We start from the raw sequence: 144,179 nt of genomic DNA, 5'->3' as shown, positions 1-144,179 counted from the left end.
AATAATTAAATAGAAATCATAGAATTTCTTTGCACTTAATATACTCATATTGTCCGTTTTTTTTTTCTATTTTCCTTCATTTTCCGATTCGCAACTTCCACGTCAGATTAACCGTGTTTTTTGCAATGACGGATTTTATATGTTAAAAAAATCAAAAAAATTCAATACAATAAGCAACTTATAAACTAAATAAAGCAAAATTTCTAAGTGCATCACAGCGGATAAATTATCATTTTGATTTAACGTAACAGAACAGATTTTTCTATTTAATATTTAACGTAATTTTTAATAACCTTTTAATACACCTTTTCACTAAGCTTAAGATTCCTTAGAATCTTTGTTATTATCTAATACGGAATAGAATAAAATCTTTACTTTTCCGTTAGCCGGGAGCAGGGAAATTCAACTACATAGTTTTTTTTATTTTATTTTATTTTAATGCATTTCATTTTTAGACGTTAAAAATAAATGAAATAAAATAAATTATGTTGTGAAAGTCTACATTTTTTGACGGCTTCTGCTTGCGCCCTTATTAATCAATAAATATCAATTATCTTCTAAAACTTTTAAAATGAAATTTATATATATTTTAATAAAATTTTTATATGTACTCACACAGCTTTCTTCATCCACTTAAACATGTCTGATTTCTCTCAAATTGAGGATTAAAATTCTTCTCAATATGAAAATCTTTTGAGATTATTCGAATTTTTAATAATAAATTTATCGAACACCGAGTTTAGTTGTTTATTGCTTCTTTAATATGACGTCATTATATAGAAATTAGCAGCACGCTGCTAAAAAATACTGATGTCTACCCGTTGAAAATATTATTTTGAACATTATTTTAATATTGAATTGGGTATACTATAGCCTCCGCACAGATCGCGCTATTCCTACTAAATTTAACTAGTAAACAGCATTTTCTGCGAACTTGATTTCTAGTAACAAGTAAAAGCATCAAACGAAATGTCTTGTTATAAGTCGCTACTCGCCAGGTTGGAATTGTATTAGTCTAGTTCCTTTGGAAATAATTTATATTGTTGTTTTACCGAAGTTTATGAATTTAGTAAGAATATTTAAAACTCAGTTTATTAATTAAACTAAAAGGTAAATGTTATTCCTCGTAAGTGGAAGTAGTTGTGCTTTTTTCATACTATACCCAATTGAGTACCTTTATGTTTCTTCGTTTTCAAATATGTGAAAAATGTGTGGAAGCGAAAACATTATGGTTGTCTAATGACCATTGTCACATATCCATAAGAAATTGGATATGTTTTCTCTATTTCAAAATTATAAATTATATTTATTTTAACTATACAATTTAGTCAATAGAAGTTAAATGATATTTTTAAATAGTGAGAGGTACGTAGAGCAAAGACTCTTGAATCGTATGCCACAGCTTTAAAGAAATTGTGTATATCCATTGTAAATAAATGTTTTGATTTCAAAGTTTTTAACTTTTTAATGATTTTTGAGAAATCTTTTATTTTCACTTACGTAAATTTGATATTTTTTTCACGGGAGCATGCGCAAATACTTGAACTATTCCTTGCGGGAACGTACGTACGATAACGTAGATTTGAGAAATTCAGTAAAAAACTCCATTTTTTAATGTCTTATTTAAGAAACATTCTAATTTACACTATTTTTTTTTAACAAAAAAGTGTACTTTTCTTTTAATAATTATAGATGTTATTGTGAAAGACAGAAATTGGTGGTTGTTGACTTCCATCGATGAATGTTGGTAAAAGTCCGAAATCTATACTAGGTCTATTCAACGACACTCCCCTGTATACCCTACATCTACACTTTTTAAGGTCAAATGCTACTACTGCCCGGTATACATTTATCCTGTACACCGAACACTGATTTTTCTCCTAATCTAATAAAATATCGAATAAATATAATAATATCAAAGAATAAATTAATATAAAATTGGATATAACAAATATTTCGGACATTCACCAAAATGACTATGTGATTGTTGACATTCACCGGTGAAAGTCGACATTCTCTTTGGTCTTTCGCGGTAACATGCATGCAAAGTTCTTTTGAGGTTTTACTATTATTTGACATTTCCAATCGCAACATTTTTTTTAATCTTAAATCTAATAACTTCAAATAATATTTTTTTATTTAGTTAGTTAAAGAAAATGAAATTTAATGAAGACATCAAGATTTACCGATGCATGAAGAAAAAAAGGTACTATGTTTGGTGAAGTGATGTGTTTTATTCATGTGAAGAAACAAAATTCACGCGAATTACTTACTGAAATGTTCGTAAAAACTCTTTAAAACTAAAAATAACTTAAACTGGTTGTTATTAGGAAATTTTTCCTTTGCTTCCGATTAATTGTAAGCATGAAAGATGTTATATTTGATATTCTTGCACGGAACTTATAAAAAAATAAGTTAGGCTTAAGAAAAGTGATTTGATTAACCGTGATTAAAATTTGAAAAGTATTCGGAAAAGGAAATGTACTGCTTTTTATTTCTACACAATTTAATTTTCCGCTGTTAACAAATCCTTCATATAGAGTAATTCATTTGGGAATTTCAAAAAGATTATATTTTTTATTGGAGTTTGCAAAGCATTGCGCATTTTTTTAAAGAATTTTCAATAGTGTTATAAGGAATTTTTATCTATATTCCAAGTTTTTGTGATAGAAAGTATTAATACAGCTACATTAGTAACCAGAATGGGTAATACAATTACGTGCATACATTATATTTTGCGTTGCATATTGTATTATTTATATGAAATAGATGCGTTTCATATCGCATTTTTATAAAAATATTATTTATATGAGGTAAGCATTTTTGGTCCAAAGATTGTTTAAAATCTACTCATAATATATGATTAATTTATTGTTTAAGAAATAAGACTTCGTTAGAATTTAATATATGATGCATATTAACTTCAAAAACCAACTTTAAGGTAAATAAATATATTATAATCGTTATTACCTTAATTATCAATTAAAAATCTAAAAAAATATTATAAAACTCACAGTTTATTCAGGAAGTTCATCATCTTGTTTTGTTTTTTCAAGAATCGGTATTACACAAGATCAAATTATTAATTCAATAATTTTAGAACAAGATGACGTCATTGTGCTAACATTATTACAGAATGGCTTTGAAAACAAAAACTAACTTATAGCTCGGATAGACTCGAAAATATTATATTAATATTTGGAAACAAGTTTTTTTTCTTTTATATCTTTTATCATATTTATCGAAAAAATAAATGAAACCATCTGAAATTTAGCAAGGTACCTTTGTGTTCTGAACTGTATTTAAAACTACAAGTTAAACATTGATGTTCATGGAGTTGAAAATGGGTGAAAGAACTGCGGAGTTAAACATTGGTTGTCGTAATCCCAAAAAATTGGGTCAGCTGTTCAACGTCGATTATAAAATAAGATAAAATATGGAAATGCAAAGACAAAATAGCGGAAGATCAAAACATTGTCATTTACGGGATTTTTAAATGCTATAAGGAAAGAAATAAAAATGGCTTTTACACCAGGTTCGTTGTCGTCTTTCTTAAATTTGAATATTTTATAGTTTACTAATTTGGTACAAACATATTTTAAGCATACACACGTGGTTGGCAATACTTCCTAAGCTCAAGTTAATTATCATATTAACTAATTTTTTTTAAAAGACAAATTATTAATAAGTTAAATCTTATTAATATTGTTAAGATATTATTTTTCTGCATAAAAATTTTATATACTCATCAAGTATTATAAAAAGAATATAAAAATTAAATAACGAAAAAAATGCATATGATGCATAAACCTTAAATTACAGTAAATTCCGAAAGGAAGTTATGTTCAAATAAAAGCCTAAAAACTTTTTTTGAATAATTAAATGGAAATCATGGGATTTCCTTATCCTTAATATAGGCATATTGTCGAACGTTTTCTATTTTCTTTCAATTTTTGATTCTTAACTTTAACACCAGTTTAAACATGTTTCTTACAATGACGGATATTAAGTGTTAGAAAAATCTAAATAAATACAATAAACAACTTATGAACTAAATAAAACAGAATTTCTATGCGTATCACAGCGGAATAATTTTTATTTTTATTTGACCTAACAGTACAGATTTTTCTACTTAATATTTAACATAGTTTTTAATTAACTTTTAATATACCTTTTCATTAAGCTAAGATTCCTTATAATCTTTGTTCATGTCTAATACGGAATAGATACGGAATAATACGGAATAATTTCAGTTTGCCGGAAGCAAGGAAACTCAATTAGTTTTTTTTATTTCATTTTATTTTAATTTATTTTACTTTTAGGCGTTAAAAATACATAAATGAAATAAATTTCATGTTGTAAAGGTCTACCTTTTTGACAGCTTTTTGCTTGCGACTTTATTAATCAAAAAAATATCAAAAACTCATCGGAAACTTTTAAAGTAAAATTATTAAATTTCAATAAAATTTTTATATGTACTCACACAGCTTTCTTAATCCACTTAAACATGTCTGATTTCTCTCAAATTAAGGACTTATATTCAATATGAAAATCTTTTGAGATTATTCAAATTTTCAATGTCAAAGAAATTTATCGAACACAGAGTTTAGGTGTTTAATGCTTCTTTAACATGACGTCATGATACAGAAATTAGCAACAATCTGCTAAAAAATACTGATGTCTACCCGTTAAAAAATATTCAATTATAATTTCTCTCATTATTTTAATAACTATAGGGGGCGTTGTTGTATGAGATGAATACCTGTGATTTCTATATGAACAGTCATTCCCTAACTCTGGAACGTCTTTAATATAGCATTTAACATTGTAGCGTTCCTTCTTTATGGTGGCTTATTAAATTAGAAAAAAGAAAAATGTTTGATACTCTTTCTTATGCAAAACGAAAACAAAATGGTATCTCTTTTTTTAGAGAAGGAACATCAAATACACATTATATAAAATTATTTGTAAATGAACAGAAAAAAATATGTATTTTCTTATTAGAGTTAAAACCTAATGCCTGAGAAATCGTTTTACTAAATTTAATGCAATAACATGAAAGGCCCACTTAAACTTTACATTCCGTTGTTTTAAGAATCATATTACTTCAAACATTAAAGTAAGCAAAAAGTATAGATAAGCCTCATAATTTTATATAATTTAATTTTGCAAAAAAAGTTTTTTGACAACAATTTTTATTAAAACATTTTAAGTTTCAATAAAATCATTATTTAGAAACTAAACGTAAAATAAAGGATGGCTACGAAACAGAAAAATAAAACAGTTCTAAAAATTCCTCACATTATAATAAAATACTTTCATGTTTTTTTGCTTTTTTTTAATTCGTAATAGGACGTAGAAAACCATTCTATATAAAATTATCATGAAATATGAAGAAAAAAATTATTTACAAGCAAAGTTTTTATTTTATAAAATATAACACTTACCTGCTTTAAAAATCCAAAAATGATATGTTCTTCATTTGAAAACTTTATTCACAAATAATATATACACAGATTTTCCCTTCATTACTTTAAGATGGCATACCACACACAAAAATTTTATAATTGCAAGATCTCGATATGAATTTCAATATGTAACTTAAAATATGTAACTGATTTGCCAAAAACAGAACAAGATGCAATTTTATTTTTTCAGGAGCGAAATATTTTACCAAAAAAAAGAAAATGTACCAATTTCCAACACATGGAACTTTATCTTGTTAAACGTACGTTTTGGAAATGCTATTTCATTTGCAATCTTATTTACTAGAGTTCATATGGCTAGAGCATCAGGTAAAATAAATTAAAGATTGTTTTGAATCTATGTTAAACTATATATCGGCCCATTTTCCACCGAAATCTGATTGACTACTTTGATTTTAAATAAGTGTTTTGAATTGTAAAAGTGTTTTGATTTTAAATAAAGTGTTTTATTTTATAATTTGCAGCAAAAATTTTAGATGTGGATTAGCGGCACTTAAAAACCGCGAAATCTGCAGCTCGGGTGGCGTTAATGCGTAAGTACCGAATTGTTATTCCATACTTTTCTGAATCATAATACTTCAAACATTAGAATATGCAAGAAGTACGTATAAACACATAATGTTATACCATTTAACTTTTCAAAAGAAGTATTTTGACAACAATTTTTATCTAAAAATCATAAACTAAAAAACGTAAAACAAGCAATTCTTAGGGGAAAAAAACGATTTTAAAAATTCCTCATATTGAAATAAAAAAACTGCCCCAATGCTCATTTTTTTTATTCTCATAGTTCTTAATCAGACGTAAAGCACCATTCTGTAGAGAACTATCATCAAATAAGAAAAAAAATATTTACAAGCAAATTTTTTATTATTAAAATCATAACACTCACTTTCTTTATAAATCCGGAGAATTCCAAATGAAATGTTCTTCGTTTGAAAATTTGATTTTAAAATAATACATACATAGATCATCCCCTCATTACTTTTCGAAAACATACCACAGAGCAAAATTTTATAATTGTAAGATCTCGATATGATTTTCAAGATGTAACTTGAAAGCAGAATACCTGAATTCTAGTTGAAATTATTCTTTCGAAACTAAAGAATACTTACTAAGAAAACGATAAAAATTTATTAATAATCAGCACAAATGACACTATTTCAAGTAATTTGGATGATTTTTATTGTTGTTTTCCGAATTATATAAATACAGAAATATATATTATTCTATAACGAAGAAGAATATTCTATAACTATTACAGTTCTGAATTCACATTTGTTCATTGGAATGAAGAAGCAACGTTGACTTCACTTTGATTTGTAATGAATTGCAAGTTACGAGGGTTGCTATTTATATTTCTGGCCTAATAATGAAAAAAAAAATATGTAGGATCTAAATTGGTTTTATTGTTTTTCAAAATATTCTCCATGATGATCAATACACTTTTGCATGCGTTTGAACCAATTTTCAAAGCACTTTTTCCAGTCCGATTGAGGTAACTCCAAAACATGCGTTTTGAATGCATCAACCACTTCCTCGGGGGTCGAAAATCGTTGTCCACGTAATTTATTTTTGATGTGTGGGAATAAGAAGAAGTCATTGGGTGCCAAATCAGGGCTGTACGGCGGATGACCATCAGTTCGATCTTTCGCTCCGTCAGAAATGCCTTTGTTTGAGTCGATGTGTGAGAGTTCGCATTGTCATGATGAAGAATGATTCGCCTGTTCTTCTGCTTTTTTCGAATTTCTCCGATGACTTCTGGTAAACAAATGGTCGTGTACCATTCAGAATTGACCGTTCTGCGTTGCTCTAACGCCACTGTTGCCACATGACCGTTAATGCCGAAGAAACAGGCAATCATTTGTTTCGATGTGCTTCTTCCTCGAACAACTTTTGTTGGTTTTGCCTCATCTTGGAAGACCCATACAGTTGATTGCTGTTTTGTTTCCGGCTCATATGCATAGATTCATGATTCGTCACCTGTGTAGATGTTATACGCAGCCTTTGATGTACCTTGAACGTATTGTTCCAACATTTCCTTGCACCAATCGACACGAGCCTTTTTTTGAGGGTTTGTCAGATTATGCGGGATCCAACGCGAACAAATTTTTTTTACGCTCAAATGTTCATGTAATATTTTATTGATGCTAGTCATACTAATGTCCAAAGACGATTCTATCTCACGGTATGTCACATGACGATCTTGCTTTATCAGTTCACGTACAGCATCGATCTTTTCTGGCACAACAACGGATTTTGGACGACCTGCACGGGATTCGTTCTGGATCGAACATCGACCACGATTAAATTCGTTATACCAATTTTTTACAGTGCTGTAGGATGGCATTTTATCGCTGAATAAAGAATTAAGTTAATCGAACTACTCTTGTCTTGACAATCCACGTCGAAAGTTATGAAAAATAATGGCACGAAAATGTTCACGATTCAATTCCATTTTTTGAAAGAGAAGATCTTTTCAATTTACTGTCAACAACACAAATGAAGCTATAATGGTAAATCGTCTGCTGAATTTATGTTTAAAAATATCAAACTTTCGATTCAAATCGTCTGCGGTCGCCTAGCAACACTTACTGTTGCCAAGGCCAGAAATATAAATAACAACCCTCGTATCAGTTGCAAGTTCGTTGATAATAGAAGTTAAAAATTATTGAGGAATTTTTCTTCAAATGTTTGGCGTGTTCTATTTCGGAAAGATTTACCAATATTCTGGAGAGTTTTTTCAAGTTCTTCAGCCTTTTCCTTAGGGAAATTTTACTTCCTATTTGCTGCTAAAAAATGGCGTCTGATTCTGTCAATGATTTTGATGGAACTCAGTGACAAGTTAATAAATTAATGATTGATATTTTCAGGTTCCCGCTAGAGGGTATACTAGAGCGTTGCGATCGCGATTATAAATATGAATGCTGAAGATGGAAAAGTATTTTGTGACGTCTTGAAACACGTACATAGGCAGTCTAATCCGACGACAAACATCCATGGAGACAGTTTTTACAACCCATGATTTGAAATGGTGTGGCGTTTAACGGAATCAATCCAGAAAGAAAAAGCATTTGACCAATAAGTAACTAGTGATCGTAAAAAGGCGATTACAACTTTTTTAAACTTTTTTTTTTTGCTTTCATACGAAACATAAACAAACTCTATTTTCAATTAATATTTTTATTAATATTTTAATTTTTTAAAGAAATATATAAATGGCCATATAAAGTTCCCAAATATACAAAAATCTCAATTTAAAATTTTTGTCGCTTACGTTGGTTTTTCAATTCCGCGGGAGTATATTTCTCAATGTTTCTATTTCTGAATTACTGCTTATTGATTATTTATTTTATGAGTAAAAATTCCTATTGAGATGTTATCAATAGTATGCACATATTGTGTATTTAGCTGGGCAACAAAATCAAGTTGAATGTAAAGGTTTTTAATTTTCCTTAATAAAAATTTATGATATTTTTTTCTTCCGATTTAGAAGTCTGTCAATACAACATTTATAGAAGAATTAAGGTTTTTGCTTTAAAACGAGTACGTTTAAAGGATTTAGTGGTACCTTAGTAGTTAAAGTCAACTAAGCGTTAAATGTATTTATAATGTTATACATTAGTAGAAAAATATGGAAATGGAACTACGTGAGTACATGTTTTGAAATCTAAGAAATTCTTGATATTTTTAAAGATTGTTTAAGAGAACAAACTTTAAACTTTCCATTTGTCTCTTTTTCTTATACAGGAGGCATAAAGTAATTTTCTCCGGATGAAAATAATGTTGTTAAATTTCACATTATGGGTTGAAAAATATTTGATCAAAATATACAATTTCGAAGTATATGAATTCTCTTCCTGCCAACACTATTTACCTTAGCAACGTACAAATTAAGCAATAATTAAATGACGTAGTTTACTTATTATGGTAAGAGTTTATGAAGAGATTATGTTGTACTTTGCATCCACTTTAACTATGTACTTTTCATTCAGAAAATAATGTTACAAAAAACTTAAGTTTCGTGAGAAAAACGTTATACTTCTATCTGTTACAGCTAAAATGACGTAAAAACTAAAATAATTTATGAACTTAAGTAGCATTAAAACTGGTATGTTCGATTAAAAATGAATAAACAAGCACAAGTGAAACTTTTTCTGCTTGACATTTATAGATTAAAAAAAGTGTCCGCATAGAATGAGGTATATGTAGTAGGTGTCATTACAATTGTCAAATTGGTAACTTTAATTAAGTTACTGCTAAAGTGTAGAAATCAGTTATTCCATAGATTATCTGGGTAATACGGAAATTAATTTGTATAATCAGGTAAAGTGCCAAAGTGTTTTTTCATTGTATATTTTGAAACCAAGCTGTTGTGGGAAATATTACGTTTCAGACGAAATAGAATAAGATGAAAGAGAAGATATTGCAAGTGTTGGCGAGCGGTGGGAGCAGAGGCAAAGCCTTCTAGTCTAAAACATTTTTTAAAAATATATATAGCAGTTTATTATTTTTCAAAAAATATATGTACTTCTACGTGAGCCGCGATGGCTCAGGGAATAGAGTGTTCGCCTTCCAATGCGCGAACCGGGTTCGAATCCCAGTCTATACGAATTCCGCACCCGGCTTGCACCGACCACAGTGTTGACGTGAAATATCCTCAGTGGTAGACGGATCATGGGTTAGAGTCCCCTTGCCTTCAGGCTAACCATGGGAGGTTGTCGTGGTCTTCCTCTCCATGTAACGCAAATGCGGATTAGCTCCATCAGAAAGTCCTCCGCGAAGGCAAATTTCTCCCAATACTCGATCCAGGAGTTTCCTTGTCTTCTGTATTGGGTTCAAAATTACAAGGCTACGGAGTTGAACATTAGTAGTCCTAACCCGATAGAATTGGATCGGCTGTTCAACGACGGTTATAAAATATACTTCTACATATTCAATTACCCCCCCCCCTCATGCTTTTCTCCCTCCTCTTCAAAAGCAATAATTTTAATTGCGATTTTTAATTGTGATCATCTATCCCTCCTCCTCTCTATTCCCCATTCTCTCTCTCTATTAACTCTAAATTCATGAACTTTAAATCGATTGAACTAAATGTTTATTTCTCAGTGGATATAATTATAAATAAATTGGTATGATGTTTATGAATTTAGGGTGAATATAGAGAACTATATTATCACAATTAAAGATGCATGTTTATAATAGGAGGAGGAGGAGGTTATTAGATATGTATGTTCGCTTAAAAGAACAAATTTGCTTGTGGCAGTACTTGTGTTGCTATCACATGCACGTGATAGCAGAGGCGTGTTCTTTTAGTTTACTCATTTTAAACTGCTCTTACCGCTTGTTTTGATATATAATCGAAAATGTAAGTGTTGTTCTATAAAATAAAAGGAAAATACAAATCTTATTTCAAAAATTCCTCCGTATTTTTGCAATTTTTCGAGAAAAATATTATGCTTTTAAAAATTATTATATATGTATGTATGCAATATTATATATGAATGTATATATATATATATATTTATATATATATGTATATATATATATATATATATATATATATATATATATATATATATATATATATATATATATATATATATATATATATATATATATATATATATATATATATATATATATATATATATATATATATATATATATATATATATATATATATATATATATATATATATATATATATATATATATATATATATATATATATATATATATATATGTATGCAAAAATATTATGCTTTAAAAAAAACAGAAAATCTAATGTTAAAGAATATGCTAATAGCAATAAAATACCACAAAGTTATTTTGTGGTATTTTAAAATAAATAGTGGCGAATTTAGAATGAATAGTGGCGAAAAGAAGATCTCAATTGAAAAGTAACGCTTCAAAGGGAATGGGGTAATATAATATATGGAAGAAAACCAAAATGATTTAACAGATAATAAACTTCTCTACAACATTTCATGATTCTTATAGAAATCAAAAATAACTTAATTATAATAGAAATTATTATCCAAAGACAATAGAAAATGCAAATTATCAATCAAATATCTGATGATAATCAAATATCGATTAAGTGTCAAAGGATGAGTTTTATGAGATCTAACTTGTTAAGACCGAGTTTTCAAGACAATACAGTTAAGGTATTACCAATGTTTGGAAAGTGGTTGATATTCATTTTAAAACTAAGTGGAAATTTTTTTCTCTTAGCAATCACTCTAAAGTTTAGATAAAATTTACAGCTACTTCTCAACTAATTTAAATAATATTGAATCATTTATTCTTGGAGACACGATTCAGATCGGAAATTTGAGATCAATCGAGAAATATGCGTAAAGGAATGTAAACTAAGGATAATTCAGCGCACTCTCAGCATGTACTAACTAGCTTGAACAAATATATGCACTTTGTCTTGATAACAAAATCATCAGAGGTAACATGGTAAGTGTAATACATTACTCTTGTATTGTAATAGGAGTAATACATTACTCAACGAAAACTATTGTTTAAAAAATTCAGACAAACGTGGTTTCAGTGGTGAAGTAGTAACGTCTTGTTTTAGTTTTACTCATTTTTTGCTCAAAAGAGCAACACCTCCTCATATAAAAAATATTAAAAATTTAAAAAAATAACATTTTGCAATTCCGTTATGTCTCACATCTACCTATAATTGAAATATCGCCATAAATCTTTAAATATCGATATTTCTCAAAGATATATCATGGGATTAAAATTCAGATGTCATACAGTATTATTTTATATATAAGAGTATTAACAAAAGATTTATAACAGTTTACGTTACATTTAAAGTCTATATATGTAAATAAACTTTAGATATAATTATGTTACATTAAAAGTTTATATATTTAGATTTCAATATCTATTTCTCTTTTTTTCAGGTTGTGATAGCCATAACATTAGTGTTAAATGTCTTCACGCTTTCCGGGCCTCCGTTATCTTTTGTTGGACGCCCAAAACTCCTGCAGCATCGTTCCCTTAATCCAGGAGCTGCTGCATAGATTACACAACGATGCATGCAATATATTATGGTTATGAAGAAAGATAATGCACCATTACTTTCGTTGATCAATGCTTACGAGAGCCACCATCGCTTTATTTCATACTCCCAGATTTTATGCAACATTATTCCATTGATCAAAGAATTGTGATGCAGAAAAGCATATTATTTATATGCTGAAAATGCAACATTATTTTTATAGTTGTACGCTTATGTATTGCCTCAAATGTTCATTAACATTAAAAATGAGTTTATATTAAAAACGTAATCAAATTATTTGTAAGAAATTTTTAGCCTGTATTTTATAAGTTCTTATTTGATTTTACTTTATAACCGGTGTTTAACAGCCGAACCACTTTTAGGTTTACGACTATCCTATTCAATGTAGTAGCCTCGTAATTTTAAATTTGACCCACAAGACAAAATAATTCCTATATCAATCATTGAGAGGCCGGGATTGCCTGATTGGTAGGGCACTGGGCCCATGTCCAAGAGTACGTGGGTTCGATCCCCGCCGTCGAACGATATAAATAGTAATAATAATATCGATATATATTATTATTACTAAATAGTAATAATAATATAGATATATATTATTATTACTAAATAGTAATAATAATATAGATATATATTATTATTACTAAATAGTAATAATAATATAGTAATAATAATATAACATATAGATAGTAAATGGTGACTGATGCGAGTTAAATCTGTCGAGTTGCAAAGTCCTCCATGTTCCCATAACAAATTAATACCTCTGGGGGTAATGATCCAGTAGTTTCCTTGTCTTCTGGATTGGTTCAAAATTATAAGGCTTCGGAATTTAACTTTAGTAGTCGTAAACCGAAAATTGGGTCTGCTGTTCAACGATATATATATATTTTTATATATATATATATATATATATATATATATATATATATATATATATATATATATATATATATATATATATATATATATATATATATATATATATATATATATATATATATATATATATATATATATATATATATATATATATATATATATATATATATATATATATATATTAAAGTTCTTTTGTGAAGGAAAATAAAAAAACACAATTTAAATGCATTCCCTATTTATAAATTTTTTGTAAGAATAGATAATGTAGTACTGGAATAATTTTTTAAATTTCAAAAATTAGGTCAAGCGCTTTTTATTTTCACAAAAGCGTGGTTTTTTTCTTCGTATTTGCGTTTTGCGCCATTTTCAGGATTAGCACCAAAGATAGGCCTAACTTGACCTTACAGTCATAAATATACATAAAAAAAATATTTGCTTCTGAATACCAGATCATTTAAAGTTGAAATATTTCAAGTATCTTAATTTTGTTTTCTGACTGGATCATATAGTTATTGTAATTGTTCAAAATATTATTTTTGTAGTTTGTACTTGGCTCCGCCTTCAACACGTGGTATCCGACGATATACTATGTCTCTATTTTTGGGAGAAGGATGTGAACAATCCTGAGCTTGCTATTTGGCAGTCGTAGGACAAAAATATTTATTTCGCAATATTTATGTGCATTTTTTCAATATTAAATATTTAATAAAGTTTATATTTCTCTCTTTTGAGTGAATAGTTTGTCCTTTTTGAGACATTTTGCTTCAACATGTTTAATAAGCTAGAGTGACGAAAGATATAATAACAGATGATAAAGCAAAGTAAGTGACTGAAAAAGAAGTCACTGTTTGCGTTTGGCACGCATTAATGGTTGTCTCAATTTCAAGCGCGGAGATGTTTCTCCTCTTACTCGAGCTCTGAAATGCACTCTTCATCTGAGGAGGTGGACCCAAGTGCCAATTCCTGGTGAACGAAGTATGTACAAAAAACATATAGGAAATTATTCTAAATGATGTAGAAACAATGAAGATACGAATAAGTACATAAAATAAAATATAAGAATAAGCAATTTTATTGCATACAAACTTAATTACAGTAATAAAAAATAGTATGAATTTCTTTATTAATTAGCAAGCGTTATACTTTCATACATAACTTTAATTGATTTGATAAAACAGTAAATTATAGGATCTTTATAATTCTAACATCGCTTCATCTAAAAGTTTCGATATTCTTTCAGAAAGAATTTTTTGAATATCTTCTGGTGATGTCACTTCTGAGTTTGGAATTGTAGTCTCCATCATCAAGTTCGAATCAGTAACTAATGATAACATATGTTTAAGTACTTTTATTGTCCTTTTTAGTACTGTTTGATTATAAAACATATAAAGTACAGCTGTTAGAAGAACTCCACCAGTCAAAATCTACAAGAAAATTTGAGGAAAAAAATGCATATATTTAGGTATTATTTAAGCTTGCCTAAATTTTCTTCTAAATTAGTTGTTAAAATTTTTACCAAACTTCAAAAAGAATCTAAATTATGAAATTATAATATTAGTTTAAATATTAATTTTAATGTAATTAAATATCTAAAAACATTTTCAGATTTTCAAATTCTAGAGCCATTCTTATTGTTATAGTTTAATAAAATAAATAATCACAATTCATAAACTTTTTCTCATTCGTTTAATTATTTTTTTTATATTTGGCAAGCTGAATACCTGTTTTATGTGAGGGGTTAAAAAAATTATACTTTCTGTGCTAAAGAATGTTACGAAATCATGCAGAGAGAGAGACTCTTCTTTTTATTATTAAAGATGAAACGATAACTACCATTTTTTAAAATTTGAAAGCTGTTGCAAAAATTTTATATTAGTAAATCGCTCTTTAAGAAAATATTCAATAGTTAAGGATTGAATACTGCCATAACTTCTATACTAGTAAACTCATGCTCAGTTAACTTGGTATATTCCAATTTTATTTAAATCAATGGAAATAAGCACAACTTCGCCTTTTTTTTTTTCAAAATTTAAAGTCTAAAATGTTCACTTAAAGTTCTTTTAATTAAATGACTTCACTCAAAGTGTTTTCAAATAATAAAATATTACGAAATTGATGAACGTATATAAATCGTTTATTTCCGTTGGCAAGAAAAGTTTGTTTTTACATGGGAAAATATTGGTAAACATCCCTAAAAATTTTAATGATTCAATCAGTACTTCACCGAGCTGTGGTTTCATAGGGATGATCATTCTGACAAATAAACTGATTTTGTTTATTTGAATCGCACTTTTAATCAATAATATTTCATCAGATTTATATTGGTTGATTAATTGTCGTGTTATGGACATGGAAAATAAATCAATGATAAATCAGTAAGGCACTATACACTGTAAGAATCGTCATTCCAAAATTATGGTAAAATAACCGATAGCAGTCTGTCCATCCAATTAACCGTTAAGTTTACAATAAAGAACATTTTTTATCGTTACAGTTTAGATACCATTTACAACTAGGATGCTTATAAAACCATGAATACAAAATTATATGTTTTTTTTTTTACCAGCATGGTTTCAAAACCATAAAAAAAGAAATTTTAATTCGACATAGGAGCTAGGTTTTTCGTTAGGCAATGGACATTGCAGAACACTGGAATTTCTTAATGCGTTGAAGGGAATGGAGAAAATACTGTGGTGTCAACGCTGGGACTTAAACTCCCTTGCTATTGGCCATGAGACTGACAGACAGGCCCTCTCGGCTATAATACACACGCAGTAGCAAGGAACTAAAGAGCTTTATAAGGTGGCTTAGTTTATACGATAAGATTCCGGTTGTTTAACCGTTTTAGATGAAAACAGTCAATAAACGGTTTTTTTCCACAGTTAGCTGTTTGATTATCATCTTATTTATGGTATGCCTTCATCTATTAAAAGGTATCTCGAGATTGAATCAGGTTACCATGCCTTTATATACTAGTGAATTGATGTTTAATAATTGTAGTAGTAGTTACGCCACAATACTCTCCCACTAAAACTTTATCAGGGATAGAATTCGATGAACGGATATCACTAGTTGCTGTATTTGTGAAGGAACGAGAGAGTTGGATTAAGGTCACCGGGTTTAGAGCTTTAGTCATGAGAGCTGTATTAAGATCATGGTTGTGTGTGTGATCTCTCCTGTATTGCTATTAGCAGTCGAGTGTGTGCAGAAACCTTATATGTGTAAATGAGACAGAGAAGCAACAGTGCGAGAAGGACGATGCTGCAATCACAAATAGCAAGTCAACTGTTCAATGTGGACGATCCATCGAAGTAGTCGTGATCATATCACGCCCGAGTCACCAATGATGGGGAAAGATCATTAGATATTTATATAGTTGGTATCGTCTTTCCCCACACTAGCATTATGGTAAGCGATGCAATAATAGACAGAACACGTTTTTACTAAGACAGATCCGAACCGAAAGGTACGTGTCCACGGGAGACTAGTCAAATATATAATAATTTCAGGATCTACTTTTATAGTGTTAAACATTGAATTTTAAATAAAATTCAAAATGAAAGATGTAATATTTAGAAAGAATGATACATCGATATAGAATGTTAATACGGTAAAAATGAATATAATGAGTAAGCTGAAATCGATTGAATGGTTTCTGAGAAATCGAATTTTGAATGCGCGACTTTTCTAAAATTCCATTTCTTAGGAACAATTCAACCGATTTCGCTCACATTTTGTATTTCACGATGTAATTTTAGGTACTTTGAAATGATAAAAAAAGTACTATGCCTTGAAATTCAAAATTGTTTGGACTATTAAAATATTGACAAATATTTAGTTAAATTTATTTTTTGCATGGTATTTTCCTTGGGCGTACGAATTTTATAATTATGCGTGAAGATTTTGCAATTTTCTTTGAAAAGTTCTCGAGATATGACAAAACGTGCACAAAATAAAATTAACATTAGGGGGTCAAAGATTTGAACAAACTATGTGGACCATATTTCCCAAATTGCGGCTACCTCCTATATTTTGGGGATCAGAAATCTTAATCCTTCGAAAAAAGGCATATTTATTCAAATAAAATAAGTTTTTGTGTCGGATTTCGTATTTTAAAATATCGTCTGCACGAATTGTTTAGCATATTTGAGGTCACCCCCTTGAACCATTCAGATTCAGTCCTATTCTAAAAGATCGGATCATTAGGATCAAAAGTTATTCTGGATGGTCCGTTTTTTTTCTTTTGGATCACTGTGCATAATGTATTTTGAAGTCTAACTAAATTCTGTGGCCAAATATAAAATCGAGACCTCAATCGGAAATATGAAGACTAGCATGCTGCCCTACCACTAGAAATTAAACAAAATTCGTCTACCATCTCATTTTGGAGGGCCTGAATTAGTACATCACTATTGGACATCGTTTAAATACATTTATATTGCAAAGTTTTACAAAAAAATTAATATTGATAAAATGTTTTTCGAAAATTGAGGCAATTATCCGTCTCAAATGTCAACTGCATGTCTTAAAATCTTATTCTGCAAAAGGAACATTTTTAATATAAATTAGACAATCCACTAGAGCAATTATTTATTGTTTAAATTCAACAGTATATTAATTTCGCTGGAAAACTTATGGTTTTTATAATCTCGTACCAAATTAAAAAAGCTATTAATAATCCAACAATACAAATCTTAACAATTTTTCAAATCATCATGTAGAGCTTTTGCTGAACTTTCATAAAAATAATAAAATACCAAAACATGATGAGAAAAATGAGAAAAAAAATGAGAATAAATAACACAGGGGAGGGGGGGGGAATTGTTTGTTGTATTTATACAAGAGCTTAATTTTGTCGAATTCAGGTGTGGAGATTTCAAGTATGAAATTAGCCATCCGCCTAGAGACGCAAAATTTTTTAAACGACATTTTTAACTTTTTTTTTTGTTGAAATGTAGGCTAAGGGCACTTTTTTATACTGACCTGTTCAGAATGACATGAAAAATTAGTTCAATATAGGAAAACGCCCTTAGCGGCGTATGATGATATTTCCGGACACGGGTTCATATGACATTTTGAAAGCTCATGGTGCGCCCTAGCTTCTGTAGAACTTTGTCGCAACATCTATGCATCTACATGTTATATATAACGTTTTGAAGTTTGCACATTTCGAAAAAAATAAACAAAAAATGCAGTTAAAAAAGCAGTGGCTTTGTGAGAAAAACCTATTGCAGATTAGTAATCAGGGATACGAAACTATCTAACAACTGTTAAAAAATCTCTTGTAACGGAAAACGAAAGCAATTGTTTCCCTGAGTAATTTATAACAATATAAATCTAACTTCCGTACGAAATTAGTTAAAATTACCACTGCAGCTGAATACAAAATAGTACAAGACATAAAAATCTTTTTTCTTCACAAAATTTGATGAGTTGCCTCCATTAAATCTGATATCAGTTTAACAATATGTAAAAAAGTAAAATAAACTTACTTTAAGGAATATTTTCATGGTTAAACGTGCAAGAAGTACCATATAAGCAATTTTAAAAATAATTTTCCATAAATATTAAGTGACGTACTTTCAAGTTTAACGGAGCAGGTCGTAATTGAAAAATAATCTTTATATTTATCTTAGACAAACGCATGAACGAAAGCTCATAGCGTTAACGAAACTTTTACAATTACAAGAAAACAATTTTCACAACAGGTGAAATCATCATTTACTGGACATGTAAAGATCTTATCTGGGTATATCGCTTTTCATTTTATTTCTTAGTTTCGCCCGAAGTTACTGGAAATAAAATATACAGGACAATAAACTTCATAATAATAAATTCGAGAAACCACGTAGTTTCTGTCCGAAAACATTAGAGGTCCATGGATCAGTGATCAGTAAAACAAAATTAGACTTAAAAAAAAGAAACAATTTAGATAAAAAAAATTAGGGAGAGGGGTATCAGACAACAATAAAAGTACAAATTTGGTGACATGGACCACACGGGCTACCACGTAATGTTCTTCATAGAATTTATCTCACACAACGAATATAAAATAAGTAAATATTTAAATGTGCGCAATAAAGTAGTTTTTTGTTCACATAGTTAGAAATTATGACTGATGTTATCTTTAAAATATGTTAAAAACTGAATCACTTATAGTAAAATTTAAAACAGTGACCAACGCTTAACCCATCAAAAAATTCCATTTCGTTTTTTGCTCATCCCTGAAAGAATTAATATTTGAAAAAACTGTATAAACAACAAGTGTCATCCACTACAAGTTTATTGTATTTGAACTTGAATGAATAAATTAAAAGTATTTTATTAACGATTGAAAATTTGAACAAGGTTTAGGGAGAGCGTGAACTAATAGTAGGAATTGAAAAAGTAAATAAAGCAACACTAATATGAAGAGTTTCACCCAAAGAGCAAGAAACAATTAAGCAAACGAATGATAATAGAAACGGTATGCTTATTGTATTTCAATTTTGTTTGACTATGCAATATTTTTAAGCTGTTTGAATATAAAAATATTTTGAGGTATATTAGACTTAGCAATATTTGTAAACTGGTTGAACATTGAAAAATACTGAAGTTTTCGTACTTAGAAATATTTTCACGTTGAAATATTCTGAAGTTTCTTGTACTTAGAAATATTTTAAAGTTTCTCGCTCTTAGAAATATTTTCATGTCGATTGAACTTTGAAAAATACTGAAGTTGATAGACTTAAAAGAATTTTCAAACTGTTTGGAATTTGAAAAATTCTGAATTTGTTTGCACTTAAACATAGTTTGAAGGAGTTTGAACTTTGAAAAATTCTGAAGATTTTAAACCTATAGTAATTTTGTAGACGATAGCTAAAAGTTTTTTTGAAATAAATTACTGATGAATCACTTCACATTAGCTGCAAAATAACTGCAGTGTTTTTACAGTTAGGATTACACTACAGAAAATCTACAATTAACTCTAGAAAAACTACAAAATTACTTCAGTTCTGTAGAAAAACTGCAGTTTATCTTAGCTGGGAGCTTGCATCGTATTAAAAAAATGATAATTTTGTTGTAGTTTGAAGTATTTTTTAAAAAAAGTAATTCTAGATATTGGTATTAAATCTTTGAAAATCTTCCAAGAAGGAGTTTTAATTGATGAGAGCTTGCATCAAATTAAAAAAAATTTAATTTTGGTGTTATCAAAATGATATTCAAGATTTAAGTTTGAACAATGTTCCTTGGAAAGTATGTTTTTCAAAGCCTTTTATTATATGTAAATTAAATATAACTTGAAATTAGTGTGCAATTTTTTAAAAATCTATTTTAAAACAGAAGAGATACACTACACGTTAAATACTGTTGGCGTTTCAGTAACGCAGTTGGTTAAGGCGTGTTGTTGGTGAGCTCAAGGTTGTGAGTTCGATTCTGGTGTTCGTGAAAGAACAGGCATGTGTACGGAGAGCGTACAAGTTAAGTGTGTTGTGAGTGAAAGTCCACTTGTTAGTGGTGGTGTGAAGAGAGGTATGTGATGGTTGTTGAGTGGAAGTTTGGAGAGAGTAACGTGGCGATTGTGGTTTAGAAATTCATTGGAGGGGAAAAACATCGATTTGTTAAAATAATCATTCTTCTTTTTAATTTAACTACATTTAAATTGATTACTTACATTAGAAATTGATATTAACTACATTAGAAATTGATATTAAACATTTGAAAATCTTCCAAAAATGCGTTTTAATTGATGAGAGCTTGCATCATATTAAAGTCCCGCAGTGGACTGATCGTTAAGACACAGTTCCCAGCAGATCACCGAAGTCAAGCATCACTGGCTGCGGTCAGTGTGCGGGTGGGTGACCACTTGGATCAGCCTGCGTAGGGACCGAGGGTGTGCGGAATTGGTCTTCGTTAAACTGTTCTACCGTAAAGTGCTCGACTTCGCGTACAAGTCGTTGGGCTACCGAAGCGGGGATGCCATCCCCTCCGCAGAGGATCAAAATTGTGATGGCATGTCTTCGGATCATCCTCCGGGATGTTTCGCAGACTGTCGTGGGACAGACAGTGAGTCCGGAGCTTATCAGCTACCCGTGATGGCCATTTATGTTAAATGTTTTAAAAAAAAATACCTGTGACGTGGCTAGCTATTTTATATTGTACTGTTATTGTCGATGTCCATTCTTTGTGGCTGTAATGTAACGCTGCTAGTTAATCTATGTAAAATTAAATTGTCGCTACTAGGCCGGGATAGCCTGGTCAGTGGGGTGCCGGGCCCATGTCCAAGAGTTCGTGGGTTCGGTCCCTGCTGGTCGAAAACTCCCCTTGTAGTAAATGGTGACTGATGCACGTTAAATCTGTCGAGTCTCAAAGTCCTCCATGTTCCCATAACAAATCAATACCTCTGGGGGTACCGATCCAGGAGTTTCCTTGTCTTCTGGATTGGTTCAAAATTACAAGGCTACGGAGTTGAACGTAAGTAGTCGTAAACCCATGAAATTGGGTCGGCTGTTCAACGACGGTTATAAAATAAAATAAAATAGCCCATTGAGCAGCTCTAGTGCGCCGTAAATTAACAACAACAACAGCATCATATTAAAAAAAATTATATTTTTGTTTTGGTTTGAAGTATTTTTTCAAAAAAGAACTTTCTAGTAATATGTATTAAGTTATTGAAAATTTTCCAAAAAGGCAATTTAATTGATGAGAGCTTGCATTAAAAAATTATAATTTTGGTGTTATCAAAATGATATTCAAGATTTAAGCTTGAACAATGTTCCTTGGAAAGTATACTTTCCAAAGTCTTAAATTAAATGTGAATTAAATTGAACTTAAAATTGGTGTGGAATTTTTTTTAAATATATTTCAAAACAGAAGAGATAGACTACACGTTAAAAACTGTTGGCGCTTCGGTAGCTCAGTTGGTTAAGGCGTAGCACACGCTACTGATTGGAGGTCTCGTGGTAGTCAGTTAGATGCTGGTGGTCGTAAAATAATTGGCGTGTGAACGCAGAACGTGCTCGTTAAATGTGTGAAATTTGGACCTTTTTTGTTATAATTATAGTTATGATAGTTTAAAAAATTCCTATCTTTCAGGGCTCCTGTAACCAGTCCACGGAGGTCCAGAAGTTTAGGAAAAATATTTTGATAGCATTATTTTAAACTCAGCTCACTAGGTTTGATGCAATTTATTAGAATTTAGTCCTGTTGTAGTTTGAAATATTTTTTCGAAAAAGGAATTTCTAGAAATTGGTATTAAACATTTGAAAATCTTCCAAAAAATGTTTTAATTGATGAGAACTTGCATCATATTATCTTTTTTTCCGATTATAAGCTAGTGCAAGATTTGTGTACAAGATATAAGGTTTTAAATCTTTAAATAAATCGGGTCAAAATTGTTGGCTTCACTTAATTTACTGTATTCAACCATTTATTTTTAGTTATTAAAAATATTTAGAGATTGTATATGAATGTAAATAATAATAAATGAATAAATATGCTTATATTTATTTCGCGGTATTGATTTTGAAAGCGTCTTTTGTGAGAAATACGTGTTCTTTTTTGTTTGACAACCTATAAATTAAGTTTGAAAAACATGTTCTTTTTTAACTTTAAAAAAAATCATTTTTTTTCTTCTTTTTGTTTTGAAACAGGAAGTTTTAAAAACAGGTTTCTATTGGGAAACAAAAAGAGAAAAAAAGAAAACCTTTTTTTACTTTATACTTTTTTGCAATGCGATACATTGAACTTACAAACAATTGCAAAATTTTCATAATTTTGTAAAATTTTCAAAATTTTGTAAAATTTTCAAAGTTTTGTAAAATTTTCATAATTTCTATGTTTAAAAACTAAAATCCTAAATAGTTTACAAACATAAATTATACAACCTGTTCTAAAACTAACTTTTTTCAAGTAATGAAGTACGTTGTTCTTTATGGAGTTTTCAGTGAAAGCAAATGCAACAATAGGGCTTATTATGTAGGTAAACTGATTTTGCGTTAATAAATGAAAGTAGTTAAAATACTTCAAAATTATATGCAATAAGTTAAATTTATTCAAATCACATTTTAAAAGTAGTTGAAACATATTAGCTTAGGTATTACTAAACAGAATATAAAAAGTAAAATCGTGTATTTCTCAAAATAAAACCATTATTGCTGGGTACAAGTTGATGTATTATTTGGATAAATATAAGACCATAATTTTTGCACAAAATAAGACCATAATCGCCGGAACAGGAACAAATTGAAACATATAACATTATTTTTTAAAATGTGTTTATATGTACTAGACAGATTATAAAACGTACAGCATTTATATTTGGAAATAATATTATTAATTATCACCAGAACAAGTTAAAACATACAATAATATGTATATAAATGTATTTGTATGCACAAGACAATACATGTACTTGATAGAATACAAAAAGTACAATATTTTCTTTTTCAAAATAAAGCCATTATCACTGGTACAAGTTGATACAGATTATAATGTGTAAAGCTAAGCAGAATGTGAAGAATACAAACCATTATTGCAAGTGCAAGTTGAAGTGCAATACCTACGCTTTCTGTCTCATTCACCGAGCAGCTCTTGAAGCATGTTTTTAATTTTTTCGGGTACCGTAATTGTTTCAGTTTTTGCTGTTTTCAAATAATCAGGCAAAGTTACGTGCACAGGTCTCATGTATCTAATACCTTCTTTTAACTGCCTCATATCTATGTCAGCCCACGTTGTGCAAGTAAGTGAACATAGCAACAGACTAACTATAAAAATCTGTAAAAAAGAAAAACAGCATGATTCAAACTTTCATGAAAAATTTTACCTCAAAAATAATCAACAATTTAATATTCAATTTAAAAAAATAATACAAAAGAGTATAGAAATGTATGGTTTACTGAGTTTTATTAAGAAAACAGACACTTTATTCAAAGTTTCAAACCTAGTTCCTAATTTTGTCAACAGACGGTGCTGCTAAATAAGAAACTGCAATACTTTGTAGTTTTTGCTAAATATACAACTACAATACTTCAATTACCACAGCTTTCGTTTAAAAGGCAATTATAATGCAGCAGGAAACATTGCATTGCAATTTTTCCAGTCAAAAGCGCCATCTATTGACAAATTGTGTAATTAATCTTAAAATTCAATGAGAAAATTAAACTAGTTACTGGTGCAGAATGCAGCAAATATTAAATTTTTACTTTATTATGTTTTCCTTTAATTTTTAGGTCATCAGTTTTTCTTTGTATCGATACAATATAGCATCCTCTTGAAGTTCTCATGTTCGAAAACGAGGAATGTGCAATATAACGCAAGGTTATGAGTAATAACGAGCAAAAAAAAAAGGGTTAATGAAATAAAAACAAACATTTGCACTATAGTTCTTACTTTTTTATGTATGAAAAAAGTAAAAAACCGAAATCATTTTGCTTGCTTACTTAGAAAAATATAAAAAAAGACCTGAATTAAATATATGTTCGGTTTTGTACAGTAATTTTTACTCAGAATTCGTTCTAACAATTCGTCCGACAGTAAGAAATCGAATCACACAAATATTTTAAATGCAAATCAGTGAATGAGTAAATCAATAAATCAAAGTATCATTGGATTATTAGAAATATTAGAAAAAGGAGTTATAAGGAAAACGTTAACTAATCAATAAATCAACGGATTGAATACAAAAAGAATAAGCGAATCAACCTGTCAATAAACCGATGATTGAGGAAATCAATAGGCAATGAACCAAGGAATTGATGAATTGGAAAATATAATAATCAGTGAATAAATGAAAAACGTAGATCAACAATTCAGTGTACAACAGAATCAATAACTCAGCGGAAGAAAAAATTACTGAATCATCGAACTGACAAATCTATGATTCATTGGTTTTCTAATTTATTTATTTAAAAATCGCAGTTTCATTGATTCCTAGGTTTATTGATTCACTGACTCATTATTTTGATGATTAATTGATTTGCTCAAACAATTACTCCAAATTTCTTTTATCAGCTGACGTTATGTTTTCTTCATACTTTTTTAATTAGCTAGTTTTTTCTTTAAAACACTGATTCATTGAATCACTTATATAATGATTCGTTCATTCATTTATCCCTTGGTTCATTGATTTTTAAATTTATTGATTCATTAGTTTATTAATTCACTTTTTTATTGATTTTCTCATTAGTTCTTCCGTTCCTTTATTCGTTTTGTACTACATATAGAATTTTTTAGACCCACAAGCACTCAAAGAAGACCAGGACTCACCCCGTGTGTTGGCCAACCCATGAAGATGGTCTTAATTTTATGTTAAAATTCGAGCAAGAATTTTGCTCTCATTTTTACTTTATTTTATAAAACCGTCGTTGAACAGTCTACCCAATATTTTGGATTTACGACTACTAATGTTCAACCCCAAAGTTTCGTAACTTTGAACACGATCCAGAAGACAAGGGAACTCCTGGATCAAATGATTTGACATATTTTAGTTGCAAATATTAGAGTTAATCAAATACTTCCTTTAATCAAATGAACGAACGTTAGTATATACATTTTTTTCAATCAGAGGAACTAACATATATCATCTGCATATACTTCGTTTGATAAAATGATTAAATAAGGCATACTTTTCATTTAATCAAAGAATGAATCAAAGAAAGAAGTTCATATATTATTATAAATTTGAGTATGTTATCAGAAATTTCTAAATATTTTCTCTTTTCCCTTTATCAAACTTAAATATAAACTTTTACATACGTCAAAATGAAAGAAAATTCGCTTTCTTACTTATCAAGATAGAATAAAAATGTAATTCTCACACATATCAAAGCTAAACAATTTCATTTTCCCAAAATTATCACATTCCAAAGAAGAAGTTATGAAATTAAAATAGATAATACTTACATGCATTTTCATGCTCATAGTCTATAATTAAAAACACAATTGAAACCACGCTTCATTTTAGAATTCCATATCCAATCGAAACATTAAACCTTGTTGTTTCACGATCGAGAACGAATTATTGCTGATTCATATCATCGAAAGTTATACTAGTTTTATTGCTGAATTATATGGAAGCTATTTCGTTAAAAAAAAATTTAAAAAACAAGCTTCTCTATAAATTATTATTTAGTAACAGTTTGCCTATATTGCGCGTAAATAACTTAAAGGATTTCATTTTTCACCAGTCATAACTTAGAAGTTTCAGTTTTTTATCGACTTATGCCCAGAAAGCATGTAACCTTACAACAACCATGTGTCGGAATTTTCTTTTTATTCTCACGAAAATGTTTTTACTTAAAACATTTTTTTAAGAAAGCAAAAATATTACAGTTTCAAACCTTTCATCTTAATTATTTTTTAATGTTTTTTTAAAAAATATTGTCACTTAAGAAAAATGGTCATTTAGGTCCATAATGACGTCTCACTAGCTATAAGATCAAATTGCATTGTCCATTAAAATTTCATGACAAGGTGGATTTCAGCTGAGCATGCAAGACGTCCCGAAAATAAACCTTATAATTACCTAGATTTAATATTATTTTTTCCTTACTACTAGCGTTATTCAAGGATTTTCACCTCGCTAAGATAACCTCGATTTAAGATAAAATAAAAAAAGGGAGAAAAGCAGCAGGTGTGTGGAGGCTGGCAGATACTCCAGGATGCAAAAGAATAGAAGTATGGTAGTTATGTGTCTTACTTTTATTGCTTGAGGTCTGACTAAAATAATTAAAAAAATCTTGTTTTAAATCTATTTGAGAGACGAAGTTTTTAATTTTTGTACATAATTTTAAAAAAAAAATTATTTTTAAAGAAACTTTTTGAAATACTGTATTAATACCAAGATTAGAAAAAGAGAAATTAGATACATTTCATTAAATTATATTTATGTATAATGCTATAAATATTTGTTATATTAAACAAAGTTTTCAGATTTTGATAAAGTTACATAATTCTTGTACAAAGTTAATAATCATCTAAAATATGCTAACTATTTAAATTACTTTTTCAAAGCAATAAATCTATAAAGGAGTTTAAAAAGAGTTTTACAAGTAATAAATTTTTGTTGAATCAATAAATGATGTTTTAATATTTCGTGGGTACAATGAGATGCAGTTAAATATGCATAAAAGATGAGATGTAAACCATAAATTTTTCCATAAAAATTGATAAATCACATTTATTCAAAGAATATTCCATATGCAAGCCCATTATTATTTGATAGATATCGTTAAAATTTTAATAAATGATATGTATGTATATAAGGTCATTTTTTTTATTCGAATTACATAGATCGTTCTGGAACAAGGTCGAATCATGAATTCCATTCAGGTAAATGTTTAAAAATCTCTTAATTTAGACTAAAGTTTATTCACATTTTGTTATTACGTAAAAATTATAACAAAATATGAGTAGCTGTATACTATTTGAAATAGTAAGTATAAGTAGTTGCAAATTATTTAAAATTATAACACAATGTGAGTAGTCGCTCTATCCCCTGAGCCATCGCGGCTTTCTTTAATAATGTTGAAATAAACTATGTTTAATTCTTAAGACTGAGCATGCCAGTTCTGGCATTTATGTTTAGCGCTAGGATTTTCAGCCCCATGCTTGCTCATTCATCATTGGTTTTTTTCTCAAAATTTTTGCTAAGGGAAGAAGCATTTTGCTAGTAAAAATAATATTATTATTTTATGTAAAATTATATTATTAATATGCTGATTCTGGCGGAATGAACGTTGACCTGGGTTCGAAAAATAATCAGTTGTTCTTGAAAAACATTTCAAAACTTTGAAATACTGAATAAGCGACACAATGAGAAGTAATTTTACCTTTGAACATTATACAACGATAACATTATATCATACCATAGTTATCTGTTATAACAAGGTTATCTGTTTTAAATCTTTAACAATTTCGATATAAATATTAAAATTTATATCTGGCAACGAAATTCACTCACTCCTCCATAATTTTCCTCCATCACTTTCATTTTTTTTATGAAATGAAGATCTCGGTAGAGAAAAAATTTTTAACAGCAAAGGAATAAAAATTAATATTTAATAACAAAAGAGTGAAAAAATCGCGTAGAAAACATTTTAAATTGGAATAGCAAATTGGATTTACGAAAAACAATCATGTTGATTTCATAAATAAAATTAGCCCTTTCGACTCCCTTTTGTGACCTGTCGAGTGGCCCGCGTTGTACTTTTTACTACACGCTTAACTGGTAATTGTTAACGAAGTAATTATCAAATTTTAAATCTATTTACTTCATCGTACTTTTTGTACATTTTTTCTACACAACTTTCTCATTCCTTGTTTCTAAATCTAATAGCTTTTACGTAAAAAAAAGGTTACGTTAAACACCCAAAAACACCAGCGGCGGCCCTTACGCTTTGCTTATTTATTTATTTAAAAAAAACAATGAGAGAAATATTCTTTGCTGAAGTAGTAATCCAAACATAGCAATCTTTTCTTAATCATAGGGCACTGAGTTCAATTCCCACCGTCGGAAGACTCCACGTGTAGTAAATGGTGACTGGTGCACGTTATATCTGTCGTGTCACAAAGTCCTCCATGTTCCCATGACAAACCATATTTCTGGGGGTACTGATCCCAGAGTTTCCTTTATTTCTGGATTGATTCAAATTAACAAGGCTACGGAGTTGAACATTAGTAGTCGTAGACCCAAAATTGGGTCTGCAGTTCAAAGACGGTTATAAAATAAAATAAAATATTTTCTGTAAATATAATCTCCTTTTTTATAAGAGAAAAGATCCCTTATGGCTCAGGGGATCGAACGTTTGTCTTCCAATGAGGTGACTCTGCTTTAAATCCTGGCGATGATTGGTCTATACGAATTCCGCACCCGGATCGCACTGACCCCATTGCTAGCATAAAATATTGGTATACGGATCGTGAGTAAAAGTCCCTTTGGCATCAGGCTTACCGTGGGAGGTTTTCTTGGTTTTCCTCTCTCTATGTAACGCAAATGCGGGTTAATCCCATCAAAAAGTCCACCACGAAGGCAAATTTCTCACAATAATTGATCCAGGAGTTCCCTTGTCTTCTGGATTGCTGGATTGGGAATAACGAAGTTGAACATTAGTAGTCGTAAACCCAAAAAACTGTGTCGGCTGCTTAACGACGGTTAAAAAATAAAATAGAAAATCTTTTCTGAAGAAGCTGATGAAATGTCACATAAAAGCGTCTTCATTGTTCTTCTAAGCATTGCACTTATCTCTCCTACAATTATTCTAGATTATTCTTTGCAACGATCATTCTAGATTATTCTCTTTAGGTTAACTAACGGACCCTAGATACAATGCATTTTTAATACTCAGTTGAATGAAATAATAATGTAAATAAAAGTATTTGTATATCATTTTTAAATGCTTATGCTTCCTTTTTTCCCCTACTTTTAGATTCTCGTAATTGCTGCTTTTTTGATTGCAAGTTTCATTTTCGTAGTTTCACAGCCAGTGCATGGTGATTATGATATTCCGAGCGATGCTCAAGTAATTGAGCTATCAGACTCATCTGAATTGGGAAAACTCGTTAGGAAGTTTGCTGATGATGTACAGAAGATTGCAAATAAACAACATTAAAAATGAGCTTGATCAAATTTTCATGTGATAAATTTTTAGGAATCTAAAATAAGCGATATTCAAAGATACTTGTAGTAAACGAAAGTAAAAACAATGCAGAATATATCAGATTAATTATGAATGACAATGTAAATTATGTGGATCCTATAACACATACTTGGCGATGCATAAATTCAGAATGTTCAAATCAGGTATCAATGTTAAAAAGACTCTCCATTCTGTACAGAAAAAATAATGATAAAAATATAATAAACAATGTTATTTAGCTGGTGTGTATTCCATTTCATTAATCATCAAAACAACATGAACGAAAAAAAAAGAGAAATAATAGTAGAATATAAAAAATTCTAGCCTGATAAATTATACTGATTACTTATCATGAAAAGTTAGCATTCGAAGCATTGATAAAAAAAAGAGAAGATAATTTTCTATTTTTAGTTTATGAATATAAATTTATTAAACTATTCAACTGCCATTTTATTTCGTTATTGAATAAAATTTTTTCAATTAATATGCATATGATAAAATAACAAGAGTTCATTTAGATGATTGGTATAATTATATATATATATATATATATATATATATATATATATATATATATATATATATATATATATATATATATATATATATATATATATATATATATATATATATATATATATATATATATCATTTAGGACATTTTTCCCTTTGCTCTTGTGTGGGAAACGTTCGATCTATTTTATAAACCAATAGCAACTACTAAGAGTTGCCTCTGTCCGCAAATTAAGACATATTACGGATTTTACTTTGCAAGATTTTCCCTAACATATAACCAAGGAGCGCAACTTTTCATGTGCACTTTTACTCACTCTCATGACTGCTGTTGTCTAATAATTAATAAATAAATTTTGTACTCTCCTTCCCGACCTATGACCTGTTTTAATCCTTCCACTCGGCAACGACGTTATAAGTCGCCAGGATTAAACGGTCGGGAACGGGGTACGGTACATCAACGATATGGAATATCTCTCATTTGAAAATATATAAATCAACTTCGGAAGAGGGTACATCAAAAATATGGAATAACTTCAAATCATTTTTTCAAATGGACATTTGGTAAATAAGCAGTCAAATTCTTCTTCAACTTATGGCAATAATTAATTCACCCAGTATCTTCATCAAAAAAATAAACTCTTCAAAACTTTGTTTATTATAAATGATACCTATGCACAGTGGAACTAAACGATCATGGGTTTTCCATATGTCTATGCTGCATATTTTGTCAACGTTCCTAAGACAACTAGAAAGCTGAGCTTCAATTTCTTTCCTTGGACTAAAATGAAAAACTGCATCGAACTCCTGATAATTAAAATGTTTTATTGAAACCCTATCCAATTGAGAAAGCGTTGATTTTGCCACTCTTAAGTGCTGAGCTGGATCTTATCGTCGATGAATTGTTTTCACACCCCGGAATGGTTTACGATGGTCTCCTTAGATGTTCGACATTCAAAAGAAAAATAAGCTTCAATTTCTCCGTCACTATTGGTGTTAATTTATGACTCCTCTTAAAAAAGAAAAAAAAAACTTCTTTCACAACTGATGTTGTGATTTTCAAAATGTGTTTTGGAATTGGAAGAAACAAATTTTTTTTTCCTATCAAGCTACATCTCTGATGTTGTGGTTTTCAAAATATCTTGGACTAATTCGAACTTTTTCACGTATCCTTTGAGTTTATTTTTTTTTTACAATTCTCATAAAACAATTTCTTAAATGATTATGATTTTAATTTTTTCCCATATTTGATGTTTCAAAGTGAAACTACTTTTTACATATTAATCGTATTTACTGTTGAAATTTTTTTCTTGAAATTTTTATTTTCTGTGAATTGAATGTCATAAGAAATGTTTCGAGAAATTATTTTCAAATTTATTGTTTTATGTGTTACAGCTTCTATGATTTTTTGGTTAGTAGAATTTATATTTTTGTTTTACTATAGTGATTAGGATTAAGATGAAAATGCCATTTAAATTTTTTTTCTTTTCGTAATGCAACTGCAATAATTATTAAAAATTGATTTTTGGTATAGATATTGATATATGAATGCAATTACGGTGTGGCAAAAATTAAATTAGGAAATGTTATAACTCATACAAATAGGTAGAAAAATGAACAAAATACTTGTTGTTAGAATTTTAATTGAAGAGTAACCAAACATTAATGCTTGAGTCCAACGTTGGTAATTAGTTCAAAGCTCTGTTCTAGCTCAGTAATTTCCATAAACAAATCGTTTCTTTATTTCTGAACTTTAATTCCAGCATACAGATAGGAAAATGATCAAACACAAATTGAAAAATTTAGTAACCAAATTCACTTCAAAAACACGTAAGAAATAGAAATGAAAATATTTGAATTCCCTAACAATTGTGACAAATTGAATTACCAATTAAGATCTCTGCACAAAAATTACTTTAAAAAATTGTCCGAACTAAAATTTTTTAAGAAAAAAAAATTATGTCCAAAAAAAAAGAAAGAAGGAAATATTAATAAAAAAAAAAAAGAAATTAAAGGTAATTTGCAAATAAACCTAACTTGCACTTCAGATTAAAAATAAGGAAAATAGCTAAGTCAGTCAAAAATTGAAAACTGATTTACCTTAATACCATATTAAATTTGAAAGCTTTGTTTTGGATTTCAATTAGTGATAAATTGTGTTAAACGGGTTGTAATGTAAAATCTGAGAAGACTGATCACCTTTTCTGATTATAAAAGCAATTTGTCTGTACACATATTTCCTGAAATCCGGGTTAATAATTGCAATAAAAATACCAAGAAAGAAAATAAAAGTACAAATAAATAAATATAAAGAAAGTAGAAAGAAAAGAAAGTAGAAAGAAAAATAAGAGAGAAAAGGAAAAGAAAAAATTTTATAGAAGGTAAATTTTGGACATAAAAAAAAAAAAAAATTTCAAATAGCAGAATTGAAAATGATCTTGTGTTTTCTAATATTCTTGAGACTAAATATGAAAATGGTGCGTAATATTGTCAAAATTATGTTGACAGAATTGTGCAAATCCAAGAAAATTAATTAATTCCTAACTTCAGGTGATTTTGAAAAAAAAAAAATTTCCAAATATTTTGCTAATAAAGTGACAAAAAATGAAAGGTAAATAAAGTGAAATAAAGACATTATTGAAGTCTTGGACTTGAGAATAACAACCACTGTGTCATTTTTGTTTTCAAACAAGGTAAACAGAACTCAAATCTAATTTCAGATGGAAATTTTTCCTGTAAAACTGTTTTTTACATTTTGTGTTTTAACTTGCACATTTTTTAAAAAATGTTTATAAATTTTTTTATCATAATTGAAGATTTAACTTAAATAGTGTTTTTATGAAAAATACTTCTTTTAGTGAAAATGCTGTGTTGTGATTTTTAAACAAAAGACTTTTAAAACTGAAAAACTGCACTGTCAAAAAAAAAAATTGTTGAAAATGAAAATCGTAAAATTGCTGATAATGCTACTACAGATTTTTGATTGTGCTAAAATTTTTGCAGTGAGAACATATGTAAATGTTATATAATTTATATTACTTTTATATATTGTTACCATTACAAATTTGGTTATTTTATTTGTACTTCTACCATAGGGAAGATTTTGCAAATGGATAATTTCAAAATTTTGGGATTCTAACTAAACATTTTTGGCGAGGGGGGATGTAACATAAAAAGCTTCAATTAATGTTTTTACGTTAGTTTCTTTGCTATAAAACAACTCCTACTTTATTACTAATTAATTATTCTAAACGAAATACTTTCTCACACTTTTAAAAGCCACATCCTGTTCTTAAATCTATTTTTGGCTCAAGTATGCATTTAATTAAGAGCAGGACATTTTTCCCTTTGCTCTTGTGTGGGAAACGTTCGATCTATTTCATAAACCAATAGCAACTACTAAGAGTTCCCTCTGTCCCTAAATTAAGACATATTACGGATTTTACTTTACAAGATTTTCCCTAACATATAACCAAGGAGCGCAACTTTTCATGTGCACTTTTACTCACTCTCATGACTGCTGTTGTCTAATAATTAATAAATAAATTTTGTACCCTCCTTCCCGACCTATGACCTGTTTTAATCCTTCCACTCGGCAACGACGTTATATATATATATATATATATATATATATATATATATATATATATATATATATATATATATATATATATATATATATATATATATATATATATATATATATATATATATATATATATATATATATATATATATATATATATATATATATATATATATATATATATATATATATATATATATATATATATATATATCAGCTTCTTCAGCCCACACGATTATATCCGCAAAACAGAGTGCTTTCTGATATTGTATCAATAAAGCCAAAGCAAAATATATTAATACAATAGTGTGAGGAGCACTCAAATTTTTTTTTCATATATAAAAATAACAACAAATAAAATAGATCACAAAAAGTAAAAATAAGTAAAAATAACATGTAAAAACAGAAAATGTAAAACATGTAAAATAAAAAGAAAAAACATTAAAAAGGGACTATAAAGCGAGTAGCAAAATCAGATTGTCCCTTTTTAATGTTTTTTCCTTTTATTTTACTTTATTTTCTGTTTTTACATGTTATTTTTACTTTTTGTGATCTATTTTATTTGCTGGTATTTTTATAAAAAAAAATTGAGTGCTCCTCACACTATTGTATTAATATATTTTGCTTTGGCTTTATTGACACAATATCAGAAAGCACTCTGTTTTGCGGATATAATTGAGTGGGCTGAAGAAAAGATTATATCTTTTTTTTCCGGTTTTTTAAATAAAATTTCATCCTTTTTTTTTAATAATTTTTTTAATTTTCTTTTTATAAACTGTTGTTTGTTATTTTTTTACTTATTATTACCCCCCTTTTTTCATGTGTCTATAATTTTTCTTTGGTTTATTCTTCATTTTGAACTTATCTAATGAGTTCTGTTTACTTGCAGCTTAAGCGCAATAAATGAAACTTATTGCTTATCTCAACTTACTTCGTGTTTCCTTGTATTTATTTATTTATTAAATATATATATATATATATATATATATATATATATATATATATATATATATATATATATATATATATATATATATATATATATATACAGTGAGACCTGTTTTTGTGCGATTGGTTTTATGCGATTTTATTTTTGTGCGATTTTTTTTGTGCGAATTATTTTTATGCGGTATATGAATCTTAATGGCGTTAGCACCAGTTTAATGTTTCCTATCAATGTGCATATGCATGTTGTGGACGAACTCTTGATTACGTGGTCTCCTTGACAACGATGTATCTGAACTTCGCGATGCTCTGTTTATTTACTTTCATTAGTTCATTTATTATCGTCAACTCCATTTTCTCTTCTGTTTAAAATTTATTCTGCGCTAAACAGGTTGAAGTAAATCAGTAAAAAATCGTTTGCTGTGTTAAAATACTTAGTATTTTAAAATTAAACCGTTATTTTTATTTTGTAAATTCTCGTCTGCATGTATCTAAAATACTATGCGCTTCGTATTCAGAGTTTTATACACGATTCATTAGATTAAGGATTCATTTTATAGTGAGATTAAAGGTAAAAAAATTAATTACTTTTGTTTCTATTTATATGTAGTTTTTATGATTTTTATTTTATTTTATCTGATCACTGACTTTATGGTACCAAAAAACAAATCAATTGAAATCAATTGAATCGATTTTCAACCAATTCATTCCAAGAAGATGCGCGTTTTGGATTACGACGAGTAGCAGCAAACTATTTAATGCATAATTTGAAAACTTCTTCATGTATATGTACAATGAAGAATTAAATATTTTTAAAATTTCTTTAGGTCTAATTTAATTATTTAATTTTATTGAAAGCATTCTCTTATCTATTTCATAAATCATTCATGTATTTTCTGAGTCCGACTTTTTTTATGCGGTCCCTATCAACCGCATAAAAAAAGTTTTTGGTGGTATATGGTACAAACTTGTTTATTACATGTCAGAATTTATAAAATTTTCGAATATTTTTTTGTGCGATTTCTTTTATGCTGTCCCTATCCACCGCACAAAAAAAGGTTTTACTGTATATATATATATATGTATATATATATATATATATATATATATATATATATATATATATATATATATATATATATATATATATATATATATATATATATATATATATATTGCTATAACATTAAATTTTATGAGTTCACAACTGTAATTTAATATTTCGTTTACCAAAAGGGCGAATATATTAAATACTATGTTTGCTTGTATCTCATTGTGCATGAATGTGACCGTTAAGGTAGAAATCATTTAACAAATCTTTTTAACTGTATTTATTATTCACTGTATTATTCTCTTTAACTGTCTTAACGTTATTTGTTAATAAATGTAAAACGCTTAATAAGATTAGACCACCTTTCTAAATAAATTTATCTTAAAATATAGTCCAGAACTACATTATAATAATAATAAAAAAGCAACAATTCTCTTATTTTTAAAGTCATGAATTAAAAGCGGAATAATAGCAGTACAGGAAAATAACTTTTAATTAGGGATACAAAAATATTTATAGCAAACAAAGCAAAATGCATGGACAACAGTGGAAAACTGCAACACCATACTAAAAACAAAATAAAAAACGCAACAAGCTTTGGCTGGGAAGTTTAGTTGTAACATTTCAGCAGGCATCATTATTAAAATTTACTACCTTTTCACTCACATGTGTTCTCAATTTCGATCTGTTGTTTGGTTCGTTACTAACAGCAATTGGGGGTAAGAAATTAGTATTTAACCGAGGAAAAAGCTAAATTTTCTATCAATATCTAATTAACCACCATATAGGAAGGAGAATGTAGTAAACAACTAGACTTCTTTGATTTCGCGAGAAGACAAGTATAGAGAACAAAGAGTACAGAAAGTAACCTTCAGGTTTCAACCTCCAATCAAACCACTTTTGATGTTTATTGCATGCCCCTTCCTCCACTGAAATTATTCAAATTTCAAAAAGGTTTTTGTTTATTCTTCATTTCAATATTTATTTGCAATTAACCATATGTATGCTTTTTTATCTGAACTTTCGATAATAGTCCTTAGCACACATGTATGAGGCAGTCTTAACATAACACAACGCGTATTCAAATTTTTTATAGAATTTCTGCATGTAACTGATTAATAAATCTAGCAACTGTGTTAGAAATGAACTGATTATGGCTTTTAAGATAGAACTAAGATAGTTTATAGCGTAACATTGATATTTTATTTAGCCACAAACCACACATACATTGATATAATAACACTTCATTTTTATTTTCTTTTTTAGAGAAAAGAGGGAAACTGTTAATCAGACTTTTGGGATTAAAGCAATTGCAACTGCAGCAGTTGCTTCAGCTGATGCTTTTGCTTTGTCAGCCATGTCTTTTCCTGGCATGTCATCTGCACTCGGAATTTTATCTTTTCCTGGAATCTTATCCATGGTATCTTTTCCTGGTAGTGTATCCGCGTCTGGCACTTTGGTTAGTTCATCTGCCTTGGGAATTTTATCAGCTCCGGGAATGCTATCCGAACCAGGAACAGCAGGAATTTCCTGAGGGTAAGGGGAGCTTTCCACAACAGCAATTACTACCAAGATAACAAAGAAAACAACCTGGAACATGGTTTTTGAAAGTTATATTTCAACTGGATATACCATTCATGTCTAATTTTTAGCAAAATGAATATAAATTAGGTAATTTTGAAAATGTAGGAAACGGGAATTCAGGAGTGACCGGGGTATTTATGAAGCAAGTCCCTTTTTTGGGGGGAAGGGGCACACTTTTAATTTTAAGTAGGTTTTTTTTTTTTTTATTTATATTTCAAAATATTTTGGGGACATGTTGTTTTAGTCAAATTTAATAATCCTCAAATCAACAACCTCTAAAGCGTAAAATGAAATATATAAATAAGAAATGCACTTTAACTACTAGTGCCTTATTTGGACAGAATCTATATATTTTATTTTATTTTATGACCCATTGGCAAAATGAGTCTTGGTTTGAATTTCATGGTGTTCTCCCTTTTCAACTACAATAATCAAAAATAATAGCAAACAATGCGCATGCGTTGCTATGGCGACCGCTGCTGTTAGATAATTTTTTTAGAATTCTTTTTCTTCACTTTTAATTTTGTCATGCATTACTGATTTTTGAGATATAGAACCAGAGAGATACCATAAATATTTCCTGAGTAGTGAATAAAAGAGAATTTCATCATTTGAACGATATTTTTGTTTTTATTGTTTTAATTAAGAATCAGAAATTCTAACGTACATTTCAAACTGGATCGTTTTCAATGCTAATTCAGGGTGAATATCACAAAGTAATTGACACGGTTCCAAAGGTTAGGGTTGAAACAAGAAAAACACGATGCCAAGGCCTAAACTTCCCGAGCCTGAAAAAGCCAAACAACGTAGACGGGAATATCTTAAGCGTTACACACAAACGGAAAAACGAAAGAATTCATTGCAAATGCAAGCCTAAGGCCCGTCTCTCACAAAAGTACTAAAGTGATTGAGAGAATTGAATCCTACCGAAGAGCAAATGGTGACTCTCCGAACCCCTTTCATGCAAATACGAAGATTGGGTGTTGATCATCAGTTAGGGACAAATGGATCCATTGTCAACGTACCCAATAACTGGCACAAGACTGTAAACTGTCTTCCGCGCAATATAAATGATTCATTCACTATTCGTCTAAAATTGAAAAAAAAACCTAGTTTTCAAATCATATTTCTGATGAACTTATTTTATCTTAATTTGGTGTCCTTTTATTTTACTTTAATTCTTGATACTTCCTTTTGGGAATTCAATAATCAATCCTTAAACTCACAATTGCAAAATAACAGATTAGAAAAGCACATTATGTACTACTGCCATAGTTGGAAGATGACAGGATATTTAAAAAAAATTGGGGTGGGGGGGATTTTTTATATCTTCTTTTGGCCAACCTAGTCTTCCAGAAATTTTTATATTAATTTTCAATGCATACAACTTTGTCATATCACACAGTAAAAAATTAGGCAAAGCACAACCAGTGCTTTAATTTAGTGGTAACCCACAGAAACAACGTCCCTAAGAATACGTGCTAAGTTTCGAAGAAGGCTGTTATAATAACAATGTGGGTTCCATTTTTTATTTCATTTAAATGCCTGTTTATAAAAAATACCTATGCACGATTTCTAATATGCTTACAGTTCTCAAACAACCCATATACCATTTGTAAACTCAATTTAAGAAAAAAGTGATACGCATATCTAGATAATTGTTTCAAATCTATATAATTGTAATTGTTCCAGATCAAATTACGGTAAGGTGCCCGTACTTTTTGTGCATTATCCGTAAAAGTTATACCGCAATTTTTACTTTAATAATGATGCATCGTTTTTATCTTTAATTAGAGTGATTTAGTGATATTACGGTAATTATTTCGTTACCGTAAAAATTACGTTACTGTAAAAATTACGGTATATGAGATTTTTTGTCCCATTATATGTTCCCGTCAAAATAGATTTTACATTAAAAAGCACCTGACCTTCAGTATCGGTAATTTTTACCGTAATTTTATTCAGAATTTTTTACAGTTTGTACAATCAGGGTCAAAAGAATGATGTAAAAGTGTTATCAATTTATCTGTGGGTGGGAAAAATATTGTTTTGGTTAATTTAATTCACCACTAATTATTTCACTGATTAAATAGATTGAACCACCACTGATTAATTCAGCTGTGTGCACTTCGAGAACTAATGCTGGCGCAAGTTAAGTCATATTATAAGTGGAAACAAGAAAAAATTGTTGTACAGATGTTAAGAACTGTACTTTGCATAAATCAGTTGTTCTTTAGCAATCGTCAAGCAGCGTAATTGATAGCTTTGCAATGTGTTCAGACAGAAATAACGATAAGCGTTGTAAAAATTATTTTTCTAAAAAAAATTACATTGCACATGTATTTCTATATTTATTTATTTTGAAACTGGAATATTTGTTTAAATTTGTGGGGTGGGGAAACATCCTGACAGCTATTAGGGTGGAGAGCACCCAGTAGGTATATTAAGTTTTTATCTAAACTAATGTTCTGCGCCCCCTGCTTCCTAACGCTCGCCAACCCCCGAAAATTGCTACGCAATCTTACATGGTTTGCTTCGCAAACCAAGCTCGCTTCACTCGCTACTAACTTAGGTACATTGCAAATGCACAAAATTCTAAGAATTCAAAACAATCATTCAAATCCATATAACAACTTTAAAAAAAAAGAAATTACATCATTTTAGTAAATACTAAGTCATTAAAATAAATTTGAATTCAAATCAATCACATGTAATTTGTTAAACCTATAGGAAATGTGCTATAGTATAAAATCTTAAGATAAAATTTCTAAAACTGATATCTCTTTAAAAAGGTTAAAATTTTGGCTATAATTAAGTCTATTAAAAATTGAAATAAGTGAACTCTAATGGAAAAACCTGCATAAACAAATAAATTCTAGTAAAACAAATAAATTCGTGATATAAATCAAAAATCGTCAAATACACTCATAATATATAAATTCGTGAAAAAAAGCGCTTTCGACAAAATACTAAAATAGAGATCTGTCGACAAAGACTACTCTCATCTACCTAGCTTATGCTCTCTCTCTGATTATTTCAGTTTCCGTTTTTAAAAGCGCTATATGTTGAGCCATCCCAGCTAGATTTGACATGTAACATTTTTTGCGGCAATCATTGGTCGATTTTCTAGCGTTGCCATTCAGGGAGTTGTAATGAGGGCTTTTTTTGTCACCGTGTAAGAGAAATATATATTCTATATATGACTAACGTATGGAGTGGTTTTAACATTTTTTACTTCAACTAAGTGCTTGACTTAAGATATTTTTTGTTTTTTTAAATTTCTTCATTTTATAATCGTATTAAAATGCCCAATTACTCATTGATTAAGTGAAAAACTTTTTCTATGAGCAATCTAGGTATTACATTCAGCAATGTTTAAATAGGCCACAAATGTGGTAGTGGCTTTGATAAATGACTAGACTGAAATTTTTTTTAAAATTGATAAATCCTCAACCTGAAAAATGGCATTTACACTATGTTGGGAACTAAATATGCCTTTCTTTCCCAAGAATACTCATAACTTATTTGCATAATACATTAACATAATTTATTTACATATACTCATTTACATAATTGAAAAATTCAGTTGAATAATATACCATATCACACATAGAAAACAAACAAATATCTGGGTTTAAAAAGATGTTATGTAGACTTTCAAAATAGAGAACTATTTTTTTTCTTCCTAATTTTGTTCTATACTACGAGCATGCATTGAAAAATTGGAATATAATTGGAAGCAAAACGTGCAACACAACTTTAATATATGTCTTAAAGAAGTTAAAACCCGCATGCAACCCCATGCTACTACAATTCGTTAGAGCAATAGTTAACTCAATTATCCATGCAATTTTCACAACTTGCAGTCGGCACTGTATCACACATTAAGTTCTCATTCGATTAAATTAAAAGATTTCGAAAATTTACGTCAGCTTATTCCAGCAGGGTTACAAGAAAAATGAGCATGCGCTCTTCTAGCGCGCATGCGTCAGTTCTGATGAAATACTCATGCTCCCATGAAAAAAAAATCAAACTTACATAAGTGAAAATAAGAGATTTTTCAAAAATCCGTAAGTAAAAAACAGCTAACTTAGTGGAATATCATTTTAAGTTAGCATCAGTTTTTTCTTTGTTAAATTATATCTATGTTTTTGAAAGTCTAAAACTTTCATAAGATACCAAAGTGCAAATGCACTATTTTAAATTTCAACTACTGTTGCATACACCATTATTTAAATATTAATTTTTTTCCATCTGTACCCTTCCCTACTTCATGCATCATGCATAATTCACATTACTTAAATAATTGGCAGCCACGTCAGATATAAGAACTGTACTAAAGATGAAAATGACGCTGGAAAATAAATAAATCTGAAAAATTTAGATATGTTAGCCATCTTTTATTTCATTTTCTTCACATTTCAAACACAATAAAATAATCATCCTCTTAAGAAAATCAAAACAAGGGATGTTTGTAAAATTGATAGAGTTTATAACAACCTGCAAATCTAAGATGTTTATAATGCAACTTTTTTTTTACTTGACAATTAATTTGGAAAATCTTTTTTCTTTAAAAAATAACAGAATAAATTTTCAATAGATTTTTAACGCAGACTATTAATTAAATATATTTTCGTTCTTTTTTCTATTATTTTGTATTAGTACAAGTCAAGTTGAGTGAAAAATATTATATTTAGCACATTAATAATTTCTGGTTATGAAATACAGCATGAAACACCGGTGTCTTTTTCTGCGTTAAAGATGAAATCTTTCTAACACGGCTCACTTCCAAACCATAATTTTTCAAATTTGCAAATAGATTTAACATATTCCTCATTAAAATTTTTAAGATTATTATAATTTTTGTTCACATCGCCTTCTGCTGGTGAAGCAGAAATTCGTAATACAAAGTAAATCATAAAATATTTTGCACAGAATTATGAAACTAGTTTTAAAAAATGTAAATAAATAAAAATAAATAAATAATAAAACTTTCAATACAATTTTTAGTATTTTATTATGTGAATATTGAAACTTTTTTTTTTCAAATTGAGGGTTAGACAGATTTTTACGTCATGTTCAACTATGAAATTTAAAATGACAAAATAGTTATAATGAAGTATAGATATAAAATTACATCTCGGTTTAAAAAATTATAATGAAGAAACTATTTGACCGTTTAGATTCAAATTTTGTATTTTGCCTTTTAAAATGTCAAATTTTGTATACATTGCACTTTAATAATTTTTGACCATTATTAAATAAAATAAGAAAAATTCTAAATAATCATTAAGAATTATTTTGCATCTTTAGACGAATGAATTTTGTAAATAGGTGCAAAAAAAATTTTTTTTTCGTAAAATCTTCTTGAGATATAGGGAAATAAATATTAAGGTATATAAAATTTCGACCGTTATTCTGTCTAAACTATTTGGACTACCATCTATTTACTGCTTAGAGAGTAAAAGCGAAATCTGGTGAAAGGTATGTTTATTCAGAGAAAAAATATTTTTAGTCTGATTTCATAACTTAACTACTAGTGAGCACTTATTAATTATCATAATTACGTTAATTGAGATTATTAAAATCATTTTCTAGTAAGTGATTCTTGATCATTCTAATAGTTATTCAGGGTAAAACCTTATTTTTTTATCTATCTGAAATCTTCATACTTTTCAATTATTTAAATATTCTCTCAATATAAAACATTATTCAAAGTTAATTATTTAAAAATAGTGTAACGCCAGATTAGTTCTAAATGTTATAAATATTTCTAAGAATCACAGAAAACATTCGAAAAATTTTAAGGTAAATAAATCTTAATGTTATAAGCATAAAATAATTATGTAAATGAATTATTAATTTTTTCTTAATTTATAATGAAAGTAAATATTAATATACGGTTTAGTAACTGAAATTTAATGATTCATTCGTTGGATAATTAATAAGCTGCGACTAGTCATTCAACGATTTTTTAATAAATTATTAGCTTTGGTAATTCAATATATTGTATAGATAATTAATTTAAGAAGCGTTTTAACATGTATATTGTTTCATGCACTTAATGTATGCCGTTGTTTCATATGCATTCATATGCAATTTAATTTGCAACCCTTACATAAAAATGTCTTAAAACATAAAAGTGACTATTAGAAATTATTTAACTTAAGCTAAAATGTAACATATTAAAACTTATTCATTAAGATTAAGATAAATATTGTCTTACCATAGCTTTCATAATTTTGCAGAATATTTTTGATAATTACGAATGTTTAAATTGCGCGCAACTGAAAAAAAGCTTTTGTTTTTATAAAACCCGAAAAAACCGTAAACCGTGATTAGAGTAATAAAAAAACGGCCACTTACGCATGTGAATATAATTTGCGCATTTCAATGAACTAATAAAGTCTGCATAAAAAAAAGGAAATTGCTGTATTATCTATTGTTCCGATCTTGTTTTCTACCTCATCAAACTGTTGACAAAATGTTTTGAGCGTGACCTTTTTCCTAGTTTAAGTGGCTACAAAAAGTATGCATAAAAAGAAGACAGAACTTGATTGCTGATGCCTGTGCACATAAAAACGAAAATGAATCAGCCTTTTATACTATAGTATTCTGGGTAACTAAGTCTTAAAGGTGAAAATTGCATTAGTTTATTTCTAACTGTCTGCTTGAAATAATTATAGGTTCTCCATACACTGTAAAAAAACTCAGTATATCTTTATCCAGTATTTGGGGCAAAGTTTCTCATTATTCTAAAGTTTAGTTAAATGAAAGATCGTTTTATTTCAGTTACACCATAAATTTTAAAGTATGATCGAGAAATACTTCCACGGTGCAACTTAGTGCACCAAAATTTGGTAAAAGACACAAAACTTTGGCGGCAACTGTAAACTGAACGATATTTGTTTACGACGCCATGATTTCTTTACAACTTGGTCTCGGTGTATCGGCACGACTCATGCATGTTGTTTCAAGTACCAACTTACTTAGTTAGATAAATGTTTTATTTGCATTAATTATAAAGTTCATTTCTTTTATGTTGCCTTTTTAAATTTGGTTGGAAGTAGAAAATAGTTAGAGGTATGTCATAAAACAGCCTACTTCTGGTTAATAGTTTTGTTAGGGTAAATAGCAACTGTGCCTACATTTAGGCGCTTTGAGAATACCTAAGAATGGTGGAACCTTCCTCTGCGTTTATAAAGGAAAAAAGAAAGAATGAAAAAAGGTGTTTTACTTCTTTAATACACCTACTTTTAGTGCAACCTTCCACCAATATTTGGAGCTAGTGAACATACCAAAATATGCTAAAATTAAGCTCCATTTTGAGTAGCCAGCTAATGAATACCAATTATTGGTGCAACGTGGATCGGAATTTTTAACAGTGTACATTGAGTTTTCAAAGAATACCTTTTTAGAAAACTTTTAAAAACGAAGAAAATTTGCTAAAGCTACGCAGATCTTAATACACTATTGATGATGTCAGAGAATGAAAACATTTGCTGTCCCATGATTTCATTTTAATCACTGAAATAAAATTTCAAATTAAATTTTTAACCAATCAACCTTTTAAGTAAATGCAGATGCATAGAAATTGGTATTTTTAAAAAATGTCTGTGTAAAACCGTTTTTAATATGTCAGATAAAACTACGTCCAAGTCTTCTTTGCATCTTATTCAACTGCAATTAATAAACCAATAGTTAAATAAATTATTTTAACTTATCTAAATGTGAAAATTGTATTATATGTAATACATACTACAGCTTATCTAATACACAGTTTTAAAAATACTTTTTGGTAAAAATTAAACGATTTAATATTGTACGAGGATTTTTCTCACTATGGTACAATGATTAAATTATTACCTTTAAATTGACCAACATATGTCCCTTTTTACAATAAAAGGAAAAGCATGACCAAAACTGCCAAAGAATGGTAAAATTTACCGTGTTTCTGGCTCTATCAGAGCACCAAAAAGCTCTGCAATTTTCACAAAAATGTTTTTTAATGATTTTCGCGAAATTAATAATAAAATATGGTTTTAAAATACGTGCTAAAGTTTGGTAAATGTGGTAATTTTATCATAATGCTTTAGAGCATGACATAAAAACCATGTATGCATTTATTACTATTAAATTTACTCTTTAATTTTGTATTTTTTACTAAATGTTTAGTAATAATAACTATCATATTGAGAGAGAGAATATCTGTTAAACTGTTAACATAGAAAAGTCAAAAGTACGAAATGAATGGTTTATATCATATATTTCGGTTTCATTAACCAGAATTGTATTTTTTTACCAGAAATGTTATAACCAATCAGTTTTGGTAATTTAAGCAAATCATAAGGCAGCCATTTTAAAAATTGCCGTGGCTGTATTTTATGAAAATAAATCTTTAACGTGGTAAGTGTGTTTCATTATTTTCTGCTCCGTTACTAGCATAATTGTTTTAAATTTAATGTCTCAATGTTCATTTGATTTTTTTAAGTGTAAGACCAAATTATATTATTTTATAAACATTTCTGTTTTTCAATAAAGCCTGTTGAGTTGCACTTTTATCTCCTCTTCCACTCTTTTTCCACTATTGGCTGTTAATTGTAAACACAGATTATTGAAAAATAAAAATTAGCTTTATTGATATTTGTTTTGAAATTGTAATACTGCTAAATTTTATGATTACCCCCTTTACAGTCGTGGAGGCTCACGGGATAGAGCGTTCTCCTTCCAATGGGGGAAAACTGGACTTGCGATGACTGGTTGATTCGAATTCTGCACATGACTGGCACCGACCACAGTCCTGACGTAAATTATCCTCAGTGGTAGACGGATCATGAGTTAGAGTCTCATACAGTCTCTTAATAAGAAAATACTTGCTCCACTTTCATCTGAGTTAAAATGAATAAAATAAGCTAATAACCTATCATAAATAGCTTTAACATGAATGTTTTAAAATAAAATACGTTTTTTGTTTCACCTTAAAATTCGTGTTGAAATCCAGCAATATTTTCCTATTTCTAATCAGTATTCTCCCTAAGCATTTAGTAGTCTCTTGTGCTTTTACTACTAGTACTGCAATGTGTACAACTTGTGATTTGAAATGTTTATTCGGTATTATTGTTTTTTTTTTAATTTTTAATTTTCAAATTTTTTGCACAGAAAGAATCATTTGTTTTGTTTTTTTCTTATGAAAGATGAGTCTCAAAACAATTTCGAGATTTTTATTAAAAGAACAGGATTTTTTATCGTTAAGCGTAAAAGCGTAAAAAAACTTAATCAACCAATTTTGTCAAAAAAATCCTATTCGTGTAACATAGAGTGACCTTTATTCGAGATGTTTAGCTTCATTGTTTCAAAACGTAATAATGGTTTATGTATTTCTCGGTATTATTGTTAATAACACACATGAAAAGACTTATATACTTTAAACAACATTTATTAACATGAGATGAGCAGCTTTAAAATGACATCAAATACTTTGCTTTTTTACTAGGCAGGTTACAATAATAATGGTGATTGTAAAATTTTACGATCTCTATCATAGATTTCAATAGAAGCCGTGATGGCTCAGGGGATAGAGCTTCTCTTTCCAATTAAGTGAATCGGGTTCGAATCCCAGAGATGGCTGGTTGATACGAATTTCACAACCGGCCACAGTGTTGACGTAAAATATCCTCATAATATCAGATAACCTCGGATTATAAGTCGGAGTTCCCTTGGACCGTTGGAAGTTCTCGTGGTTTACTTCTCCATGTAAAGCAAATGCGCGTTAGTTCCATCAAAAAGTCCTCCACGAAGGCAAATTTCACCCGATACTTGATCCAGGAGATCTTTTGTCTCTGAATTGGGTTCACAATTACAATGTTATGGAGTTGAACATCTGTAGTCGTAAGCCCAAAAATTGGATTGGCTCTGTTCAACAAGGGTTATGAAAGTAAAAATAGATTTGAATAGAACTCTATTTATGTTTCAAAAATATTAATTTCCAGTCAGTATAGCCCAAAATTAAAATCAGCTTCATCTTAAACAGTGTTTGATAAAGCTGATTATAAGGAGCTGATGCTGTACTAAAGAAAAAAAATCATCAGTCGTAAGAAAATGCTACACCGTTGAACAGGAAATAAAAGCTTTGGTAATATGATTTGATTTCCAAATGGTTTGGTAAATCGAAACATATGAATATGAAAGCTGAACAGGAAATTACTTTATGTAACTGCTTTTTTTTGTCGCATGGTTAGGTGAAATAAAACTTATGAATATGAATTTTATGAATTACTTATGAGTGTTCTTATAAATGTAAGAGGTTTTAGTCCTGTTCCGACTGAAGTCCTTGAATAGAAAGAAGCTCCAACTAGACCAGCACCTTACTTATGAATAGTTTAAAAAACATCCAACATGTTATTTATTCCACTAAATGAGGCACACTCCTTAGTTGTGCTATGTTTATGTTAAACGGGTCTTTCTATTTTGCTAAATAGGATGTTGGTTTCAAACATGTTAATTTTTTATTAAATGTAGAATATTTGTTATTTTAAGATCGAAAAAAATTTTTTTAATCAATGCAGTTAGTGCATTAACATTCTTTTTTTGAAAAAAAAAACATAAAGGTTGGAAATCACCATAACTTTTGAACCCAACTAATAATAACACAGGTAATTATTTTGCAGAAATATTGCACCGAATTTCAAAAATAAAGTATTGTATTCCACAAAAGTGTTTTGACATAAACGCTTTGAAACATACGTTTTTACATAAGCACATTAACATAAACAATTTAATAATCAATTTAGCACATTATATTGCACGAAACACATTTATTTTCAATTTTATTCACTTCTTTCCCATTCCCATCCCCATCATTCCCCTAATCGCATCGGCTATACTAGCCCCCACGTTCGCAGCAGCCCCGAATCCCATAGTAAGACCAACATTCGCTCCACCTTGCGCAGCGGCTGCTGCATTAGCAGCTCCATTAGCTCCAGCATCTGCCATTCCCATTTGTGGAGCTGCTTCAACAACAAAAATCACTGCCATGCACACAACTAGAATGATAATCTGGAAATATTAAAAAAAAACTAATTAATAATTAAAAAATAATTAATAATTAAAAATAATTAATAATTAAAAAATAATTAATAATTAAAAAATAATTAATAATTAAAAAATAATTAATTATTATTATTATTATTAACAATAAATAAATAATTAATAATAATAATAAGTCAAAATTTTTGATGGTCCCATCAAAAAATTTTGATGGTTTATGTTGGTTTCACTGCTACTCATGATTGCTCAACATCGTTTGATGGTCACCATCATTCAACATTTTCAATTACGTGTTCATGGGTTTTGGTATGCCAGCAAACTTCCATCATTCCTTGATGGAAAATGCTACTTTAAAACTATGATGGTTAACCATCAAGGGAAGTTTGATTCTGATGGACCAACTTTCCATAATGATCCGTGATGGTTCCATTTATACGTTTCAATGGAAATTCTTGTTGGTTCTCAGGAATATGCTATCAAAAGCAGTTTTTTTTTATGTTGGATCATCATACATCATCATACATTCAGTTCGAATTCCTACATTGGGGTGATGGTGGTTCACGATCGTTCCAACATTTGTTTTCTAAGAAACTATGAAGAAAATTTTTGATGGTTCAACATGAACAAACCATCAAAACAAGTAGCTATTCTTATGGTGGACCATCATAAATTAGTCCGAATTTCTACTTTGGGGTGACGGCTACTTATGTTAACTAACATCAAAAAATATAAGAGTTCATGGTGGAATTATTGATGGTTACCATCAAGATTATGTTGGTCCATCATTGGAAAACCATCAAGATTATGTTGGGCCATCATTGGAAAACCATCAAGATTATGTTGATCCATCATTGGAAAACCATCAAGATTATGTTGGGCCACCATTGGAAAACCATCAAGATTATCTTGGGCCATCATTGGAAAACCATCAAGATTATCTTGGGCCATCATTGGAAAACCATCAAGATTATGTTGGTCAATCAATGAAAAACCATAAAAAATTTTGACTTAGGTTATAACACATCTTGCAATAGTATAAATAAAACTAAAGTACAGGGACGCAATATAAATCTTTTTTTTTCACTCTGAGAATTTTTCCACGTGCTTACCGGTAATATTATTCAAATTGGCTGATACCCCAATATCGTTTCCTTCTGAACCATATTATTGTATTTCTTAAAATTTTCCATGATATTATTCAAATTCATTGCATTTTTATTACCGTGTTAATTTGAATTATATTATCATACTTCTCAAACTTAGCCATGTAATTCAAATTTGCCGCAATTTAAAAATCGTGATAAATTTAATCTATCATAATTTTCAAACGTAACTATACTAATCTGCATTCTTTATCCCATCTCAATGTAGTGTTTTATAACCGTCGTTGAACAGTCTACCCAATTTTCAGGTTTACGACTACTAATGCTCAACTCCATAGCCTTGTAATTTCGAACCCAATCCAGGAGACAAGGTAACTCCTGGATCAAGTATTGGGAGAAATTCGCCCTCTTTTCAGGACTTTGATGGTACTAACACGCATTTGCGTTACATGGAGAAAAAGACCACGAGAACTTCCCACGATTAACCTGACGGCAAAGGGACTCTAACCCATGATTCGTCTACCACTGAGGATATTTTACGTCTGCACTGTGGTTGTTGCAAGCCGGGTGTGGATTCGTATAGACCAGCCATCTGTAGGATACGAGCCCGGTTCACCTCATTGGAAGGCAAACGCTCTATCCCCTGAGCCATCATGACTCTTCAATATAGTGTTGATTTGAACATCGTACTTGTCAAACTTGATTGCACAATATTGCAGTTCAACCATTCTTCAGTTTAACGCCTAATTAAGATTGCTGCAAAATGGAATCTTATTATTGCTTCAGTTACTGATATTATGGTTCAAAGCTTAAGTGATTTTTCTGAGAATGTGGGATCCAAATCAATCCAGCCACCCAAATTCCTAAACATATTTCAAATACTTATGTTTATAAATCAGTTATGGTTGTCAACAATACTGTAAACAGGAAAAAAAAGTTTTCTGAAAATATCTTTCTTTGTAATAAGGATATCAGGAAGACACATTTAAAATCAGGGCTGATTAAATTTCATGATTGATTTGAATTCGAATCCCAGTTCACAAATTGAATACCGTAAAACAGCCTCAGTGGTAGACAGGTCATGGGTCAGCGTTCCTTTACCATAGAGTAGAGCTAACTATAAGACTTTGGAGATTTTCCTTCCCATCATCATCATATCTGGCTTGACAGCCCAGGGTGGGCCAGTGCCTTCCTTTGAATTCGAATCCACTTCTCTCTACTTTTGACACTTGTTCGCCAGTTTTTCTCCTTTAGAGTAAGGAAATCAGTCTCAACTAAATCCAACCATCTCAGCCTGGGCCTACCTCTTTTCCTGTTCGTTAGGGGTTTGTGTAACAGGATTTTCCTTCCCATGTTACGAAAATGTGGGTTAATCCTCTCAAAAAATCCACCGTGAAGGCTGATTTGTCCCAATGCTTAATTCAGGAGTTCCTCTGTCTTCTGAGCTTAGTTTGAAATTTAAAGACTACGGAGTTGAGAACTTTGATGCAATAAACTCAAAAATCGATCGGTTTTCCAATGCTGGCTATGATATAAAAAATAATATATAAAAAATAAAAACACATATTCAAAATAGTTATAGCGTGTTCAGCTATGGTGGGAAAAGGTTTTTTTCAATTTAATGTTGCAACAATGCATTAGTATTTCTATCGTTAAATTAGCATTCATATATAACAACTTTACCAGAAAAGCGTGTTTTTTCATTTTGCAAGGGCAAAGTTGAGAAAGGGAGATTTTGACTTTCAAAACTGGCCAAATTGCATAAATCGTTTCTCGCAAATAAAAAATAGCATCTCCTCTGTTTCAAATTTGAACTTATCTTTTTATTGCAGATTTCATTCATCCATGGTTCATATGACACAAATTTCATTGATATTCATAACCGTCTATCAGAACAGATTCTATATGGGTCTAAGCCCCCACATAATTTGTTACAACCGCCTAGAACAATACAATGTGGATCTTTCAGTATATTCACTGCACATGCAAATGCAACCAAAAAGTACATTGCATTAAAATGCATTTCAAGCGAAAAATGTATGTGAAAATAATTTTGATTGCTATTTAAGCTACTTAAAACAAGTAATATACGAACAAAAAGTCAATTCCTACTTACGTCAACAAAGAAAATTTTTATTTTAGTTACTTTTAGTTAAATAATTATAATTTCTTCCCTCATACATAAAACTAAAATTAATTGATTAAATTTAATGAATGAATTAATATTTGAAAGAACAGTATTAACATCAAGTGCCATCCAAGTGTAATTGAACTCTCTCTCTCTCTCTCTCTCTCTATATATATATATATATATATATATATATATATATATATATATATATATATATATATAGAGAGAGAGAGAGAGAGTCTCGGTGCTGCCATCTAGTGTGGCAGAAACTAGACGTCCATATTAACATGACCAACGGTATCTCACCCACTGTGGTGGTCCTGAAAGAGTGGATATCACCTCTGGAGAACGCACTAGGTCTGCTCATCGGCAAGACCGATTGTACAGCTCATTGGAAATAAAGTAAAAAATAAAAAAATATATATATATATATATATATATATATATATATATATATATATATATATATATATATATATATATATATATATATATATATATATATATATATATATATATATATATATATATATATATATATATATATACAGTCAAACCCCGCTATAGTGAACATGGCTTATAGTGAACTCCCGGATATAGTGAACTGAAAAAGATATATTGGATATTGTGAACTTTTTTCTGTCTTCGACCTTCACTTTTTTAAAATTAATTTTGATATGTCTTCTTCAAAATAAATACTTATACTGATTTTTAAAACCATCTATAGAGTGGAATGTAGCGATAAGTATTTTTTCTTGTTTGCTTCTTTTATCACAATTTTTCATCCCTAAACAAAAGCCTACCCAGGCAGATGAATGGGCAAATTTTCCTTGTATCAACTAAAGATAGCTAATTTATTTTTGTTCACAAGACGAGAGAGCAATAAAAAATAAAAACAAGTTAACACATTTTTGTTACTACGTATTATCTTTCAGTCATTTTTGCATTTCATTTTATTGGTCATTTATTTAAATAATGTGTAATAAAAAGAAGGAGTTCTGAACCATGAGTTAAAATTGTTTGCGGAACGGATGTACTGAACTCCCGGTTAAAGTGAACCAAAATTTCGGTCCCTTGAAGATTCACTATAGCGGGGTTTGACTGTATATTTACACACACATATATATATATATATATATATATATATATATATATATATATATATATATATATATATATATATATATATATATATATATATATATATATATATACAGTACCGCTCAAAAGTATCAGTACACCTAAAAACTTATAAAAAAATGGCAAAATTCAAAGTGTCATAACTTCTTTAAAAATGATCAAAAATGCTTCTGCTTTAGCTCATTTTGAAGCTTAAAATCTCTACTTTTATGTAATTAAATTGTTTTTAATTAATATATTTTGCAACTATGTACAATTACACTCTAAACAATAATAGAAAATTGTTTTAATTTTATGTGAAGTTTGACGCGATGTGCGGGCACAAAAGGGTTAGATATTGTTAATTTTTATTAAACCATTGAAAAATTTGGACTTTTAGCTTTCATTTAAAAGAAAAAATTCCAAAAAAACATGTTTTTTGACGAAGTTATTGTGAAATAAAAAAAAAGTTTTTTTTCTTCAGAATTTAATGATTTTTCAGCAATTATAATGAATTTTAGTGTAATTATAATATGATATGAAATTTTTTTAATTGGGTATACTATAGCCTACGTCACAGGTTGTGTTATTCCTACTAAATTTAACCCATTAACGGCATTTTTTGCGAGCCTAACTTCAAGCCACAAATAAACAAACGAAGTGTTTGATCGTTTAAATAGCTGCTCGCCAGATTTTATTGCATTATAAAGAAAAGTAATTGATTTTCGATTTTTGATTAATAATTGATTTATGTGGATAGTGGCATAGAATTTAGCATTACGTCATGGTAAATGTTATTCCTACTAAGTGGAATTAGTTGTGTTTTTTTTATATTTTACGCAATTAAAATAAATTAAAATTTAATATTTCTCGATAATATTATTTCATAATTTATTATAACAATTTTAACTTTCTTTTTTGGAAAATATAATAATGAAATAAAAATCAACGTTTATAATTTAATATTTTGAAATTTATTTTCTCGTATTTTTCTCAGAAACCTTTTTTTTTGACAATAACTTCGTCAAAACATATGTTTTTTTGGAATTTTTCTTTAAATGAAAGCTAAAAGTTCAAATTTTTCAATGGTATAATAAAAATTAACAATATCTAACCCCTTTGTGCCCGTACATCGCGTCAAACTTCACAAAAAATTAATACAATTTTCTATGATTATTTAGAGTGTGATTGTACATAGTTGCAAAATATATTAATTAAAAACAATTTAATTACATAAAAGTAGAGATTTTAAGCTTCAAAATGAGCTAAAGCAGAAGCATTTTTGATCATTTTTAGGTGTACTGATACTTTTGAGCGGTACTGTGTATATATATATATATATATATATATATATATATATATATATATATATATATATATATATATATATATATAAGTTCAAAATGAAGAATAAAACAAAGAAAAATAATAGACATATGAAAAAAAGGGGGAAAAATAAGAAAAAATAGCAAACAACAGTTTAAAAAGGAAAAGAAAAAAAAGAGAAAGAAAAGGATGAAATTTTATTTAAAAAAACCGGAAGAAAAAAAATATATAATCTTTTCTTCAACCCACACGATTAGATCCGCAAAACAGAGTTCTTTCTGATATTGTATCAATAAATATATATATATATATATATATATATATATATATATATATATATATATATATATATATATATATATATATATATATATATATATATATATATATATATATATATATATATATATATATATATATATATATATATATATATATATATATATATATATATATATATATATATATATATATATATATATATATATATATATATATATATATATATATATATATATATATATATATATATATATATATATATATATATATGGGAGAGTGTGAAAACGTGTCGGGCTTGTAATTGTTGAGTGAAAAAAACACTTTGAAATATGAAACTAAGAAAACAGTTCATATAAATCTTATTTGATATTGAATTGAAACAATATAAATGTTTCATTCAAAATGTAAATGAATATAAGTTTCCAATTATAATATTAATTTTGTTAATAAGAATAAACCATTTGATAAGTGTTTGAGGCTGATTAGAAATTCTTATTTCTTGCCTCATTTTTAATTTAAAGACAATTTACAACTATTTTTTTCAACTATCAGTTGCGTGAGGTTTCTTTACTAATTTGTCTTGAAGTTTCGCCATGAATTTGCCACTACTATAAATTTTCTTTTAAAACTGCTTTGTAAATTAAAAAATAAATATCTTTTCTGATTTGCATTCGTTGATCAGCTTCAGAAATATGCAGGACATTTAAGAATGCATTTTCCTAAATTCACCCGTTTATCAAACCCGGATGTTTCATTTAAATTTTAACCTTTCTAAAAACAAACCATTTATTTATTAGATTTCAAAAGGCTTAAAATCAAATGATGTTCATAATTCATGAAAGCAAAAGATTGGAATACTGTGAATTAAGAAATCAAATAATCTAATTCTTATTTTCTTCTGCTTATGTATTTATTTTCTCATAATAATTCTCAAAAAATAAATCGTGCATGTTTCTAACTGTAAGAATAATTTAGAGAGAGAAAAAGTAAAATGTTTAAAGCATATTTCTCTTTCTTTTAATATGTAAGAGAATTAAGAATTTACTCAAATAAACTCCTGAGTAATTAAACTCAAAAGTAGTTAAATTAAAATAAGAGCGCAAATATTTGCATGTATTTGTATGCTATCAACGTAATGAACTTATGTGTTCAAAAATGTTAATGTTACTTATTTAAGTTTTTATATTCTAATAGTGTTGGGTTGAGCAATTTCAGATTTTTCAAATTGATATTCTTAGTTTGTTAGCATATCTTCGATATCTTAAATATTAATTCTTTGATTGGATTTAGTGATTTTTAAGTTATAAAAATATTTCTCTAAAATTTCACGCAAACAGCTGAATTTATATATTAAAATGAATCAACTGAAGAAATTGAACTTAATAATCATAGAATTAACATACGAATTCATTATCCGTTGTTTCAAAGTTATTTCTAATAGAAGTATTTCTTTTTATTTTAAAGAAATGCTTGATATTTCATTAACACATTCTTTTTTTTTAAAAAATATGCGTGCTTGAAATCAGCATTTATGAATTATAAAAGTAATTATTTTTTAAAAAGAAACTTACAGACATCTTTCAACAAAATGAATGTGAAATTAAAATTTTGATGAACTTAATAATATTAAAATAAATTTCTAAACAAGGATAAAAAAGTAAAAAGAAAATTTTTTCTTAAACTTTCGTAAGAATTTTGTGTTAAAGTCAAAGCGATTTTTGTGAAAGTATTTTTATTGAAATCTTGCAAAATATTTTTACAGAAAACATTCATAAAAATGAATTTAAAAAAAAAACCGCCTTGGAATAATTTTTTGAAAAAAGACTATTTCTTTAATAAAATTTTCTGCAAATTTTAACTGAAAGTTGAAATTTATTTGTATGAAAATAAAATTTATGAATTTTATTCAAAAGTTCATCAGAAATGTTTAATCGAAACTAATCTATAAAAGCAAATTTAATAAATTCCATCACTCTTTATCTAAAAAATGATTTTGTTTGAAAATACTTTTTAAATTATTCTATTCTAAAGTTTGACGGAATTTTTTTGTTCTCGAAATGAACGAAAGAAAATTTATATATTTCATAAACTTGAAATAAACTTAAAAATAATGAAAACATTTTTGCATGAATTTTTATCAAAAAACAAAATACTTCTTAAATATTCAACTTAAAATATATACAAAAAATTTTCATAAAAACAAATCTCGAGAAGCAAATCTTAAAACTTCATGAATTTCAAATATTTTTTTTAAAAAAAAAAAGGATTCTGTGTATGTTATACCAAAAAGAAAATATTTTTAACAATTCAACTCAAACTTTCTACAGAAATCTTTTATCAAAATATATCTAAAAAAAGGAAATTTAAAGTACTTCATGAGCTGGAAATAAACTTACCAATGCTTTCTCCATTGTTATATTGTTTTACATATATCTAAAAAAATATTTCTTTTTATATACCGAAAATGTTATTTTTAAAAGCGGCTTGTTTGTACATTAATTTTAAACCGAATGATTTAATATCAATTAAAATAAGTCGTTGTAAACCATCCGGATTAAAATAATTCTGATGCGCAAACTACGTTTATAGTAATTATCTATTGTTCCATTGTTTTTTTTTTACTTCGCTAAAAAATAGGCGTCCCTTTACACAGATGTGGTTGAGAAAAAACAAAGAAAAATTAATCGAATTAAAACGAAGAAACGTTTCCTTCATATTAAACCAGACACAATAAACAATATTTTGACATCCCCGTGCAGTTTTGAGATTCGCGCATCAAGGTTATATTCAGATTTCTTTATTATTATAAAACTATAATTGCTGTTTTGTCATGAATCGTTTCGTTTATGTAAGAGTTTATGAAACGAATTTATATTAAATAATGAAGAAAAGTTTGAATATTCCTCTTTTTGCAAAAAAAAATAAATTTTCATCAATCAATTTTTATATAAATTTAGCTAAAGAATTTTTTTCTTCATACCAATAAAATGTTGAAATATTTTGAGGACTGAGATTGATTCGTAAAAAGATATTAATTTAGCTTATTACTTAAAATTAATGTGATTTTTAGATTTTTAAATTAATGTCATTTTCATTTTTGGTTGGAAGGAGGGTCGGGATTTTTTAAAATTTAATCTCTTTTTAAAAATAAGTCTTAAATTTTAATTCTTATGAGGAATTGAATTCATAACTGTGTTTATATTTTCAAATAATGTCAATGAAGAAAGATTAAATGAGCGAACGTACTATAGAAAATAGTTCCACGATGTTAATCTCGGCACCAAACTTACCTTTACTGATAGATGCAAACGAATTTCTCATCATTGATTCTACTTTGTGAACTTATTAATATATGGTCGTGCAAATCAACTGATTAGTATATGACTGATTAGTATATTTAAGCTTAATCTCTTGTACCATTAAGATAGCATTTTACAATAGTTCGAGAAAATATTTTTTTTAGATTAAAAGTTACTAAGGTGTTCCATTTTCTTATTTATTTTATGTAACAGTAAAAAGAACCATCTTTACTTGTATTACCTGGTGGAATTACTATATCCTCCTAAGAGTAGATTAAAATACCCTTCTGGTGGAATTTCAAAATATCCTCCTTGTTGTGAATTACCATATACTTCTGTTGGTGGATTACCATATCCTCCTTGTTGTAGATTACCATATCCTCCTGGTGGTGGATTACCATATCCTCCTTGCTGTGAATTACCATATACTCCTGGTGGTGGATTACCATAGCCTCCTTGTTGTGAATTACCATATCCTCCTAATGGTGTATTACTTTATCCTCCTTGTTGTGAATTACCATATCCTCCTTGTTGTGAATCACCATATCCTCCTGGTGTTGGATTACCATATCCCCCTGGTGGTGGATTACCATACCAATTTTGTGGATTTCCGTACTGATGTTTTCTCAAGATGAGATTTTCACAAATAGATCAAATTTTGAGGTGATTTTTTTTCCATATAGCAATGGACGTAGAGTGTGAAGAAAAGCAAACAAATAAGTAATAAAAAAATTGGAACCTTAAATAACTTCTTGCCTTTTTTTACAATATTAATAATTTCAAGAAATTTATTTAAAAAAATGTAAATGAATTAGTGTAGTACTCTAAACCAGTATTCTAAACCAGTATTCCCCAACCCCCGGTCCGTGGATCAAATGGTACTGGGTCACCCATTACATTGAAACTGAATTTAAATGCCTGGGTTTATACCCCAAATTAAAAATATCTGTGTTCTATTAAAATTTTATTTATTTAAAAAAGAGGGCCCCCGAAGGTAGTGACATAAATTTTTTAATGTTTGTAATGTATCTGTCTCCGATTTTCCCCAGATAGAACCGTCTCATTGCAAAGAAACAAGCTCAGGGTTCTCATTAATTTAACATTCTAGTAAGTTAAAATGTTAAATCACTTTATATTTATTTTTTGGTGTGACTGAATTTTATTTTGAAGGCATGTTTAAGTACAATTAAATTGAAATTAATAAATAAAAATAATCTAAAATATAAACAATAAACGCCCCCCCCCAGCGGGTCACGGTGAAATCATCAAACGTTGATAGATCCGCAGTGATAAAAAGGTTGGAGAACACTGCTCTAAAAGCAATGACATCTTGCCAATAGTCTAAATTTTATCTTATTTTTAACCGTTGTTGAACAGCTGACCTAATTGTTTCAGTTTACGATGACTACTAATGTTCAACTACGTAGCCTTGTAATTTTCAATCCAATCTAGAAGACAAAGGGACTCCCGGATCAAGTATTGGGAGAAATTTGCTTTCGTGGAGGACTTAGTGATGGAACTAACCCGCATTTGCGTTACACGAAGAGGAAGATCCTGAAAGCCTCTAACGGTTCGCCTGACTGCAAGGGGACTCTAACCTATGAGCCGTCTGCCACTGAGGATATTTTACATCAGCACTGCGGTCGGTGCAAGCCAGATGCGGAATTCATATCGACTAGTCCTTGATGGGCTACGAACCCGGTTCACCTCATTGGAAGATGAACACTCTTCTTAATTTCATCTGACGAACATTTCAACTCGGGAATTTCCAATGAATTCTAGTTACTTTTGAAAAAGGATGAACTTCAATGTAATCATTTGAATATAGACCTGCCCATTGTCTAAATTCAGTCTGACGGAACATCTCAACTCCAGAGGTTCCAGAAATTGTTAGTTACTTTGGAAAAACTCTAAACTTCATTGAAACCGTTTGTAAATTAGCTTACCTGTTGTCTTAAAATAATCTAATGGAACGATAGTTTAATTGTTATGTTTGGATTGTTTTCATGTGCAAAAGAAGATCGGCCATTCGTTTTGTTTTCCGAACAATTTACTTAATATTATAATTAGCAGTCACGACTTATGTAACTGAAAAATGCATTTTCTCATTTCATATATTGGCTTTGACAATAAAGAACTGGGGCAACTGACTGAGTACAGCACGCTGCTCAATTTTTTTTCCTTTTTACATCCAGATTTTTCTAACGAGGTTTAACAGTTCAAAACGTCATTTTAAAGTTCCCATGGAAAGTAGAAATCTCATTTTTATGTAAATAAAGTCTTAGAATTAAAGAAGTACAAACTTGTTTTCATTTTTAAATAGATTAATAAGTATTCACAAAGAAAGCAGAGAGATTTTAAATAAATAAAATTCTCATTATCTTTATTATGTCGCTTACATGAAAAAAAAATTATCGAAGAAAAATGTAACACATGATTTATATGAATAATGTTATGCATATATTAACCATCAAATAAAGAGAAAGAGTCTCTAGATTCTCCATTTTTGGTAGTTATTCTATAACCACCAGAATTAACCTCTAGGTGGGGGTCCACCATATCCACCTTGGGGTGAATTACCATATGTTCCTGGTTTGGGATTACCAAGTGGTCTTGGTTGTGGATTACCATATGCTCCGGGTGGTGGATTACCATATGTTGTTGGTGATTGATTACCGTATCCACCTTGGGGTGAATTATCATTTGTTCCTGGTTGCGAATTACCAAGTGGTCTTGGTCGTGGATTACCAAGTGGTCTTGGTCGTGGATTACCATTTGCTCCGGGAGGTGGATTACCATACGTTGTTGGTGATTGATTACCATATCCACTTTGGGGGGAGTTACCATATGTTCCTGGCTGCTGATTACCATATGATCCGGGTGGTGGATTACCATAGGTTGTTGGTGATTGATTACCGTATCCACCTTGGGGTGAATTATCATTTGTTCCTGGTTGCGAATTACCAAGTGGTCTTGGTCCTGGATTGCCAAGTGGTCTTGGTCGTGGATTACCAAGTGGTCCTGGTCGTTGATTACCATTTGCCCAGGGTGGTGGATTACCATACGTTGTTGGTGATTGATTACCATATCCACCTTGGGGGGAATTACCATATGTTCCTGGCTGCTGATTACCAAGTGGTCTTGGTCGAGGATTACCATATGTTGTTGGTGATTGATTACCATATCCACTTTGGGGTGAATTATTATTTGTTCCTGGTTGCGAATTACCAAGTGGTCTTGGTCGTGGATTACCATATGCTCCGGGTGGTGGATTATCATATGTTGTTGGTGATTGATTTCCATATGCACCTTGGGGGGAATTACCATTTCCAACTTGGGGTTGATTACCATTTCCAACTTGGGGTTGATTATCATATCCTCCTTGTGGTGGATTTACATATATTCCTTGACTGGTATATACACCTTGGGATGAACCACCATACCCAACTTGAGATGGATTTCCATTACCACTATGTGATGGACTACTATATCCATCATGCGGTTGATTCCCATAACCACTTTGTGAAGGATCTCCATATTGTGGTTTACTTTGAACCACCAAGTATAGCAATAAAGGCATCAATAGGCATACAATCTGTTAAGTAAATTAAAATTATTATTACATTATAGATTATAAAACAAACATAACATATATCCTCATTCTGAATTTATTTAAAAATATAGAATAAGGTCTAAAATTATTTACAGAATTAGAAAATTGTAATATTTATCATAATATACATTGTCATTGGCATATACATAAAAACTATATGCAATGAAAAATTCGCATAATTTCAGTTTTTAGGAACGAACATTACATACATAGAAGAAAACTAAACGGTTTGTGGGAAGAAAAAAAAAGATCACCTGTGATATATATATTAAACATGACAGATTTTCTTTCATTTATTTTTAAAAAAATATGGATTACTACTTGAATTAATAATACCAAATAACAAAGCTTTTTTAATACCATCATAATCACAAATAGTTTTGTATGCAAAAAAAATGTGTTGAACGATCATGCTTATGAAGCATTTTAGAACTAGCACGAGTTATGGTACACCTTGAAAATAATCAGATTTCTGGAATTAATAACATGTTTCAACATGCTAGCAATGAGTCTCTCAATTTTTTTTTATAAATACAGTCAAACCCATCTGCAAGGAACTTACCCAGATAGCAAAATAAGGTTCATTTTCACTCAGCAACAACTTTTTAATGTAAACCTAAAAAGGCATTTTATGCGGTTTACGTGTAAACCTTCTAATCTTAAAACGAGATTTGTGACAATCTGCTCTATTCTACTCACATTACCCTAATCCAAAACCTTGGAAAATAACCTTCTATATATTGATCTGAAAATCGAGGCTGTCTTATGGTTTTCAAGTGTGAAAAAATCTTAGAATAAAGCTAATCCTACGGGGAATGTAATATATATATATTTTAATGGCAGACACTTGGGTTTTGTCCCATTGGCCACAGAAATGTCAGAACTGCTAATCTCTTCTCGTTACCCAGTGGGCGCCTGTGGCGAAGGCACGGCGGTGGAGCAACGTCGCCCACGTCACACAACCACAAACCCTTTTATAGGGCGGGTCACATTCACACATTCACACAAAGAGGAAAGGACATAGAACACAGAGAAAAAAAGAAACAGCCTTGCCCTGAGCAGGGTTCGAACCCACGGCCAATGGCTCCGCAGTCAGACACGCTAACTACTCGCCCACCTGGTCAGCACGGCGAATGTAATATTAAATCTAGGTAATTATAATTTTTTTTTGCTATGTCTTGTATTCTCAGCTGAAATCCACCTTGTCATGAAATTTTAATGGGTGTGTCAATTCGATCCTGTATCTAGTGTGACGTCAGCTAAAACGTCATTATGGACCTCAATGACTATTTCACCTGAGAGAGAATACTTTTTAAACAAGCTTCAAAATTAATTTAGAACTTTATGATGAAATAAAACTTTAAAACTTTAGGATGAAAGGTTTGAAACTGCAATATTTTTGCTCTATCGAAAAAAGGTTTTCAATAAAGCATTTCGTGACAATGTAAAGAAAATTCCGACACAAAGGTTGCTGAAAGGCTTTCTGGTTAAGATTTAATCGGTAGCAGGGAAGTTTTGCGGTCTTGTCTGAAATGCTGCTTAACTAATGCTATTTCATAAGTTTATAGCGAACTGAGAAATCTGTAGTTCGTTTATTACGAACTCAAATTTCCTTCTTGCAGGCATTTAGATAAATTGCTACAAACTTTTATTCCCTGAGATAAGAAAAAAAAAGTGCATAATTATGACTTTTAAATAAAATTGAAGTGATGCATATTATAAAGGAGTGTTTTGAATGAGTTATTTCGCTGAAATGATTAGGGCGAGTCGATCTGAAAATAAACATATAAGGAGAGCGAATTTGTCGCATAAAAATTCCATCTTTCAATTGTAACTTACTTCGAAAATAATAAAGATGAAGATTTAAAATATTCCGAAAACGATGAAGTTGTAAAGACATGACACTATAAAACAAGCATACAGTACATTATTGCAATTTTCTTAAACTATTTTTTTTTTATTTAAAGAAAAGCAGTTATTGACTTACCAGCATTTTTGGGACGCACATCTTGAAACATTAGTGTCACTAATATGATAGAAAATCTTTTGTTTTTCTAAAGTTTTTAATATTCAATTCTTAAAGAGTCGCATAAAAAGTTGAAAAATACAAAAGGAAATATTTTAAATTAGGTCATATTTCTAGCAAAAGTCGTTGTTTTGTGTTTATTATTCAAGGTATTTTTTTTTAAAAAAAAGGAATTATAATCAAATAAAAAACACGAGGCACCTTGAATAACAATGAAATCAGTTGTCTTTTATTTGCACACAAATATAACCCGTGTCAAACACTTCCTTATTATTTTGTGATCGAATATTTTCCTTTTGATTAAATAAGGCTAGAAATTTCTATGTTGAGGGTTGTTTAGGTTTTTCTAGAAAAACAGCAACCGAAAAAAAGCACGCGACGAAAAAACTTTAACAGTTCACACATCACATGAACTCAACGACCCATATAATATGAACTATACAACGAAATACGACCCATTTAATATATATAATAAGAGCTCAACGACCCATCTGTTTAGGGTCGGATAAAATTTTAGGTAGGATAAAATTTTAATATGCAGGACAATAAACACAACGGCCGCCATATGCATTTTAAGAATTTTTCAAAAATGATCAAGAAGAGGGATGCTCATCGTAAATAAATACAGTCAAACCCTGTTATAGTGAACATTATTTATAGTGAACTCCCGGATATAGTGAACGAAATGTTCGTTCCCATGCCTTGCTATACACATGTAATATTATTTTTTATGGATACAATGAACCAAAAGAAAAGAGGAAATTCGATATCGTGAACTTTTTTGTTTCTGCCACTGATTTTTTCTTAATTTTTTTGTAATTTTAAAATTTCTACATAAAATACCGGTTTTTAAAATCATCTATCGAGTGAAATGTAGCCATTAACATTTTTTCTTGATTGCTTCTTCTATCTCAGTTTCCCATACCTAAATGTTTTGTACGCAAGAGAAATAAAAATTAAAAGTTAAGACATATTTCGTTACTACATATTGTTTTTTAATCATTTTTGTATTTCGTTTTATTTGTCATTTATTTAAATAATGTGTAATAAAAGGAAGCAGTTCAGAAAAAATTTGCTAAAATTGCTTGCGAAACAGATATAGTGAACTCCCGGTTATGGGAAAACGAAATTTCGGTCCCTTGAAGGTTCACTATAGCGGGGTTTGACTGCATTTAATGGAAGAAAAAATCACTATCAAAATCATCATATCAAGAATGATATGAATTCAACGACTCATCTGTTTAGGGCCATTTAACGCGAATTGACTGTAATTTAGCTATTTATTGGAATATATAAGATATTAAAAGAATAATGAATTTGAAAAGTAATTTTAAATTTTTTAATTGTTTATTTCATATAATAGCATTATTAAAAATAATGTATCAAATAACAATCGATATACAGTCAAACCCCGCTATAGTGAACCTTCAAGGGACCGAAATTTCTGTTCACTATAACCGGGAGTTCACTATATCCGTTACGCAGGCAATTTCACTAATGGTTCCTAAACTCCTCCCTTTTATTACATTATATTCATATAAATGACTGAAAAATAATATGTAGTAGCAAAAAATGTGTTATTTTTCATCACTTTTCGTCTTGCGTACAAATAAAAATTAGTAATCTTTAGCTGATGAGCAATCCTCAACATCATATATGAAAACACTTCCCGACTCTCAGATAATTTTTCCTGAATTTCTGTTATTCCGCTTTTTAAATCTGTCTAACCTGCCATTCGAGTACATAAAAGTAGTTTCTATAGATGGTTTTAAAAATCGGTATATGTATATTATTATTATCGATAATATACTATGTATATGTATATTATCGGTATAAGTAGAAATTTCAAAATTATTACAAAGAAAAAAAGGGGGGAAATCAATCGAAGACAGAAAAAAGTTCATAATATCCAACTTCCTCACTTTTTTGGTTCACTATATCCACAAAAAATAACATTATACGCGTATAGCAAGGCACGGGACAGAGCATTTCGTTCACTATATCCGGGAGTTCACTATAAGCCGTGTTCACTATAGCGGGGTTTGACTGTATTATAAAGATGTTAGGACAGTGATTAGTAAATATTTACAAAATTTATAAAGTGTTTCATTTTCGTTTTTTTGAACAATCGCTGAGTGAATAATCATTACTTGTGTACGATTATTGCAAAAGTAATTTTTGGAATTTAAAAGTAACTTAAAGCTTCTTAACACATCTAATCATTTCTTAAAAATGAGATGTGAAAAGCTCTTATTCATAGATTTAACATTACTTGAATTTTTATTAATTTTTTAAAGAAAATATCTAATTACATTTGAGCTAATATATTTTAATATATTTTGTGTATTTTTTTAGTGATTTTTTTTCTTTATTTACTTCTTTTAAATTTAATAAATAGGGAGCTTAGCACTTAGAAATTCGTTAAGCCTATTTCAAAAGTTTAATAAAACGCTAATAAAGTTCTAGAAACATTTTTATTTTATTATTTGCATTATCATTGGACTTATTTTATAATATAATTATTTACTTTTAATGGTGAAAAATTCGTTTGTAAGTTGTGTCAGTTATTCTGCTCTTGGGTGAACTGTGCGTTGAAACACTAATTTGTTATGTGGAATTAAGATGTTCAAAATCCCTAAAGATCCATCACGCCGAATTCAAGAGAAAAATATATTAAAAAAATGTCTGAAAACAAAAATAAAAAAATTAAATAAATTTAACATATGATTCACTACAAAATGAAGAAAATTGTGATAGTCGAAAGGTGATCACAGATTACAAATAGGCAGAATAGTTGTTGTCTATTTTTTTTTTTTTTTTTTTTTTTTTGGAAAGGAAACTTTATTGTGTTTTCATCTTGGACATCTTTAACTGTTCATCCAGAACTGTTCGGTACACAATTTCGCAGACATACTTAAATGCAGGTTAGACACTTTATGTGTAAATTCTTTTGATGACTGAATAGACATTGAACAGCCAATCGAAATCAATATTAACATTTTCGGATGGGTACAATGGTGTTTGATGGAGATTGTAAGGCGCATCATTCACCCGTTTCGGATTCACAAGTTCATACTTGAAATATGATTTGAAAGCTAGGCTTTTTTTCAATTTTACATGAATAGTGAATGAATCATTTATATTACGTGGAAGACAGTCTACGGTCTTGTGCAAGTTTATGGGTACGTTGACAATGAATCCTTTCATCCCTAACTGGTGATCAACACCCAGTTCTCGTATTTGCATGAAAGAGGTTCGGAGAGTCACCATACGCTCTTCGGTAGGGTTCAATTCTCTCAACCACTTTGGTACTTTCGTGAGGGACGGGCTTCATGTTAGCGTTTGCGAACGGAATCCTTTTTTTTTTCCGTTTGTGTGTAACGCTTAAGGTATTCCCGTCTACGCTCTTAGGCTTCGGCTTTTTCACTCTTGTTAAGTTTAGACCTTGGCATTGTTTTTTTTCTTGCTTCAACTCAAAATTTTGTAACCGTGTCAATCAGTCTAGTTTTCCTATGAAGTGTCAATATTGGCCTATATAGGGTCAATATAGGGTTTATATTGGCTGAATAATGATTATAAAATATCAGGTGAATCTGACAATTCCATATAGGGTTGATATTGGTTATAAAGTGGCAGTAAAATATCGGGTGAATAGGACAATTCCATATAGGGTCGATATTGGTTATAAAGTGGCAGTAAAGTTTCGGATGAATAGGACAATTCCATATAGGGTCGATATTGGTTGTAAAGTGGCAGTAAAATGTCGGATGAATAGGACAATTCTATATAGGGTCAATATTGGTTATAAAGTGGCAGTAAAATATCGGATGAATAGGACAAATCCATATAGGATCGATATTGGTTGTAAAGTGGCAGTAAAATATCCGGTGAATCTGACAATTCCATATAGGGTCGATATTGGTAATAAAGTGACAGTAAAATATCGGGGGACTAGGACAATTCTATATAGGGTCGATATTGGATATAAAGTGGCAGTAAAATATCGGGTAAATTGGACATTCCATATAGGGCTCATATCGGAAATATATCAGCCCTTTGAACCCATATTGAGTCAAGATGAGGACCCAAGCTATTTTTCTGCTAGGGTATAAACAGCGCTCTTGTAGTGTAAATCATGCCACCATAATTTAAAGATACGCATCATCTAAAATAAACGCGATCATGCTCAGTAGCTTCAATCTTACATTTGGGAGCGTACTGGAACTAACGTAAAAGTGCTAAATCTCCCTAATATGTGCATACGAGTACATGATATGCGTACGTAAAGTTAATGAAATTGCATATTAAATACATTACTTAAATTAATTGATTAATGCATAAAGGTAATTAAAAAATAAGCATTATTAATATTCTACATGCTTTGCTCTGAAGCCCTAGCAATAAGGAATTATAAAAATATTGGAAGTACCATACATCCATAGCGCAATATACGTGTTGAGCAATATTTAGCTATCAGCAACATGAGTAGTGAGCAATCATGAATGTATTTCGAAAGACTCAATGACATAACAAATGGTCTTTGAATATTTCAGCTATTTACTTAGAAAATGGATTTTAAAGAGTGTCACATTAGTTTCGATATATGAATTTATTTTGGAGAGTTCGACAAGTGTTTGCTCTATTTTTTTTATCTATGAATATTATAGGTCAATATTAAGGGGGGTATAGGACCACGTTTTAAAACAGTATATTGACATCGAATTTCCTAATTTTTACGCTATTTAACTGAATCTTATATATATACATGCTTATATATATTAATTTTCGTACTTTTTTGTTTTTAATTTTTTTCCCCGAGTTATGTTTGAAAAAGTAAAAAAAAATTACCTTTTCTATTTTATTTGATCAAAAAACAATGTGAGAAATTTCCAATTGATTTTATTCAATCCAATTTTTTATTCGATGAAGAAGAAAAATGAATTATATTTACTAAAAAAGTGATTTCTTCCTTTACTTTTATGAGTGAACAAAATATTTATTAACATAAAAAATTAAAAAAGACAAATACATATAAAGAAAAAATTTATTCACGAATCAAGCTCTATTTAACAATCCATATAAACTTAATGTTAGTCCAAGATTCAAATGAATTTATTGCAAAGGGTCAATCGCTTGTTGTCAAGGTTAAATCTAGAGATATGAACGCAAATCCACAAAAATGAAATTATAACAATAATGCTACACGTGTATTTCCGATGTAAAGACTGTCAATAACATCGTTAGAACACAAAATAATAAAGTCATTTATTAATATTTATACCTTTCAATCTACACATTATATATATATATATATATATATATATATATATATATATATATATATATATATATGACATTATTCCAAAAAAATCAGATATGCTTTCAAAGAATTAATAAAACAATAGTAAGCCTTTAGACAATTTAATAATAACTAATGCAATTGTTTGATTTACGGTGCATTTTTTGTTGTTGTTTTTTTAGCCAAAGCTGTAAGAAAACTTAACTTACATTCTATTTAAGACACTTTTAGCCAATTTATTTCCTACCTACTCCATAACCTCCAAATCCCCCTGTCATTCCCCTTCCTCCCCCCTTTCCCCCCCTTTCCATAAAACCATCTTTTAATGGCGCCTCAAAATAATAATCCCGCTCAGCTGTGTCTGGACCATTATCATAATTTTCAGGTGACTCCTCAACCAAATATTCATCACCTTCATCTTGATATTCATTTCCATGCCCGCCGTAATCTCTTTGAGGTGAGCCACCTCCATAGCCACCTCCATAATCACCTCCGTAGCCACCTCCATAATCACCTTCAGGTAAGGCATCATCATAATCACTTTGAGGTGGATTTCCTCCGTAGCCTCCTTGAAATGAGCCTTCTCCGTAGTTTCCATTGAAAGATTCTGTTGTCAGTGTTCTGCCCATGACATGTCCGTTTTTAGTGTAATTTTCTGCCTTGCATTCCAAAATTACAAATATACAACAGAAAACAGAAACCTAAGAAGAAGAAAAACATTTTTAAATACATGACGTAAAATAAAGAAAGCCCAGCAAAGCGTGTAACCTAACAGCGACCTTGTGAAGGAATTTTCTATTTATTATCACGAAAAAGTTTGTACTAAAAACCTTTTTTCAATAAAGCAAAAATGTTGCCTTTCATTTTAAAAGGATTAAAAATTAATTTTTAAAAAGTATTGTCTCTTAAGGCCTGGCTTCTTAGGACAGGACGTCGTCAGCTGGAAATCAACACTAACCTTTGATTGGTCCATTTGTGAGTTTGATAGTATACGTCAGTGATTCTCAACCTTTTTTTTGTCGCGGCACACTTTTAAAGATTTCGAAAATTGACGGCACACAATGAAAAAAATTAGTTTAAAAGTTGTTTAATTACCTATAATACACTGTGTTAAATAGTTTGTGATAATAGTTTTGAATGTGAAATAAAATAATATGTACTACAAAAGCACATTTATTAAGGGATTAATTATTTCTTTCGACTAATTTTTTATTAGTTAGTAACAGTTTTTTTTTGCTAGTTATTAATTGTTAGCTTGTTTTCCATAGTTATTAACTGTTAGTTTTTTTACATTAATTATTATTTTTTGTGATTTCTTGTTTGTTAGTTTTTTGCTAATTATGTTAGCTTATTTTTTTTTGCTAGTTATCCTTTGTTAATTTGTTTTTATAACTATCAATTGCATAGCTTACTTTAATGATTAGCTTTTATTTTCGCTTGGAAGTTAGTATTTAGCTTGTTTTAGCCTTTGTTAATTAATAATTTTAATAGTCATTAAATTTCCTACTAATTTCAACATTATTTAAAATTGTGTGTCAAAGACAATTTAAACACTTCCTTCTTATTTTAAGATTGTCAGAGACAAGACAATTGCCCACAAAGAGATGTTCACGTGGTAAAAGCGTGGAAAAATTATAAAAAGTATATATATAAAATTATATATCTATACACTTTTCTTTAGTTTAAACTTCACTTGTAATAAAAAGAGCATTAATTTCTATTGTATCATTTCTAATATTTGGCGGCACATTTTAAGAATTTGGCGGCACACAAAAGTGCCGCGGCACAGTGGTTGAGAATCACTGGTATACGTCATCGAACGCTCATCTTGAACTACAATTGCCGTCCAACTCAACTGCAGTTGGATTACAACGTGACGTTAACCACAGAAGCAATGGCGGACAACATCCAACAGCGCATTGAAATCAACCAAGATTTTGATTTTGACATTAAACGTAGCTTCTTCATTAAACATAGCACTCTTCATTTAGCTCAGCTACAATGTGTTTTTTCTTGGACAAAGTCATTATTTGCTCTCTAAAACACTGGTCGACAATAACAAAATCAATATAAATTCAAAATAAATATTTGCTTAAGTTATTAACGCATGCGCAATGAGAGATAATGTCTGCGTTGGACCAACTGCTCACGCTGAGCTAACAAAAAAGTATTTTTTTGGCGTCAGCTCTACGTCAACTTTCCGCTGACGCCCAAATAAGGCGCTAGTTCTAAGAAACCAGGCCTTGAGTTAACAAACCAGTATTTTGTTGGCGTCAGCGGGACGTTGACGTCATGCTGAAGCCCAGATATTAGGCGCTTGTCCTAAGAAACCAGACCTTTAGGTTCATAATGACGTTTTAGCTGACGTCACACTAGCGATAGGATCAAATTGCATTGTCCTTTAAAATTTCATGACAAGGTGGATTTCAGCTGAGTATACAAGACTTTGCGAAAAGAAACCTTATAATTACCTAGATGTAACCTTGATTTTCACCTTGATACTAACTTTGATGAAGGTTTTTTTCACGCTTGAAAACCCTAAGTCAACATCGATTTAAGGTTTTCATATAAAAGATTGTTTTCCAAGGTTTTGGATTAGAGAAATGTGCGTAGAATAGAGCAAATTGTCACAGATCTCGTTTTAAGGATAGAAGGTTTACACGTAAACCTCATTACAAGCGTTTTAAGGTTTACGTTAAAAGGTTTTTACTTACTGAAAATAAACCATATTTTTCTATCTGGGAATGTATGGGGGTAAGAGGCACAGTGGAGCGAATATAGAGGAAATAAAAGAACTTATCAGTTGGTTGCTTTGCCGATAGAGGACAATAGATGTCCAATAGCCGTTAAACATGACGCATCTTAGTACGGGAAAGTGTCATTCGCAATTGTGCTGACACATGAACAATATATCTACATATTATTGTCAGAACAATTGATTATAACTCGCATTTCCTTCATCGCATAACTCGCATTTCTAACCCATGATCCTTCTACCACTGACTATCATTGACGTCATCATTGTGGTCAGTACAAGCCGTGGGCGGAATTCGTATCGACCAGCCATCACTGGGATTCGAACCCAATTCAACTCATTGAAAGGTTCTACCCCCTGAGCCACCAGGGCTCAAGAGTCTTTCTCAATAATAATTTTACATAATATTTATCATCATAATTGTTTTTTTGAAGGGGGGGGGGGCTCAATGAGTGATCAGTGGAGTGCTGAAAGTTGAATGTTTGATTGGACTGCTTTTTTTCAGATCGTGATTTGGAGTAAAATCTACTATGATGTCCTCAACCATTGCTGAGTTCGAGATTGCTTAATATCTCAGAGCAAACAAATAATTTACAGAAATTTGTTTTACTTTATTTACTTTTAAATTTAATGAGTCTCCCGTGAGCATCATTGCAGACATTATCTGCATTTTTTATTCTCTGTAACTTCACAGGAGACTCCAGATTGCCTGCAGATTCTGATGTAATTTTTTTTTCACGGACACACATTCTGATTTGTAGACAAGTGTTAAATTCTGAAAAGTGAGGGACAGAGTTAAATAAAATCTGAAATATATAATCCTGATTTGTTTACTGTGCTAACTTTAAACCTCTTTAGCCGACAAAGAACTTTCAAATTTTTTTTTTAGAAATTATCAAGGGATTTGTTTGAAAATCTCAGTATACATTTATCTTGTTAAAAACAACTTATATAGAAAATTTCAACAACAAAAAAATACTTTTAAATTTAAGAAATTCAAAAAAATTAAAATTTCGAATTTTTATTGTTTTTTTGATATTATTCTTCGCATTTGAAATTTTGTTAAAATGGCAAAAATTCTTTTAAAATTTTGCATATTACGGAATGTAAAAGAATTGTTGAGATTACTTTTTTCATTTTTTATTCTTGAAACAAATAACAGTAAAAAAGCAGTAAAAAAACACCATTTTTGGAGAAAAAAAAATCGTCATACCGCTATAAAAGATCATGTATAAAAAAATACTATTTACTTAATAAAAAAAATAAAAAACTTTTCCAACAAAATGTTAATAATATTCATATATATATATAGCATCAAATTCTCAGATCAATGGAATGAAAATTCATTTCCCTGGAACAATTTGAACTTTGTAAATTTGTCAAAAAAGACATTTTGAGAAAAATGACTTTTACTACTTTTTCATTGCAGGGCGTAAAAGGTGCATGGTAAAAACAGAACCGTCAAATTAGCTCGAATTCAAGAAACTTTTTTTTAAATGTTCAGTCAAATTTGGGTTAGCTCCATCAAAAAGTCCTCCACGAAGGCAAAATTTCTCCCAATACTCGATCCAGGAGTTCCATTGTCTTCTGAATTGGGTTCAAAATTACAAGGCTACGGAGTTGTACATTAGTAGTCGTAAATCTATAAAATTGGGTCGGCTGTTCAACGACGGTTATAAATTAAAATAAAATGCCTAGATTTCAAAAATTTAAAAAGTGAAAAATCGAGTTTTTGGCAAATTTTTGCTTATTTGAAATTCACTTGTCACCTTAATATTTATTGAATTTTTCAAGTTTAAGACCTTATCTACTTACACATAATTTTAACAACTTTTTGGAGCCCAGTAGTAATAGCAACATATTTCAGTCCGAATGGGTCGGGGCTCTATCATTGACGACACTAAGGCTCATGGATTGCATGTGATACACGGGTTCATGAAAACTGTGGTAAGTCGTAAAGTCCTGTGATCAGTCACTGACCAGTACCATGGGTACAAAAATCTGGAGAAAACTTCCTTCCCCTTCAGGTTTATGTCTAGATTCTGGAGGCAATTTCTCGAATGAGTGATGCTGCCATCTATCCGAGATGTTTTGAGCTAAGTCGTACTTTCACCTTAGTGGTGCTCTCTTATTAAACGAAACGTGCTCTTTCCTAATATAATTCGTAAGGCCAACGACTTGTGAGCTTGGATCTTGTCATTAGAGATAACAAAACATAACTTTAAAACATGTTTATCTGAGAATACTTACATCAAAAGAGATTGAGATTTTTGTTAATTATTATTTTGTCGGTAATGATAAAAAAAATTGATAGTTAATTTACGGTTTGCAAAAAAAAAAAAAAAAAAAAAAAAGATGAACCTTAATAACTTTTGATCTAATGATCAGATTGTCACGTGCAATTTTAATGATCTGAGAGGAAAATGAGCCATTATTCAATAGATTAAATTAGTTCGCAGTTTTTAAAAATTATTTATTAGTCCTTATTATTTTATTTAAAAATGTATGAAACATTTTTGAATGGTAAGCGCAAATTTATACTTCACTTTAAACTAAGAAATTTTAAAAGACGTATTAAAAACAAATTTAAGCGAAAGCAGAATTTATCCATGAAGAAAACGTAAATTTTTATTTTCAATAACATTTCTCTCAAGTATTTTGAGCTTCCTCATTTATAATAACGTAGTTTGAAATGATTTAAAAATTTGTATACCTTAGAGTTTAAGATTATTTAATCATTATTAATTAAAATAATATGGAATAAATAAACTAAACTAAACTCAGTGGCACGACAGCCCATAGAGGGCCAAGGCCTACTGCGCCCATCGCAGTTTTCTTGACCTTGGGCTCAGCAGTGCAGAAGCAGATATTCCGGTTGGGTGATCAACCGAACGCGGAACCCGGGGAGTGTTCTTGGTATACTTCTTAAGTATACTTGGTATTTATTTTATCGACATACTGAAGGGATGAAAGGGTGAGTCAAGATTGCCCGGTCCGAGGACAGAAGTCTGAACCGGTGGCATGAGAGCGCGAAGCACTACTACTCCGCCACCGGGAGTCATAGAATAAATAATAATTAAATTGTAGTGTATCTATCACTACAAAAATATAATTCCAATTCCCTGGTATATAAGACATGTTAACTCGACTCTACTTGGGGGTACCTTTTCATAGATGAATGTTGATATTATTGAAAACAACTCTCCCCACATTGGTGACCCGGACGTGATGTGAACATGCCTACCTTGACAGAAACTCCCACTTCGATTTGAACACGCCTACTTCGATGGATTGTCCACATTGAACAGTTGACTTGCTACTTGGGAGTGCGGCATTATCCACCTCCTCGCGCTGTTGCTACTCAGTCTCCATCACACACAACGTTGAACTGCATACACTCGACTGCTAATGGCAACTCAGGAGCGACCATGACCGTGAACTTAATACAGCGAGTGCTCACGATCAGCACTCAAAAGTATGGTGATCTTAATACAGCTCTCCCAGTTTATCACAAAACAGCAATGAATCAAGTATCCGTTTGTCGAATTCGTTAGTGGTATCCGTTTGTCGAATTCCATCTCAGATTTAAAAAAAATTGTAGTGTATCTACAACTACAAAAATACGATGAAGTACGAACAAATTGCGAAGAATTATGAACAAAGAAAAATGATTTGAAATAAACAAAAAATGTTTAATACAATATAAATTCCATCACTTACCCACATTTTAAGTCGATAGAAATAAATATTTAAGTCAGCGAACATTTTAAGTCAATTTCGAAATGAACTTTAATTTATTTCGCAATTCGTCTTTTTTTAATTCGAAATATATCCACTGCCATTTGTCACGAAATCATTTTAGAAATTCAGAGTTTCATCATATTTTCAAGAAAGCCATAAAAATAAACTTTATGGAAAGTTTTAAAGCAAAGAAAGAACAAGGAAAGTTGCCTAAAAACGAAAAAAAAAGGAATTATTTCGTGACTTAATAAGCAAAATATGAAATAATAAAACAAGGAACTGAAAATTTAAAAATAATGTATATGTTAACTCCCATTTACTGTTTGCTCAAATGAATATTCTGTTTGAGGAAGTGAATGATTCAAAAACTTTTGATTTCAAAAATCAATAGTTTGTTTTTTGTAGGATATTTTCTGTAAGTTTATTTTATGGCAATCTGGTTTATACAGGATCATTCAGCACAGGAGTTTCTAGAGTTGAAGGATATAGTTGATGTTGTTATGCAACTCTTTTCATAAGAAGTAAAAATCTCCTCTTTGAGTTGGCTGTTCGTGCGCATTTGAAAAGATAATTTTATTTATCTAAACTATGTTAATTGCACGTTATTCAGTAATTACCACAGAAAATTGCATTCAAATGGAACAAGAAATAACAATTTTATATCATTTAATGGCTTTTGTTTCTAACTAGTCAAGCTTCCTGCCAAATAATTAAACAAAAAAAGCTATATTTGGCTATTTTAATTACATTTTTGATTATAAGTTTTCTATAATTGAACACAGTACAGAGAATGGAAGAACATCCATGCCTTGTACGGGATTCAATCCCAGGACATTTTTGACTTGAGGCCTCCTTGATCACAGGCCATTTGTATTTATGGATATATTTACTGTTTAAAAGCATTGTGGCTTTAATACGTGTGTTTTAGAAATAATATATATATATATATATATATATATATATATATATATATATATATATATATATATATATATATATATATATATATATATATATATATATATATATATATATATATATATATATATATATATATATATATATACATATATGCAATACATGTATCTTGTATATTTTTAGATTTCTTATCATTAATAAATTAGAAAATAAAAATTTACGCAACTTTTGGTTAATAAGTTTCAAATTTCAGTGTTAACGGAGAATTTTTAACGGAATTTATCGTAAGGAGCATGATAAAATTTTAATATTCAGGATAATGCACAACGACCGCAATATATACAGAGTAATTCAAAATGAATATGACGATTACAAACGGCTATAACTATTTAAAGAATTTATAGATCAAATTTACACAGAATGTAAAAGGAACCCAAAATTTTGTATACACGCTTCACAGATTTTTTATGTGACTTCCCTTGGTCACACGGACACCATCTAGGCTGTAGTCCATTTCACGCCATACATTTTGAAGCATTCGTGCAATCACCAACGCAAGCGCTTTGCAAATGCGTTCTCTGAGTTCTTCTGCTTCTGCTACTTTTCCCTTTGCACTAATGTCCTCTCAAAAATCCTATACCACCTGCATATGTTGTTCCCATTTGTAGGTTCTTGATTGTAACGATGACGAAATCGTCTCCTCCACTGTGATAAAAGAATGACAATTGTTAAATTCTAACACGCAGAATGCTTTCTGCACTCGCCATTTTCACTAATAGATCACGCATGCGCAGAATTTCGCTTCAATTTCGCGCTTGCTCCTTACGGAGATAAATTTTGAAGTTCCATCTACATTCTATGTTAATCTTATCGATAAATTATTTTTCATCAGATAGTTATAGCTGTTTGCAATCGTTATATTAAATTTGAATTACCCTGTATTTTAGGAATTTTTCAAAAATAAACATTTATTCGAAGAAAAAAAATCAGTATCAAAATCCAAGGACTCTCTGCTTAGGAAATCGAAATTGAAAACATCAAAATCTGTTTGATTATCTGAAGAAACAGAGAGGAGTGAGTATTAGGAACGCCTTTTACTTTATCAGACAATTAAACTGTTTTTGTTGTTCTTAAATCTATCTTGATCACTAATAATAACCAATTTTAAAAGCGTTTTTATTCCTCTCATAGTGTGGTATTAGTTGGCTGTCTCTAATTTTTAAACTATTTTAACATCATTCTGTACAATCACTCTAAAACTGTACATTAAATATGGTCATTACGGAATAGATGCTCTGTATTTATACTGAGCATCTATTCCACACTATACTGCACTTTGTATTTACACAGAGTAATTCAGTACAGCGATTGCAAGCTTGGAAGGAAAATGAGGAATTAGAGGTGTTGAGAATTACAAAGTAACCAATATTCGTAAATGTTACCATACATCTCTAAGGGTCCTTCCACGCTTAGATTACGCTATTAGTATGTATTTGAAATGGTACTTACAGTTATCCGAAATTATCTTAACTTTAATGTATTTTCTAGAGAAAAGAAATTTCAAAAATAGCCCTTAAATATCCAACAGAAATAGCAGTTTTATTGTAATTGAAATAAATATTTTAAATTCTATCACATTTGATTGCGTATGCGACCTATTTAGATCAATGTTCGACTGTCCTCATCATTTCTCATCATTCGGGGCATCCGATGATTCTTCATTATTCGGTTCATTAGATGATTCCTCACTATTTGATTCATCAGTAAGACCCGTTTCTTCATTACTTGATATATCGGTAAAACTCATTCCTTCATCATTTGGTTCATCAGTTAAACCGGTTTCCCCATCATTTGATTCATCAGCAAAACCCGTTTCATCCCTATTTGGGGCCTCAGATGTCCCTTCTCCATTATGTTCATTATATAATCCCTCATCATTCGGCTCATTAGATGATAATTCCTCATCATTTGATTCATCAGTAACAGCCTTTTCCTCATCATTCGGTGCATCAGATGTCCCTTCATCATTCTTTTCATCAGATGGTCCCTCATCATTTCGCTCATTGGATGATTCCTCATCGTCTGATCATCAGTAAGATTCGTTTCTTCGTCATTTGGGGCATCAGATGACCTTTCCTCTGTTGGTTCATTAGATGATTCTTCATCATTTACATCTCGTACATTATCATCATTTGGTTCATCAAATTCTCCTCCCTTCTCATCGGATGATTCCTCATTGTCCGGCTGATCTGGTTCACCTCGGTTACTTTGTTCATCCGATTTATCTTCATTACTTGTTTCATGTGATGACCCTTCGGGATTTGGTGCCTCATCAGGTGTTCCTTCATCATTTGGCCTATTAGAAGCTCCGCCTGCACCTTGTCCATTTCCAGCGCCTCCTCCTCCTCCAGCTCTTGCACCAAAACCTCCTCCGAAGCCTATATTTATTCCAAATCCTCCACCTAAACCTCCAAGTAATCCACCTAAGCCTCCAGCATTGGCTCCTGCATTCGTACCTGCTCTTGCTCCTATCTGAAATCCGAAATTAAAACCTGCTCCAGCTCCTGCATTTTGAGGTCTGCCATTCACCACTAATACATATGTGGAGAAAAGCAAAATAAAAACCTGCAAGAAAAATCAAACAACTTTTTATAAAAGGAGAAAAATATATTATATTAAATTACGTGTTTGGGAATTCTGAAATTGTTTTCAATCGTAGTAGTATGAAATTATTTTGATATTAATTAATTTATCGTTGCTATCAAAGAACAATTTTGCGCCATTTATATAAAATGCGCTTGTGTTTTAAAGCAACGAAGAGCTCAGGTATGCGCGCTTGACCTACACGGTGTCAAAAGTCTGTAATAAGTAAATAACGAGGATGTGATAACGAACTTTTCCTTTTAAAAAACATAAAGCAAATTTCTTGATAGCCTGATTGGTAGGGCACTGGGCCCATGTCCAGGACTTCATAGGTCTGCCGAAGACTCCCGTGTAGTAAACGGTGACTGATGCACGTTAAATCTGTCGAGTCACAAAGTCCTCCATGTTCCCAGAACAAATCATTCCTCTGGGGATACTGATCCAGGAGTTTCCTTGTCTTCTGGATTGGTTCAAAATTACGAGGCTACGGAGTTGAACATTAGTAGTCGTAAACCCAACATTGGGTCTGCTGTTCAATGACGGATATAAAATTAAAATAAAGAAGCACATTGCCTTAATTGGGGTAAGAATACAATGACCACATTAAAAAAAAACAAGAACAACAGAATTTTTGGTTTAAATTTTTCTACGCTTAGAGGGCTAACTTCGTTTTTCTAATGTTCGAGTAATCAAGAATTTTCAACTAATCTACACTTTAATCATTTAACAATTGCAATTATTTTTATTTTAAAATTATGGGAATTTAAATTTACAAATTTTTAAATTAATTTTAAAAAAATGAAAAGATGCAACAAATTAAAAAAAATGCACGAATTGAAAATGCAAAAAATAATATTGAATATTAATTCAATTTATATTTCACGCTTTTTCTGCTGGAATAAAAAAAAATTAGTAAAACTTAAATGATTTTTTTTAATTGGAAAAGTAGGGATACTATGAAATAATAAATATTTTCCTTAAAAATAATTACATAAAATAAGCAAAATATTACAAAAAACAATGAAGAAGTTGTAAAAAAGAAAAAAAGAAATAAGACTTAAAAAAAACATAAAAAATAGGTAAAATATTTTAAAAATGAAAGCTACTTTTTTAAAGAAAAGAAAAGCAAAGTAAGCGAAATAGTAAACAAAATGTTAAAAAATCAAGCAACATGTGAAAAAATAACAATAAAATAAGCAAAATAATAAAATATTCAATAGAGAAATATGCTTAAATTTCGAAAAAATTAAAACTGAATGGTCATGTAAGATGAAAGCAATAAACATAGATTAAAATAAAATAACAAAAAGACATGAAATAATGCTATGAAAACAGGGAAAAGGTATTTTTGTACAATACAGGGAGTTTTTTATTAAATTTATCCTACTCATAGGCATCTGCAGGGGGAACTGGAACTTAAATGGCATAAAATTTGGTAAAAATACTACAGACGATTGGAGGAGCCGTGGTGGTTTAGGAGATAGAGCACTAGCCTCGCAATGAGGTGAAACGGTTTCAAATCCCAGCGATAGCAGGTCGAAACAAATTCCGCTCCCGTCTCGCTCCGGCTACAGAGCTGACGTAAAAATATCCTCAATGGTAGACGAATCATAGGTCAGAGTCCCTTTGTCATCAGGCTAACCGTGGGAGGTTTTCGTGGTATTTCTTTTTATGGAACGCAAATGCGGGTTAGTTCCATCAAAAAAAGACTTAAACGAAGGCAAATTTCTCCCAATACTTTATCCTGGAGTTCTCTTGTCTTCTGGATTAGGTTCAAAACTACTGGATTAGTTCAAAATTAGGTCGACTGTTCAACGACGGTTATTCAATAAAATAAAAACCATATAGAGAAATAGATTTCGCGAAAATTACTTTTGTTCAAAAATTCGCCAGTTGAGGTAAATGTAGCACTGGAGAACGAATGCTCAAATTTGAGCATAAAAATGTAAAAGAATTTCATTCAAGAGAAATCGAAATAAATAAATCAGATAACATTAGAGAAAATTTAATTAAAAATTATAATCGTAAAAAAAAGGGTCAGCAAATTAAAAATTCAGGTTGTCACAATGGTCCTGGTTCGTCAGGTCTTAAATATTATAGTTCTGCTGACAATTCAATGAGAGTTTCATTTTTTTAACAACCTCTTAATCGAAATGAAATACACTAATGGATTCAATACCAACGTTACATTAACCACAATTGATTTTTTTTTGCGTTGTGATAAAGAAAAGAATTAAGCAATACAAATAATTGCAAATATAGCTTGACTTCAAAGCGTGTCTAACCCTTGATCCGTCTACTACTGAGAACATTTTACGTCAGCACCTTGGTCAGTGCGAGTCCTGCCGTCGCTGGGATTCGAACCCGGTTCATCTCCTTGCAAGACGAGCTCTCTAGCCCCTAGGCCACCACGGCACAACCTTCCTCCATTGTCTTTAATTACAAAACAATCAATTTTAATCAAAAAAGAAAATTTTTCTCAAGTGTCACACAACGCTTTCCTTTCTCCGCCAAAATCACTAAACGGGAGGGAACACGTGACTGAGGGGACGTTTAGTACGAAGAGAAGTGTTAAACTATAAGAGCGGGCTTGCTCTATTTGTATTACAGCTCTATGGTTAAAAGTGTAGAGAAAATATGGGTGCTTACTTTGATAAGCAGAATAGTTTCGTATAATATTGAAGCAAATGAGCAAGGGCAGACCACCTTAGTATAGTTCGTAAAGTTATCCTTAAACCTGAAATGGTATCTGACTCAATTGGGTACCTAGAAACTATTTCAGCAATAAAATACCAATTGACTTATGCATTAAAAGTTAAAAACAATAGTTAAAATACTTTACCCAGTATCCCATGTTTGTGGTTGAATAATTATAGGAAAGCTAATGAGTCGGAAAGTTATTTTAACTGATGGAGTATTCCATTTGCCTCCAATGATTCATTCATAAATATTTTATTAAATAAAAAAACAAGCAAGGAAACAATCGGCTTTCGTTTCCAAATTCAAAACAAAAAAATAAGCAAATAATTATTGAGGAAGTAATGATGGTAAACTGATTTCAGTGTTATATTATTGAAAATTTTCTTTTATATTATATTCAATTGAAAGTCGTATTGCGAAATATTAAACAATGTTAACAAAATGGACACCGATATTTGAAAATAATGTTTTCAAACCTGAAGAGCAAACAAAAACAGATATTGTATTCTGTTTCATTTTATATTTTAAATTTTTTTTTCATGAACCTTAAGATTTCCTCATGCAATATAATTGTGCATTGTATCTTTATAATATTGATTATTACATTTGAAAAAATAAATCTTATTAATCATTGTATTGAAATACAAAGTTAAATTGCGAATAAATCTCTTCATCAATTTATAATTCACTATTAATTTATTATTCATCATTAAGTACCCTTTCATTAATCATAAATCGTTAATCATTCATTTTTTCACTATTAGTTCTTAATGAGGAGAACTATTGATTTATTGTGTAAATAATGAATAATTCATTAAAGCAAAATTCGTTATGATTCCTAGCTTCATTACAGTAATTGAAATTCCATATAGTTAATATAATTTTTTTTCTTTTTTTAATTCTTATTACATCCGCTTATGATGAATGATCACTTTATAAAATTGAGTTGCTTATTTACAGTTTTTATTCACTATACAGAAATTCTTTTTTTGTAGAATTAATACAGTGAAACCTCTCTGGAGCGACCACTCTCCGTGAATCCAATCAGTGGCCATCACGGCCACTCAGTGAGATTTTTTTAGTAGTTTAAAAAGTTTTAAATTTGTCTATATTATAGTAGCATCTTTGCAAATTTAAATAACGTTGTGGTTTAACGTAATGTAAAATTTCCGGCGTTCCAGATCAAATTCTACTTAAAACAAGGACTAGTTTCTCACTGAAAAATGTTCACATTAGTTTTCACTTTTGTTCATGTCTGTTCATTAGTCTTAAGCTTTTGTTAAAAGTTACTAAGCTAAAAGAATTTAATAAAGATTTGCTTTATTAATCTGTTTCACAATCTAGTCAACGCAAAAGATTTGATTTCTCCCGTTTCTGTGAAGGAAAAAAAAACAAGAGAATGAAGGAAGACAAATGAGAAAATGAAGTAAAAAAGCGAGAAAATGAAGCGCAAAAAGTTTGAGAATGGAGGTAAAAAACAAGAGAATAAATTAAAATAACGAGAGAATTAAGGGGGAAAAAACGAGAGAATCAAGGGGGAAAAAACGAGAGAAAGAAGGGAAAAAGCCAGAGAATAAAGGGGAAAAGACAAGTAAATGAAGGGAAAAACCGAGAGAATGAAGGAAAACTAGAGAATGAAGAGAAAAAACGAGAGGATACAGGGAAAAAAACGAGAGAATGAAGGGAAAATAACGAGAAGGGAAAAAACGAAGTGTGTTTCTCGTTGTGTTTCATACTCTTTCAGCAGTTTCGAAACTTCTCGCTTCACTCTTACAAGTTTTTGTAGCGGAAAAGTGTCCTTGTACTGTGGAGAAAATTTACTTAAAGTCTCAGTATCATCAGTATCTTTCGTTTAGAAAAAGTTAAAGTAAGAGAGGGAAAAAGCAAGAGAATAAATGAAAAAAGAAACGGGAGAATGAAGGAAAACTAGAGAATGAAGAGAAAAAACGAGAGGATACAGGGAAAAAGAAACGAGAGGATGAAGGAAAAAAACATGAGAGTGAAGGAAAAAAATTCCCACAAAATTGATAAAATATCCTAAGAACGAGTTAACCGATCTTTAAGTAATCAAGAGATCTATGGTCAAATTCACATTTACAGAATACTTAATTCTTAAAATACGAAATCATATATTTGTTAGTATTAAAAAAAATTTAAGAAGAAAAATTGTCTTCATTTTTAATAATCTGCTTATCTAAACAGTCAAATTCGTCGACGTAATGGCTTTTGTATAAAGTAGTTCGGATTTACTTATTTCATAAGTTTCCTAAATTCTTAATATGTTTTTATGAATTTCATGTAAATTTGTAAACTTAAAACTTAAGCAACTGTCAGCTTCAAAAGAACTTTGAATGTTCCTTTTGGTGTTTATAAATTGTTAATTTTGAAATGTTATTGGCAAACCTGTTATGTAATTAAATGTTTTGATACGTTTTATTCTTAAGTAACTTTTCTAGTTTCTGCTTCAATCATTTATATCACTATACATAAGTAGAAACAAGAATTTTCAAGAAATCTTGATGCTTGCGTTTATAAGATTTTTGCTAAACACTAGAGTCCTTTTTCCGCTTTCTGAGGCACGGATCTAAAAATGCAGCTTAAATTCTGAAATTACTTTTTATATAATAAAGTGATAAATATTAAATTTATTAACAGAATTTCATTAATAGAAGCTCGAATAAAATGTTTTCCATTCCAGAGTTTAAGAGTTCTGGCAATATCTATAAATTAACAAAGCTTCCAAACCAGGACGGGATAACCTGGCTGGGAGGGCGTTGTTACCGTTGTCAGGGTGTTGTTCGAATCCAGCCAGTTAATGACTCCCCATGTAATAAATGGTGACTGGTGCACGTTAAATCTGTCGGGTTACAAAGTCCTACATGCTCCCATAACAAATTAAACGTCTGGGGGTACTGAATTGGAGATTAATCGCTCCCTGGTTCAGGTCAAAATTGCGATTTGTGGATGAAAGAATGAATGTATGGATGAGGCAGTCCTATAAACGAGTGTGACGTATGGGTGTGGAAGAAGTCAAATTCTTGGGCATAGATGGCGCCACTGGAAAACAAGCCACTGGATGGCGCCACTGGAAACGCCCCCTTTAATGGAATACGACAACAACAAAGCGTTAAGTTTGAGTTTGCACATGATTAATACGTTAAACGTATGGTTTCAAGACTATTTTTGTCGTTTGATTCTCACAATTTTAGATTTTGATACTTTAGAACTTTTACATTTTCATTTTTTAGTTTTAATGTTTATGGATATACATTTTCTAAGCGTTTTTGTTTTTGTTTTTTCTATTTTCAGTTCCTATGACATTTCATATCAATACACAAAACTGAATTCAAACATTGAAAAGTGAGTGCTCGTGGATTAAATTTCTCTTTAAAGTTTTTAGAAAGTACGATGTGTTCTCAAATATTTAAAAATCTTTTTCGCGTAAAACATTTAAGTTTTTAATTTCGTAACGAAATAAAACTTTCAAATTGAAATAAATCAATCAGATTTATTTATTTCAGTTGAGATTCAGTTTTAGTTGAATGAGTAATTTGTTTTTTTAATTACTATTTTCTTGAAAAATTTCTTCAGAAAATCTAAAGATGCTTTTTTAATACTTCAATTACTATAATAGAAGAATGTATCCTTTACAGTTATTGCTAATACTGTTAGAATAAGGACGGTATAGTTTTTATACCCAATAAAACTCTTTTCTAGTACAAAGACCAATTTAGATTTTAAGAAGAACTTAAATTAGTTTCTTAATTCTATTATGAGACTTGGATTAAAAAAACACTTCCTAGAAAAGTTAAGGCCTCCAAACGGGTTACCATAAACGAGAAATTCGATCATTTAGTAGTATAAACGTAGTAACATCTTTCTTATTCTTTCTTCACTGCGCAATTTAGTGGCCCGAAGTTAGTGACATATTCCGTACATTATCCCTACTGCGCAGTTTATGTTTGTTACGTCAGATTATTAAATTCTTTCGTACACAGGCAATCCTTACTCTACAGTTCCTGGCTGTATTATTAGACGCACTTTAAAATTCCATGTAGAATTATAATTATCATGTGATATTATACAGCTGTATTGTTTTTACTCGGATGAAACCGGTTTGCAGTTGTTTACGCTCCTGTATCAATGGGTTCACATTGATAATACTTTAAAAATAAATACAAATAGGAAGTATATAAAAAATCTCCTGAATAAAAACCCCATTACATGCATGTCTAAATATTAAAGTATTGCCTATAAACTCGTGCAAATCATGTCAGTATTAAAACACTACAGTGTGTCTAATAATTGGGTCTAATTATTATAATATACAAATACGAGGTTTGCTATTTATATTTTTGGCAACAGTAAGTGTTGCTAGGCGACCGCAGACGATTTTAATCGAAAGTTTGATATTTTTAAACATAAATTCAGCAGACGATTTACCATTATAGCTTCATTTGTGTTGTTGACAGTAAATTGAAAAGTTCTTCTCTTTCAAAAAATGGAATGGAATCGTGAACATTTTCGTGCCATTATTTTTCATGACTTTCGACGTGGATTGTCAAGACAAGAGTGCTTCGATTAACTTAATTCTTTATTCAGCGATAAAGCGTCATCCTACAGCACTGTAAAAAATTGGTAAAACGAATTTAATCGTGGTCGATGTTCGATCCAGGACGAATCCCGTGCAGGTCGTCCAAAATCCGCTGTTGTGCCAGAAAAGATCGATGCTGTGCGTGAACTGATAAAGCAAGATCGTCCTGTGACATACCGTGAGATAGATGCGTCTTTGGACATTAGTATAATCAATAAAATATTGCATGATAAAATATGCATCAATAAAATATTGCATGAACATTTGAGCGTAAAAAAAATTTGTTCGCGTTGGATCCCGCATAATCTGACAAACGCTCAAAAAAAGGCTCGTGTCGATTGGTGCAAGGAAATGTTGGAAAAATACGTTCAAGGTACATCAAAGGCTGTGTATAACATCTACACAGGTGACGAATCATGGATCTATGCATATGAGCCGGAAACAAAACAGCAATCAACTGTATGGGTCTTCCAAGACGAGGCAAAACCAACAAAAGTTGTTCGAGGAAGAAGCACATCAAAACAAATGATTGCCTGTTTCTTCAGCATTAACGGTCATGTGGCAACAGTGGCTTTAGAGCAACGCAAGAAGTTCAATTCTGAATGGTACACGACCATTTGTTTGCCAGAAGTCATCGGAGAAATTCGAAAAAAGCAGAAGAACAGGCGAATCATTCTTCATCACGACAATGCGAGCTCTCACACATCGACTCAAACAAAGGCATTTCTGACGGAGCGAAAGATCGAACTGAAGGGTCATCCCCCGTACAGCCCTGATTTGGCACCCAATGACTTCTTCTTATTCCCACACATCAAAAATAAATTACGTGGACAACGATTTTCGACCCCCGAAGAAGCGGTTGATGCATTCAAAACGCATGTTTTGGAGTTACCTCAATCGGACTGGAAAAAGTGCTTTGAAAATTGGTTCAAACGTATGCAAAAGTGTATTGATCATCATGGAGAATATTTTGAAAAAACAATAAAACCAATTTCGATCCTACATATTTGCTTTTTCATTATTAGGCCAGAAATATAAATAGCAACCCTCGTATAATGCTTGATATGATAAATATTCTATATTTATATAATATATAGTCCGATTTGTCCAATCGTCGAATTTATATTATCTATCGTCTCATTTGACCAATTAACAAGTGCAAACTGGTTTCAGTCACGTAAAAAACAACAATGCTGCATAGTATCACCTGAGAATTAAATATTGCACATAGAATCTTATATTGAGTCGAATAATTTGTCCCGGGACTGTAGGAGGTGTTGGTTAAACTCTACGTGACAGTAACGGTGTTCATACGCTTCTTCATTCGACTTTTTTCTCCACGAAAACTAGAGAATGTAAATTTCTGCGTTGACCGTATTTAGAAACAGTTTCAAGAAAAGCTACATCTTCCTTAAATTCTTTATTTTTAACAAAAAGTTAATAATTAATCTCAAATTAATTAGCATATCTAAGGTTAGCTACTCGAACTAATAAGATTGCAACTTAAATCCGATCATTAGATTAAAAATTATTACGAAGTTATTTGTTTAACCCTTTTTTCAAAATGGGTGTTGTTTTGAGTTTAATGGCGTGAAAGTCATTTGAAAGTCATCACACTTTTCAACTGTGTTCAAGAGTAATAGTAAACAGTGCACATGCGTTGCTATGGCGACAGCTGCTGTTTGATAATTTTTTTTCTAGAATTATTATTTTTCTTTTTTAATTTTTTTATGCATTAAGTGGGTAAGTTTATTTTTGAGCTATGGCAACAGAGAGATCCCATAAATACTTCTTGAGTTGTGAATAAACGAGAATTTCTTCATTTGAACGATATTTTTGTTTTTATTGTTTTAATTAAGAAGCAGAAATTCTAACCAACAGTTCAAACTGGACCGTTTTCAATACTAATTTAGGTGAATATCAAAAATAAAGAGGGTGAAAAAAAAATTAGACAGCAACCATTTTGACAATGGTTGACCTGTGATCGCCTTTCGGAGAAATGTTTCTTATTTTGAATTGTGCTTACGTTGAGAAATAATATTAACAAATTTTTAAGCAAATATTTTCAACTTTTTGAAAGGAAAGGGCGACTTTCTTAAAGTTAGCTGGCAAGAATTACTTTGAACGTCAAAATAAATTTGTATGTCCTTAGTTTTTTGTTCATTTTTGAAAAACCAAGTAAACTGCTGTATTTTTTTAAAAATTGTGTTTATTATACAAGCAACCGAAGTAAAAGAGGAATAGTCTTTGTAATTTGTATTGCAGTAATTTTTATTTAGCACCAAATTATGTTATGAATTTTAAGAGATAACCAAATAACTTTAAAGTCGTTAGAATTCTGACAGTTAGAAACAAAATTTTAATATTTCTAAGTGTTTTTTTTAAAACAATACATAAAATGTTGGAATTTTTGGAGTTTTGATCCGATTCGAAGGGGGAATGGTATCTGGCTTCGGTCAGTTTTTCAGAAAATTAATTATTTTTTAAAATTGTTATTATTTACTAAACTTCAATATTTCTTCAGTCTATGACAGTTTCTAAAAAATTACTATGTAAAATTTTGAAACAAATGCATTGCATTTTTCTCTGGCATTATTTGTAAAAGCTTTTGCTATGGCTTTTTTAAATATGCTGCTAATTTAAGCCAATAAAATTTTGCTGGATAGTTAATTGCAACAGAGTACAGTAGGCCAGCATCCAAGGTCTCGTGGCCAAAATTAGCATTTGATAAAATTTGTTTCAAAATTTGGGGTTTTTTATTTAGGGGTTTTAATGTGCTGGTAAATTGAAATATCCACAAAAAAATTAAAATGGTGACAGAAATATGGAGAGCAAAAATTAAAAAAAATAATATAGTACGTTTAAATAATTAATTATAGCAATGAAAATATAATAATTTTCGTAATTTTATATTAAAAATAAAAAGCAAATTATATTTCCGAAGTAATATTAAAAATTCCTGCGAATTAAATAAAGCGAAGACAAGAAGAAAAAAACACATAATTTTTGTTTTTCGGTATATTTAGTTCACCTTTTCAATATGGGCAAAATGGGGAAGGTAGAAACATCAAAGAAGACAACAACAAAAGGTTTAGCTAATTACTTCGTGGAACTTTTTGGAACTAAAATTCGAACGTCATTCAAACATTGTAAAATGTCAAATGATAAGATAAACTGTAAGTTTGTCAAGAGTATTAACGAAACCAACAAATTGAAAAATTGTACTATAATTTCAGACTAATTACTCTGATTAGAATGTAACAGTAAGGAGAAATTCCTATATATATTTCTGAAATAAAAATTTTAAAGTTACATTAAAAAAAAAAAAAATTAACATATTTTTCATTACACTGTACTCTCGTCGGTCCGAAAAGTAAATTATAATGTTTGGAATGATTATGAATATTTAATTTGGGCTATATTAAAACTGCCTACACATATTTTAGTTGAAAATTAAATTATTGACTTTTGGCCAAAGATCATGGTGTTCTGACCCACAGTGTACTGTGACCGTTTCATTTCTTAGTGTTCTTTCTTGCCACTACGAAGTATTCTGGGAAACATTTGAAACTCGAATAAAAATGAATACTGAAAATTATGAGATGGATTTTGCGGCATATTTTCATTACTATCATTTTACAATCATATTTAAAACTATTTAATAGAACTTTCAAATCAAGTTTCTTAACTGCACATTATAAAAGACACATATTTTCATTATAGAACCTTGTAAAAGCTTAAGACCTTGTAAAATGAACACAAGCTTTTTATTAGGATCTCTCCGAGTTGATAAATAAATGTTAAAATTATTCGGTTTATTTAACATTCTTCTAAGAATGTTAAATAAATTGGTAAAAATAAAAATAAAAACCTTCTAAATGAGAAAAAAATTCTTTTTTTTTCGAAAAATAGGATTGTTAAAAGTACTTTTATTTCGAATCAGTCACTTTAAATAATAAGACAAATGTATTCTTAAGTATTATATAACAACTTTAATTCTTTTTTGATATGATTATACATAACTTTAATATTAGAGCATAAACAACTCGCATGACTGCCTCTATTTTGAGGAACCAGGACTACTAGTTGTTTTATCTTCTCCAGAACTCGATACCTCGATGCCAATTTCATCACTTGATTCTGTCCATCCACTACTGGAAGAACCTTCCCCATCTCCAGTACTTTCACTATTACCTTCATTACTTCCCCTTGTCTCATCATTTTCTGAATTATTTTCACTCTCACCAGAAGCTCCCTTGCATTCTGGGTCATCAGTGGATTTTTCAGAACCAGATTCTTCCTTGCTGGGTTCATCACGGCTATTTCTCTTTCTGTGAGGTTTTGCATTGCATGCCACAACAACCACAGTGGCCACAATAAGAAGGATCTGTCAAGTTAGGATATTTTAATCAAATGTAAATTTGTCAATAAATAATATAATTGTAATAAGTGTTTTCAATATTTATTTGTATCATTTATAGTAATTTATTTGTAAATAAATAAATAATTGCCAATACGCAGTTTACAAAATAAAAAAAAATAAGTGTTTATCGTATTTAAAATTTACACATCTAAAAAATTTCCTTTCATGTCACTGTTATTGTTTATAAAATTTTGTATATTTTACCAAAGAATGTTTCGTTGTGGATTCATATATTCTTTGCATTTTGTAAAGGAATGTCCAATGACAATATGACACTTGACTGAGTTTTTAGAAGCTTTATTGCCAAGGAAAATAAAAAGCTATAGTTTAAGTTCCTCACACTTGAGGCAAAACTATAATTTTAAACAATAAATAACATCTTGGGATAAAGAGTTATCCGTTTTTTAGAATGGCTAATGAACTTGAGTATTTCAAAGACATTTTTTTTAGAAATTCACAGTGTGGCGGGATTTTTTCACCTAGAAGATCCATTTTTTATAAATATATAACCGTCGTTGAACAGCCGACCCAATTTCATGGGTTTACGACTACTAACGTTCAAATCCGTACTCTTGTAATTTTGAACCCTATCCAGAAAACAAAGGAACTCCTGGATCAAGTATTGGGAGAAATATGGCATCGTTGAGAACTCTCTGATGGAACTAACCCTCATTTGCGTTACATGGAGAGGAAGACCTCGAGAACCTCTGACAGTTAGCTTGACGGCAAAAGGATTCTAACCCATGATCCGTCTACCACTGAGGATATTTCACGTCAGCACTGCCGTCGGTGTAAGCCGAATGTGGATTCGTATCGAACAGCCATCACCGGAAGTAGAGCTATTTGAAATTCCACCCGCGCTTGTTCAAATTCTGTCAAATAGGAAACGTTATTTTTGAGCCATGGAGCCTCAGGGGATAGAGCTTGGCCTTTCAATGAGGTGAACCTGGTTCGAATCCCAGCGATAGTTGGTCGATATGAATTTCGTAACCGGCTGACACAGACAACTATGATGACGTAAAATATCCTCAGTGGTAGACGGATCATGGGTTAGAGTCCCCTTGCCGTCAGGCTAACAGTGGGAAGTTTTTGTGGTTTTCCTCCCTATGTAGCACAAATGCCGGTTAGTTGCATCTTAAAGTCCTCCACGAACAATTTTCTCCTAATATTTGATCCAGGAGTTCCCTTGTCTTCTTGATTGGGCTCAAAGTTACAAGACTGCAAAATAGCCGTAAAGGCAAAAAGCTAGGTCGGCTGTACAAGGACAGTAATTAAATAGGAACGACATGGAAAAACATTCCAGATAATGCCCTGGACTGTCGTGCCGATGATGATTTGTTCATAAAATATTGCTAACTGCTTTGTAAAGTACATTGTGTCTCAAAAATGACGGACTATTTAAAAAAAAAAAAAAGGAGCGAGATAAAATGGAAAGTTTTTGTATTTTTTAGATCGTCCGCATTTTGCTTTATTCTCAGAATTGAGATCAGTTACTATCAAAACAAACTATCAATATAGTTATTTATTTATCTAAAACAAAATTTCGAAATTATGTTAAAAAATTAGTGTAGAAAATACATTCTTTCGAAAGGTTACCTTAGAAATTATACGAAAATGTAATATTGCTGTAAATATCATTAACGAATTGTTATCTGCAGCTATACCAGCCATGAGTTGTTTATTAACAAGTTATCCTCCAGTTTAAAATTATTTTAACTAAAGAAATGTGGAGCTCTCGTATTATAAGCCACACGCTCATTCAGGAATGTACTACTAAAGCTCTATAGTGAAGCGTGATTGTTCTAAAGTAACTACGTGAGCGCATAGCATGCTACACTCTTAGAAAAATGGTTAAATAACAATTTATTGAATGATTATTTTATCATACTTAATCGAAACAGTCAAATAACCATAAATTAATTGGTAATTGAACTGTTAAGCTTGAAAAAAACTGTTTATCAACTGCTTTCACCTAATACGGTTAAACAACCAGAATTTTATCGCACCCACTAGAACCATCTCATACAGCAACTTAGCTCTTTGGAACTGCGTACATATCATAGCCGAGCGAACTTATCTGTCAATCTCATGACCGGTCGAACTGGGGTTCGAGTCCTTCTGTTGACACCACACTATTTCCTCCATTCCCTTCAACACATGAAGAATTTCGTATATCCGGCACTCTTCTATGGCCATTACCTTACGAAAAGCCGAGTTCAAATGTCTAGTTAAATAAAAATAAAGAAAATCTTACGTTTTTGAAAAATGCTTAGTTGTAAATGGTCAAAAAACCGTATAGTTTTGTATTCATGGTCTTATAACCATACTTTTTGTAAATGGTTTCAAAACCGTAAAGAAAAAAAAATGTTCTTTACCGTAAACTTTACGGTTAATCGGACAGACAGCTGAGAGTAAATTTACCATAATTTTAGAATGGAATGAAAATTTTAACAGGGCAGTAATCGATGATTAAATAGCATTACATTTTTCATTCCATCTAAGAACCATTTTTATATTAAATGTTTTCATCAGAAATAGTTATATCGGAAAATAATTAAAAAAATAGTTACTCACTAAAGTTAGCTTCATGTTGATTCTTCTTTCCTAAAAGATCTAATATCAAGTATCAATAACAAAATATAATATCGATCTCAATTTATACTCCCAAATTTATTTTTATTCCGTGACTTTTTTCCAGGGATAACAGATTTACTGATTCCAAAAACCACCCCTTTAGTGCGAGATGCCTTCAATTATTTGATGAAGAACAATGAACTGTCGAATAATAAACACTCGTTGCGTTCCAACTTTGCGTGTGACAAAGATGCAGGATGTTGCAAAGTTCCAGTGCGTTCCATTCATGAATCAATACGGAAGAATATTTACTGCTAAAGGAAGTGATGTACGCACAATACTTTCAAAGAAAAACATACAAATATTATTTAGTTGGAGTAAACACGTGCAAATCAATAGGGAAAAAACACTTTCCGACAAAGTGATGAAAATTTGATCGTATATTATATTATATTATATTATATTATATTATATTATATTATATTATATTATATTATATTATATTATATTATATTATATTATATTATATTATATTATATTATATTATATTATATTATATTATATTATATTATATTATATTATATTATATTATATTATATTATATTACTTACCGTCGTTGAACAGCCGACCCAATTTTCAGGTTTACAACTACTAATGTTCCTCTACGTAGCCTTATAATTTTGAACCCAATACGGAAGACAAAGGAACTCTTGGATCCAGTACTCAGAGATATTTGCCTTCGTGACTGACTTTTTTATGGAACTAACCGCATTTGCTTTATATGGAGAGGAAGACCACGAGAACCTCCCATGGTTAGCCTGACGGCAAGGGGACTCTAATCCATGATCCGTCTACCACTGAGGATATTTCATGTCAACACTGTGGTTGGTGCAAGCTGGACGAGGAATTCGTATCGACCAGCCATCGCTGGTATTCGAACTCGGTTTGTCTCATGGGAAAGTGAATGCTCTATCCCCTGAACCATCGCGACTGAAACATAAAATACGCAGTATTTGCTTTTTTATTTTATTTTTTATTTTAACTGAAACAAATGAAAAGCAAATACGTTGCGACTTTCATAGGTAAAGCCGAGTAGAAAAGAAAAGATTCGCCTCTGACCCAATCTGCAGATTGTCACAGAGAAAGTTCTGAAATTTGAATTCAAGATGTTCTGTAAACACCACCCTTATTATATATTTTTACCATTTGTCAACTAGAAAACTGGAATTCAACGACAACCTATTTTTAAAAAATTAACTACAAAAATTCTTGACAGATGGCGCTGCTCTTTTCTGAACTGTAAAACAATGCTTCCTCATCATGTTGAATCCTCGGATTGCACCTCGCGGTTGTTAAAAGTAGTGATTATTTAAGAAAACGTAGTTTTATAGTTATCTATGTTAGAAATGCCATCTACTGACGGGTTTTGAAATAAATTTTGGAAATTGCTGAAAGTAAGTTATCTGGTTAACTCAACAACCATATGACTCAGTCTCACCCACGTTTTAAAATTAATCACGAACTTCTTCAAACTACGGATTTTGTAATTGTTTTAAAATAAGTTGAGATTGATTCATCTCGTTATTCAGGTAATTGTTATGCAGGTTCGAATTAGTAGTAAATGTGCCCTAAGTTTGTGAAAATGTAATTCAAACAAATTGATGTAGAATTATTTCTATATATTGTCTTTGTCTATTTTTATTTTATTTTATGGTCGTTGAGCAGCCAACCCAATTTTTGAGTTTACGACTACTAATATTCATCTCCGGAGCTTTGAAATTTTTAACCCAATACAGAAAACAAAGGAGCTCTTGGATCCAGTACTGAGAGATATTTGCCTTCGTGGAAGACTTTTTGATGGAACTAACCAGCATTTGTGTTACATGGAGAGGAAGACCATAAGAACCTCCCACGATTAGCCTGATGGCAAGGAGACTATAATCCATGATCTATCTATACTGAGGATATTTTATGTCAGCACTGTGGTCGGTACAAGTCGGATGAGGAATTCGTATCGACCAGACATCGCCGGAATTCGAAGTTCACATCATTGAAAGGTGAAAGCTCTGTCACCTGAGCCATCACGGCTCTGTTTTTCTGTATTATAATTTACAAAGCTTTCTGGACGCTACGGATAGCATTTAGGACCTCATGCTCTGATTTTCGTTTTTTTTAATCTTTTTACCCTTGTATTTTCTTTTTGTCTCTAAAACATCTGATTTTTCCGAGATTTTCTAACAGAAAGAATTTTTTCCAAATAATTAGAAAGCAAAGTTTATGAAAGTTCTTTTAGAAATTTTGCTGCCAGTTTTTTGTTTGTTTTAGGAAGACGATGGTCAGCATACGCATTCCAAGCATTTTATCAAATGCATGGATGTATATACCTCGGGAAAGGGGCTATATATATATATATATATATATATATTCACATCAAGTTATGATAATCTTGAGTATTACCCAAGAAATGTTGCAAAATTTCAAAATTAAAAATTTTTAAAAGAAATACACTTTTTTAAGAGTTAAAATTTCCCAAAATGTTTCTTCTGTGATTTAAATTGTTTTTACTTTTTTTACCATGTTTTTATGAACTGGCTTTTTATTATTAACAATTGAGTTCTATCATGAAAGCTTTTAACCACCTTTCAACTTTCTAGAGCTCTTAAATATTTCCAGGTTTCCGATAAAAATACCTAAATGTTGGTTTCAATAGTTTTCCAATCATTATAATTTATCGTCATTGAATCAGCATTGAATCAGCTCTCTATATTAAAAAAAAAAAAGATGCTATGGTTAAATTGGATGTTCAACTTTACATTACATTCTCTTTTATAGTGCAAAATCCTTAAGATTTAGAAACTTTGAAGTGAACGTGTGTAGAAAAATGAAGTAAGATGTAATAAACAAAAATTAGTATTCGACATTTAGTGCGAGAAATTTCAACTGTTAAAATTGTAGTAAAATATAACTCAGATAAAAATAAAGTGCCCAGCTTTATTTTGTATAAATGTTTACCAAGAGAAAAAGTATAAAGAGGATTACTCTATATGTTCCTCACATTTTATTCATTCAAATGGATTTGTTTAATTATTTTTTACATTTCTGTATATTCAGTCATTTTAATTTTCACTTAATCTCTGACATTGCTATTATTATTCTCGTCCTCTCCTCTTGGTTCTGTACCTTCCCGTCTTCTATATAATCCTTCATTATATTCTCCTCTATATGATCTTCCACTACCTCTTCCTCTATAAGATCCGTCACGATCTTCTCTGTATGATCTTCCGTAGCCTCTTCCTCTATAAGATCCTTCACGATCTTCTCCTCTATATGATCTTCCACCACCTCCTCCTCTATAAGATCCTTCACGATCTTCTCCTCTGTATGATCTTCCATAGCCTCTTCCTCTATATGATCTTTCAAGATCTTCTCCTCTGTATGATCCTCCGTGATCTCTTCTTCTGTATGAATTTCCATAATCTCCTCTCCCTCTAAGTGATCTCCAATAACTTCCTCTGTGACTTCTTTCGCCTCTACCATGTTCTCCATCACCTCTGCTACCTTCATCACCATCTGAGTCACTTACCGAACCTTCCTCTCTGTTTGGATTTTCGTCTGAACCTCTTTCATCTCCATCTTTTGAGTTTTCCTCTGACTCCCTTCCTTTGTCTGAATTTCTTTCTGAACGTTCTTCATCTCCATCTGAGTTTCTTTCTGAATTGCTTTCTCCTTCGTCTGAATTTCTATCTGAATCTCGTCCATCCTCACCCGAGTTTCCTTCTGAACCACTTCCTCCATCTATTTTTGAGTTTCCTTCTGAATCTAATCCTCTATTTCTTCCTGATTTTCCTTCTGAACCTATTTCTTCTTCTCCTCCTGAGTTAAATACTGAGCCTCTTCTTCCGTCGCTTTCTGAGTTTCCTTCTGAACCACTTTCTCCATCTCTCCATGAGTTTCCTTCTGAACCACTTTCTCCATCTCTCCCCGAGTTTCCTCCTGAACCACTTCCTCCATCTCTCCCTGACTTTCCTCCTGAACCACTTCCTCCATATCCCCCTGAGTTTCCTTCTGAACTACTTCCTCCATCTCTCCCTGAGTTTCCTCCTGAACCACTTCCTCTATATCCCCCTGAGTTTCCTTCTGAACCGCTTCCTCCACCTCCTCCTGAGTATCCAGAGTTTCCTCCCGAACTTACATTTGTACTGTTTTGCAGATTTTGAGCCACGCTTACTAAGAAGGCAACAGAAATCGTAAGAAATGAGATCTGCCAAAGAAATTAAAATAGTATTATTTAAAACATTTCTTTTATGTATGAAAGGAAAAAGTTAATATTATTTTAGAGAGTTTTTTTATCTTTAAAAGAATTAATGATAAATAAAATGAAAGAATCTTTCATATTACACTAATATTTCCCGCAAAATTGTCTCAAGCTGATACTCATTTTTTGCATAATGATACCCTGGCCTAAAAAAATCGAAAACATTCTTCTACAGCTAAGCATGTTACTATTGGCAAGTATATAAACATTCAACCTCTTTGTATTTTAATCGGTTCTTTTCTTCATACTTATTATTACTTTTTTTTAATTTTTTTCAGACACAGTTTAAAACGCCATCAAACTACGTTAATGTTTGCAATATTTTAAAAATTAGTGTTCTTCTACCGCTTGTTCTATATTCCCTATTTTGAGTTTCATCCTCGGATATACAGGGTTTACAACAATTACAACCCATTAAGCGTTTTGAAAACCTGTTTAATCGATAGTAAAGAAGGTGGAATCGAAAATATAAAAGTCTGTTTAATTGTCAAATGGAGCGTGTTGGAATATTTGTAGCCTTTTACCTGTCTCTGTCGCCTCCGGCTGTGTTATTTCGTTCTTCTTTTGATTCCTGCTTTTTTTTTTTTTTTTTTTTTTTTTAATTCGCGCTTATTAATCTGTTACCCACAGTGTGCATATTTTTTCACTTCATTTTGGGCAAGAATTGCAATAATTCAAATTAAGAGGGTTGGTTATAGAACTTCTTCTAAAACTAGTAGTAGACTCGAAAATACCATACCATATTTTGATATCAATTTTCAATATTATTTTCACTATTTGTTAGCATAAGGACTTAAAAAATTCTGCCTTCATTCATTTATTTTTGAATTGATACATTTGCTCACAATTTAGAGACTTAAACAAAAAAAAAACATTCTAACATACAATTAAAAAAGTATGTAACAAAAAACGTATAATAAAAATTAAAGATTTTTATAACCGTTGTTAAACAACAGACCTAATAAGGGGTTTACGACTACTAATGTTCAACACCGTAGCCTTGTAATTTTGAGTCCAATCCAGAAGACAAGGGAACCTCAAAATCAAGTATTGGGGGAAATTTACCTTCTTGGTGAACTTTTTGATGGAAAACCACACAAAACCTCCCACTGTTAGCCTTACTCTAACCCATGATCTGTCTATCACTGAGAATATTTTACGTCAGCACTGCGATCGATGCGAGCTGGGTGAGGAAGTCGTACCGACCAGCCATTGCTAGGATTCGAACCCGATTCACCTCATTGGAAGGTGAACGCTCTATCCCCTGAGCTGCCAAGGCTCAAAATTAGAAAGTTTGGGGCAATATAATGAAAAGTCACGAGTGCTTAGGAGAGTGTTACAGAAAAGTGTTTCGGTGGAGGAAAAAAAAAGAGAAATTCTATTAGCCAATAAGAAAATTTGCTTTGCAGCTCTCGAAACATTGCTAATTATAATTTTTATATACAAGTGTTCCCCTTGGAAACATTGCTGCTTATCACAGAAATTGCTAAAAGCAAATCAACTCCCGCGATTGCAAATAATAAAAGAAAATAAAAGAAATTTTAAAACATTCGATCGCTTCATTACTATCAAATACATTAAGAATGACTGCTGGTGAAAATAAAAAGGAAAACAGCAGCGGTCGCCATAGCAACGCATGCAATGACGACGCATGCGCACTGTTTACTATTACTCGCGAACACAGTTGAACTTTGCTCTCTAATTATTTGGAAAAAATTCTTTCTGTTAGAGAATCTCGGAAAAATCAGATGTTTTAGAGACAAAAAGAAAATACAAAGGCAAAAAGATTTTTAAAAAAACGAAAATCAGAGCATGAGGTCCTAAACACTATCCGTAGCGTCCAGAAAGCTTTTGTAAAATATAATACAGAAAAACAGAGCCGTGATGGCTCAGGTGATAGAGCTTTCGCCTTTCAATGATGTAAACTGGGTTCGAATTCCGGCGATGTCTGATCGATACGAATTCCTCATCCGACTTGTACCGACCACAATGCTGACGTAAAATATCCTCAGTATAGATGGATCATGGATTATAGTCCCCTTGCCATCAGGCTACGCCATCAAATCCAAAACAAGACCCATTTTGCCAATGGGCAATAATAATAGTTACAATTCCATAGAGCTTGCGATACAAATTTATATACCTTCCACAAACGACACTAATAAGCCAATTATTAAAGTTAAAATAACTGCTAATTGTATAAAAATTAACGCAATAGTTTCAGAACCCCAGAACACTAAATATACTGGATGGAATGCATAGACTAACTTGTCGTACATGCTCAGTTGATTCTAGTATATGATTCGTTGTGTAAAGCCGTTTACGCTCCATTGAGTAAATGCCGCGAAGAGCAAAATTTCCGTAAAAGCTAAGTAGAGGAATTTTTCCGTATGTGCTCAGAAAAGTACGAGAAATCTGACACTTTGAACATAATCTGTGCAATAGCCAAGAGCAAAATTATCATTTATGTTGCAATTTTCGGAATTTTAATTAGCTGTTAAAAAGCTTTGAAACCTTGAAATATTACATTCTTTAAATTTCGATATTTTATAGTCCTTGTGGCAGAAAAAGATATTGTTTTACAGAACTAATTTTTTTCTGTGTTCTGGATAATGTGAAGATGCAAGCTTTTGCATATACAGGCTAGGTGAAATTCTTAAGACTTTATGGCATTCGAGCCAATATTCGTTCAACCCTAACTGAATGCATGTGATTACCACAAGGGCTACAATAAATATTATTTTCATCTGTGAAACAATAAGGCTGCAAATTTTATAACATTCCATCAACTGTATGCTGTGAGTGAAGCTCCAAATTTCCCCTTAACGGAGACTTTAAGCATTTTTTCCCCATACTTATATCGTTTCAGTAATAGGGGCTCAAGGGATAGAGCATTCGCCTTCTTATGAGGTAAACCGGGTTCGAATCCCAGCGATGACAGGTCGATTCGAATTCCGCACCCGACCACACTGACCACAGTGCAGACGTAAAATATCCTCAGTGGTAGACAGATCATGGGTTAGAGTCTCCTTGCCATCAGTCTAACCGTGGGACGTTTTCGTGGTTTTCCTCACCATGTAAAGCAAATTCAAATGCAGGTTAGTTTAATCAAAACGTCATCCACAAAGACAAATTTCCTCCAATACTTGATCCAAGAGTTCTTCTGGATTGGGATCAAAATGACAAGTCTACGGAGTTGAACATTAGTAGTTGTAAACCAAAATTGGGTCGGTCATAAAATAAAAAATTAAAATATTCATTTCGTTTCTGATCGCATTCGCCATTCTATTTATTTATTAAAATTACGACCTGTGTTGTGGATTCTAAATAATTTATATTATGTGAACCCTCTACTTTAAAACTTACTGCACTAAAAAAAAAGAAAAACGTGAAATGAAATTTCTGCTCACTGCTATTATCTTCATATTTCAATTGTACACCGAGACAAGTGTCTTTCAATACTTCTTCAGTTTTCACCAACCCTGGAAAATAAAATTATTTTATATAAGTTGATCCAACTGATCAAAATCACAGGCTTTTAAATGATATATATGACTCAGATGGTGATGAAGGTAGCAGAGGTGATGGAGAACATGGTAGATGCTTTTAAATATATATATATATACAATATATATATATGCATATGTATGTATATATATATATATATATATATATGTATATATATATATATATATATATATATATATATATATATATATATATATATATATGTATATATATATATATATGTATATATATATATATATATATATATATATATACAATATATATATATATATATATATATATATATATATATATATATATATATATGTATATATATATATATATGTATATATATATATACAATATATATATATGCATATGTATGTATATATATATATATATGTATATATATATATATATATATATATATATATATATATATATATATATATATATATATATATATATATGTATATATATATGTATATATATATGTATATATATATATATATATATATATATATATATATATATATATATATATATATATATATATATATATATATATATATATATATATATATATATATATATATATATATATATATATATATACATATAGCATAAAAGATAAGTGCAAAAATGACAAAAAGGAAAAAAACGTATAAACTTAAGAAAAACAATAAGTTTTATTTAATGAGCATTAGCTGCAAGTAAATAGAACTCATGAAATAAGTTCAAAATGTAGAGTAAACATGGAAAAATTACAGAACACTAAAAAAAGGGAAAAAGAAAAATAATAATAAAATAATTTTTAAAAAAATCTGGGAAAAAAAAATTCCGAGAAAAGGAAGAAAAAAAATTTTAAAATTCCAGATTTTTATTAATTTTTTTTCCGTTTTAAGTTTGTAAATAAACTTTAATAATTTAAAGTTTCCTAGTCTAGTAGTTTTCGTACAAAAAAAAGTAAAATATAAGGTTATATTGAACACCTAAAACTGTTTTGGTTATTTTTATATTTTATTTTATAACCGTCGTTGAACAGCCGACTCAGTTTCGTGGGTTCACGCCTAATAAACCCCGTAGACTTGTAATTCGGAACCCAATCCAAAAGACAAGATAATTCATTGATCAAGTATTGGGAGAAATTTGAAGGACTTTTTAATGATTTTGTGGACTTTTCGATGGAACCAACCCGCATTTGCGTTACATGAGGAAAAAAAATCACGAGAACCTCCCACGGTTGTCCCGACGGCAAGAGGACTCTAACTCATGATCCAACGACCACTCAGGATATTTTACATCAGCACTGTGGTTGGTTCAAGCCGGATGCGAAATTCGTATCCAATTCACCTCATGGGAATGCGAGTGCCCTATTCCCTGAGCCATCGCGGCTCAGTTTTGATTCTTGCGGTTTTTTAAAAGTAGTGAAAAATATATGTTTTGAAAAGAATCTTCAACTGAGAAGAAAATATTTTAAGGAGGTTTATTCTAAAGGCAATATTTATGTGAAGCAATCACGGGAATAAGTGTCGGGCTTTCTCTGAGACAATGATAAGTCCTAATCGTAAAAAAATGCAGGGATTTGCAGGGACTAATGATGTTTTAGATGGTATTTTCAACAAAAATATTTATTTAAAAAATAAAAACATAAAAAATGACAGTTAAACAGTTATATTCTTTGTATCACATGAGCTCGATCGTTAAGGGGAATATTTTTGAAACTTTTTTTTAATACATGTGCAAATTTTGTACTTTTTGAATTTCGAATGTTGTCGTACTATTTAATGAGCATATACATTTGCTTACAAATCTTTCCCAAAACATTTTTAAAATTCGAAATAAAATTAAAAAATTATGTTTAATTTTTTTTACAATTGAAAACATGTTATAATGTTAACATTTTTTTATTTTTTTTATTGAAATCATCCATTATTTTTTACAAATCAGAAGATAAACTAGTACCGATAAACATTAGAAAATATAAAGCATTTCACCTAAGAATTTGGAATAAAATATAACTTTTATTGAATAATATTAGGATGTACTTTTTGCAAATACAATATTGAAAGTGCTAAAATGTACACTACCGGTCAAAAGTTTGCGAAAATTTTGAAATCTGCAAAAAAAAGGTATAAGTTCAAATGTTCATAGAACTGCGAAAAATCATTCAAATTTCATAAAAAATTGGTACGTTCTAAAGTGAACCGTCTACAGTTAGTTACATATGATCAAATTGCAATACTTTGTTTTTTTGCGAACTGAATTCAGCTTTTCATCATGGGTTGTTTTTATGGTGAAAAAAGTTGCTAAGTTTGAACATTTGCCAAACTTACAAAAAAGAATTTTGTACTTTCTGTTAATAGAATAGTTATTTGAGCCGTTCTATGTAAGCCCTCAAAATTTCAGATCGATTTGATTTATTTTAACGAAGTTATAGAATTTTGAAAAACATGTGTATTTTTCTCGATTTTTGAGCATTCCACATATGGTCTTTTGGTCTATACATCTTCTACCAAAGAACTTTTTAATTTTTATGCTTTCTATATTTTCAAATAATTAATATTGATTATAAAACAAATATTCTTATCTATATTGTAATTATTGTTATTACAAAGAATTTATTATAAATATAATTAAAACAATATCTCAGGGATGTCACATTTCATCGAAAATTTGTCTGTTCTAGCAAACTATGCTCTGATCTTTCGAATCGAAATCAGTTATGGAACATTTTGCAACAGGAATGGAACTCTATATCACCTGAAGTGATTAATGGATGGTTAGAACGAAAGCCACGCATATGTAAGGCTATAATAAAAGCAAAAGATGGATGGTTCGAGTAATCTAGGATTTAAATGCTAAGTTTAGTAAAAATGCAAATATTTTATACTATAGTTATTATTTTTTTAGAATTGTTTATGTAATTATTGTTATAACTTTTTATTTTAATTTAATGTCAAGTAAAAATATCACAACAAAACTAATACATAAAAGCAATAAATATAAACAATAAGTATAAACGATAATAATTACAATAATGAATAAGAGTATTTGTTTTATAATAAATATTAATTATTTGAAAATATAGAAAACATTAAAATTAAAAAGCTCTTTGGTAGAAGATGTATAGACCAAAAGACCGCATATGTGGAATTCGAGAAAAGTACACATGTTTTTCAAAATTCTATAACTTCGTCAAAAAAAATCGAATCGATCTGAAATTTTGAGGGCTTACATATAACGGTTCAAATAACTATTTTCTATTAACAGAAAGTACGGAAATTTTTTATTACAAGTTGGGCAAGTGTTCAAACCTTAGAAATTGTTTCACCATAAAAACAATTCGTGATGAAAAGCTGGATTCAGTTCGCAAAAAACAAAGTATTGCAATTTGATCATATGCAACAAACTGTAGAGGGTTCACTTTAGAACATATCAAATTCTCATGCAATTTGAATGATTTTTCGCAGTTCTGTGAACATTTGAATTTAGACCTTTTCCTTGTAGATTTCAAACTTTTCGCAAACTTTTGACCGGTAGTGTATGAATAAAATCAATTGTCTTTTTTGTGAAAGAGGGCATAATTGAATAAAAAATAAAATAAAATAAAATAGCGGGAAGCAGCTTGAAATTTCAAGACCGACTAACTCCCTTTAATATTAAGTTATAATTTTAAAACTCGAACCGAAGGTGGGCCTCTACAAGCCAAAACACCCCTCCAAAGTATAATTTTATGGATCAATTAGGGGGGTCGCTATGGCCCCTAAATCTTTTGTTTAGCTAGCCGGGAGAGGGTACTTGAAGCTATGCAATAGCACGATCCCCGTATAAGCGTGGTCCACCGGCTAAGATCATGTGCTAGTGACTTACGCCTGGAGAGAGGGAGCAAGAGTTCGAAACCCGGCTGTGGTCGATTTTTAAAATTTTTTCTTTTTTTTTCTCTTTAGTTTATTTTACTTTATATTATTTATTTAATGTGTTTTTCGATAAATTAAAGGATCCTATATACAAAATATAATTTTTTTCTGTTCGGGAAATTTCAAGTGCTGATTAATAATGTCAATTTATAAGTCAAGTTTCAATAATGTCAATTTTTAAAGTTTTTTCCTTTTTTTTCTTTTGTTTATTTTACATTATTTTATTTATTTAATGTGTTCTTCGATATATTAAAGGATTCTATAAAAAATATAATTTTCTTTTATTCGGGAATCTTCAAGTAACGCTTAAAAACTGGAAAAATCCCGGAAAATTGGTTTATTTTTATTATATTATTTTTTCTTTAACTCGTTTGAAAACAAGCTGAAACAACCCTCCAAAGTAGATTCTTATAAGCCAATTAGGGGGGTCGCTATGGCTCCTTAAATCTTATGTTTAGCTAGCCGGGAGAGGGTACTTGAAGCAATGTATTAGCACGCTCGTTGTATAAGCGTAGTCCATAGTTGTATAAGCCGTAGTTGTATAAGCGTTGTATTAAGCCTGTAGCGAGTAGGGAGAAGTTCGATCACCGCAGTGGGCAATTTTAAAATTTTTTTCTTTTGTTTATTTAACGTTATATTATTTATTAAAAGTGTCTTTCGAGAAATTAAAGGATCCAATATATGAAAAATAATTTTTCTTTTATTCGGGAATCTTCAAATAACGCTTAAAAACTGGAAAAATCCCGGAAAATTAGTTTATTTATATTATATAATTCTTTTAAACTCGTTTTACAATATTTTCACGATAGTTTAGCATACCAAAGGTGTCCTGTGCATAAAATTAATTGTCTTTCTTTGTGAAAGAACGCATAATTGAAAAAAAAAATAAAATAAAATAAAATGGAAGGGAAAAGTTTCAAATTTCAAGACTGCTTAACTCCCTTTATATTCAGTTATAATTTTAGTACTTTGGCCGAAGTAGGGCCTCAACAAGCCGAAACACCCCTCCAAAGTAGATTTTTATAAGTCAATTAGGAGAGTCGCTATGGCTCCTTAAATCTTTTGTTTAGGTAGCCGGGAGAGGGTACTTGAAGCTATGTAGTAGCACGTTCGTCGTATACGCGTGGTCCAACGGCTAAGACCATGTGCTTGTGAATTAAACTTGGAGCGAGAGGGGAAGGGTTCAATACCCGCTTTAGGCAATTTTAAAACTTTTTTTTTTTTTTCTTTTGTTTATTTTACGTTATATTATTTATTTAAAGTGTCTTTCGAGAAATTAAAGGATCCAATATAGGAAAAATAATTTTCCTTTTTTCGGGAATCTTCAAATAACGCTTAAAAACTGGAAAAATCCCGGAAAATTAGTTTATTTATATTATATAAATCTTTTAAACTCGTTTTACAATATTTTCACGATAGTTTAGCATACCTAACGTGTCCAGAGCATAAAATTAATTGTCTTTCTTTGTGAAAGAACGCATAATGGAATAAAAAATAAAATAAAATAAAATGGCGGGAAAAAGTTTCAAATTCAAGACCGCTTAACTGCCTTTAATATTAAGTTATAATTTTAAAACTTTGACCGAAGGTGGGCCTCAACAAGCCGAAACAATCCTCCAAAGTAGATTTTTATAAGTCAATTAGGGGGGTCGCTATGGCTCCTTAAATCTCTTGTTTAGCTAGCCGGGAGCAGGTACTTGAAGCAATGTATTAGCACGCTCGTCGTATAAGCGTAGTCCAACGGCTAAGACCATGCGATTGTGAATTACGACTGTAGCGAGAGCGGAAGGGTTCGATCCCCGCTTTTGGCAATTTTAAAAAAATTTTCTTTTTTTTTTCTTTTGTTTATTTTACGATATATTATTTATTTAAAGTGTCTTTCGAGAAATTAAAGGATCCAATATAAGAAAAATAATTTTCTTTTATTTGGGAATCTTCAAATAACGCTTAAGAACTGGAAAAATCCCGGAAAATTAGTTTATTTATATTATATAATTCTTTTAAACTCGTTTTACAATATTTTCACAATAGTTTAGCGTACCAAAGGTGTTCTGTGCACAAAATTAATTGTCTTTCTTTGTGAAAGAACGCATAATGGAATAAGAAATAAAATAAAATAAAATGGCGGGAAAAAGTTTCAAATTTCAAGACCGCTTAACTGCCTTTAATATTAAGTTATAATTTTAAAACTTTGACCGAAGGTGGGTCTCAACAAGCCGAAACACCCCTCCGAAGTAGATTTTCATAAGTCAATTATGGGGGTCGCTATGGCTCCTTAAATCTCTTGTTTAGCTAGCCGGGAGAGGGTACTTGAAGCAATGTATTAGCACGCTCGTCGTATAAGCGTGGTCCAACGGCTAAGACCATGACCTTGTGAATTACGCCTGTAACGAGAGGGGAAGGGTTCGATCCTCACTGTGGGCAATTTTAAATTTTTTTTCTTTTGTTTATTTTACGTTATATTATTTATTTAAAGTGTTTTTCGGGAAATTAAAGAATACAATATATTAAAAATAATTTTCTTTTGTTCGGGAATCTTCAAATAACGCTGAAAAACTGGAAAAATCCCGGAAATTTAATTTATTTATATTATATTATTCTTTTAAACTCGTTTTACAATATTTTCACGATAGTTTAGCATACCAAAGGTGTCCTGTGCATAAAATTAATTGACTTTCTTTGTGAAAGGACGCATAATGGAATAAGAAATAAAATAAAATAAAATGGCGGGAAAAAGTTTCAAATTTCAAGACCGCTTAACTCTCTTTAATATTAAGTTATAATTTTAAAACTTTGACCGAAGGTGGGTCTCAACAAGCCGAAACACCCGTCCGAAGTAGATTTTCATAAGTCAATTAGGGGTGTCGCTATGGCTCCTTAAATCTTTTGTTTAGCTAACCGGGATGCTATGTAGTACTTGCTATGTATGTACTTGAAGCTATGTAGTAGCACGCTCGTCGTATAAGCGTGGTCCAACGGCTAAGACCATGACCTTGTGAATTACGCCTGTAGCGAGAGGGGAAGGGTTCGATCCTCACTGTGGGCAATTTTAAAATTTTTTTCTTTTGTTTATTTTACGTTATATTATTTATTTAAAGTGTTTTTCGGGAAATTAAAGAATACAATATATTAAAAATAATTTTCTTTTGTTCGGGAATCTTCAAATAACGCTGAAAAACTGGAAAAATCCCGGAAATTTAATTTATTTATATTATATTATTCTTTTAAACTCGTTTTACAATATTTTCACGATAGTTTAGCATACCAAAGGTGTCCTGTGCATAAAATTAATTGACTTTCTTTGTGAAAGGACGCATAATGGAATAAGAAATAAAATAAAATAAAATGGCGGGAAAAAGTTTCAAATTTCAAGACCGCTTAACTCTCTTTAATATTAAGTTATAATTTTAAAACTTTGACCGAAGGTGGGTCTCAACAAGCCGAAACACCCGTCCGAAGTAGATTTTCATAAGTCAATTAGGGGTGTCGCTATGGCTCCTTAAATCTTTTGTTTAGCTAACCGGGATGCTATGTAGTACTTGCTATGTATGTACTTGAAGCTATGTAGTAGCACGCTCGTCGTATAAGCGTGGTCCAACGGCTAAGACCATGACCTTGTGAATTACGCCTGTAGCGAGAGGGGAAGGGTTCGATCCTCACTGTGGGCAATTTTAAAATTTTTTTCTTTTGTTTATTTTACGTTATATTATTTATTTAAAGTGTTTTTCGGGAAATTAAAGAATACAATATATTAAAAATAATTTTCTTTTATTCGGGAATCTTCAAATAACGTTAAAAAACTGGAAAAATCCCGGAAAATTAGTTTATTTATATTATATTATTCTTTTAAACTCGTTTTACAATATTTTCACGATAGTTTAGCATAACAAAGGTGTCCTGTGCATACAATTAATTGTCTTTCTTTGTGAAAGAACGCATAATGGAATAAGAAATAAAATAAAATAAAATGGCAGGAAAAAGTTTCAAATTTCAAGACCGCTTAACTCTCTTTAATATAAAGTTATAATTTTAAAACTTTGACCGAAGGTGGGTCTCAACAAGCCGAAACACCCCTCCGAAGTAGATTTTCATAAGTCAATTAGGGGGGTCGCTATGGCTCCTTAAATCTTATGTTTAGTTAGCCGGGATGCTATGTAGTACTTGCTATGTATGTACTTGAAGCTATGTAGTAGCACGCTCGTCGTATAAGCGTGGTCCAACGGCTAAGACCATGACCTTGTGAATTACGCCTGTAGCGTGAGGGGAAGGGTTCGATCCTCACTGTGGGCAATTTTAAAATTTTTTTCTTTTGTTTATTTTACGTTAGATTATTTATTTAAAGTGTTTTTCGGGAAATTAAAGAATACAATATATTAAAAATAATTTTCTTTTCTTCGGGAATCTTCAAATAACGCTAAAAAACTGGAAAAATCACGGAAAATTAGTTTATTTATATTATATTATTCTTTTAAACTCGTTTTACAATATTTTCACGATAGTTTAGCATAACAAAGGTGTCCTGTGCATACAATTAATTGTCTTTCTTTGTGAAAGAACGCATAATGGAATAAGAAATAAAATAAAATAAAATGGCAGGAAAAAGTTTCAAATTTCAAGACCGCTTAACTCTCTTTAATATAAAGTTATAATTTTAAAACTTTGACCGAAGGTGGGTCTCAACAAGCCGAAACACCCCTCCGAAGTAGATTTTCATAAGTCAATTAGGGGGGTCGCTATGGCTCCTTAAATCTTATGTTTAGTTAGCCGGGATGCTATGTAGTACTTGCTATGTATGTACTTGAAGCTATGTAGTAGCACGCTCGTCGTATAAGCGTGGTCCAACGGCTAAGACCATGACCTTGTGAATTACGCCTGTAGCGTGAGGGGAAGGGTTCGATCCTCACTGTGGGCAATTTTAAAATTTTTTTCTTTTGTTTATTTTACGTTAGATTATTTATTTAAAGTGTTTTTCGGGAAATTAAAGAATACAATATATTAAAAATAATTTTCTTTTCTTCGGGAATCTTCAAATAACGCTAAAAAACTGGAAAAATCACGGAAAATTAGTTTATTTATATTATATTATTCTTTTAAACTCGTTTTACAATATTTTCACGATAGTTTAGCATAACAAAGGTGTCCTGTGCATACAATTAATTGTCTTTCTTTGTGAAAGAACGCATAATGGAATAAGAAATAAAATAAAATAAAATGGCAGGAAAAAGTTTCAAATTTCAAGACCGCTTAACTCTCTTTAATATAAAGTTATAATTTTAAAACTTTGACCGAAGGTGGGTCTCAACAAGCCGAAACACCCCTCCGAAGTAGATTTTCATAAGTCAATTAGGGGGGTCGCTATGGCTCCTTAAATCTTATGTTTAGTTAGCCGGGATGCTATGTAGTACTTGCTATGTATGTACTTGAAGCTATGTAGTAGCACGCTCGTCGTATAAGCGTGGTCCAACGGCTAAGACCATGACCTTGTGAATTACGCCTGTAGCGTGAGGGGAAGGGTTCGATCCTCACTGTGGGCAATTTTAAAATTTATTTCTTTTGTTTATTTTACGTTAGATTATTTATTTAAAGTGTTTTTCGGGAAATTAAAGAATACAATATATTAAAAATAATTTTCTTTTCTTCGGGAATCTTCAAATAACGCTAAAAAACTGGAAAAATCACGGAAAATTAGTTTATTTATATTATATTATTCTTTTAAACTCGTTTTACAATATTTTCACGATAGTTTAGCATACCAAAGGTGTCCTGTGCATAAAATTAATTGACTTTCTTTGTGAAAGGACGCATAATGGAATAAGAAATAAAATAAAATAAAATGGCGGGAAAAAGTTTCAAATTTCAAGACCGCTTAACTCTCTTTAATATTAAGTTATAATTTTAAAACTTTGACCGAAGGTGGGTCTCAACAAGCCGAAACACCCCTCCGAAGTAGATTTTCATAAGTCAATTAGGGGTGTCGCTATGGCTCCTTAAATCTTTTGTTTAGCTAACCGGGATGCTATGTAGTACTTGCTATGTATGTACTTGAAGCTATGTAGTAGCACGCTCGTCGTATAAGCGTGGTCCAACGGCTAAGACCATGACCTTGTGAATTACGCCTGTAGCGTGAGGGGAAGGGTTCGATCCTCACTGTGGGCAATTTTAAAATTTTTTTCTTTTGTTTATTTTACGTTAGATTATTTATTTAAAGTGTTTTTCGGGAAATTAAAGAATACAATATATTAAAAATAATTTTCTTTTGTTCGGGAATCTTCAAATAACGCTAAAAAACTGGAAAAATCACGGAAAATTAGTTTATTTATATTATATTATTCTTTTAAACTCGTTTTACAATATTTTCACGATAGTTTAGCATACCAAAGGTGTCCTGTGCATAAAATTAATTGACTTTCTTTGTGAAAGGACGCATAATGGAATAAGAAATAAAATAAAATAAAATGGCGGGAAAAAGTTTCAAATTTCAAGACCGCTTAACTCTCTTTAATATTAAGTTATAATTTTAAAACTTTGACCGAAGGTGGGTCTCAACAAGCCGAAACACCCCTCCGAAGTAGATTTTCATAAGTCAATTAGGGGTGTCGCTATGGCTCCTTAAATCTTTTGTTTAGCTAACCGGGATGCTATGTAGTACTTGCTATGTATGTACTTGAAGCTATGTAGTAGCACGCTCGTCGTATAAGCGTGGTCCAACGGCTAAGACCATGACCTTGTGAATTACGCCTGTAGCGAGAGGGGAAGGGTTCGATCCTCACTGTGGGCAATTTTAAAATTTTTTTCTTTTGTTTATTTTACGTTATATTATTTATTTAAAGTGTTTTTCGGGAAATTAAAGAATACAATATATTAAAAATAATTTTCTTTTATTCGGGAATCTTCAAATAACGTTAAAAAACTGGAAAAATCCCGGAAAATTAGTTTATTTATATTATATTATTCTTTTAAACTCGTTTTACAATATTTTCACGATAGTTTAGCATAACAAAGGTGTCCTGTGCATACAATTAATTGTCTTTCTTTGTGAAAGAACGCATAATGGAATAAGAAATAAAATAAAATAAAATGGCAGGAAAAAGTTTCAAATTTCAAGACCGCTTAACTCTCTTTAATATAAAGTTATAATTTTAAAACTTTGACCGAAGGTGGGTCTCAACAAGCCGAAACACCCCTCCGAAGTAGATTTTCATAAGTCAATTAGGGGGGTCGCTATGGCTCCTTAAATCTTATGTTTAGTTAGCCGGGATGCTATGTAGTACTTGCTATGTATGTACTTGAAGCTATGTAGTAGCACGCTCGTCGTATAAGCGTGGTCCAACGGCTAAGACCATGACCTTGTGAATTACGCCTGTAGCGTGAGGGGAAGGGTTCGATCCTCACTGTGGGCAATTTTAAAATTTATTTCTTTTGTTTATTTTACGTTAGATTATTTATTTAAAGTGTTTTTCGGGAAATTAAAGAATACAATATATTAAAAATAATTTTCTTTTCTTCGGGAATCTTCAAATAACGCTAAAAAACTGGAAAAATCACGGAAAATTAGTTTATTTATATTATATTATTCTTTTAAACTCGTTTTACAATATTTTCACGATAGTTTAGCATACCAAAGGTGTCCTGTGCATAAAATTAATTGACTTTCTTTGTGAAAGGACGCATAATGGAATAAGAAATAAAATAAAATAAAATGGCGGGAAAAAGTTTCAAATTTCAAGACCGCTTAACTCTCTTTAATATTAAGTTATAATTTTAAAACTTTGACCGAAGGTGGGTCTCAACAAGCCGAAACACCCCTCCGAAGTAGATTTTCATAAGTCAATTAGGGGTGTCGCTATGGCTCCTTAAATCTTTTGTTTAGCTAACCGGGATGCTATGTAGTACTTGCTATGTATGTACTTGAAGCTATGTAGTAGCACGCTCGTCGTATAAGCGTGGTCCAACGGCTAAGACCATGACCTTGTGAATTACGCCTGTAGCGTGAGGGGAAGGGTTCGATCCTCACTGTGGGCAATTTTAAAATTTTTTTCTTTTGTTTATTTTACGTTAGATTATTTATTTAAAGTGTTTTTCGGGAAATTAAAGAATACAATATATTAAAAATAATTTTCTTTTGTTCGGGAATCTTCAAATAACGCTAAAAAACTGGAAAAATCACGGAAAATTAGTTTATTTATATTATATTATTCTTTTAAACTCGTTTTACAATATTTTCACGATAGTTTAGCATACCAAAGGTGTCCTGTGCATAAAATTAATTGACTTTCTTTGTGAAAGGACGCATAATGGAATAAGAAATAAAATAAAATAAAATGGCGGGAAAAAGTTTCAAATTTCAAGACCGCTTAACTCTCTTTAATATTAAGTTATAATTTTAAAACTTTGACCGAAGGTGGGTCTCAACAAGCCGAAACACCCCTCCGAAGTAGATTTTCATAAGTCAATTAGGGGTGTCGCTATGGCTCCTTAAATCTTTTGTTTAGCTAACCGGGATGCTATGTAGTACTTGCTATGTATGTACTTGAAGCTATGTAGTAGCACGCTCGTCGTATAAGCGTGGTCCAACGGCTAAGACCATGACCTTGTGAATTACGCCTGTAGCGAGAGGGGAAGGGTTCGATCCTCACTGTGGGCAATTTTAAAATTTTTTTCTTTTGTTTATTTTACGTTATATTATTTATTTAAAGTGTTTTTCGGGAAATTAAAGAATACAATATATTAAAAATAATTTTCTTTTATTCGGGAATCTTCAAATAACGTTAAAAAACTGGAAAAATCCCGGAAAATTAGTTTATTTATATTATATTATTCTTTTAAACTCGTTTTACAATATTTTCACGATAGTTTAGCATAACAAAGGTGTCCTGTGCATACAATTAATTGTCTTTCTTTGTGAAAGAACGCATAATGGAATAAGAAATAAAATAAAATAAAATGGCAGGAAAAAGTTTCAAATTTCAAGACCGCTTAACTCTCTTTAATATAAAGTTATAATTTTAAAACTTTGACCGAAGGTGGGTCTCAACAAGCCGAAACACCCCTCCGAAGTAGATTTTCATAAGTCAATTAGGGGGGTCGCTATGGCTCCTTAAATCTTATGTTTAGTTAGCCGGGATGCTATGTAGTACTTGCTATGTATGTACTTGAAGCTATGTAGTAGCACGCTCGTCGTATAAGCGTGGTCCAACGGCTAAGACCATGACCTTGTGAATTACGCCTGTAGCGTGAGGGGAAGGGTTCGATCCTCACTGTGGGCAATTTTAAAATTTTTTTCTTTTGTTTATTTTACGTTAGATTATTTATTTAAAGTGTTTTTCGGGAAATTAAAGAATACAATATATTAAAAATAATTTTCTTTTCTTCGGGAATCTTCAAATAACGCTAAAAAACTGGAAAAATCACGGAAAATTAGTTTATTTATATTATATTATTCTTTTAAACTCGTTTTACAATATTTTCACGATAGTTTAGCATACCAAAGGTGTCCTGTGCATAAAATTAATTGACTTTCTTTGTGAAAGAACGCATAATGGAATAAAAAATAAAATTAAATAAAATGGCGGGAAAAAGTTTCAAATTTCAAGACCGCTTAACTGCTTTTAATATTAAGTTATAATTTTAAAACTTTGACCGAAGGTGGGCCTCAACAAGCCGAAACACCCCTCCTAAGTAGATTTTTATAAGTCAATTAGGGGGACACTGTGGCTCCTTAAATCTTTTGTTTAGCTTGCCGGGAGAGGGTACTTGAAGCAAGGTAGTAGCACGCTCGTCGTATAAGCGTGGTCCAACGGCTAAGACCATGTGCTTGTAATTACGCCTGTAGCGAGAGGGGAAGGGTTCGAACCCCGCTGTTGGCAATTTTAAAAAAATTTTCTTTTTTTTCTTCTTTTGTTTATTTTACGTTATATTACTTATTTAAAGTGTTTTTCGATAAATTAAAGGATTCAATATATTAAAAATAATTTTCTTTTATTCGGGAATCTTCAAATAACGCTTAAAAACTGGAAAAATCCCAGAAAATTAGTTTATTTATATTATAATATTCTTTTAAACTCGTTTTACAATATTTTCACGATAGTTTAGCATACCAAAGGTGTCCTGTGCATAAAATTAATTGTCTTTCTTTGTGAAAGAACGCAGAATGGAATTAAATAAAATAAAATAAAATGGCGGGAAAAAGTTTCAAATTTCAAGACCGCTTAACTCCCTTTAATATTAAGTTATAATTTTAAAACTTTGAACGAAGGTGGGCCCCAACAAGCCGAAACACCCCTCCAAAGAAGATTTTTGTAAGTCAATTAGGGGGGTCGTTATGGCTCCTTAAAGTTTTTGTTTAGCTAGCCGAGAGAGGGTACTAGAAGCTATGTAGTAGCACGCTCGGCGTATAATCGTGGGTCAACGGCTAAGACCATGTGCTTGTGAATTACGCCTGCAGCGAGAGGGAAGGGGTTCGATCCCCGTTGTAGACAATTTTAAAAAAATTTTCTTTTTTTTCTTTTGTTTATTTTACGTTATATTATTTATTTAAAGTGTTTTTCGATAAATTAAAGGATTCAATATATTAAAAATAATCTTCTTTTATTCGGGAATCTTCAAATAACGCTTAAAAACTGGAAAAATCCCGGAAAATTAGTTCATTTATATTAAAATATTCTTTTAAACTCGTTTTACAATATTTTCACGATAGTTTAGCATACCAAAGGTGTCCTGTGCATAAAATTAATTGTCTTTCTTTGTGAAAGAACGCATAATGGAATAAAAAATAAAATAAAATAAAATGGCGGGAAAAAGTTTCAAACTTCAAGACCGCTTAACTCCTTTTAATATTAAGTTATAATTTTAAAACTTTGACCGAATGTGGGCGTCAACAAGCCGAAACACCCCTCCAAAGTAGATTTTTATAAGTCAATTAGGGGGGTCGTTATGGCTCCTTAAATCTTTTGTTTAGCTAGCCGATAGAGGGTACTTGAAGCTATGTAGTAGCACGCTCGTCGTGTAAGCGTGGTCCAACGGCTAAGACCATGTGCTTGTGAATTAAGCTTGGAGCAAGCGGGGAAGGTTTCGAACCCCCCTGTGAGCAATTTTAAAAATTGTTTCTTTTTTTTTTGATTATTTTACGTTATATTATTTATTTAAAGTGATTTTCGATAAATTTAAGGATCCAATATATTAAAAATAATTTTCTTTTAATCGGGAATCTTCAAATAACGCTTAAAAACTGGAAAAATCCCTGAAAATTAGTTTATTTATATTATATTATTCTTTTAAACTCGTTTTACAATATTGTCACGATAGTTTAGCATTCCAAAGGTGTCCTGTGCATAAAATTAATTGTCTTTCTTTATGAAAGAAAGCATAATGGAATAAAAAATAAAATAAAATAAAATGGCGGGAAAATGTTTCAAATTTCAAGACCGCTTAACTCCTTTTAATGTTAAGTTATAATTTTAAAACTTTGACCGAAGGTGGGCCTCAACAAGCAGAAACACCCCTCCAAAGAAGATTTTTATAAGTCAATTAGGGGGGTCGCTATGGCTCCTTAAATCTTTTGTTTAGCTAGCCGGGAGAGGGTACTTGAAGCTATGTAGTAGCACGCTCGTCGTATAAGCGTGGTCCAACGGCTTAGACCATGTGCTTGTGAATTTTGCCGGTAGCGAGAGGGGAAGGGTTCGATCCCCGCTGAGGGCTATTTTAAAAATTTTAAATTTTTCTCTTGTTTATTTTTACGTTATATTATTTATTTAAAATGTTTTTCGATAAATTAAAGGATCCAATATATTAAAAATAATTTTCTTTTATTCGGGAATCTTCAAATAACGCTTAAAAACTGGAAAAATCCGGAAAATTAGTTTATTTATAATATAATATTCTTTTAAACTCGTTTAACAATATTTTCACGATAGTTTAGCATACCAAAGGTGTCCTGTGCATGAAATAATTGTCTTTCTTTGTGAAAGAACGCATAATGGAATAAAAAATAAAATAAAATAAAATGGCGGGAAAAAGTTTCTAAAATTTCAAGACCGCTTAACTCTTTTTTATATTAAGTTATAATTTTAAAACTTTGACCGAAGGTGGGCGTCAACAAGCAGAAACACCCCTCCAAAGAAGATTTTTATAAGTCAATTAGGTGGGTCGCTATGGCTCCTTAAATCTTTTGTTTAGCTAGCCGGGAGAGGGTACTTGAAGCTATGTAGTAGCACGCTCGTCGTATAACCGTGGTCCAACGGCTAAGACCATGTGTTTGTGAATTACGCTTGGAGCGAGAGTGGAAGGGTTCGATTCCCGCTCCGGGCAATTTTTAAATTTTTTCATTTTTTTTTCTTTTGTTTTTTTTACGTTATATTATTTATTTAAAGTGTTTTTCGATAAATTAAAGGATCAAATAAATTAAAAATAATTTTCTTTTATTTGGGAATCTTCAAATAACAATTAAAAACTGGAAAAATCCCTTTAAATAAGCTTATTTATATTATATTATTCTTTTAAACTCGTTTTACAATATTTTCACGGTAGTTTAGCATTCCAAAGGTGTCCTGTGCATAAAATTAATTGTCTTTCTTTGTGAAAGAACGCATAATGAAAAAAAAAAAAAAAAAAAAAAAAAAAAATGGCGGGAAAAAGTTTCAAATTTCAAGACCGCTTAACTCCTTTTAATATTAAGTTATAATTTTAAAACTTTGACCGAAGGTGGGCCTCAACAAGCAGAAACACCCTTCCAAAGAAGATTTTTATAAGTCAATTAGGGGGGTCGCTATGGCTCCTTAAATCTTTTGTTTAGCTAGCCGGGAGAGGGTACTTGAAGCTATGTAGTAGCACGCTAGTCGTATAAGCGTGGTCCAATGGCTAAGACCATGTGCTTGTGAATTACTCCTGTAGCGAGAGGGGAAGGGTTCGATCCCCGCTGTGGACAATTTTAAAATTTTTTTCTTTTTTCTTTCCATTTTTTTTTTATTTTTACGTTATATTATTTATTTAAAGTGTTTTTCGACAAATTAAAGGATCCAATATATTAAAAATAATTTTCTTTTATTCGGGAATCTTCAAATAACGCTTAAAAACTGGAAAAATCCCGGAAAATTATTTTATTTATATTATATTATTCTTTTAAACTCGTTTTACAATATTTTCACGATAGTTTAGCATACCAAAGGAGTCCTGTGAATAAAATTAATTGTCTTTCTTTGTGAAAGATCGCATAATGGAATAAAAAATAAAATAAAATAAAATGGCGGGATAAAGTTTCAAATATCAAGACCGCTTAACTCCCTTTATTAAGTTATAATTTTACAACTTTGACCGAAGGTGGGCCTCAACAAGCCGAAACACCCCTCCAAAGTAGATTTGTATAAGTCAATTAGGGGGTCGCCATGGCTCCTTAAATCTTTTGTTTAGCTAGCCGGGAGAGGATACTTGAAGCTATGTAGTAGCACGTTGGTTGTATACGCGTGGTCCAACGGCTAAGACCATGTGCTTGTGAATTGCTCTTGGAGCGAGAGGGGAAGGGTTCGAACCCCGTTTTAGGCAAATTTAAAAATTATTTCTGTTTTTTTTCCTTTGTTTATTTTATGTTATATTATTTGTTTAAAGTGTTTTTCGATAAATTAAAGGATCCAATATATTGAAAATAATTTTCTTTTATTCGGGAATCTTCAAATAACGCTTAAAAACTGGAAAAATCCCAGTAAATTTGTTTATTTATATTATATTATTCTTTTAAACTCGTTTTACAATATTTTCACGGTAGTTTAGCATACCAAAGCTGTCCTGTGCATAAAATTATATGTCTTTCTTTGTGAAAGAATGCATAATGGAATAAAAAATAAAATAAAATAAAATGGCGGGAAAAAATTTCAAATTTCAAGACCGCTTAACTCCCTTTAATATTTAGTTATAATTTTAGAACTTTGACCGAAGGTGGGCCTCAACAAGCCGAAACACCCCTCCAAAGTAGATTTTTATAAATCTATTAGGGGGGTCGCTATGGCTCCTTAAATCTTTTGTTCAGCTAGCCGGGAGAGGGTACTTGAAACTATGTAGTAGCACGCTCGTCGTATAAGCGTGGCCCAACGGCTAAGACCATGTGCTTGTGAATTACTCTTGGAGCGAGAGGGGAAGGGTTCGATCCCCGTTGTAGGCAAATTTAAAAATTATTTCTGTTTTTTTTCCTTTGTTTATTTTATGTTATTTGTTTAAAGTGTTTTTCGATAAATTAAAGAATCCAATATATTAAAAATAATTTTCTTTTATTCGGGAATCTTCAAATAACGCTTAAAAACTGGAAAAATCCCTTAAAATTAGTTTAGTTATACTATATTATTCTTTTAAACTCGTTTTACAATATTTTCACGATAGTTTAGCATACCAAAGGTGTCCGGTGCATAAAATTAATTGTCTTTCTTTGTGAAAGAATGCATAATGGAATAAAAAATCAAATAAAATAAAATGGTAGGAAAAAATTTCAAATTTCAAGACCGCTTAACTCCCTTTAATATTAAGTTATAATTTTAGAACTTTGACCGAAGGTGGGCCTCAACAAGCCGAAACACCCCTGCAAAGTAGATTTTTATAAGTCAATTAGGGGGGTCGCTATGGCTCCTTAAATCTTTTGTTTAGCTAGCCGTGAGAGGGTACTTGAAGCTATGTAGTAGCACGCTCGTCTTATAAGCGTGGTCCAACGGCTAGGACTATGTGCTGGTGAATTACGCCTGTTGCGAGAGGGGAAGGGTTCGAGCACCGGCTGTGGTCGATATTTAAATTTTTTTCTTTTTTTTCTCTTTTGTTTATTTTACGTTATATTATTTATTTAAAGTGTTTTTCGATAAATTAAAGGATCCAATATATTAAAAATATTTTTCTTTTATTCGGGAATCTTCAAATAGCGCTTAAAAACTGGAAAAATCCCGGAAAATTAGTTTATTTATATTATATTATTTTTTTAAACTTGTTTTACAATATTTTCGCTATAGTTTATTATACCAAAGGTGTCCTATGTATAAAATCAGTTGACTTTCTTCGTGAAAGAACGTATACTGGAATTCTAGAAATGGTACTGGATAATCAAAAGAAATTTCGAAGATTCATTTACATTGGATAATTTGGATAAAAGAGGAAGGTTAAATCAAAAGAAAAAGAAATAAATTACTTTCTTGCATTAACTTTATCTATTTTTAACATTAGAAAAAGAATGAAAATTTAAAGAGATTGAAAGAGCTGAAAAAAATTTAAAGCAGAAAGTATGACGAAAAGAAAAAAAAATACTTGAAACGATAAAAAAAAAGCTTCAAAAATATGAGGAAAAGAGTAAACAAAATGGGATCTAATTGTAATAATAATAAAAACATCAGCGGATTACACAATGATAAACATTCATAATTTAGAAGGGGCTATTAAACTGTAAGAGAAAAAAATGAAAACATGTTTTTAAAATTATGTATTCAAACTTATTTTACTTTCCATTCCATGACTGAAAAAATAGTAACATTTTCCTCGTTAACTTTGTTTATATGTTGTAATTCCAAGTAAAATCTTGTTTTTAGACATTTGTGTGGCCTATGCATTCCTAACGAGCATCAAACATTCTCAAAATTTAGTGTTTATTCACTGGAAAATTTAGTGTTTATTTACTGGTAAGAACTGTTCCTTCACTTGGTTATCTTACTACTTATTATTTAAACCACCAAAAGCTTAAAACAATATTCTGTAAGTTATCTAAATTTTTTTCGTATAATTTGCATTTAATAACAAATATGTCGACACCATCATTTAGCTAAAATTACAAATTTTGAAATTTTTATGTTTTTTTTTTAAAGGCAAGCTAAGCTTAAGTGTTCATTCATTGGTTAGTTTGCGCTATAAGATGTTGAGAAATTTGCGATGTTTTGAGAGATGGTTAAAAATGTTGACTACGTATTTTTATTAATATTTATAAGATATATATTCAAGAAATTGATAAATATATTATTCCAAATCTATGCATACGTATGTATATTATTGAAATTGTATCAGTTATTGAAAAACAGAATCAAAAAATAAAAATTAATCTCATTAAATAAGCACAATCTGGTGTTTAATCATATTCTATCAGAAGCACGCTTTTATAAAACTAGACATTCGTTGAATAAAGTGTTTTTTATTCAAAATGTTTTATTCAAATGTCTTTAATTAATTGCAAATAAATTATTAAATGACTAAACAAGAAACATATTATTTAATAGTGTGAAAGAAATAAAAGTAAAAAATTAGCAAACGATTATTAACGGAAAAAATATGAATGAAATTTTATGCTACGCACCCGAAGTCAAGTTCGTCGCAAGTTTATCACATTTTAATATTAATCGCCCCATTTAATCATTTCTTTATTGTCGCCAAATTATTTTTTTTTAAAATAATTCATTTTAATTTTTCTCAGCTTCTAATAAATAAAAACAGTTGAAACTTTAGATTTTTCAATTGAAAAATATGTAGATTAATATGATATAAAAAAAATTCGTACTTTATAATTCAAAATTTTTTCATTCTCACTTTAATTAAATAATAAAAAATAATAAATAATTATCAAAAATTATTTTTTTCATGAAATTATCTTTGGGTAAATGAGTTTTATGAGTGGGCGCAATTTTCTTCAAATTACTTTATTAGTTTTGAAAATATGACTAAAAACGTAAAAAGTGAAATTAACTTTAACGGGTACGAACTTTGGATCGCTCTCCTGACCAAACTATGGAGACCATATTTCCCAGATTGCGGCTGCCCCCTATATTTTGAAGCTTAGAAATCCAAATATGTAAAAAAAAATACATGTTTATTCAGAGAAAGTACGTTTTTGTGTCTGATTTCGAAACTTAATTAATAGTTATCACTAATTAATTAGCATTTGAGGACACCCCCAGGAACCATTAAGATTGACACTTAGTTCGTGAAAATCCGATCATTAGAACGAAAGTTATTCAGGGTGATTCGTTTTTTTTTTTGCGGACTGTACATATATATATATATATATATATATATATATATATATATATATATATATATATATATATATATATATATATATATATATATATATATATATATATATATATATATTTAAATTTATACCTTAACACAAGGCCGACAGAATTATTTTTCTCACTAACTTGATCTACGTCTCGATGCCGATGAGCAGCTACAGTCCCTGGCGAAAATCTTAATTATCAGAGGATAATCAATTCTAGGTAAAATCTTAATTATCAGAGGATACAATACAGCTTTGTTGTTTTCACACGACTAAAACCGGTTTGCACTTGTTTACGTTCGTGTATTAATTGGTTCACATTGTAATGCAATACGTTAAAAATAAATATAAATAGGAAGTATATAAAAAGTCTCCCGTATAAAAACCCATTACATGTATGTTTAAATATGAAAGTATTGCATATAAACTTATGCAAAACATGTCATTATTGAAAAACTACATTGCGTCTAATAATTTGGTCTAATTATTATCATATACTAATATAATCCCTGATATAATAAATATTCCATATTTATATAATATATCGTCTAATTTATCCAATTGTCGAATTTATATTATAAATTAATCTAATTTAACCCATTCATACACGAGCGTAAACAAGTCTAAACCGGTTTCAGTACCGTAAAAACAGTAAAGTTGTATAGTATCGTCTGATAATTAAGATCTTACATAGAATCTTATAGTGCGTCCAATAATATGGCCTTGGACTGTAATGTCTTACCTTCAATTTGTGCAGAAATCAGCTGATAACTTCAGAAAACGCAAAAAGGAGCTTTGTTTACATCAATTGGGGAAACAAACAGTAAAGGATAGAGTGAGGTCAAGAAGAGATACGGAGCTGTTTTCTCTTGTGCGCTATGCATTCCTTCATTTGATAATTTTCCATCGGGATTATTTGTAGTCATAAACATGGTTGTATATTCACTTTTTTAAGCGCAAAATTTCAAGTTTATGGTCAATTTCAGGTAAAATTTAGAGAATCACAACCTTTCCACCCGTAAAAAAATCTCTTAAAACCCCATTACTTTTAGTTAATAAACTAACTTTTTATTTTTATACATTATTCTTAATTCCAAAAATATTTTAAGGTAACATTACTTAAGAAAATCACATTTTTAAAAGGCGAACTATTTTTACATTTAAGTGCACTATGAAAAGATACGTACCTTTTTTGTTAACTTAATTTAAATCACTTGCATTGGTTAGCGAAAACAATTCTTTCTCTAACAAAATGTGCATATAAGTATTTTTTTTATTTTCTTATCATCTGTTCAATCACTCATCCCTGTTGATATTTCGGAAGATTAAAAAAATGAATGGCAGGAAATGAATAAGAAATATTTTTGGATATCATTTCCATGGTCGTTAGGCCAAGTTGTCAATTAGTGTTTATTTCTTAATGAACACAATAGACTCATATTGGTATTAACAATTCTAATAATATTTCTTTTTAAGAAAAATCGCTTTTGTTTTTTTCTCAATGGCAAACAATCGTTCTTGAGAAATATATATGTTGCTGCTTGGATTGATTTTTTACTGCCTCAGCTACATACCTGGTAGGGGGATTAAATTTGACTGGTAGTTTTTAAAAATGCAATTTTTAAGGTTAGAAAATGCATTTGTTCAACAAATCCATGTGACAGGAACGAATTTTTCTTCCCGGAGTTCCCGTTTTTAACTCAAATTTATACTCCCGTTTTTAACCATAGATGACGCAGCGAGAATTAAACCTGAAAATCAAAGGTAGGTATCGGCTTTTATGTCGCGCTGGAGCTGCATAATGGGCTATTAGCGATGATCTAGGAAACATTCCTGAGGATGATCCTAAAAATTTTCCGTCGCAATTTTGCTTTGATATCCCGACAAACTGAAAGAGAAGTCAAGCGTCGAGTTTAACAATGACCGATACCGTGCGCAGTCAGTGATGCTTGACATTGGTGTTCTTCTAAAAACCGCGTCTTTACTATCCTGAGGGAATGAAAATCAAAGAAAAACAATCGAAGAATACATAATCTGCACCCATATGCCGAAATCTGGGAATGATATTTTTACACGACAAAAAAAGTATAAAGAAGATTTACAGCATTGTCGAAAAAAATTTGAACTAAATTTAGGAACAGTACAAGAAAAAATAAATAATTTCTCATTAAATACATAATTTAATTAGGTACATTACAAATTTTAGTTCGAGCTGTAAATGGCATCTCTTTAAATTAAACACTCGAGAGAAAAACCATTTTATCTCGTTTTTAGATCTTATAATCATAAGCGAATATAGCTTTATCGATAGTTCCGGTAAACACTGTTATTTCTTGCTCACACAAAGCAATATTTTTTATTTATTTTATAACCATCGTTGAACAGCCGACCCAGTTTTTGGGTTTACGACTACTAATGCTCAACTCCGTAGCCTTGTAATTTAGATCCTAATCCAGAAAGCAAGGGAACTCCTAGATCAAGTATAGGGATAAATTTGTTTTCGTGGAGGACTTTCTTTGATGGAACTAACCCGCATTTGCTCTTCATGGTGAGGAAAACCACGTGAACCTCCTACAGTTAGCCTGACGGCAAGAGGTCTCTAACCCATGATCCGTTTACCACTGAGGATATTTTACTTCAGCACTGTGATCTGTGAAAGCCGGATGCGGAATTCGCGTCGACCAGTCATCGCTGAGATTCGAACCAGGTTGACCTCATTGGAAGTCGAACTCCGTATCTCCTGAGAAACCCGACAAGGAAATATTGGCACAACTCAAAATGCCTCAATCTGAGTTTTGTACAGCATAAGTAAGGTATTGTGCAACCTCCCCTTCTAATCCTGCAGTCAGCCTCATAGGGGAAAGGGGGTGTTTCTGGACGAAACAGGAGTAGGGAGTGTATTCTCCTTAAAAAGGGGTCACCCAAAGCGTGAAGGCCGTTCCATTATGCTCAGATAATGACCGCAAGTGAATTTTGAGGTTTAGTCAGTCTTCAGTCCTCGTGGTTTCTCAAACAAGTGAAGCTGAATATTACCCTTTTAGGCTGTGAATAAGTTTTGCCCTCTTTTACATGGTGGACACTACAGAATGAGGGCTGGAACGTCTAGAGGACCACCAGTAGAGTCAGCAGAGACGAGGATAAGGATTGATCGATTTTGGATGAATTAGAATGCAGAAAGCCTTATCTTAACGATAAGTTCGTCCCGCAGTGGATTGATCATTAAGACACGGTCCCCAGCAGATCACCGAAGTCAAGTATCACTGACTGCGGTAAGTGTGCGGGTGGGTGACCACTTGGATCAGTCTGCGTAGGGACCGAGGGTGTGCGGTATGGGTCCTCGTTAAACTGTTCTACCGTAAAGTGCTCGACTTCGCGCGCAGGTCGTCGGGCTACCGAAGCGGTTGCGCCATCCCCTCTGCAGAAGATCAAAATTGTGATGGCATGTCTTCGGATCATCCTCAGGGATATTTCCCAGACCGTCGCCAATAGCCCATTGTGCAGCTCTAGTGCGACGTAAATGAACAAATCAATCAATCAATCAATTAACAATAAGTTCTTGAGGGATATAACATTTCTTTCAATTTTTTTTTTGGTGGGGTATCTATTTTATTGAGGAACGAAAAAGCGGTTTGCGCATAGCTTCAGCCCTGGAACACCAGAATGTTAACCACCAGTTTCCCGTCAGTCCTGCTCACCTTCTTAATTGTTTAGGCGCCTCCTGAAGGCTGCTGTTGGTTGAGCAGGAAAAGAATTTCAATGTTCTCAGGTGACTTGGTCTTCTGGAACTGGTGTGAGCTTTCCTACCCCAGGGGGATGAGAAGTGACGCGGGCAAACAACATTTTCGTTAATCAATGAAATAAAGTTTGTCTACGGTAAGAACTGCCCTTGCCAGAAAGTCTGAGGCCGTCTGATGCTATGGAAACAGGAATAGCTCATTTCACAGAGGGTTGCTTCTCTTCACTCTAGGGCTAGCACAATAGATCGAAGAAAAGATTTCCCTTCTCTCGTCTACCCGGTCCAAAACCTGTCCTAAACAGCGACCCCGAGAAATCGAAAGAAATTTTATATTCCACAAGAACAAATTAAAAAATAAGGCTTTCATCATTCTAATTTTTCATAAATCTATCAATCCTTATTTCCCCCTCTGCTGACCCTACGGGTGGACCTCACAACTTCGGAGCCCCAATCCTGTAGCATCCACCATGCAAATGGGGTCTGCCACGAACAATTTTTAGCATATAAAATTTGTGGTGGGGTTGAATTTCATGTATATAATCAAAGTGGCTTACTTACGGCCTAACAACAACATGTATGACCTTACACGCATAAACATTTACCATAAGTGGAAATGCGATATCGATAGATAAAATGAGATGACAGAAAATTGCCTATGTTATGTCTTTTTTAAATTTTGCACGTTATGAAATTCAAACAGCGATGTATAAATCTGAAAAGCAAAAAAGATTTTGACTTGTAATAATGTTGATACAAGTGACATGGCTCTGTAATTGTGATATATGTGCAAGAACGAGATGCATGTTTTGTGATTGTCACAAACAATCAGGTTAAAATAATTTTAATAAAACTGCGTGGTAATGACAACTAAATCTATGCGTTTAGCAAAAAACATAATTTTATTTTTCCGTAAATATTACTCTTGCGTAAAGTTATTAAATTTGATTTGATAAATTATATACGTATTTCTATTAAAGTTAAAACAATTTTAACATACTTGAGTTAACAAATTAAATCTGTATAAAATATACACTTTTTTAAATGCAAAAACATTTTATTGACATTTTGCAGGTTCAAAATAAATGGAACATAAAAACTCTAAATATAAATGAATTTACAAATTTAAGCGTAAAACACAATCTGCCATGTCCATGGTGAAAATTGATTACTGTCCACCACCAGCTCCAGCACCACCACTACCTTCAGCGCCTCCGCTCATTCCTGCACCTGCACCAGCATCCATTCCACCTCCCATGCTGAATCCCAATCCCGCTGAAGCACCACCTCCAGCATTTGCTCCACCTTCACCACCGCCTTGAGCACCCCCTTTGCCTTCAGATTCACTTCCTTGTTGACCTTCAGGTGCTCCATGGCTCAGTAAAATAAGTGAAGCACACAAAAGTAGGATCTGAAAATATATTAAGCATTAAAACAGCACAACAAATCGCAAGATACCTCATACTTTGTCTTAACCGTATTTCTCAAGCACATATATGCCTGTTTTTTTTATATTGATATTGCTTTAAACTTTGATTTGCAGTAACGAGAACAAAATAGCTGACAAGCAACTTCTCAAATGTAGTGTGCCAACTGAACCACACTGTGTGGACCACACTGAATAACTTTTGTTTAAATGATCTGATCTTCACGCTCTAGGAGCTAAACTTAATGGACTCAAATGTTTTTCAACGGATTCGGAATTCTAACCCCATATTTTAGATTTCAGAAATCCAAAGGATCCATTCTCTAAATCCAGTTTATTTAGAGAAAGTACGTTTATGTGTCGTATTGTGTTGAGCACTTTGATAATATAATGCAGGTCATTCCATCATTCAAACCCTAATTATATTATCTACAGTATCCTAGTAAAAAGAAGTGCCCTTAAGTAAAATAATTTTTGAGCAAAGAAAAAACCAACCGAAATTTGACTGAAAAATGTATGAATTAAAAACGTTAAAATCTGTTATAAACTGAAATGGTTGTCAAAACTTTAAAGTTTTTCTAATTATCGCCACTCTTATAACAAGGCAATCAAACTGATTTGGTATTTTTAATATCTCTTTAACACTAGATTGCCTTTTGACTGCTTTTAATTTCACTTAGAAAAACAATAAGTAATGACGCGAAAAACAATGTATGCAATGACGCGAGTTCTTAGAATTTTGTAGAACATATAATTTTAGTATTGGTAATATAACTTGTTATATAACTGTGAATAACATAAAAAATATTAAAAATTAATTTTAAAGAAATTTTTTACACATTATTTATTCTTTTGCAATTAAGTCATTTTGACTGCTTTTGGGCCATATAGGTATACTAAATTTCAGTCTTTCTAGAGCTTAAATACTATTTCTACAGATTCTATAGAAAACTCTGTTAGATCCTATTGGTTCCACAGAATTTTTTTTATCGTTTAAACATTAGTTTGCAACCACTAATGCACTAATGTTTACCTCATTTTATGCATGGATTTTAGTGTCGATAGCGGAGATTACGAGGAAATTGATCAAGCTGGAAGCAAAGAATATCCAATTTACCTTATTGTGTTAGAGACATAAGTTATCCTGTTAAATTATATACATTAAGATGATGTAAAAATTGTATACCTTACAATACAAAAATTTTTGATTATTATTTAATAAAATACTAAATAAAAAATATTTACTAAAATTTATTTTTTCCGTGCAATTATCTTTGGCTAAACGAATTTTTTATAATTTCATGCAAAATATTTTCAATTCACTTCTCGAGGCAAGGCGAAATACGCAAAAAGTAAAATTAACATTAAAGAGTCCAATTTTTTTATCGCGCTCTTGACCAAACTATGGCGACCATATTTCCCAGACTGCGAGTACCCCCACTTTTTTCAAGAGTCAAAAATCCTAAACCGTTGGAAAAAAAGTATGTTTATTTAGAGAAAGTACGTTTTCGTGTCTGATTTTGCAACTTAAAATATCGTCTGTAACAATTAATTAGCATATTTGAGGTCAAACCCTCGAACCATTAAGAATGAGTCCTAAAACGTGAAGATCCGACTATTAAATCAAAAGTTATTCGCCTTTTGTTTTGGCGCACTTTGCATCATTTACCTTAAATTTTGAAACAATTGAGTTATGAGGAACTGTGCATAAGTAATAATTGATAACTCAATCAATAGATGGAAAAGTGTTGTAAATCAACAACAAAAAAAAACTCAGTTTTGGAATATTTTGTTACAGTCGTCAACAATAAACAATTTTTACAATAATTTGATAAATTACATATATTTTTTTTATTTTTAATTATATATAAATGTTCGTAGTAAAATAATTTTCCTTGTTTGTTCACATTATAAGCACACTACTAAAATTTAATAATTTAATAAGGGAAAAAAATCAATTTTGTTTGAAATAGTTAAAAACTTTTGTAGGTTGTTTCCCTCACCTTTAATTCGCTTTCGTACGTATTTTGAAAGTGAAATTCCAGAAATTTATATTGAAGTACTTTTTCTGATGACATCGTTAAGTTTTAAAAGTTTATTATTTCCAAACGCATTGTTATTGCCAAAAACATTAATTAAAGTATTCCAGCTAACTAGTGCACTCAAGTGTTAACTTGTGTTGAATGACAGTATAAGTTTCCATCAGTTCCTGAAATCTGAAAGCAGATTTATCACCAAAATTAATTTTAAATCAATTTAAATTCGAGGCTCTTTCCGACTAGCTAGAATGCTCAAGTGTATCTTGTACATTAATACAAGTTACGATTGCTTTCCAAATCATGCAAGCAATTATTATGGTCAAACGAAGTTTTACACTTTTATGGCAGTTTAGTTCAAATTGTTTACCAAATAGTGTATATAGTTATTTGTCAATTTATCATTTAATGATCAATTATTGTCAATTAGTTAAATTATAAATTATTAATCATCAATTATTGTCAATTAATAGTCAATTTTTGGCCAAGTGCTATACATTCTAATTTGGATATGAAGGAGGCATATTAATCCCAAAAAATAAATAAAAATGCTTATTAAATATTGATTTATTCTGTAAATCTTATTATGACGAACACGACCAGATTTCAAAATTATAAAATAAGGAAGAAAATGTACCTAAAATGGACCAAGAGAATCATTCTCCTCCCGTCAATAATTTTTATAAAGATATAAATTCAATGGTTGAGATATAAATTCAATTTTTAAATAAAATTCAATTGAGTTTTTATAAAAATATAAATTTAATGAGAGGTCGGAGCCCCCCAGTCTGTTCGCCAATAATTCCAAATTAAAAACAAAGTGAATTGTTCCCAACGGACCGTTAGGAGCATGGGAAGAGATCCATGGTTGGCGATTTATCGAAAGATAACATAGACGAAACTCAAGCCAGCCCTTCCTCCCCTCCCCCCCAAAATCAATATTAGATTTAAAAATAATTTGGCGAAAGCGAATAGCCAAAAATACTGTGAGAATCAGTATAGCCATGTAACTGAAACATTTTTGTGGTGAGAAATAAAGACTAGTTAACAGATTTTGTAATCAATTTAGTCGCGACAGTGAATTAATGAGTTTTACATTTGTATTGAAATGAAAAGTTAGCTGTTACATTGATTGTCAAGAAAAGAATGATTTTACGTTTATCATAATTTTACGTTTATCACACCAAATAAAAATATGTAGGTAGGTATGTAGGTAGAATATGTATGTAGGTAGGTATGTATAGGTATGTAGGTAGATATATAGATAGAAAAATATGTATCTGTATATAATCACACCAAATGCTTAAAATGTAAGAGGCATAACTTTTATTGCAAATTTTATTGCAAATTCACCTTCAAAAATGACTTCAAAAATGAATTCCACATTTTTCAAATATGATTTTCCCAAAATTTGTATTTTTCTATTATTGTCCTTTGATAAAGATAATGATTTTCTTTTTGAATTTGAAAAACATAGTTTTTTTTAATTTTATTAAATTGTTTTCTTTAGAACAATTTTTTTTTGTTTAAATTGACAAAATAAAACGTTTTACTGAAGACAGGTACAAATATTTGCAGAAACAAAAACAAAAATTTTCTTCCAAATGCCCAGGTCAAGATTTTTGATGGTTTTCCATTGATGGGCCAACATCGCCTTGAAGGTGACCATCAATAGCTCCGTCATAAACCATTATATTTTTTGATGGTAACCAACATTAGTAACCATCTCCCCAATGTAGGAATTCGAACAGATTTATGATGGTTCAACTTGTTTTAATGGTTTCTTCATGTTGAACCATCAAAAAAGTTCCATCATAGTTTCTTAGAAATCAAATGTTGGAACGATTATGAACCACCATAACCTTAATATAGGTATTTGGACAAGATGTATGATAAGCCAACATAAAATTGTATTGATAGTTTATTTCGGAGAAGCTTCATGGACCATCACGGATCATGATAGATTGTTGGTCATGGACATCAAAATTCTATTGATGGTTAGCCATCATAGTGTATTAAAGTAACATTTTCTATCATGGAATGATAGAAGTTTGTTGACATATCAAAAACCTTGAACGCATAATGGTTTGATGTTGGATGATGGTAACCATCTAATGATGTTGGACCCGCACTTAAACCAACATAAACCATCAAAATTGTTTGATGGGACCCTCAAGAATTTTGATTTGAGTAGCGTTACACATTTTACAGTTTTTAAAATAGCAATTATAGCATATTATTTATATATAAAATGAGAAAATTAAATGCATTTTGAAAACTATTGTATAACGAATAATAAATATAACCAATGCAAAATGACCAATACAGATGTTAATACTTACAAATGTTTTCATGTTGAAGCTCTTCTACAGAAGGAAAAATATCTTGCAATGTTAGCTAATTATCAAAATCGATAAAATAGCATAGAAACCTGACGCGTATATATACCATTAATACCCATATACATTGCGTGATATTTTGCACATGTTAACAAATATTTTGTATCTTGAAATCAAGTTTTCCATTTTTGCCTTTTCACACGATTTTAAAACATTGAGTGTCAATATGCTTATTGCTTCTAAATATCACGCTATAATCATTATTTCTTTTAGTTCTCTTCCAGGAATGTATAGTAAGAATGAAAACAGGAAACTTTTTAACAAATGAATTATATTCGTTTTATCAAATATACTAGAATATTCGTTAACATAAAGAACATTTCCGGTCAAGTAAACAGGAAAAAATGATGTTAATTCTAAATGACTCGGGAGAAATTTCATAACATATTCACAAATTTTTGAAAAAATGATTTGCAAGTTTAGTCAAAAATACATTCAGACTTAAGGGTTATTTTAAACATTTACCGGAAACTTTAAAGTGAAAATTTTTGAATTTTTTTTAATTAAATTAATATAAAAATTTTGGTAAAATTTTAAAATCTTTTTATGTGCTAGTATTCCGTTAGTTTAGCTAAAATTAGCAAGACTAATTTCAAACACTTACCGGGAACTTTAAAAGGTAAAATTTTAGATTTTTATTAAATTTAAATTTAAATTTTAATAAAATTTGAAATAATTTTGTAAGCAAGTATGTTGTTAGTTTAGTCAAAATTACTCTCACACTTAAGGTCTATTTTATACATTCACCGAGAACTTTAACTGAAAATTTTAGAATTTTTTTGATTAAACACTATGTTTTAGTAACGTTTTTAAATTAACTAATACTACTAATTTTTTAGAAACTGATAAAAAGTCAAAATTAATTCCTCACGTTTCAAATGTTAAAGGAAACTCTTCACAATTTTCTACAGAGGCATTGAAAAATAAAGAAAATGACACAAAGATCCTTTTTTTTCCATTTAGCAGTGCTTCAGAAAATGAAATGAAATAATATTTGATGCTTTTTGAAATCTTATATTTAGTAACATAAAAACCTATAATGTACTTTTCAGGAAATTTTATTTTGTTCGATTCTAAAATTCTACTTTTTTAAAATAAAGTGAATTAAGAATATCTTAATTGTCCTCGGTAAGTGTAACTCTTCTCTTATTATTGAATAATTTAAGCTACCTCTGTCTTGAATTTGTAAGTTTTTAAAGTAAATTATTCCACATAAATAATAGAAATACGGCATTTTTTTACATCAAACTGTTCCTTAGTACTGTTTCCACAAATGTGTGCCACAAGAATCAGGGACTGTTTATATTACTACGGAATAACAGAATCATACGCAAATAAGCATCTTTTCAAAAACCGTAGCTCACAAAAAACGTTTCCTCAAATTGGAAAAATGAACGCTACGGCTGTACATTTAATTAACTTACTAGTGTTCTAACTTAGCTCAGAGAAACTTAGCTCAACTTTAATACGCAATTTTGCTGATAAAGATTAGCTGACGCCGACGTCATAGGTTACATGTGTGGGTATGGGAGGTCTTCTTCTTGAAGTGCAAGTACACAATTGCAGTTGTACCTTAGGACGAATATAGTACCTTATAAAAAGGGTAAGAGCACTCCCCTTTCAAGAAATGAAACTTTATATGAAATAGATGAAGAAATAATATGTAAACTAGGAGGCTTCGCCCACTGCTCGCTGGCGCTCGCCAACCCCTGGAACTGCTTTCGCAGTTCATTTCGGATTGCTTCGCAATCCGATGCTCGCTTTACTCGCTCATTGGATACGTTCTTAACGTCTAGCTTTTGTATACTTTCTTGAACGCTGAAGTTCCGAAGACTTTTCACTGTAGAAAATTCTAAACCTGCGCATTTCAATATTAATTTGAAATTGAAAACAGTTCGCATATTTTTCTTAATCACACTATTCTAAATTTCAGTTGTTGAGAAAAGTAACTGTTGTAAGTTTTGTTTTGAAGTCTTTCCCACCAGAGGGCTAAAACCATGTGTTGTAAAACAATATGAAATAGTACTGAACGCCGGATGTAAAGCATCGGCTTCGATAAAGATAATTTTGTGAGAATGTTTTTGATAATTCGGTGAGAATTCACCCGATTAGACATATGATACTCACTACGTGCTCTTGCGCGCCGAAGCCTATCAATTAAAAATGAAAACTGTTGCCAACGCGAGAAAAGAAATATCATCGGTTTTATTGATGCATACGTATTAGCGTTTTATATAATACTAGGAGGCTTTGCCCCCTGCTCGCTGGTGCTCGCCAACCCCCGGAACTTCTTTCGCAGTTCATTTCGGATTGCTTCGCAATCCGATGCTCGCTTTACTCGCTCATTGGATACGTTCTGAACGTCTAGCTTTTGTATACTTTTTTGAACACTGAAGTTCCGAAAACTTTTCACTGTAGAAAATTCTAAACCTGTACATTTCAATATTAATTTGAAATTGCAAACAGTTCACATATTACTGCTCACTACGTGCTCTTGCGCGCCGAAGCCTATCAATTAAACCGCATTAGCGTTTTATATAACATGGATTAGCCATATGATGCTCACTACGTGCTCTTGCGCGCCAAATCCTATCAATTAAAAATGAAAACTGTTGCCAGCGCGAGAAAAGAAATATCATCGGTTTTATTGATGCATACGTATTAGCGTTTTATATAATACTAGGAGGCTTTGCCCCCTGCTCGCTGGTGCTCGCCAACCCCCGGAACTTCTTTCGCAGTTCATTTCGGATTGCTTCGCAATCCGATGCTCGCTTTACTCGTTCATTGGATACGTTCTGAACGTCTAGCTTTTGTATACTTTTTTGAACACTGAAGTTCCGAAAACTTTTCACTGTAGAAAATTCTAAACCTGTACATTTCAATATTAATTTGAAATTGCAAACAGTTCACATATTACTGCTCACTACGTGCTCTTGCGCGCCGAAGCCTATCAATTAAACCGCATTAGCGTTTTATATAACATGGATTAGCCATATGATGCTCACTACGTGCTCTTGCGCGCCGAAGCCTATCAATTAAAAATGAAAACTGTTGCCAACGCGAGAAAAGAAATATCATCGGTTTTATTGATGCATACGTATTAGCGTTTTATATAATACTAGGAGGCTTTGCCTCCTGCTCGCTGGTGCTCGCCAACCCCCGGAACTTCTTTCGCAGTTCATTTCGGATTGCTTCGCAATCCGATGCTCGCTTTACTCGTTCATTGGATACGTTCTGAACGTCTAGCTTTTGTATACTTTTTTGAACACTGAAGTTCCGAAAACTTTTCACTGTAGAAAATTCTAAACCTGTACATTTCAATATTAATTTGAAATTGCAAACAGTTCACATATTACTGCTCACTACGTGCTCTTGCGCGCCGAAGCCTATCAATTAAACCGCATTAGCGTTTTATATAACATGGATTAGCCATATGATGCTCACTACGTGCTCTTGCGCGCCGAAGCCTATCAATTAAAAATGAAAACTGTTGCCAACGCGAGAAAAGAAATATCATCGGTTTTATTGATGCATACGTATTAGCGTTTTATATAATACTAGGAGGCTTTGCCTCCTGCTCGCTGGTGCTCGCCAACCCCCGGAACTTCTTTCGCAGTTCATTTCGGATTGCTTCGCAATCCGATGCTCGCTTTACTCGTTCATTGGATACGTTCTGAACGTCTAGCTTTTGTATACTTTTTTGAACACTGAAGTTCCGAAAACTTTTCACTGTAGAAAATTCTAAACCTGTACATTTCAATATTAATTTGAAATTGCAAACAGTTCACATATTACTGCTCACTACGTGCTCTTGCGCGCCGAAGCCTATCAATTAAACCGCATTAGCGTTTTATATAACATGGATTAGCCATATGATGCTCACTACGTGCTCTTGCGCGCCGAAGCCTATCAATTAAAAATGAAAACTGTTGCCAACGCGAGAAAAGAAATATCATCGGTTTTATTGATGCATACGTATTAGCGTTTTATATAATACTAGGAGGCTTTGCCTCCTGCTCGCTGGTGCTCGCCAACCCCCGGAACTTCTTTCGCAGTTCATTTCGGATTGCTTCGCAATCCGATGCTCGCTTTACTCGTTCATTGGATACGCTCTGAACGTCTAGCTTTTGTATACTTTTTTGAACACTGAAGTTCCGAAAACTTTTCACTGTAGAAAATTCTAAACCTGTACATTTCAATATTAATTTGAAATTGCAAACAGTTCACATATTACTGCTCACTACGTGCTCTTGCGCGCCGAAGCCTATCAATTAAACCGCATTAGCGTTTTATATAACATGGATTAGCCATATGATGCTCACTACGTGCTCTTGCGCGCCGAAGCCTATCAATTAAAAATGAAAACTGTTGCCAACGCGAGAAAAGAAATATCATCGGTTTTATTGATGCATACGTATTAGCGTTTTATATAATACTAGGAGGCTTTGCCTCCTGCTCGCTGGTGCTCGCCAACCCCCGGAACTTCTTTCGCAGTTCATTTCGGATTGCTTCGCAATCCGATGCTCGCTTTACTCGTTCATTGGATACGTTCTGAACGTCTAGCTTTTGTATACTTTTTTGAACACTGAAGTTCCGAAAACTTTTCACTGTAGAAAATTCTAAACCTGTACATTTCAATATTAATTTGAAATTGCAAACAGTTCACATATTACTGCTCACTACGTGCTCTTGCGCGCCGAAGCCTATCAATTAAACCGCATTAGCGTTTTATATAACATGGATTAGCCATATGATGCTCACTACGTGCTCTTGCGCGCCGAAGCCTATCAATTAAAAATGAAAACTGTTGCCAACGCGAGAAAAGAAATATCATCGGTTTTATTGATGCATACGTATTAGCGTTTTATATAATACTAGGAGGCTTTGCCCCCTGCTCGCTGGTGCTCGCCAACCCCCGGAACTTCTTTCGCAGTTCATTTCGGATTGCTTCGCAATCCGATGCTCGCTTTACTCGCTCATTGGATACGTTCTGAACGTCTAGCTTTTGTATACTTTTTTGAACACTGAAGTTCCGAAAACTTTTCACTGTAGAAAATTCTAAACCTGTACATTTCAATATTAATTTGAAATTGCAAACAGTTCACATATTACTGCTCACTACGTGCTCTTGCGCGCCGAAGCCTATCAATTAAACCGCATTAGCGTTTTATATAACATGGATTAGCCATATGATGCTCACTACGTGCTCTTGCGCGCCAAATCCTATCAATTAAAAATGAAAACTGTTGCCAGCGCGAGAAAAGAAATATCATCGGTTTTATTGATACATACGTACGTATTAGCGTTTTATATAATAAGATAGATAGATTGCAACAGTATCTTCAGTGCGTCAGAAGCAATCATCCTGTGAATTTTAGTACATATGCCATGTTCATGAACTAGATAATTTTTTTTAAAATTTTTTCTCTAATGGTTTGTATTTTATAGTCATTAAATAAGATTTATTTTCAATACTTTGCTTACTTTTCATTTAGCACCAAGGTACAATACTCTGCATCCCAAAGATATAATTCACTGTATCCCAAGGTACGACATGGGGTTGTACTTTGAGATACTTTGCAAAGGTGTAAAAATTATTGCTCCCTTATAAAAAAGGTATTTTTAATTTTAAAACGATTATAGATTCTTTAAATGGTAAACAATAAGATAACACATACATCTCTATTATAATCTTTATCGAAGTAAAATTGAAAATATCTGTTTTCAAACTGCTCCTAAGTCCCGTATTTTATTGTTAATTTTACCAAAATCCTAACCAAAGCACATCGGTGAGAATCACATACCTTTTCGGTGTTCCTATAGAGCCAGACACATGGTAAATTTTACCATAATATGGTAGATTTGAAGATAATTTTGTAAGTGTAAAAATGTAAAAAGCAAAAAAAAAAAAACAATGGAAAGAGCGGTTTGTGTACATTTTTCAGAACGATGATTATTGAATAGCTATCCGTTGCAGTACGATTGCTAGGTTTTAACAAATCAATAACAGGGAAAAATCAGCCCTACCCGAGAGTTATTACATAGTGAAGATGAGTCACGCTGGATAAAAATGATCTCTGTACACGCGTAGATGACAGAGAAGAGAATGGTGAAGTAGAGGAAGGGAATACTAGTATGGAAGTATATTTTGATAAAGAGTTTTGAGAAGAAAAAAAAGAAGAAGAAAAAAAACGATTCTTGCCATGCCCGATTTTCAAATTTTTTTTTTTCTAACATCAAAAATGTAAGTAAATACGAGAGACAGTTTTGATATCACGCGTATTAATTTACATCCGTCCATACTTATATTTTTATAATTTCAATCGTATGCTTGCCCCTAAAACAATTCAATTTTTTTTCTTCCTCAGAATCAGCTTTCATGTATATAAACCGTTTTCCCCTCTCTTGATCTTCAAATGAGTTTTCCTTAAAAAGAAAACTGCATGACAATCATTTGACGTCGTCTTCAGAAAAGATAAAACAGTTCCAAAATTCTTAGCAAAAAGTGCTAAAACAGAGGTAAAATTTTTAATGACATTCAGCTGATATTAAGGAACGTTTAATCTGTAACAATATGTTTCAACAACTTTCTTTTTTTTTCATATTACACACCAACTAGGCTCCTCACAATACACAACTAACTACGCACATAAAGCCTTTTCATGGAAATATGCATTTCGTAGAAAACAAAATAACGAGATCCAAGTCAATGCTCCTCGATTTAAGGTTTCTATGTAGAAGGTTGTTTTCCAAGATTGTTTTATCAGGGTAATGTGCGTAGAATAGAGAGAATTGTTACAGATCTCGTTTGAAGGTTGGAAGGTTTACACGTGAGCCGCATCACAAACCTTTTAAGGGTTTACATTAAGAGATTTTTGCTAAGTTAGAGTAAACCTTAATTTGCTATCTGGGTGCTTGATTAGAACCAGTAAGATAGAGTCCTAATACAATAAAAATCTGATCATTAGATCAGAATTTATGAAGATATTCCCCCTTTTCTTACATACATACTGTCATAGTTACACTTTTAGAGTAATGTTACAATCACACATTTATTTGACTCTTTCCATTTTTTTTATTTTTATTTTGAATCTTTAGTTACCCTTAATTTAATAACAGTCTCAGCTTATACCGTGAAATTTTAAAGCGGTTTTTTCTTAATTTAAATGTAAATTTAATGAATATTATTTTTTGTCTCGCAAAATTTCATTTCTCTTTTCGGTTTCAACTTTCTATTAGCTCTTCTTTAAATTCAGAGATCGTTGCCTGATATTAAATTTCTGGTGGATAAGAAAAGTATTATTTTCAAACCAAATGGTACGTCATTGAAGGTATTTTATTTATTTTTTTTCTATACAAAATCGTATACTGCAACCGTTAATTCTTTCTTTCCTTCATTTATTTTTGAGATTTTTAAACCTATCCCAATTGTCTGTTTTCCATGCTTTCTAATTCTTAAATTTTAACTGGATGTTGCTTGTCTGTAGGCTTGACCAAGTTACTTCTCATTCAACGATTTCTTTTTTAATTATGCCCACTTTGTTTTCTAACATCGGCTCAGGTGTTCCCTTTTTTTGTTATTTTATTACCACGTTTATATAAACTTGCCTTCGTGTATGTCTGTCCGGGTGGAATTTTGCAATCGATTTTAAATTAACTTCCCGACTAGCTACAAACTTCAAATTTAGCACACAGTTCAGAATTGGATGACAATGCATGAAAATGAAGAGAAAAAAGACATGCAAAGTAAAATAAAATTAAAATTTTTAAAAAAAAATATTTTCGAGATTGTCTTTTGTTGTCGATTCCATTATTTCAAATTATTACGTGTCAGGTAAAAAGATATTTGTTGTCGGAGTATTTTTATTGGCTGAAAAATCACGTGGTAGGATCCAGTTTTTCCTCATTCATTTCCGTTTTGGTTGTCATCAGCATAAAACTAATGAAAGTCGTAAAAGTATTGTTTTTCTATAAAGAGTTTTGTATCCCTAATTTAAAATAAAAGTTCTATTACTTTTGTAGTGGTCTTGTAGTAGTGTTGACTACTCTTGACTAAGAAAAATAATCTAAATAAAAATATATATTTTTAAAAACCACTTTTTTTGTAGTGAAGAATAATAATTAAAAAATAATAATTTTTTAAAAATATAAAATAAAAATTAAAAAAATCATAGTTTAAAATAAAAAAATTCAAAATAAAAAGTAATATTTTTAAAAACCACGTTTTAGTAGTAGAGAATAATAATTAAGAAAAAAATTGAAAAACGAAAAACGTGGGGCGCATGAAATACATAACAGTACATATACACATACATATACACATTTTCTTACTCATACACATGCACAGCCACATATACATCCACATACATATGCATATACAAAAGCATATTCCACGTCCACATTCAGATACAATTACAATTACTGATATACATACACATATTCTCAAGAGCACACATACACACACTAATATAACATTACTGTTATGTATTTCATGTGCCCCACGTTTTTCGTTTTTCAATTTTTTTCTTAATTATTATTCTCCACTACTAAAACGTGGTTTTTAAAAATATTACTTTTTATTTTGAATTTTCTTTTTCTTCTTAAAAGCGGATTTCAATAATTTTTTCCCGATGTTTCTCAGTCTTTTTCCAGTAACTAAAATGTCCCTTATATCTGCCTCTTTATGCCTTTGAATTTTCGTTTCTGCTAAGATCCTTTCATTTAATACCTTCATGGGAGTTAGTTCCGGCAAATGAGTGTTCCTTTTGTACATATCTCCTTAACTCCCTTTATATCTTTCTCTTATACTTTTTTTTATAATAATTGCAAATCTAGATATAAATCCAAGTATAGTATAAATTTCCAATTTATACATATGTATATGTTCTTGTTAAAATTATATTCTCCTAACTTCATGTTCTCCGATCTGTTTGTTGTGTCAATTTATGTCTAAAAAAAATTTTTGTTTGTGACAAAATAATGTGTGTGATATAAAAAATATTTACCATAATCTAACAGTCGTTGAGCAGCAGACAAATTTTTTTTGGTTTACGCCAACTAATGTTCAACTCCATTGCCTTGTCATTGCGAACCGAATCCAAAAAATAAGGGAACTCCTGGATGAATATGGATGAATATTGAGAGAAATGGGTCTTCGTGGAGGACTTTTTGATTGAACTAACCCTGCATTTGAGTAACATGGAGAAGAAAACCACTAGAACATCCCACGGATAAACTGCCGGCAAGGGGACTCTAAGCCATGATTCGTCAACCATTGAGGATATTTTACGTCACCACTGTGGTTTGTGCAAGCCGGATGCGGAATTCGTATCTAACAGCCATCGCTGGGGTTCGAACCGAGAGGGATAGAAAAAAATGTAAGGCGGAATTAAAGAAAATACGAGTACAACATTTATCTTCATTTCATCTGCGTGTTGGTTTTTTTTTTCAATTACGCCTGCATGTAGTATAGTTTGTCTAGAGTAAGAGCTCCTTTAGCCATTCGCCTGGACCCGTGACGGTGACTATGGTAACGAGGCATAATTATTTCAAGTGGGGGTGTAGGGTAACCGTTAAGGACAGTTTTTATACTAGTGTCAGTTAGATAAAGACAATCTTTTTCTCTGGACTCTTGTGTTAAGCCAAGATGAAAGAAAAGCTACCCTCCTTGAAACGCACTATTCTTGTTCTTGTCACTCCTCAAACTTTGTGACGGGGAGAGTTCTTACCGTAGACCAAACATAAGTACCTTTTATTATCTCCTTATTGGCATGTTGTTATTGGAAGTGTCTATATATCATTTTGAAAAATGTCATCTTTTATTTACTGGATACTGTTTGTCATTTATTTTAATTTATGTTTCATTTGTATTTTTTCCCTCCTATTTCTAAATTGCAGTGGCACCCACCTGTTCACTGTCAACCTCACGTAGATTGAGCACTGAACCCATAGGGTTACAGCGTTACACCTTGTTTTTTACTACCGTGCCTCTTAAGCAATCACGCTCCTGCAATAATTTCAAATTCTATTTTTACGGCATTTATTTATTGGTTTTGCAATTTACTTTGATATTCAATTTACTTCTTTTTCAGCCGTAATTTTATGTGTTTGTCTTTACTCTGATATGGAATTTACTTCCACTCCACTACAATGACAGACAAAATTCTGTATCCAAATATAATTTCCAGCAATTCATTATTGTTCTATGATCATGTTTTCCTAATCCTTTGGTTCGATGTTTCATTCAATCTCATATATATATATATATATATATATATATATATATATATATATATATATATATATATATATATATATATATATATATATATATATATATATATATATATATATATATATATATATATATATATATATATATATATATTCAGTTTTATGTGCATATATACAGAGAAAAAATGTAAAAAACAATATACATGAAACATATTTAATGCTAAAGGACACCTTTTTATTTTAAAATATTTAATTGCTTGAGAAAAATAATTGCATGTCTTCTTAAGTGTTAAAACACTACAGACTGAATTGTAGCATTTTTACATAACAATTCACTTCCCTGCCGCAGTTTGTGCTCCTGTTCCAGCTCCAGCTCCAGCTGCACCTTGGACTCCCATGCCAAATCCTGCATCACCTCCCATTCCTGCATTAACTCCGAATCCGGTGTTCATCGATCCTTGCGCTCTAGCGTTAGCATTTCCATTAGAACCCCAACTGTTTCCTTGGGGAAGTCCATGCGCCATCATCATCATAGCCAACAGAATAAATATCTGAAAATGAAGCAAATACAAAACATTTAGCTGTCATATAATCTATCTAAATTATTAAAGCATTATTTTTGAAACGAATAAGGTATTAAAACCAATTTAATTTAATACTAAAACCAACTATTAAAACCAAAACCAACTTTTAGTTCATTTCTATGCTCATTCTGAAACATCCTTCAATAATTTTAATGAAACGCAGCTATTCCAATCCCTGACCAAATTATTAGACGCTCTATAAGATTTCACGTAAAATCTTAATTATAAGGTAATACAATACAGCTCTATTGTTTTTAAGAGACCGGTTCGCACTTGTTTACGTTCATGTATCCATGGGTTAACATTGTAATGCAATACGTTAAAAATAATTACAAATGGGAAATATATAAAAAATTTCCTGAATAAAAACCCATTACATGTATGTTTAAATGTAAAAGTATTGCATATAAACTCGTGCAAAACATGCAATTATTAAAACACTACAGTGCGTCTAATGATTTGGTTTATTTATTATAATATACTAAAATAATACCTGATATAATGAATAGTCTATATTTATATAATATATCGTCTAACTTATCCAATCGTCGAATTTATGTTATATATCGTCTAATTTAACCCTTGATACACGAACGTAAACAAGTACAAACCGGTTTCAGTCGCGTAAAAACAATAAAGCTGTAAAGTATCACCTGATAATTCAGATTTTGCATGGAATCTTAGAGTGCGTTTAATAATTTGACCAGAGACTGTATATAGCAAATAGATAACTACGAAATTTCTCAAACATTCTTAAAGATAGTTACTGTTTTAAAATAATCGTGCACTGTTGATAACTGTAATGTAATACTTAACCGAATTTTGTGCTTAACTTTAAAAAAATTATTAATACCGAATCGAACGTTCATTTACACTTAAAAGGATGTAGTTAAATCTAAACACCAATTATTGAGAAAGTTTACACCGAGCTCAGATGCATTTACTCCAGTCATGAATTATTTTCGCCAATTTTGGCGAACTTTTGAAACTGTCAAATGACAACGGTATAGCTTGTTTACAATCAAGCACGAGAAAATGAAAGTTTGTTTTTGCTGCAAAGCATTCGACAGAAATAGAAATCAACTGTTATAGGAAGTATGAATGTTAATTGTCGTTTTATGAAGATAAATATAATTTCATAAGAATGTTTACATAAATTTTAGAATAATTTCAAAAATTTTCCATTCTATCCGTTTCTGTTTTTATAAGACAAATTCGAATTTATCTTAATCTCTTCCAGTTATATATATGTTTGATAAACAACCTGAACCTAGGTCACCTAATAGGAAGTCGGTCGCTCTATTCCCTGAACTATCGAGACTCGAGGGTTGTCATAGAAAAAGGTCTAAATTCTTTGACTGTAACACCGAAAATAAAAACAACATTTATACAAAATTTTACGGCCGGGATAGTCGAGTTGTCAGAACGCTGGACGTTCGTGTGAACGGGAGTTCGAATCCCGTCGGCGGAAGACTCCCCGTGTAGTAAAGGGTGACTGTTGTGCGTTAAATCTGTCGGGTCACAAAATCCTCCATGTTCGCATAGCAAATTATACCTCTGGGAGTACAAAATTGGAGATTGCTCGTTCCCTTATTCAGGTCAAAATTACGATCTATGGATGCACTATAAGCGGGTGTGACGTATGAATGTGGCAGAAGTCGAATTCTGGGCTATAGATGGCACCACTGGAAAACAATAACAATCGCACTTCCCATGTCTTAAGGGCC

At 30.9% G+C, this 144,179-nt stretch overlaps 6 protein-coding genes and 4 long non-coding RNA genes across 10 annotated transcripts; 2 read left to right on the top strand and 8 right to left on the bottom strand.

Moving 5' to 3' along the window:
- The first annotated feature begins 8,996 nt into the window (after window positions 1-8,996).
- LOC122272044 (uncharacterized) lies at window positions 8,997-12,807 on the top strand. Its single transcript, XR_006226758.3, has 2 exons — window positions 8,997-9,136; window positions 12,413-12,807. It is a non-coding gene; the product is annotated as an uncharacterized LOC122272044 (long non-coding RNA).
- Window positions 12,808-14,486: 1,679 nt separating this feature from the next.
- Window positions 14,487-19,060, bottom strand: LOC122272041 (uncharacterized). Its single transcript, XR_006226755.3, has 2 exons — window positions 18,900-19,060; window positions 14,487-14,831 (listed from the first exon to the last, which is right to left on the bottom strand). It is a non-coding gene; the product is annotated as an uncharacterized LOC122272041 (long non-coding RNA).
- Window positions 19,061-23,656: 4,596 nt separating this feature from the next.
- On the bottom strand, window positions 23,657-26,427 carry LOC122272045 (uncharacterized). Its single transcript, XR_006226759.3, has 2 exons — window positions 26,290-26,427; window positions 23,657-24,162 (listed from the first exon to the last, which is right to left on the bottom strand). It is a non-coding gene; the product is annotated as an uncharacterized LOC122272045 (long non-coding RNA).
- Window positions 26,428-27,568: 1,141 nt separating this feature from the next.
- LOC107449300 (uncharacterized) lies at window positions 27,569-30,261 on the top strand. Its single transcript, XR_001584760.4, has 2 exons — window positions 27,569-27,717; window positions 29,814-30,261. It is a non-coding gene; the product is annotated as an uncharacterized LOC107449300 (long non-coding RNA).
- Window positions 30,262-37,298: 7,037 nt separating this feature from the next.
- On the bottom strand, window positions 37,299-44,058 carry LOC107449301 (uncharacterized). Its single transcript, XM_016064798.5, has 2 exons — window positions 43,929-44,058; window positions 37,299-37,708 (listed from the first exon to the last, which is right to left on the bottom strand). The coding sequence occupies exons 1-2, from the start codon at window positions 43,938-43,940 to the stop codon at window positions 37,406-37,408; spliced, it is 315 nt and encodes a 104-aa protein (XP_015920284.3). The 5' UTR covers window positions 43,941-44,058; the 3' UTR covers window positions 37,299-37,405.
- A 3,682-nt stretch (window positions 44,059-47,740) lies between these two features.
- On the bottom strand, window positions 47,741-57,307 carry LOC110281983 (uncharacterized). Its single transcript, XM_021144396.4, has 2 exons — window positions 57,106-57,307; window positions 47,741-48,757 (listed from the first exon to the last, which is right to left on the bottom strand). The coding sequence occupies exons 1-2, from the start codon at window positions 57,118-57,120 to the stop codon at window positions 48,533-48,535; spliced, it is 240 nt and encodes a 79-aa protein (XP_021000055.2). The 5' UTR covers window positions 57,121-57,307; the 3' UTR covers window positions 47,741-48,532.
- A 20,633-nt stretch (window positions 57,308-77,940) lies between these two features.
- On the bottom strand, window positions 77,941-81,970 carry LOC107451095 (uncharacterized). Its single transcript, XM_016067085.4, has 2 exons — window positions 81,846-81,970; window positions 77,941-78,985 (listed from the first exon to the last, which is right to left on the bottom strand). Exons 1-2 carry the CDS (start codon window positions 81,855-81,857, stop codon window positions 78,191-78,193), a joined length of 807 nt encoding a protein of 268 aa, XP_015922571.3. The 5' UTR covers window positions 81,858-81,970; the 3' UTR covers window positions 77,941-78,190.
- Window positions 81,971-90,211: 8,241 nt separating this feature from the next.
- On the bottom strand, window positions 90,212-93,478 carry LOC107451102 (uncharacterized). The gene is made up of 2 exons (XM_016067095.5): window positions 93,295-93,478; window positions 90,212-90,684 (listed from the first exon to the last, which is right to left on the bottom strand). Exons 1-2 carry the CDS (start codon window positions 93,307-93,309, stop codon window positions 90,358-90,360), a joined length of 342 nt encoding a protein of 113 aa, XP_015922581.2. The 5' UTR covers window positions 93,310-93,478; the 3' UTR covers window positions 90,212-90,357.
- Window positions 93,479-96,313: 2,835 nt separating this feature from the next.
- On the bottom strand, window positions 96,314-123,357 carry LOC107451111 (uncharacterized). Its single transcript, XM_087160412.1, has 3 exons — window positions 123,229-123,357; window positions 101,020-101,091; window positions 96,314-97,555 (listed from the first exon to the last, which is right to left on the bottom strand). The coding sequence occupies exons 2-3, from the start codon at window positions 101,032-101,034 to the stop codon at window positions 96,422-96,424; spliced, it is 1,149 nt and encodes a 382-aa protein (XP_087016538.1). The 5' UTR covers window positions 101,035-101,091; window positions 123,229-123,357; the 3' UTR covers window positions 96,314-96,421.
- Window positions 123,358-126,742: 3,385 nt separating this feature from the next.
- On the bottom strand, window positions 126,743-131,715 carry LOC107451120 (uncharacterized). The gene is made up of 2 exons (XM_016067118.5): window positions 131,579-131,715; window positions 126,743-127,185 (listed from the first exon to the last, which is right to left on the bottom strand). The coding sequence occupies exons 1-2, from the start codon at window positions 131,588-131,590 to the stop codon at window positions 126,943-126,945; spliced, it is 255 nt and encodes an 84-aa protein (XP_015922604.2). The 5' UTR covers window positions 131,591-131,715; the 3' UTR covers window positions 126,743-126,942.
- Window positions 131,716-144,179: the final 12,464 nt, after the last annotated feature.

The sequence above is a fragment of the Parasteatoda tepidariorum genome, chromosome 4 (assembly GCF_982258835.1).
Source record: "Parasteatoda tepidariorum strain Cologne lab strain chromosome 4, Ptep-v5.0, whole genome shotgun sequence".
Taxonomy (NCBI): domain Eukaryota; kingdom Metazoa; phylum Arthropoda; class Arachnida; order Araneae; family Theridiidae; genus Parasteatoda; species Parasteatoda tepidariorum.
The sequence above is the reverse complement of the archived record's forward strand: the minus strand, read 5'-3'. Positions and strand labels throughout refer to the sequence as shown.